This window comes from Doryrhamphus excisus, unplaced genomic scaffold (assembly GCF_037039965.1).
Source record: "Doryrhamphus excisus strain RoL-2023G ecotype Guam unplaced genomic scaffold, RoL_Dexc_Guam_v1.1 HiC_scaffold_24, whole genome shotgun sequence".
NCBI classification, from domain to species: domain Eukaryota; kingdom Metazoa; phylum Chordata; class Actinopteri; order Syngnathiformes; family Syngnathidae; genus Doryrhamphus; species Doryrhamphus excisus.
In genome coordinates, this window is record NW_027621862.1 from 2,681,123 (window position 1) to 2,825,301 (window position 144,179).

At 39.0% G+C, this 144,179-nt stretch overlaps 2 protein-coding genes and 1 long non-coding RNA gene across 5 annotated transcripts; 2 read left to right on the forward strand and 1 right to left on the reverse strand.

Moving 5' to 3' along the window:
* The first annotated feature begins 499 nt into the window (after positions 1–499).
* atrnl1b (attractin-like 1b) lies at positions 500–64,421 on the forward strand. The gene is made up of 29 exons (XM_058061718.2): positions 500–1,369; positions 2,633–2,716; positions 2,945–3,058; positions 3,152–3,280; positions 4,200–4,408; positions 6,179–6,353; positions 6,426–6,513; positions 6,579–6,840; positions 6,917–7,100; positions 7,180–7,334; positions 8,584–8,668; positions 8,746–8,960; positions 9,025–9,143; positions 10,614–10,746; positions 11,623–11,810; positions 14,023–14,236; positions 14,325–14,516; positions 20,698–20,922; positions 21,427–21,564; positions 24,457–24,550; positions 33,735–33,787; positions 37,502–37,596; positions 37,813–37,891; positions 42,099–42,256; positions 44,881–44,942; positions 48,816–48,894; positions 54,455–54,565; positions 61,206–61,320; positions 63,017–64,421. Exons 1-29 carry the CDS (start codon positions 1,149–1,151, stop codon positions 63,139–63,141), a joined length of 4,101 nt encoding a protein of 1,366 aa, XP_057917701.2. The 5' UTR covers positions 500–1,148; the 3' UTR covers positions 63,142–64,421.
* A 6,596-nt stretch (positions 64,422–71,017) lies between these two features.
* Positions 71,018–87,849, reverse strand: gfra1b (gdnf family receptor alpha 1b). Of its 3 annotated transcripts, none has more exons than XM_058062548.2 (11): positions 87,691–87,849; positions 86,927–86,978; positions 86,521–86,847; positions 85,370–85,453; positions 78,257–78,435; positions 78,012–78,184; positions 76,485–76,594; positions 75,463–75,597; positions 74,463–74,662; positions 72,917–72,964; positions 71,018–71,610 (listed from the first exon to the last, which is right to left on the reverse strand). In XM_058062548.2, the coding sequence occupies exons 2-11, from the start codon at positions 86,964–86,966 to the stop codon at positions 71,491–71,493; spliced, it is 1,416 nt and encodes a 471-aa protein (XP_057918531.2). In that variant the 5' UTR covers positions 86,967–86,978; positions 87,691–87,849; the 3' UTR covers positions 71,018–71,490. The 3 variants fall into 3 exon arrangements, with proteins under 3 accessions (XP_057918531.2, XP_057918529.2, XP_078644883.1); XM_058062546.2 differs by having other exon boundaries at positions 86,927–87,422; XM_078788757.1 differs by lacking the exon at positions 86,927–86,978 and having other exon boundaries at positions 86,521–86,882.
* A 20,585-nt stretch (positions 87,850–108,434) lies between these two features.
* Positions 108,435–120,156, forward strand: LOC144895262 (uncharacterized). The gene is made up of 3 exons (XR_013625759.1): positions 108,435–108,580; positions 115,182–115,239; positions 120,078–120,156. It is a non-coding gene; the product is annotated as an uncharacterized LOC144895262 (long non-coding RNA).
* The last annotated feature ends 24,023 nt before the right edge of the window (positions 120,157–144,179 follow it).

A 144,179-nucleotide genomic window follows, 5' to 3' on the forward strand; every position in this document is an offset into this window, starting at 1 on the left:
CAGTAGAAACAGCATTAAATATATATATATATTTAATATTCCAAATAACATTCCAAATAAACAAATAATATATGCAAATTATAAAGTAAACACCTGAACCTCTGCCCCCCCTCCATTATTTTTTTCTTTAAAAAAATATATAATATATATATATATATATATTTTAAATATTTATTTATTTATCATTATATTTATTTTGCTTAATTAGGTAATTAATTTCGTAATTATTGCCTTGTTTTATTATTGGCAACTTTTTGACACTTTTTTTTATTTATCAAATTTTAAATTCTGGTTGTGATAAATATAAATGTATAATATATGTATTTGTTCAGTCTGCGCTTTTAAACCATTATCGGTCACATCTTCTTCCGGTATTTTTGTTTGAAAGTGTAATAAGAAGCGGAAGTGTCACTTTCATCCTGAAGCGCGAGAACTTACTGTACCTTTAAATACGTGGTGGGCGTCAGTCTCTAAAGCGCATGCGCATCTTGTGTTTAGTTTTCTCCAACCTGAGGAGCTGTCTAGGATTCGCTGCCAATTCTTGTCATGTTTGGATAGCAGCAGCGCAGATTTTTCTTTCCCTAATTGCGTCTTTTTTTGGTGGGGGTTGCTGCGGGGTGTGAAATTAAATACAACGAGAAAAGGAGTCTACAAACAAAAGCAACCGGGAAGTCAAAACAACAAGCTCCAAAAGTGCCCGACGAGAATCTGCGGTTCTTTTCTCATCCACATCACATCCATGTTGGCTGCGGTAGCCTTCGCTGTGGTTCCGGGGCTCCTAGCGCCACTGAGGCTTTGTTCTCCCGTCAACAACATCCGGCTGCGTGGCCTGTGGAAGGACTCCCCCACGGAGGGGCTGCCATCCCCGTGTGTGTCTTAAGGACGCTGGAAAAATGGCTGCTGAAAATGCTATTTGAAAGCCGCCATGAATCAATGCCGAGAGGCTAGCTAAACAAGCTAACAGATGCTAAACACTCAGCTTGCTAACGCTGGAAAACAGCTTTCACTCATGCTTGTCTCCTTTGCTGGTTTATCCCAACAAGAAGTAGGCTAAAGCCGGCTTTAAAAAACATTTACTTATTTGAATATGAAGAACCTTTAACCTGAAACCGAACTTTAATAACACTCGTCTTTTCATCCGAACCAAAATGGATCCTATTGGGAGATGTTCGGCTACCTTTGCACCCCGAGTTCGCGGCATCATCGTAATGGTGGTGTGGGTTCTTGTCCACTTGGCTCTGCTCACCCACGCCTCGCCGCCGAAAGGCTGTGACAAGACGTGCCTGTCCGGGAAATGTCTCAACGGGTCCTGCGTGTGTGACCCCGGATGGGTGGGAGACCAGTGCCAGCACTGCCAGGGACGCTTCAAGTAAGTTCATTACTTCTCATTGAGTTCACATAAAGTTATGTAATTTTGTATTAGTTTCCCTCTAAATGCATACTGAATTACTTTCTGTTAGACTGCACTGTTGGTCAAAGGTCAAATCTGGTGCCCCTGAATGCATCAAAAAAAGGAGAAGTCTACTAGGCCGCTATTTGAGGAAATATAAATATATATGTATAATCATCATATATCCATATAGGAATGTTTAGCAGCTTTTGCACCACTTTTAAACTCTACTGTCAGCTTTACAGATGCCACATTTGTGGTATTTAATTCATTCATTTTCTACCGCTTATCCTTTACAAGGGTTGCAGGGGGTGCTGGAGCCTATCCCAGCTGGGTGTACACCCTGGACTGGTGGCCAGCCAATCACAGGGCACATATAGACAAACAACCATTCACACTCACATTCATACCTATGGACAATTTGGAGTCGCTAATTAACCTAGCATGTTTTTGGAATGGTGGAGGAAACCGGAGTACTCGGAGAAAATCCAGCCAGAGATGACCGAGGTTGGAATCGAACTCTGGTCTCTTAGCTGTGTGGCCTGTGCGCTAACCACTCAGTCCATAATAAAGTCATTAAGTTTCAAAAATGCATTAATTAATTAATTGATCGCTGTCTTGTGGTTGACTATAGCCTATTATTAGTCAAATCAAATACTGCAATACATTAAATACATTCATTCATTTTCTACCTCTTATCCTCACAAGGGTGCTGGGGTGCTGGAGCCTATCCCAGCTGTCTTCGCACATATAGACAAACAACCATTCACACTCACATTCATACCTATGGACAATTTGGAGTTGCTAATTAACCTAGCATGTTTTTGGAATGTGGGAGGAAATCGGAGAAAACCCACGCATGCAGACTCCACAGAGAGATGCCCGAGGGTGGAATTGAACTTGGTTCTCCTAGCTGTGTGGCCTGCGTGCTAACCACTTCACCACCGTGCAGCCGCTTTTCAGTCTTATCAGACTTCAATGAAAAAAACAGTGAACTCTTGCATTGGAACTTGCATTGTTTATTACAGTATAAGTGGTGCCACACACTAGCAATTCACACACACACACACACAGGCTTTGTTCAGCCTGAAATAAGTCATTGCAGTGACATATAGTACAGTAGGCTAATGCTAATGCCACCCACAAACCTCCGTTTTACTAAGTGATGCCCGCCTCCTCCAAAACTAAAAAAAAATCTAGTTGTCGTTAAGAACTTTTTCTCCCGTGTCTGCTGTTTTTCAGGTTGACTGAGCCTTCGGGATTCCTCACGGACGGTCCCGTCAACTACAAGTACAAAACAAAGTGCACCTGGCTCATCGAAGGATCGTAAGTATTTCCATAAAATACACTTTTAATGTAACGGGATTCATGTAAATAAGCGTAATTGTGTGCTTTAATTGGGCGGCCATTCATAGAGAAGTCGCATACCCGTACCTGCACATCGGCTGAGTTGCCATGGCAACTGCCGTCCCTGTAAGGGGGGGACGGGGGTTGTTATCAAGGGCAACAATAAAAATACTGTATTACACATCCGAATTTATTTTCCTTCCACAGTCCAAATGCGGTTCTCCGCTTGCGGTTCAACCACTTTGCCACAGAATGCAGTTGGGATCATATGTATGTTTATGATGGAGACTCCGTATATGCGCCTCTGGTTGCCGTTTTCAGGTGAGAGACTCAAACATGTGCAAAACAAATGACTATTAAAAATTAAAAATTAAATAAAAAAAATGGATTTAATCAATGCCTTTTCTGTCTTAGTGGTCTCATTGTACCGGAGGTGCGAGGAAACGAGACGGTTCCTGAGGTGGAGACCACTTCGGGCTATGCATTATTATACTTTTTCAGCGACGCCGCCTACAACCTGACCGGATTTGAAATATTCTATTCGTACGTGTTTCAGTTTTCCATATTTTTCATACTTTATTATTTTTACACCACTATATATTTCATACAAAAATGATCTCACCTACGGTAATTGAGTTTTTATATAATATATTGGGAAATATGAGTTTGGAGGTGATGTATCTGACATCTGGCTAGGTTAATTAGCGACTCCAAATTATCCATAGCTATGAATGTGAGTGTGAATGGTTGTTTGTCTATATGTGCACTGTGATTGGCTGTGGCGACCAGTCCACGGTGTACCCCGCCTCTTGCCCGAAGACGGCTGAGATAGGCTCCAGCATCCCTCGCGAGAAAATGAATGAATGAATGAATGAATTATCTGACATATTTGTAGGTTAAATAAAAGCAAAATAAAGTAAAGAAAAAAAAGTTTTTATTTTGGAAAAGTACATATAATGCTATTATGTTTTAAAAATTAAATCAATTCTGGCGGTACAAGGTCGGGCGGTTGATTTTTCGTTTTAATGCAAATCTAGTAGCTCTAAACAAGATGGTGTTTCCAGCTGGTACCGGATCACGCGGGATACGGGATCATGTCTACCAAGACTGAAATCCAAACGGAACGCTCGTTGTGTAGAAGTTACAGATTCGTTTGTTTTTAATCAGCGTTTCCACAACTGAAAAAGAAACCAAAAACATTAGCTTTATATGTAAATTATCGAAAATAAAAACAATTTTTTTGTTTTACTTTATTTGGCTTTTATTTAACCGACAAATGTGTCACATCATTTTGCATGACTGTATATGGAAATATGATAAATATGTTAAGCTACTATGTGTATATATACGGGTTTTCTGCAGTTTTTAAGGAACCCCTGCAAAAATGTTTGATGTCATTTACTGGCCAGATTTGGCTTAGTGGAATACAGTAACCCTGCTTTTATATGGTCTCTTTGTTTAGGATCAACTCCTGTCCTAATAACTGCTCAGGACACGGGAAGTGCACGCCCGGCAACTCGGCAGCCAGCCGCGTGTACTGCGAATGCGACAAATACTGGAAGGGTGAGGCCTGCGACATCCCCTACTGCAGGAACAACTGCGGCAGTCCTGACCACGGCTACTGCGACCTCACTGGCGAGAAGCTGTGCGTTTGCAACGACAGCTGGCAAGGTAGAAGACGCAAACACGGCACCAGGTTTACAAAATAAACACAGTCGAGGCACAATTTTATTTTTTTACAGTGTTTGCAGGCAATTTTACTTTATTTTAGTTTTATTTAATGTTATTTTACAGTGTTTAAAACTGTATTTCTTACGGCACGCTCATGCTTTGAAGCCAAAATACTGCATCTGAGGTGATGTTGAGCATGCTCAAAAGGTACAATCAAGGTATGATCAGTACCTCACATAATATAAGAGAGTTTTGTGTGCATTACTTCAATTGCGGTTTATTATTGACATGAATTAAATATTAATTATTACTACAGTGTTTGGAGGCAACCGTATGCATGATCGGTACCTAAGTGTGCCCACCCCTGCCCAATAGGAGTTAAATGCTTCATTGAATACTTCCCTTTTTGTTCCTGCAATGTTACTTTATTTTAGTTTTATTTAATGTTATTTTACAGTGTTTAAAACTATATTTCTTACGGCACGCTCATGCTTTGAAGCCAAAATACTGCATCTGAGGAGATGTTGAGCATGCTCAAAAGGTACGATCAAGGTATGTTCGGTACCTCACATAATATAAGAGAGTTTTTTGTGTATTACTTCAATTGCAGTTTATTATTATTATTATTATTATTACAGTGTTTGCAGGCAACCGTTATGTATGATCGGTACCTAAGTGTGCCCACCCCTGCCCCATAGGGTTTAAATGCTTCATTGAATACTTCCCTTTTTGTTCCTGCAATGTTACTTTATTTTAGTTTTATTTAATGTTATTTTACAGTGTTTAAAACTATATTTCTTACGGCACGCTCATGCTTTGAAGGCAAAATACTGCATCTGAGGAGATGTTGAGCATGCTCAAAAGGTACGATCAAGGTATGTTCGGTACCTCACATAATATAAGAGAGTTTTTTGTGTATTACTTCAATTGCAGTTTATTATTATTATTATTACAGTGTTTGCAGGCAACCGTTATGTATGATCGGTACCTAAGTGTGCCCACCCCTGCCCTATAGGGTTTAAATGCTTCATTGAATACTTCCCTTTTTTGATCCTGCGATGTTACTTTATTTTAGTTTTATTTAATGTTATTTTACAGTGTTTAAAACTGTATTTCTTACGGCACGCTCATGCTTTGAAGCCAAAATACTGCATCTGAGGAGATGTTGAGCATGCTCAAAAGGTACGATCAAGGTATGTTCGATACCTCACATAATATAAGAGAGTTTTGTGTGCATTACTTCAATTGCAGTTTATTATTTACATGAATTAAATGTTAATTATTATTACAGTGTTTGCAGGCAACCGTTATGTATGATCGGTACCTAAGTGTGCCCACCCCTGCCCGATAGGGTTTAAATGCTCTCTTGCCAAGCCCCCTGCAATGTTACTTTATTTTAGTTTTATTTAATGTTATTTTACAGTGTTTAAAACTATATTTCTTAGAGCACGCTCATGCTTTGAAGCCAAAATACTGCATTTGCAGAGATGTACGATCGGTACCTCAGAGTTTTGTGTGCATTACTTCAATTGCAGTTTATTATTTACATGAATTAAATATTAATTATTAATTGCATTACAACAAATTCCTGCACGGATGGAATTATAAGTGCAAATTAGCAACACATTACATCCGCCTTTTTGCAGTGTTATATAATAGTAGTGGTGTCACTCCACCCATGTCTGTGGTCGGTTAAGTAGCGTGACGCCAAAAAAAATGCCTTGTGACTTCCATGAATCATCGTTCGATTCCTCACGTGTTTACTTCAAGGCCCGGACTGCTCCCTCACCGTGCCTTCCACCGAGTCATTCTGGGTGTTGCCCAGCATGAAGCCCTTTGGCACGTCGCTAGGACGGGCCTCCCACAAGGCCGTGGTGCAGGACAAGGTCATGTGGGTCGTGGGTGGCTACACGTTCAACTTCACCTCGTTCCAAATGATCCTCAAGTAAGATTCCATTTTTAATTAGCACTCATTCATCAATCACGTGACTAAAGTGTGTTTTTTTTTTTTTTGTAGCTACAACCTTGAAAGCGGCATATGGAACACGGTGCCCATCAACAGCGGCCCCGTGCCCAGATACAGCCACTCTCTCGCCTCCTACCAGGTTAACGTTACCTCATTGTGTGTGATTTGTTACCATGACAACTGGTAACAACTACCCTTTTTCAGGACGACATCTTCATGTTCGGCGGGAAGCTGGAGGCCGGCTGGACCAACGTGACCGATGAGCTCTGGGTCTTCAACATCCCCAGTCGGACGTGGCAGCGGAGGAACCCTGTCACGGGACCGCCGGCTCAGGCGCAGATTTACGCCGTTGAGGGTCACACGGCGCATTGCGTCGTGCTGGACGGCGGCGAGGTGGTCATGCTGGTTGTTTTCGGCTACTCGCCCGTGTATAGCTACATCAGCAACGTGCAGGAGTACAATCTAAGTGAGTCACTTCATTGAACACGTTATGTAGTATAAATATTGTATATATGTTTTTTTCGCAATTTTGCATCCTTCAGGGACCAACGCCTGGCTCGTCCCGGACACCAAAGGCGCCGTCCCTCAGGGCGGTTACGGCCACAGTAGCACGTACGACCGAGCCAGCGGTAGCATATATGTCCACGGCGGCTACAAGGCGCTGCCCGCTAACAAGTACGGCCTCGTGGATGACCTCTACCGCTACGACGTCAACATGCGTACATGGTAGGAAAACGTAAAAAAACGAAAAATAACTCCCAACAAATCAGAGTCATGCACTGGTTTTGCTTTTATTTAATTTAAGGTTCATCCTGCGTGAGAGCGGCTATCCTCGCTACCTGCACTCCGCCGTCCTCCTCAGCGGCACCTTACTCGTCTTTGGCGGCAACACGCATAATGACACGTCGCTAAGCAACGGAGCCAAGTGCTTCTCTGCGGACTTCCTGGCGTATGACATCGGTAGGTGGGGTTACTGTTCATTCGTTCATTCATTTTCTACCGCGGGCCATTGGTGGAATGAATGGAAATCTAAGGAAATACGTCTGGAATGGGTGCAGAATCTGGAAGATCTAGAAGGCTTTATGTGTGTGTTATTGTGTGTAGCTGCTCTATAGGAGTCCACAAGTCAAAGCCATTTTATCCTTACAAGGGTAGCAGGGGTGCTGGAGCCTATCCCAGCTGTCTTCTTCAGGCGAGAGGCGGGGTACACCCTGGACTGGTGGCCAGCCAATCACAGGGCACATATAGACAAACAACCATTCACACTCACATTCATACCTATGGACAATTTGGAGTCGCTAATTAACCTAGCATGTTTTTGGAATGTGGGAAGAAAATGGAGTACCCGGAGAAAACCTACGAACATGCAATCTCCACACAGAGATGGCCGAGGGTGGCATTGAACTCGGGTCTCCAAGCTGTAATGCGTGCGCGCTAACCACTTGACATTCATTTATTCATTTTCTACCGCTTATCCTCACGAGGCTAGCGGTTGGTGCTGGAGCCTATCCCAGCTGTCTTCGGGACGGGAGGCGGGGTACACCCTGGACTGGTGGCCAGCCAATCACAGGGCACATATAGACAAACAACCATTCACACTCACATTCATACCTATGGACAATTTGGAGTCGCTAATTAACCTAGCATGTTTTTGGAATGTGGGAGGAAACCGGAGTACCCGGAGAAAACCCACGCATGCACGGGGAGAACATGCAAACTCAACAGCGATGCGGAATCAAACTCGGGTCTCCTAACTGCGTGGCCATGCGCTACCCACTCTTCCACCGTGCAGCCCCAGATCAAACTATTCATTCATTCGTTTTCTACCGCTTATCCTCACGAGGGTCGTGGTGGGTGCTGGCGGGGTACACCCCTGGACTGGTGGCCAGCCAATCACAGGGCACATATAGACAAACAACCATTCACACTCACATTCATACCTATGGACAATTTGGAGTGTTTTTGGAATGTGGGAGGAAACCGGAGTACCCGGAGAAAAAACCCACGCATGCACGGGGAGAACATGCAAACTCCACACAGATATGGCTGAGTGTGGAATCGAACTTTTGTCTCCTAGCCGTGAGGTCTGCGCGCTAACCACTCGTCCACCGTGCAGCCCGGGTTGCTGTTGTCTCACACAAAATTACCGTAATTTCCGGTGTATAAGGCGCTCCTTTTTTCTCACAACTTATATACTTCTTCTCCTCAGCGTGCGACGAGTGGAGGCTCCTTCCCAAGCCAGACCTTCACAGAGACGTCAACCGCTTCGGACACTCAGCTGTGGTCAGCAACGGGTGGGTCACGACCTTCAAATGTGTACTTTTAAAACAGTCAAAGATGCAAGAAGATTTCAACCCCCTTGCTTCCTCAGGTCCATGTTTGTGTTTGGCGGCTTCTCCAGCGTGCTCCTCAACGACGTGCTCGTGTACCGACCGCCCAGCTGCCAGGCCTTCTCTACAGAGCACGGGTGCGCTAAAGCCGGCCCGGGGGTCCGCTGCATCTGGAGCAGAGGCCACTGTCTCCCCTGGGAGGCCAGTATGAACAAAGGGAGCCTCAACCCGGCTCCGTTTTGCCCACCAAAACCAGGTCGGACAAAGTAGAGCTTCATCTTCTAAACACTTCCCTTACTCTTCTTCCTGTTTCTTCTCAGCTACCATCGACGAGCGATGCTACCGCTTCTCCGACTGCGCCAGCTGCACGGCCAACACCAACGGGTGCCAGTGGTGTGACGACAAGAAGTGCATCGCTGCATCCAGCAACTGCACTGTGGTAAGTCGACGACAGGGGGCGCTGGAACTCTATTACAGTATTACTCCTGAACTAATTAAAACAGGGGTCTCAAGCTCAATTTACCTAGGGTACACCGGAGCTAGGTTCTGGGTGAAACCGGGCCGCATCAGGTTTTCAAAAAACTGGAAAAAAATCAATAAAAAAACTATCTTCAATGCTTTTGCTTCTGCTATACCCTACACTTTTTCAGTACTTTGGTTCCGGTTTTCCACACCAAAATATCTGATAAAACATTCCACTGTTCTCAAATATCTTATTTTGTGTATAGAAAAATAAAAATTAAGATGAAAAATAAATAAACAAATCAAGAATAAAGAAAATCAATCAATCAGTAATAAATAAATATAATAATAATAAAACGGCAAATAATAAAAAGTTAAGAAACCACATATAGTTGGACAAAGTCATTTCACTGATTATTTTTTTTTTTCGGTGATTAAGGGTTCAGACACCTTCAAACATCTAAACTACACCATCACCTGAAGCAAAAACAGTGGTGCCTTGGTTAGCGTCATTAATATGTTCCAGAATGTCTGACTTAAACCAAAATGGACTCTAACCAAAGCATATTTTCCCATAGAAAATAATGTCAATCCAATGAATCCATTTCAGACACGCTAACATTTTAACACAAGAATTTATAGAAAGTATTTATAACTGAACATTTAACATCACTTTTTTTAGTTTATTGCAGGGGTCTCAAACTCAATTTACCTGGGAAAAAATAAATAAACAATAAAGACAATAAATCAGTCAATCAGTAATAAATAAGTAAAATAATAATAAAACAGCAAATAAGAAAAACATAAGAAACCACATACAGTTGGTAGAGAAATTATTTTTTTCATATTCAAATGTACAGTATTAAGTTATTTAACCTTTACCATGAACATTAATGAAACTTTTGACCCAATTAGCAAGTTAGCATCGTACTCAGTTCCATCTGGGAGCGGCGTCGTAACTTTAACAACATGTTTGATGAGATGCTTTATCTTGACGTTTTATTTTCCTTTTTATTCCAAATCATTTGTACCCAGCGTCATATAAGCCTTTAGCTTCATTGCTAATCCAAAGCAAAACAAGCAAAACGGGGTAACAGGGTAGGGTAACAGTATGGGCGGGGCAAAATCATGTTAATTGTATTTAAGCTGTCATTTCCAACATTAAACTTTGGTATCAAGGTGGGGGCCTCAAAGTAGCGTCTCGCGGGCCGTATTTGGCCTGTGGGCCGCGAGTTTGAGACCCCTGAATTAAAACATATTCAGTTGTTGCTATTGAACATGCTCATTGGGGTTTAATAAGCAGTGATAATAACCTGAGTTTTTGCTACATTTAAGTATCTTTGTGGAGACGATACAGATGCTTATTAAACTATCAGAGACTAAATAATAACAAAATTAATTAAGCGATGATGAACTCTCTGACATTGTCTTCTTTCGGTTATTGTAGAACGTGAGGAACTTCACAGCGTGCCCCGTGCGGAACGAGCAGGTCTGCAGCAAGCTAGCAAATTGCAAGAGCTGTTTGCTGAATCTCAACTGTCAGTGGGACCAGAACCAGTCAGAGTGCCACGCCCTGCCCGGTAAGACATGAGGACTTTTCATGGATGGCTTGATGAACACAGTGGGAGTAACATATCACATAGGTTTGTATAGCTCAGGGGTCTCAAACTCAATTTACCTGGGGGGCCACTGGAGCTAGGGTCTGAAAAAAAAACAAAAACGCATTTATTAAAAACAGAAAAATATACAAACTTTTTCAGTGCTTTGGTTTTGATTTTCTACAATAAAAGCTCTGATAAAACATTCCACTGTTCTCAAATATCTTAATTTTTATTTTTCTGCACAAAATAAGATGAAAAATAAATAAACAAATCAAGAATAAAGAAAATCAATCCATCAGTAATAAGTAAATATAATAATAATAATAAAAACTTAAGAAACCACATATAGTTGGTGGGTAGACAAATTATTTTTTTCACATTAAAATGAACAAAGCATTATTAGAGCCCTGTAGACATGACAAAACACGACTATAGTCACATTTATACTCTTTATTTACATATTGCGCAACTGCAGTGTCTTGAGACACATGCTAACTCGCAAACTAGAGAGCTAGCGACCTTAACGGTAGCCTTCAAGTTATTTCCTTTCAACTTAAATAGCCAAAAACTTACCACTTCCACACGGATAGGGAGGATAACTATTAACAGTTATTTAACCTTTAACATGAACATTAATCAAACATAATAATTTTTTCTGGGTACATGATACCATACAGCATCCATATCAAACATTAAACTTTCATATCAAGGCAAGGGCCTCAAACTAGTGTCCTGCGGGCCACATTTGACAATTGTTTTTAATTCTGTAAAGCACTTTGTGTTGCATGTCTTAGCAGGAAAAGTGCTATTACAAATAAAGTTGATTTGATTTGAGCCATCATCGTCATTTTGCAGCCCAGCAGTGCAGCGAGGGCTGGAGCCTGGTGGGCGAGGCCTGCCTCAGGATCAACTCCAGCCGCGAGAGTTACGACAACGCCCAGCACTACTGCAAGAATCTCCACGGCAACATTGCCTCGCTCACCACGGCCAAGCAGGTGGGCTTTGTTCTGGAGGAGCTGAAGAAGTTGCAGCAGCAAGACAAGGTAAATCACCAACACCCGTCTTCTGTATCTATCATACCGTAACAACAATCGGGAACGTTTTGCTTGATTTTTGGTCTTGTCAGATTGCATCTGATTGCAATAGTTGTTTTTTTTTTTTTTCAATCAAAAAACTTATTTTGATGGAATTAGCTTTCCCACAATTTTCTTTGATGTGTATTCACAACACATCAGAAAATGAATGAATGTTTAAGTTTAGCACGGTGATGAGGTAGTTAGCGTGCACGTCTCACAGCTAGGAGACCAGCGTTCAATTCCACCCTCGGACATCTCTGTGTGGAGTTTACATGTTCTCCCCGTGCATGCGTGGGTTTTTTCCGGGTACTCCAGTTTGCTCCCACATTCCAAAAACATGCTAGGTTAATTAGCGACTCCCAAATTGTCCATAGGTATGAATGTGAGTGTGAATGGTTGTTTGTCTATATGTGCCCTGTGATTGGCTGGCCACCAGTCCAGGGTGTACAGCCAGCTGGGATAGGCTCCAGCACCCCTGCGACCCTTGTGAGGATAAGAGGTAGAAAATGAATGAATGAATGAATGTATTGCAATATTTGATTTGACTAATAATAGGCTATAGTCAACCACAAGACAGCGATCAATTAATTAATTTGTGAATTTCTGAAACTTAATGACTGTATTATGGACTCTCGCCCAAAGACAGCTGGGATAGACTCCAGCACACCCTGCGACCGGTAGAAAATGAATGAATGTATTGCAATATTTGATTAGACTAATAATAGGCTATAGTCAACCACAAGACAGCGATCAATTAATTAATTTGTGAATTTCTGAAACTTAATGACTCTATTATGGACTCTCGCCCAAAGACAGCTGGGATAGGCTCCAGCACCCCCCACAACCCTTGTGAGGATAAGCGGTAGAAAATGAATGAATGAATGTACGTATTGTAATATTTGATTTGACTAATAATAGGCTATAGTCAACCACAAGACAGCGATCAATTAATTAATTTGTGAATTTCTGAAACTTAATGACTGTATTATGGACTCTCGCCCAAAGACAGCTGGGATAGACTCCAGCACACCCTGCGACCGGTAGAAAATGAATGAATGTATTGCAATATTTGATTACACTAATAATAGGCTATAGTCAACCACAAGACAGCGATCAATTAATTAATTTGTGAATTTCTGAAACTTAATGACTGTATTATGGACTCTCGCCCAAAGACAGCTGGGATAGGCTCCAGCACCCCCCACGACCCTTGTGAGGACAAGCAGTAGAAAATGAATGAATGTATTTAATGTATTGCAATATTTGATTTGACTAATAATAGGCTATAGTAAACCACAAGACAGCGATCAATTAATTAATTTGTGAATTTCTGAAACTTTATGACTGTATTATGGACTCTCGCCCAAAGACAGCTGGGATAGGCTCCAGCACCCCCGCGACCCTTGTGAGGAACTGCAATAGAAAATGAATGAATGAATGATTGGGAGACAAATTTAACCAAGTGGAGACTGAGGGCAGTAGAAATACTTAATTTCAATTCATTTCTAGCCGTGTACTACTAACAATAGTACCACATAGTACCTGGTTTTCCCAATGCTAAAGGTCCAATAGCGGACTTGGTACGTATTTAAGACTAAAGGCTAAGACTAAGGTAAAATGTAACATTCCACAGCCGCTCCATGTCTAGTCTGCCTTATCAATTAAAACCAGACAACGTCCCAGATAAATACCGCTGATTTGTCCTTGGCTAAAAGTTTCACCTGCACAAACGGTCCAAATCCCGAGCCTCTTGATTAATGCTTCTCATCTTGCTGCACTGAAACAAAATTGCGTCCCCCTCACCCCCCCCCCCCTTTTTTTTTCCTGCTGATTTAGACTTGGTTACGCTTGTTGTACGTCCTGAGGATGTTGTTTGTTGTCAAGTCTGCAAACACAATCCCGACAACAACACCACCCCCCCTCTCTCTCCCGCTCTCTTTACATCTGAAAACTTGGAAAACCCTGGAGGCGAATGGAGAAATCATCTGTGAAATTATTTCCACCGCCATTTTAGTAGCGTCCCCAAGTTCCTTACAGATAAAACGCACACCCGCCAATGATTCCTTAAATGGTGCAACAGAGCAGCACCAGTCATGGTGGTTTATCTGCTACATAAACAGGCTGCGGTTTGAGGCGTTTTTCTTTTTTTTTTTTTATGTGTTAATAAATGTCTCCTCAGAGTTTGTCGCCTTGGGTGGGACTGAGGAAGATCAACGTGTCATACTGGGGCTGGGAGGACATGTCGCCTTTTACCAACAGCAGCCTGCGTTGGCTGCCCGGCGAGCCCAGCGATTCGGGTTTCTGCGCCTACCTGGAGGAGCCTCAGGTGTCGGGCCTCAGGGCCAACCCGTGCACCGCCACCGCGCACGGCCTCATCTGTGAAAAGGCCACAGGTGAACAAAAAAGAGACGGAAACGTTTACACAATGACAGGAGATTTAAACAGAAATAAACATCGTGTTTTTTATTAATTTCCACACAGGAAACCCCAATCAGAGTTCCCGCCCGCCCTGCAAGAAGTCGTGCTCGCTGCACACCACCTGTGCCAACTGCACCAGCCAGGCCATGGAGTGCATGTGGTGCAGCAGTGCACAGCGTTGTGTCGACTCCACCGCCTACGTCATCTCCTTCCCTTACGGCCAGTGTCTGGAGTGGCAGACGGGGGACTGCGTGGGTAAGCGTCTCTTTGCCTCATCGCTCACCTGCAATCATTCTGCAGTATCAAGGGTGTACTTGAAGTCACTTTTAAAACTCTAATAATGATTTGGAAGGCATGAGAAAGTAGCAAGAACATTGTTATTCTCTTTGATCACATGGTTATTTATTAACAAGTATATTGTTTTTTCCGGGTACTCCGGTTTCCTCCCACATTCCAAAAACATGCTAGGTTAATTAGCGACTCCAAATTGTCCATAGGTATGAATGTGAGTGTGAATGGTTGTTTGTCTATATGTGCCCTGTGATTGGCCGGCAACCAGTCCAGGGTGTACCCCGCCTCTCGCTCGAAGACAGCTGGGATAGGCTCCAGCATCCCCCGCGACCCTCGTGAGGAAAAGTGGTAGAAAATGAATGAATGAATATTGTACAACACAGCCAATGTGTTCCAACATTTCTATAACATTTGTTCTCACTCAGAAATCACTCCACACTCTTTATTGCTCTCTGGTTCTACCATATCTTACTTATTATGTGGAAATATGAGTTAATAACTATAAAAGCAATCTTCACTCGCTAAATGTACTGCAAAAAAAGGCCAGTAAGGATAATTCATAATGCCGCCTACAGAGCGTCTCTTTGCCAAATCGCTCATCTCCAATGAGTATCAAGGGTGTACTTGAAGTCATTTTTTAAAACTCTAATAATGATTTGGAAGGCATGAGAAAGTAGCAAGAACACCATTATTCTCTTTGATCACATGGTTATTTATTAACTTATATATTGTACAACACAGCCAATGTGTTCCAACATTTCTATAACATTTGTTCTCAATCAGAAATCACTCCACAGTCTTTATTTATTGTGTGGAAATATGCGGTAATAACTATAAAAGCAATCTTCACTCGCTAAATGTACTACAAAAAAAGGCCAGTACGGATAATTCATAATGCCGCCTACAGAGAACATACTAACTCCTTATTTCTAAAATCACAAATACTTCAACTTGCTGATATAGTTCATCTTCAAACAGCTAAAATAATGCATAAGGCTAAAAATAACCAATTACTTAAAAATGTCATCCAATACTTCTCTACAAGAGAGGAGAAATATGATCTCAGGGAAGAAGTACATTTGAAACACTTCTATGCTAGGACTACGCTAAAAAGCCATAGCATTTCAGTATGTGGAATCAAACTATGGAATGGATTGAGTAAGGAAATCAAGCAATGCACAACGATGAGCCAATTCAAGAAACAATACAAGCAGTTGATGTTTGCTAAATACAAGGATGAAGAGTCTTGAACCAGTCATGATGTGCTATATATATCACTATATTGACACTTACTATGGTACCCATTATGTCATTGGATGCTCATATCACCTCGTACTTTGTTATGTGATGGAAACCCCCCACCCCCCCAAAAAAAACCAAAAAAATATATTAAGAAAGCAGGAAGTGAACAAATGTAACAGTTACGGTACGTGACAAAAAACAAAAAAATCTAAAAAAATAAATAAAATACATTTTAAAAAAATCAAAAAAAAATTAAACTATATTAAGAAAGCAGGAAGTGAACAAATGTAACAGTTACGGTATGTGACAAAAAAAATCACTATATATATCACTATATTGACACTTACTATGGTACCCATTATGTCATTGGATGGTCATATCACCTTGTACTTTAGTACGTGATGAAAAAAAAAGCAAAAAACTATATTAAGAAAGCAGGAAGTGAACAAATGTAACAGTTACGGTACGTGACAAAAAACAAAAAATCTAAAAAAATAAATAAAATACATTTTAAAAAAATCAAAAAAAATTAAACTATATTAAGAAAGCAGGAAGTGAACAAATGTAACAGTTACGGTATGTGACAAAAAAAAATCACTATATATATCACTATATTGACACTTACTATGGTACCCATTATGTCATTGGATGCTCATATCACCTCGTACTTTAGTACGTGATGAAAAAAAAAGCAAAAAACTATATTAAGAAAGCAGGAAGTGAACAAATGTAACAGTTACGGTACGTGACAAAAAACAAAAAATCTAAAAAAATAAATAAAATACATTTTAAAAAAATCAAAAAAAAATTAAACTATATTAAGAAAGCAGGAAGTGAACAAATGTAACAGTTACGGTATGTGACAAAAAAAATCACTATATATATCACTATATATATCACTATATTGACACTTACTATGGTACCCATTATGGCATTGGATGGTCATATCACCTCCTACTTCGGTACGTGACAAAAATTAAATTAAATTAAATATAAAATATAAAAAACAATTAAATTATATTAGGAAAGCAGGAAGTGAACAAATGTTCACAGTTACTGATTGTAAAAGTACCAGATGGAGGGGTAGGATTTAATAAGCTTTGCTTCTTCCTACTCCTTTTGGACATGTGGAACTGTGAACTGATTATGGGATGCATTCAATTGTAATCTGATGCATGTTCAAATGAAATAAAACCATTACCATTACTAATATTGGTAAGAAGCAAACGAGTTCATTGTAAACAGTACGGCAAGTACACACAGGTTTCACACCAACAACTTTGTGAAGTGTTGTGTTTTCCTTTTATTCGTGGTTGCTCTGTTATGATCTTGATCATTTGTCCAACCAGACGATCTAATTGAAGCCTGTGGATTTGAGATGATAATTAAACGTCTCTAGCTTAGTTGCTATCTCATTTTGCCAGTCACTTTTCATAACAGGGAACAAGAAACTAACCTCTTAGTGTTAGTTTAATGTTATTGGATTTAAAAGTGTTTTTTTTGGTTTGTTTTGAGAGGGTTTGTTACGCCCAATTAGCTGCAGAGAGTGGCCCTAGCTGTTAAATGTCCTCGTTGACTGAGCGGCAAATTGGCTTGTCACTGTTTTTTGCTGCTTTTGAGGACTTTTAAAGAGAGTGAAGAGGGAGTTATGGATCTATTTTAAGATGCGCAGTGAAGCCTTTTTTTTTGTGGTGGTGCAGGTACACAGGGCAGAGTTGCGATCTTGTCCAAGATTATGTTTGAGCGCCTCTTCTTTCAGAATTGGGATATGGATTAGGGCTGGGATAAACGATTATTTTTGTAATTGATTAATCTAGAAAATGCATCAATTAATCTAATGATTAATTTTTAAATCAGATTTCGATTCAACTATTGATTATCTCCCCATAATTTGACCTATATAGCAATTAATGCTAATTTATCTCCATGAATAAAACAATATATTTTTATTCAGTTTAAAAATAAATTGTATTGAAAATACAAAATAAATTGTATTGAACAATACAACAATAAAGTGCACAATGGAATCTTATAATAGCAAAAGTAATAAATTAAACTTTCATTCAATAAATAAAACTATTGGACTAATATAATAAATAAAAAAATATATATATTTAATAAACTGGGAATGACTGGGTTAATCATTGCAAACAAGGAAAGGAAAAAAGTTAAATAAAGAAGTGAATACTTCCTTTTTTGTTCCGGCAATGTTACTTTATTTTAGTTTTATTTAATGTTATTTTACAGTGTTTAAAACTATATTTCTTACGGCACACTCATGCTTTGAAGCCAAAATACTGCATCTGAGGAGATGTTGAGCATGCTCAAGGTACGATCAAGGTATGATCGGTACCTCACATAATATAGTTTTGTGTGCATTACTTGAATTGCAGTTTATTATTTACATGAATTAAATATGAATTATTATTACAGTGTTTGCAGGCAATCGTATGTTGATTTGCCCACCCCTGCCCTATAGGGTTTAAATGCTTCATTGAGCACCTTGAACCTCTGTATGCTATTTTATGCCAAGCCCTCTGCAATGTTACTTTATTTTAGTTTTATTTAATGTTATTTTACAGTTAATGTTATTTTAAAGATTTACCCCACATACATAAAGAAGTTTTTTTTCCTGCGATGTTACTTTATTTTAGTTTTATTTTATATTATTTTACAGTGTTTAAAACTGTAAAACCACCCCTGCCCTATAGGGTTTAAATGTTTCATTGAGCACCTCGAACCTCTCTTGCCAAGCCCCCTACAATGTTACTTTATTTTAGTTTTATTTTATATTATTTTACAGTGTTTAAAACTGTAAAACCACCCCTGCCCTATAGGGTTTAAATGCTTCATTGAGCACCTCGAACCTCTCTTGCCAAGCCCACTGCAATGTTACTTTATTTTAGTTTTATTTTATGTTATTTTACAGTGTTTAAAACTATATTTCTAACAGCACGCTCATGCTTTGAAGCCAACATACTGACATCTGAGGAGATGTCGAACATGCTCAAGGTCGCCGTGTATAATACAATTTTTCAAATATTAGCTCAAAGTCATATTTCTCTTTGGATTCTGTTCAGCTGATTTGAATCTCATATGCATTTCCAAGGAATGTCTGAGCTCTAACGGGGCATAAAAGATGTTCTTTTCAAGGATGTGTTATTTTTACAGACTTGTCAATTTATGGAGTGGCGCTACAAGCATTAGATTTTTGTTGCTGGCATGAATTGATTTACCTGTCACAATCCATGGCGGCGTGCGTGTCTGTTTCTGTGTTTGCTTATTGATTCCAGAATGCTTTTGTGTGGTTTTGCGAGACACACGCCAAAAAAAAAAAAAAAAAAAAAAAATCCTCTTCTATTGCGCTTCTCGTTCCATATGCCACTTAAGGCTCTCGCCATCACAACAAACTTAAATGGCCTTACTTTGGACTGATTGCCGCCGCGTTGTCATGGCTGCACATCCATTAGCAGAATAGCAGGAGATATGTTTGACATAAAGCGAGGTGGAATAAAAAGCACTTGATGTTTTTGTCTCTGGGAAGAGGGCGGGGGACCTTGTTTTGCCTTGAAAGTGCCTTGTCTGGCGGCCAAAGTGGCAACGCTTGAAGCTTGTCGAGCAATTTAGCGGGCCGCCAAAGTTGGCTCTCCAGGAGCATCCAAGGCTTTTTTTATTGCTCAGGGTGAGCTGCCACTTTATGTTAAAGCCTCTTTCAGCCTTTTTTTTTTACTCTTTAACATCGACTCCTTTTAAACCAAAACACTTATCCGTGTGTCGGCTCTCGAATCTGTTGTTTTGACAGCTTAACAGATAACGTGTTAATGCCTCGGCGTAAAGGACTTTAAAGCACCTTAATCTCTGGGCCTTGTTAAAGGCTAAAAAGAAATCCTACGGAATAAAATCCTCTGTCAGTTCTCAACCGAGATGTTTGCTTCGAGGTGACCCTGGTGGAAGGATGTTAAATTGAAATATGTATTTGTATTGAGTTATGGACTTTAAGATCTTTGAGAATCTGCACCTATTCCAGCTGTATTTCTTTGGCTTTTCCAAAATGGTCGGTTTTAATTTATTCTACCCATAACCCGTCTCCGGTGTCAATTTTGTTAAATCAAGAGTCAAAAGTTTCAACTTCATTGAGTACCTCGAACCTCTCTTGCCAAGCCCACTGGAATGTTACTTTATTTTAGTTTTATTTAATGTTATTTTACAGTTAATGTTAATTTAAAGATGTACCCCACATACACAAAGAAGTGAATACTTCCCTTTTTGTTCCTGCGATGTTACTTTATTTTAGTTTTATTTTATGTTATTTTACAGTGTTTAAAACTGTAAAACTACCCCTGCCCTATAGGGTTTAAATGCTTCATTGAGCACCTCGAACCTTTCTTGCCAAGCCCACTGCAATGTTACTTTATTTTAGTTTTATTTTATGTTATTTTACAGTTAATGTTAATTTAAAGATGTACCCCACATACATAAAGAAGTGAATACTTCCCTTTTTGTTCCTGCGATGTTACTTTATTTTAGTTTTATTTCATGTTATTTTACAGTGTTTAAAACTGTAAAACCACCCCTGCCCTATAGGGTTTAAATGCTTCATTGAGCACCTCGAACCTCTCTTGCCAAGCCCACTGCAATGTTACTTTATTTTAGTTTTATTTTATATTATTTTACAGTGTTTAAAACTATATTTCTAACAGCACGCTCATGCTTTGAAGCCAACATACTGCATCTGAGAACATGTTGAGCATGCTCAAGGTCGCCGTGTATAACACAATTTTGCTGTTAGCAAATTAGCTGTTCGAGTGCCTTTTGAAGTTAATAAAGACAACATCAAGTGGTCGCCTACAGCCGCAGCCTAATTAGAAATCGCCTTCACACCCTCTTTTTTTCCCACCTTCAGCCCAGAACTGTTCAGGCCTACGTACATGCAGCCAGTGCTTGGAGCAACCCGAATGCGGCTGGTGCGGCGACCCAAGCAGCACCGGAAAGGGCCTGTGCACGGAAGGCTCCTACAGGGGTCCCATGAAGAGACCACCTAAACAGAGCCAGTCCCAGGACTTGATCCTGGAGCCGGGCATCTGCCCCAAAGACAAAGGCTACGAGTGGACGTTTATCCACTGCCCCGGTGAGGAAGCCACTTCCTATTACTGAAATTACAGAAAGCGTGTTGTCCACTTGGAAAATATCGACTTTTTTTTTTTTTGCATCTCCAGTTTTTTTTTTTTAAAAGCTGCTCTTTGTAGAGGTTTCTTGTTACAGCACAGAAAGGATGTGGAAGCGATACCTCCCTGAAGACTCGTGCAACCTTATAGTCATGCAAAAACGTTGATAAACTCACTGCCGCCTGTAATGTGAGAACGTGAGGAGAACGTTGCTGTTTGGTTGACAGATGATTGTGAACTCGGTGAATTATCTGTGTTATATTTGCCCACTATACTTTGCAGAAAAGCTCCAAAGTTGTTACATTTCTTCATTTTTAAAAGTATTAAATATCACAGAAAGTGATTTTTTTTGTATTTTTCCCAAAGAAAAACATGCTATTGTAAGGAATGTCGCGCACAAATTCCACTGTAGTCCATGAATCATAATAACAGTGAAATGACCTCATACCTTCTTGATTATATTTCAGCGTGCCAGTGTAACGGCCATAGCACGTGCGTGAATGGCAGCGTCTGCGAGCAGTGTCGTAACCTCACCACGGGCCCCCACTGTCAGACCTGCATGGCCGGTTACCACGGAGACCCAACCAATGGTGGCAAATGCCAGGGTGAGTCAAAATCATCTTGATAAGCTTAACATGAAATAAGCAGTTGGGACTGTCAGTACTGTCTTGTACCAAAAGATGGCACTATTGTGTATCAGATTAATGGCCGTTTATTGTTATTGTTGTGTGAAAGGGCACCTATTATGCTTATTTTCAGCCCTTTGTATTGAATTGTGGACTCCATTAGAGTAGTTACATCATTCATTCCACGCATGGCAACTCTGCTGTGATTCGTCACACTCCTGAGGACTTCCGCAGGACTGCCGAACCCCACTTTCTAATTTCTCCGTAAAGGAGTTGATAGTAAATTAATAAACCATTTGAAGAGCGACTTGAAAAGTGGTTAGGAGCCACTGGTTTGAGACCCCTGACTGACCATGTATGAACACGTTTAGCTTTAGCTTTAGCTTTACAGACACCATGTGTCATGCTATGCTGTGAGTCATTCATTTATTCACTTTCTACCGCTTATCCTCATGAGGGTCTCAAGCGTGCTGGAGCCTAGCCCAGCTGTCTTCTTCAGACGAGAGGCGGGGTACACGCTGGACTGATGGCCAGCCAATCACTTGGCACATATAGACAAACAACCATTCACACTCACATTCATACCTATGGACAATTTGGAGTCGCTAGTTAACCTAGCATGTTTTTGGAATGTGGGAGGAAACCGGAGTACCCGGAGAAAACCCACACATGCACGGGGAAAAAATGTAAACTCCACACAGAGATGGCGGCGATGGAATTGAACTCGGGTCTCCTTGCTGTGAGACCTGAGCACTAACCACTTTTTCGGCAGTGCAGCCCATTTTTAAACCATTCATTCATTTTCTACCGCTTTCCTCACGGGGGGTGGTGGGGGGTGCTGGAGCCTATCCCAACTGTTTTCGGGGTCCACCCTAGACTGGTGGCCAGCCAATCACAGGGCACATATAGACAAACAACCATTCACACTCACATTCATACCTATGGACAATTTGGAGTCGCTAATTAACCTAGCATGTTTTTGGAATGTGGGAGGAAACCGGAGTACCCGGCGAAAACCCACACATGCAACGGGGAGAACATGCAAACTCCACACAGAGATAGCCGAGGGTGGAATCGAACTCGGGTCTCCAAGCTGTGTGGCCTGTGTGTCATATTATAGGTAATTATGAACATCTAGTCAAGTGCACGGCTCTTCAATTGGAGTCACCAGGGTCAAATCTGGCCCATTAATGATGACATCACCGAGCAACCAGCACTTTTGCAGCAGATGAAAAAAAAACAGCAGAGCACTCATGTCATATTGAGGATCTTTGACTAATGTAAACATATTGCTACTACTTTAATATATGATTTCATTATGATTATAGTAGGTATATAGTGATGTAGAAAATAAATGACATTGACTGTAATAACAGAAGAACAGCATTTAGAAGGGAAAATACTGAATAATTACTTGCTGATGGATTTTCTTCATGCATATGCAAATTAGTGCCACCTGTAAAGGAGACCAGTACAGGTGTTCATCACTGAGGGAAATATTCCTCAATTCGACAGTACAAAAAAATAGATGCTTTCTGCTGTGCGAAGATGCACACCGTGTCCGCTGACCCCCTCCATTATACTCCGTCTCCCCAGTGTTTGAGTGCAGCCAACCAGACATAATGGACTATTTATTTCTCTTACAAAAAAAACCCTGAAAGGACGCTTCAGTACTCAAGCAGCCATCGACTTGTCTTTCATACGTTTGGAGTTGATGTGTGCCATTACATGCAGTATTGACCTGCCTCTTTTTTTTTATCTGTTTGTATATCTTTAGAACTCATACAAAAGATGTGTGTAAAGGTGTCACCGGGCATCCAATTCACAAAACCAGACAAGATTGGTGTCACAAGAAGATTTTTAACATGAATTTTAAGAGGAGTACAATAAAAGACTAACTAAGTCAAATAACTAGATATAGATAGATAGATTTCCTTTATTGTTATTGCACAATGAAATGTCGGTGCCTGTCTCCCGTATAATAATAATAATAATAATAACAATGTGGAGAATATATGACATCAAATATGAACAACAATGTACAGCGTAAACAGTAATTTGTACAAATAATTTAAATTTTGCATAAACAAAAAAAAAAACTATGCAGGTGCAAGTGAGTTTTGAAATGTTTATTGTCCCACAAATTGACTGGAAATTATATTGTCAACATTTTTTGAGACCAAATAAACCACTGTTATGATAATGTATAATTAATAATAATTATAATAATTGACTCATATGCGACCAGATAAAGGTACATGTTTTGTATTGAAAAAAAAAGGACTCCATATTGTCCATAGGTATGAATGTGAGTGTGAATGGTTGTTTGTCTATATGTGCCCTGTGATTTGGTGGCCACCAGTCCAGGGTGTACAGCCAGCTGGGATAGGCTCCAGCACCCCCCACGACCCTTGTGAGGATAAGAGGTAGAAAATGAATGAATGAATGAATGTATTGCAATATTTGATTTGACTAATAATAGGCTATAGTCAACCACAAGACAGCGATCAATTAATTAATTTGTGAATTTTCCTCCCACATTCCAAAAACATGCAAGGTTAATTAGCCACTCCAAATTGTCCATAGGTATGAATGTGAGTGTGAATGGTTGTTTGTCTATATGTGCCCTGTGATTGGCTGGCCACCAGTCTGGGGTATACCCCGCCTCTCACTCATAATGAATGAATCTTAGGTATTAATGGTCATACCTTGTCCACCCCAATGAAACATTTCATGAGGGTTAATGTGAAGACCCCAACCTTTCACTTTCATGCAAAAAAAAAAAGTATTTGTCCTTTTTGTTGTCTTTCTTTCATCCATTTTCTCTCTCTTTCCCTTATTCCTACCATCCTACCATCTGTCCCCATGCAGCCTGTAAGTGCAACGGACATGCAAGTGTGTGCCAGGTGCTAACTGGCAAATGCTTCTGCACCACCAAGGGCATCAAAGGGGACCAGTGCCAGCTGTGAGTACAACACGTACACGTACACGTACACGTACACGTACACGTACACATAGAACAACACAATCATTTAGTGCAACTCTTGCTCTTTCAACGGCTGGCCTGAACATATTAGCGTCATATTAGATGGTCAGTTTGCCAACGCTATACACGCGTGCACACACGCACTCGAGATTCACTGTCAGCGTTGACACGTGTCAATCAGAAGCCGCTGCCGTCATTCATTTGCTGCAGCCTATTTCTTCTTGTCATTTTTCATGTTCTCACTTCTTGTTTTTCTTTTTTTTTAACTCCGCACATTATAAAAAAAACAAAAAAAACCTTAAACCGTATTATGGAAAGCAGGAAGTGAACAAATGTAACACTTACTGATTGTAAAAGTAAACTGTATTATGGAAAGCAGGAAGTGAACAAATGTAACAGTTACTCATTGTAAAAGAAAACTGTATTATGGAAAGCAGGAAGTGAACAAATGTAACAGTTACTGATTGTAAAAGTAAACTGTATTATGGAAAGCAGGAAGTGAACAAATGTAACAGTTACTGATTGTAAAAGAAAAAAAATAATTATTTAATTTAATTTAAAAAAATTGTATTAGAAAGCAGGAAGTGAACAAATGTAACAATTACTGATTGTAAAAGTAAACTGTATTATGGAAAGCAGGAAGTGAACAAATGAAACAGTTACTGATTGTAAAACTAAACGTATGATAGAAAGCAAGAAGTGAACAAATGTTACTGTTTGTTTGTTTTTTACTTTTACTGATTGTAAAAGTAAAAAATTAATTATTTTATTTAATTTAATTTAAAAAAATTATATGAGAAAGCAGGAAGTGAACAAATGAAACAGTTACTGATTGTAAAAGTAAACTGTATTATGGAAAGCAGGAAGTGAACAAATGAAACAGTTACTGATTGTAAAACTAAACTGTATTATGGAAAGCAGGAAGTGAACAAATGTAACAGTTACTGATTGTAAAAGTAAAAAAATAATTATTTAATTTAATTGTAATTTAAAAAAAATTATATTAGAAAGCAGGAAGTGAACAAATGTAACAGTTAGTGATTGTAAAAGTACCAGAAGGAGGGGTAGGATTTAATAAGCTTTGCTTCTTCCTACTCCTTTTTGACATGTGGAACTGTGAACTGATGATGTGATGCATTCAATTGCAATCTGATGCATGTTCAAATGAAATAAAACCATTACCATTACCAATCACAAAGGAAAATTCGGCATACCGCAAATATGCCTATTGCATTCCCGTTGTAATTAGCTCAGACACAATAATTAATAGCGCGACGTTCAAAATGGAAGGCAACACAGATGAGTTAATGCCTTTTAACCCCCACTATTAAAAAAAAATATATATTTATAATCTATTAGTGTGTATCTGCTCAACTGTCTGCCCGACGGTTGAATTAGTCATTACTGCCGTCAAGGAGAAGTCAGGAGGACAATCCAGATAAGCATATACACATTAGGGGGGGAAATTAATGGGATTTGGATCACATTAAGGCCCCGCTGACTTTCAGTAACCTTTTCCTCCTAATTGCGTAATCAAAGTTGAAAGCGACAAGATCACCACTCGCATCTCCTGAAAGTACGTACATTTGCATTTAATTGTGAGTCATGTGACTTTGTTTTTTTTTAACCGTGTCGTCATAAGCGCCGATTTTCGGAGCGCTCGTTTTAAAAGGAGCCACTGGAAAGCAAAGTCGTGTTGCTGTGCATTGTCAGTCAGAAACTGCACCTCCAGCATGATTTCTGCTGACGGGGGGGGGCGGGGGGGTCAATTCCCCCCTCTCCCACCACCTTCAGTGTGGGAGGTCTACCCCCCACCCCCACACTTAGCTACGCACTTTCCAGGTTGTAAGCAGAATGGACACTGTTTCATTTGCTTAATGCAGTGGGTGTCCATAATTTTCTGTCATGCCCCCCCCCCCAAAAAAAAAAAAACGAGCCCTTTTCTGTTGTCTTAGTTAGGAATTAAAGCATAACTTGGCTAAAAATATAAATATCATAATGATTAACCTCCACATATGCTACTTTGTTGTACAATGCTAAGCAACACTGGGGTAGCAGGTGGCTAACAGTTGCTACAAATGGCTTCCTGGAACATGAAAGCAAACCAGACACCAAACCGGCCAATCACCAGCCATTTAGCGCTGGGATCTGCCCTGGTACCAGATATTTAGGATGCTTCCTGGTGCCCATTACTGGTGATCAAATTAAAATTAAGCCACCGATGCAGCCCCCCCCCCCCCCCATCATCAAATTAGCGTCCGTATTATCAAGCAGAGTTATTTTGTGGCTAATCTCGAAATCTAAAATGCATTTTCACCTTCAAACATCAGCGTACTTGAGTAATTATTCTTTTTCAGTGTAATTCAATTGGTGTATTGATTGACAGCTGGGTTGGTGCGGTGATGTCATTCCCGGTATCCCATTACCTGGAATCAACACCCATTCCCCAGCTACTTCAGGTCCTATCAAAAAGTCTGAAAAAGACACATCTCGAGTTTTATACATGTGGCGCCAAGTGAGTCGGAGCTTTTTTTCCTGTCACTCACACAGACAAGTGACCTAGAGAGCTTTCTTGACATATTTTTGTGTACAAATTCAGCGCCTCCCCTACTTTAGGTTCTATCAAAAAGTCTGAAAAAGACACATCTCAAGTTTTATACAAGTGGCGCCAAGTGAGTCTGAGCTTTTTTCCTGTCACTCACACAGACAAGTGACCTCGAGAGCTTTCTTGCCATATTTTTGTGTACAAATTCAGTGCCCCTCTACTTCAGGTTCTATCAAAAAGTCTGAAAAATACACATCTCAAGTTTTATACATGTGGCGCCAAGTGAGTCAGAGCTTTTTTTCCTGTCACTCACACAGACAAGTGACCTCGAGAGCTTTATTGCCATATTTTTGTGTACAAATTCAGCGCCCCCCTACTTCAGGTTCTATCAAAAAGTCTGAAAAAGACACATCTCAAGTTTTATACAAGTGGCGCCAAGTGAGTCTGAGCTTTTTTTCCTGTCACTCACACACAAGTGACCTAGAGAGCTTTCTTGACATATTTTTGTGCACAAATTCAGCGCCCCCCTACTTCAGGTTCTATCAAAAAGTCTGAAAAAGACACATCTCAAGTTTTATACATGCAAACCAACAAGTGAGTCAGAGCTTTTTTTTCCTGTCACTCACACACAAGTGACCTAGAGAGCTTTCTTGACATATTTTTGTGCACAAATTCAGCGCCCCCCTACTTCAGGTTCTATCAAAAAGTCTGAAAAATACACATCTCAAGTTTTATACATGCAAACCAACAAGTGAGTCAGAGCTTTTTTTCCTGTCACTTACACAGACAAGTGACATAGAGTTTTCTTGCCTTATTTTTTGTGTACAAATTTATGCTGCTTACTTTCCTCATGTGTGTTTACACATGCATATACGGCAGCCACTATACATGCAAACCAACAAGTGGCGCCACATGAATCAGAGCTTTTTTTCCCGTCACTCACATGACCTAGAGAGCTTTCTTGGCATATTTTTGTGTACAAATTCTGCACCCCCCTACTTCATGTTCTATCAAAAAGTCTGAAAAATACACATCTCAAGTTTTATACATGCAAACCAACAAGTGGCGCCAAGTGAGTGTGAGCTTTTTTTCCTGTCACTCACACAAACAAGTGACCTCGAGAACTTTCTTCTCAAATTCAAATTCAGCGGCCCCCTGAAAAAAAGTCTGAAAAATACACATCTCAAGTTTTATACAAGTGGCGCCAAGTGAGTCAGAGCTTTTTTTCCTGTCACTCACACAGACTAGTGACCTAGAGAGCTTTTTTTGCCTTATTTTTGTGTACAAATTTATGCTGCTTACTTTCCACATGTGCGTTTCCACATACATGCACTACACGCAGCCACTAGGACGCCATTAGGAACGTTGCAATAGGAGATAATGAAGACATGGCTACATTAGTGCAGAATGGGGAACAATGGCTCCTTGCTGGGGTTGCAATGATGAGCACAAAATGGAAGGGGAGGTAAATATTTCTTCCCTGCGGCGACTCTTCTCTTTCCGTGTGTTTGCACATACGTGAAGGACGTTATTTAGGGTCAAGTGTGCCTCGATCAAATTAAGATACAGCGTAAGTTTCTGTGTGTGTGTGTGTGTGTGTGTGTGTGTGTGTGCATCCATGCAGGTGTAGATTAAATTAAGATACAGCAGGGTAGAGTTGTATTATACATTACTGCATTATATACTCTGCACACAAATACTAGGGTGCCGGGTCGTCCCTCCTGGGAGCGATGCTGTGTGTGTGTGTGACGGTTGAAAAGCTCGTGGCGGCGTTTGTGTCTCCCGTCCTTTTCTGGCATGGTGATGAAAGAGCACTCAAGCACCGCCCCCCCCGCCCGTCCTTGCTTGTTAAAAAAGCCAGGCAGATGACTCTGAGCGCTGCCGTGCTTGACCTTCTAGATGTGCTGCTTAGATACGGTGTCAAAATGATACCCCGTCATGTCACTTAATACTCCGAAAGCACGCATTTTCCCAGCCGTGAAACTTAAAACAGTGGGGGGGCATGCTGGAGCCTATCCCAGCCGTCTTCGGGCGAGAGGCGGGGTACACCCTGGACTGGTGGCCAGCCAGCCAATCACAGGGCACATATAGACAAACAACCATTCACACTCACATTCATACCACTTACTGAGTCTTTTGAGCTTGCATAGTAGTTGGTTAATATTCTGCATCATACATTGGTAGTGTATTGTCTGGTTGATGCGGCATAATACTCTTACTGTAGTACTGTAGCTATATATGCAGTATATGTATTTACATTCCAGCAGACATTTTTATTCATTCAGGTAATTTCACGAGTGTCGCGGGGGTGCTGGAGCCTATCCCAGAGGCGGGGTACACCCTGGACTGGTGGCCAGCCAATCACAGGGCACATATAGACAAACAACCATTCACACTCACATTCATACCTATGGACAATTTGGAGTCGCTAATTAACCTAGCATGTTTTTGGAATGTGGGAGGAAACCGGAGTACCCGGAGAAAACTGGGGAGAACATGCAAACTCCACAGAGATGCGGAATCAAACTCTGGTCTCTTAACTGCGTGGCCACGAGATACCCACTCGTCCACCGTGCAGCCCCATATCATTCATTCATTTTTTTACCTCTTATCCTCACGAAGGTCGTGGGGGTGCTGGAGCCTATCCCAGCTGTTTTCGGGCAGGAGGCGGGGTACACCCTGGACTGGTGGCCAGCCAATCACAGGGCACATATAGACAAATTAACCTAACACACGCACGAGAATATGCAAACTCCACACAACATGCCAACCACTCGCCCACCGTACGGCCCTACATATGTTTCTTTCTGATGTAATGATATCTGTATGCTTCAAAGAACATCCTATGAGCCATGTCCTCTTCATCGCTCGTGATGACTACTTTCACCTCCTCACATCGGCGGCTGGTTGAGGACCTTCTCTCCTCCTTCACACAATCGCCTCCATGACCTTTTGATTGTTGTGTTAGCGTCCTAATGCGTCATAAAACAAAGCCAGCGTGAAGCCGACGTATAGTTATAATGCATATTCCCCATATAATATAGTCTCTTCTCCTTTTACTGTAGCGGCTCTAGTGCACATGTGTACAACGTAATCATAACGAGCAGCCATTAAGTGCGTAAACGCTTAGCTAGACGTCCCCGCCATATGTTTCTTCTCATTATACTTCAGCTATATAGTTACATTATACTTACAATAGCAATCAGTATGTTTGATGCCGTCTGGTGATTTGAGTGTGATTCAAATGACATTCTCCGTATCGGCTTCACTTCTACGCCGACCAGGTGACTTTCTCCCTTTTTGCCACCATTTTTTTTTTTTTTTAGTCACGCCACTTTCCATCGTTGCCCGCTCAAGATGGCATCTCTGTATTTGCAAGATGTCAAGAAAGACGATGCCTCAGGCTCCGAAAACAACAACGTCTGTCAAATAACAACAACGGCTCCGAGGCGAATAGAAGAGAGTAATAATTGCCCATCCGGAACGTTTATTTTAACCACACCGTTTTTAGCCCCCAAATCCCCCTTGGTGAGGACCCTCATTAGCACCATTTATAGATGAATTGGCCTTTCAGTTTACAGTCATTTCACACAGGCCATATGTTAATTGCTGGATTATTATTACCTCATTGTTGGGGTTTTGAGTGCAACTTGAATTTAAAGCTGAGTTTGGCAAAGCACGGATAAATTTAAATGCATCAGCGGCGAAGTCGATTTTTAGTCTAAACTCAAGAGTCTGTTTGCTGCATAGGGTTCTTGAACAGGACCATTACTTCATTTTGAATATATTTTATGGCTCATTTAGAGTCAAACCATTAAGTCATAATTATGTCTGCATCATAATACTAGGATATGTATTAAGTCAGTACCACTTTGTAGCTTGTCCTCCCAAGGACGAGTTTATTTCAAGTTTTAGTTTATTTAAAACAGTCAAGTTTTGGTAAATTAATGTCTTCATATTCGGGCATTTGATTTAAAAAAAAAAAATTAATCGTGATTAATCACATTTTTTTTATACAGTTAACTTAATTAATCACCTTTTAATTGCAGATGAATAATTTTTAATTTATAATAAGTAGTGTAAATCTCTACTACAACAATAACGCCATCAAATTTAAAGAGATATCAATTTTGGAAATATGAGCTATGACTAAAAAATAATATACAGTCAGAAAGCATATTTTTATTATTAGCATATTAGTGCTTATATTTATCCATAAAGGTTCAGCAAATACAAAATGTGAGTGATTGACACTGACACAGGGATGGAGGGGATTGGCGTTTTAAAAAAGCAAGTATCGACCAATGGCGATACCGATATCACTGATATGCACTGGTGGCCAGCCAATCACAGGGCACATATAGACAAACAACCATTCACACTCACATTCATACCTATGGACAATTTGGAGTCGCTAATTAACCTAGCATGTTTTTGGAATGTGGGAGGAAACCGGAGTACCCGGAGAAAACCCACGCATGCACGGGGAGAACATGTAAACTCCACACAGAGATGGCGGAGATGGAATTGAACTCGGGTCTCCTTGCTGTGAGACCTGAGCACTAACCACTTTTTCCGCCGTGCAGACCATTTTTAAACCATTCATTTATTTTCTATGCCGCTTATCCTCACGAAGGTTACGGGTATGCTGGAGCCTATCCCAGCTGTCTTCTTGGTGGCCAGCCAATCACAGGGCACATATAGACAAACAACCATTCACACTCACATTCATACCTATGGACAATTTGGAGTCGCTAATTAACCTAGCATGTTTTTGGAATGTGGGAGGAAACCGGAGTACCCGTAAAAAATCCACGCATGCACGGGGAGAACATGCAAACTCCACACAGAGATGACCGAGAGTGGAATCGAACTCGGGTCTTCTAACTGTGTGGCCTGTATGCTAAACACTGTGCAGTCCATTTGTGAATGTGATGTTCTTTAATGTAACACATGTTAAAAAAAAAAAACAACAACGAATCATTGTTATTGTTTAGGAAGCCATATTGTACCGAGCAGCCAGGACATTCTTGGTTATATGGTCGCCATCTCACCTTTCTGTAGCGGAATTGCCAATAAAGTACAGGAAAGCCAAAGAAAAAGCAAAACACTTACCTCTGAATGCTAACCAAAAGTGAGAATTCCGTATGACGACTGAAAGATTATGTACAAATTATGAATTATGCAACTTCAAAGGCACCACTGCATTGATTTTTTATAAGATTCCCCCTACGGAATCGGAACTTTTGAGCCGGCTCCAGAACCTCAGATGAAAGCCAGCTACTTTGAGCTCGGGAAATACGTCTGCCCCCGGGTTCTGATTATTGAATCCGACCCCCCCCCCCTCCCTCCCCCACTCTGCAACATCCAAAATTATTAAACCCGAATACCATACACGGTTAATGCAGCCTTGGGCTTGTTTGCATGTTGTTTTATCTCTGATTGTTAAATGTAAATTAGTGATGAATAAATCACCTGGATTGGCAGATGGCTTTAAATGTATTAGGATGATGATGATGATTTACATACATTTTTCCCACTTTAAGGACTTTAAGGCTTTTAACCCTGTGTCATCACCATACATCAGGGGTCTCAAAGTCAATTTACTTGGGGGCCGCTGGAGCTAGGGTCTGGGTGAGACTGGGCCGCATCAGGTTTAAAAAAAAAAAAAAAAAAAAAAAAAAAATATTATTATGAAAAATTTATTAAAAACAGAAAAATTAATAAACTTTGCTTTGGTTCTGATTTTCTACAATAAAAGCTCTGATAAAACATTCCACTGTTCTCAAATATCTTACTTTTTATTTTTCTACACAAAATAAGATGAAAAATAAATAAACAAATCAAGAATAAAGAAAATCAATCAGTAATAAATAAATATAATAATAATAATAAAACGGCAAATAATAAAAACTTAAGAAACCACATATAGTTGGTGGGTAGACAAATTATTTTTTTTCAGATTAAAATGAACAAAGCATTATTAGAGCCCTGTAGACATGACAAAACACGACTATAGTCACATTTATACTCTTTTTATTTACAACATATTGCGCAACTGCAGGGTCTTGAGACACATGCTAACTCGCAAACTAGAGAGCTAGCGACCTAAACGGTAGCCTTCAATGTTATTTCCTTTAAACTTAAATAGCCAAAAACTTACCACTTCCACACGGATAGGGAGGATAACAATGAACAGTTTTTATTTACAACATATTGCGCAACTGCAGTGTCTTGAGACACATGCTAACTCGCAAACTAGAGCGCTAGCGACCTAAACGGTAGCCTCCAAGTTATTTCCTTTCAACTTAAATAACCAAAAACTTACCACTTCCACATGGATAGGGAGGATAACTATTAACAGTTATTTAACCTTTAACATGAACATGAATCAAACGTAATAATTTTTTCTGGGTACATGATACCATACAGCATCCATATCAAAACATTAAACTTTCATATCAAGGCGGGGGCCTCAAATTAGTGTCCTGCGGACCACATTTGGCCCGCGGGCCGCGTGTTTGAGACCCCTGCCATACATTGTTTGTTGATTTAGAAAAAAAAAAAAAAGCATGTCTAATTTCTCATCTGCTTCTGTCTGCTCTTTTCCACATTCAGGTGTGACTCAGAAAACCGTTACCTTGGCAACCCACTCAGGGGGACATGTTATTGTGAGTATCAGACATATACATGTACTCGTGCGTTTTTGCTTCCCCTTTCGCCCCCCCCCCCCCCCCCCCCGAGGCAGATGGAGCGTCCTTAGCACCCCGGCGGTTGGCGGTGCTTGTTCAGCGACAGAATGACTTGTCGTGAAAATGTCAAGTGCATCAGAAGGAGTGAGTGATTGAGCTAATCAAGAGGACAGAGGAGGACAAGTTCTCCACCGTGGACCGCCTACTCCTTCATTCATGTAGAAATACTTAGTGGCTATAAAAAATAATAATAATAATAATTTAAAAGGTGAGTGACGGTAAAGGAGTTTAAATCTCTTTTTCCTTTCTTTACTTTTTCCTTCTTTTTCTCTTTTCCCTTTTTGTCTCTTTCTTGCTTTCTTCTTTTTCTTTCTTTTTTTCTTCTTTTTTTTTCTCTTTTTTTCTTCCTCTCTTTTTTTCTTCCTTGTTCTTGTCTCTTTTTTTCCTTTCTCTTCTTTTTATCTTTTTTTTCTTCTATTAGTTCTTTTTTCTTTTTTTCTTCTTTTCTTTTCTCTTTTCTCTCTTTCTTACTCTCTTCTTTATTCTTTTTCTTTCTTTTTTTTCTTCTCTTTTTTCTTTTTCTCTTTTCTCTTATTTCTTTTTGTACTTTTTTCTTTTCTCTTTTCCCTTTTTTAACTCTTTCTTCTTCTTTCGTACTTTCTTCTTTTTCTTTCTTTTATTTCTTCTTTCTCTTTTTTTCTCTATTTTCTTCTCTCTTTTTTCTTCCTTCCTCTCTTTTTTCTTCCTTGTTCTTTTCTTTTTTTTCTTTCTCTTTTTTAACTTTTTTTTCTTCTATTAGTTCTTTTTTCTTTTTTCTTTTCTCTCTCTTCTCTCTTTCTTACTCTCTTTATTCTTTTTCTTTTTTCTTTTTTTTCTCTTTTTTCTCTTTTCTCTTATTTCTTTTTGTACTTTTTTCTTCTTTTTCTCTTTCCTTTTTCATCTCTTTCTTCTTCTTTCTTACTCTCTTCTTCTTTTTCTTTCTTTTATTTCTTCTTTCTCTTTTTTTTCTCTTTTTTCTTCTCTTTTTTCTTCCTTCCTTTTTTTCTTCCTTGTTCTTTTCTCTTTTTTAACTTTTTTTTCTTCTATTAGTTCTTTTTTCTTTTCTTTTCTCTCTCTTCTCTCTTTCTTACTCTCTTCTTTATTCTTTTTCTTTCTTTTTTCTCTTTTTTCTCTTTTTTTCTCTTTTCTCTTATTTATTTTTGTACTTTTTTTTTCTTTTTCTCTTTCCTTTTTCATCTCTTTCTTCTTCTTTCTTACTCTCTTCTTCTTTTTCTTTCTTTTATTTCTTCTTTCTCTTTTTTTTCTCTTTTTTCTTCTCTTTTTTCTTCCTCTCTTTTTTCTTCCTTGTTCTTTTCTCTTTATTTTTTTTCTCTTCTTTTTATCTTTTTTTCTTCTATTTGTTCTTTTTTTCTCTGCTCCTTCTCTTTTTCTCTTTTTCTTTCTTTTATTCTTTATTTTTCTACCTCTTTTCTTTTTTTATTTTTGATTCCACTTCTCATTAAAAAAAAATACTTTGTGTGACTTGCTTGTCCAGTGCAAGGACACTTTTTTATTAGGAGACTTATTTTTTATTTTTATATATTTTTTTAAACAAAACGTCAACAGCAATACAAACACAACTCAAAACAAAAAAGAGGACACTGGACGTACACGGCACACAATTTGGCTAACCCACATTCCCTGTCATGGTGCAATTTGAGTCATTTCCTTGATTTTTGTCCATGTCCATTTCAGCCATTTTTCTCCACACATCTTCTTCAGTCCTCAATCTGTGTGTCAGTAGTTCCATGTCATGTATTGTGTTCATCACACAAGCCAGTCCTCCAGTATATAATATTAGTATTAGTATTTGCCTTTCCCCAGTTTAAAGGGAGACTTTTATCAAGGTGATACCTGCATCTCTACATGTAAAACATGGCCGCTTTTACCCTTCACGGTAACCCCACGTCCTCACCCACCCACCCCCACTATGTCACACCCCACTCCGGACGACAAGAGCTTTGTCCAAGCTTTTGTCCCCTTTTTCAAATGTCATAGCGTGACACCAAACTCAGTGAGAAGACAGGAACGTCATGCCCGGAGCCTGTTTTAACCTCTCTGCATCACTGACACTCTTGAGCTCTGTTAGGCTTGAAAAACAACACTCATTTTCATCAGCAGCCATTTTTACTACGACTTGACTAAAACATCAATGGAGTAGCCCGTGTATTGCAGTACAGATGTAATATCCACTGAAATACTCAATGTCATTGTTGTCTGAGCTTGTTGTCCGCAGGTTTCCGCTCTGAAACGTTGAACCTTAAATGCGCGTTCACGTGACATTTCACGTACGCTGGGGGACCGCTTTAAATAGGACACGCGGCGTGTTTGCATATTTGCTGGGAAATGTCACGATCATAAGAACAGCAACGGTTGCAAATTGCTGAAATATAAATTATACAGTGCTGTAACGCAGTGGTGTCCAAAGTGCGGTTCGGGGGCCATTTGTGGACAGCAAGTTGTCCTGTGGCGCATTGTAGAAATAAAATGGGGGGGAAAAGAGAAAAAGCTGAAATGTTGTTCCTAATAATGACACAAATATTTTTTTTAATTAAATTCAAATTATTTTTTAATTTTTAAATTATTTTGTATTTCTTTTTACAAATTTATAAAAAAATTTTTATGAAAATTATGTATGAAATTGTTATTTTTTTATAAATGTTTTATAATTTTTTTAAAAAAAAATTTGTAAAATGTATTTCTTTTTACAACATTTTATAATTTGTAGAAATTACAAAATATTAAAAATTACAAAAAGAATGACACAAATATTTCTTAAATTTAATTAAAATTATTTTTTTTAATTATGAAATTATTTTGTATTTCTCTTTACAAAATTGTAAAATTTTGTAATTTTTTTATATTTATTTTAATAAATTTTGTATACATTTTTTATAAATTTTTATAAAAAAAATATTTAAAACATTTGTAAAATGTATTTCTTTTTACAAAATTGTATAATTTTGTAGAAATGACAAAATATAAAAAATTACAAAAAGAATCATGACACAAATATTTTTTTAAAATTAAATTACAATCATTTTTTAATTATTAAATAATTTTATATTTCTTTTTACAAAATTAAAAAAGTAATACATTTTTTATGCATTTTTTTTATACATTTTGAATACATTTTGTATAAAAAAATTGTAAAATGTATTTGTTTTTACAAAATTGTATAATTTTGTAGAAATTACAAAAGAAATACAAAATGTAAAATGTAAAAATGACAAAAAGAAATACAAAATAATTTACTCTATTTGAAACTAAAAAAGGAATGATGACAAGAAATTACAAAATATTCAAAATGACAAAATGTAAAATGTAAAAATGACAAAAAGAAATCCCAAATAATTGACTCTATTTGAAACTAAAGTAGGAATGGTGCCAACATGTTTTTGGAATCATTGCTGAGAATTTTGTGGCTTGTTTGCGTCGTCTCGGCACTCAGCTTTGATGAGAAAATTGGACTTCCTGATTGCAGCCGCTGGATTTGATTACATCCATTTTTGCATTTGACTTGTCATTAGTCAGACTCGTCGCTTGGAAGTTTGTTTTGATGGGACGCATTTCCCTCCAAAATAAGTCGTCTTAGTTACTAGTATTGTGTATTTTCCAACATATTTTTCTATGTTTTCTTCATCTCCTTAATAGACAATCTGCTGATCGACTACCAGTTCACCTTTAGCCTCATCCAGGAAGATGATAACCACTACACGGCCATCAATTTCATGGCGTCACCTGAGCAGGTATGTTTCATAAGTAAAGTAATTGACGGGTCATGCATGATGGTAACCTTGGTAACAGATATTACACTGAGTCAGCTGTGACAAATCCCAAGTCACCATCTTTAACGACCGTGTGTCATTACTCTTTTTCATAATATGTGCTGAGTCATAAGCTAACCTCATAAAGTTATTGATTTAAATTTTTTTTTGTGTGTTTTTTTCTTCTGTCACTTAAAGGCCAACAAGAACTTGGACATGTCCATCAATGCATCCAACAACTTCAACCTCAATATCACTTGGTCTGTGGGATCCACAGGTACGTGTTATCGCTTATGATCTGTGATTATTGTGCCGCAAGTGGGGGAGGTGTTCAAAAGGTCGTCCCGTGTCACATTTCGGTTCCAACATCTGACTTATGGACCATTCGTAGTCCATAATAAGTTATATGTACTATTACTTTAACCAGCCGTGAGTAATGTTTCATTGATGAAACATGACATTTCATACAGCATGGAGTCAGCCATGACGTCACATGACATAGTGAAAAAAATTTCCTCCTCTCATTCTGTGTGGAAGTGGTATATTTTTGGCTTCTTACTTTGTCCATTTTCCCTCCACTTTGTTTCCTAAGTTCAGAAGAAATACTTTGAAGCTTGCTAGCATGCTATGTTTAAATGCTATACGTCCCGTATCCCTGCAACTATCCCGTCGCCTGAGCATTACATTTGAGTAATGTGTTGTAAACAAAGAATAATAATAATAAAAGGTGTTATTTTATCATCATTGATGAAACATGACACTTCATACAGCATGGAGTCAGCCATGACGTCACATGACATAGTGAAAAAAATTTCCTCCTCTCATTCAGTGTGGAAGTGGTATATTTTTGGCTTCTTACTTTGTCCTTTTTCCCTCCACTTTGTTTCCTAAGTTCAGAAGAAATACATTGAAGCTTGCTAGCATGCTATGTTTAAATGCTATATGCCCCGTATCCCTGCAATTATCCCGTCGCCTGAGCATTACATTTGAGTAATGTGTTGTAAACAAAGAATAATAATAATAAAAGGTGTTATTTTATCATCATTGATGAAACATGACACTTCATACAACATGGAGTCAGCCATGAAGTCACATGACATAGTGAAAAGAAGTCCTCCTCTCATTCTGTGTGGAAGTGGTATATTTTTGGCTTCTTACTTTGTCCTTTTTCCCCCTCCACTTTGTTTCCTAAGTTTAGAAGAAATACATTGAAGCTTACTAGTTGGTTGCTAGCATGCTATGTTTAAATGCTATATGTCCCGTATCTTTGCAATGAGTTGTAAACAAAGAATAATAATAAAAGGTGTTATTTCATCATCATCATTGATGAAACATGACACTTCATACAACATGGAGTCAGCCATGACGTCACATGACATAGTGAAAAAAAGTCCTCCTCTCATTCAGTGTGGAAGTGGTATATTTTTGGCTTCTTACTTTGTCCTTTTTTCCCCTCCACTTTGTTTCCTAAGTTTAGAAGAAATACATTGAAGCTTACTAGTTGGTTGCTAGCATGCTATGCTTAAATGCTATATGTCCCGTATACAAAAATATTCCATCTCAATTTACTAGTCAATCTATTTTCTTACTCTCACTTATAGTGATGAGATTTAGGTAGTGACCAAAAGTTCAAGTTCAAGTTCTTCCTGGCAGAGTTTGATTGTACTGTAGCGTTTTTGTATCCTTGTTAAAACATACTGCTGCAGTAGCTAGCTAGCAAGCAAGCGATGACACAGCAGGGCATCTTTTATCAAGGCCTAACGATGTTGCTGTGATGACAAAATTCATATTAGATATTCAAACATTTTTGCAACTCCCTACAAAAAAAACTAGCATACGAAGACGTTAGCATTTAGTGAGATTGTGTGGAATATGCAACGGCTATTATAAGTCCCCCCCCTGCGGAAAGACACCCCAAGGACACTGCGGCCATCCGGTCCTTGTTTGTTTATCTCCGAACTTTCGCCACTTCCTGCGTGGCCGTACAACAACTGACATTTCCCACCCCCGTTGCGAAAACACGTTAACCCGCGGTGCTCCCATGTAACCACTTTAACCTTTACGGATTCTTTGTGGTTATTATTAATATTATAAGTTAGGTCTACCTTTTCCCCGGCAAAGATATTGTGTCTCTAAAGGAACAGGGGGTGTAGTGGGGGGGGGGGCTCGTCACAGTTGACAAGAACCTTAAGCGCCTTTGGGTGGCGGTGGGGGGGGGGGGGAGGAGGAGGGTGATTTCAATTAAGATAAACATGCTCATGTCGCCGCACTCTAGCTGTCATTTTCTCGTCTTTTGTTTTCAAGACGTGGGTTGGAATGTCAATGACTTGAGGCCATTGACACACGCGGCAATATGAAATGACTTGGAATATTTAAATATGTGTAAAAAAGGATGGCTGATGGTTGAAAAATGATTTTTTAAATTTTGCCGTCACGGACGACATATGTAACTTGGTAGTATGTTTTCATATCAGTCGTAAAAAGTCAGTACAGTTTAGTTAAAGCGGACCGATTATGCAAATTTTTGGCGCTTTGTATTGAGTAGTAGACTCCTATAGAGCAAATAACATAACATGCTTTCTAGATCTTCCAGATCGTGCACCTCTTTCTGCAGTGACCTCCTTCTTCCGTTTAATTTACATTGCACCGTCGGCCCACTCGGCTGTGATTGGTCACATGCACAAGCAGTCCGTAAAATGCCATCAACCATTTTTATTGCGGCACAGTGGTTCCTCGGTTAGCATATTATTCTTTCTAGATCTTCCAGATCGTGCACCTCTTTCTGCAGTGACCTCCTTCTTCCGTTTAATTTACATTGCGGCACAGTGGTTCCTCGGTTAGCATATTATTCAGTTAGCGTCCAAAAGTTTTGCTAAAATTTTGCATTTCGAAATGTTGACGTTTGTGTGCGCCGCCATCTTGGATAATGCCACAAAACAAAATAATTCGATGCCACGGCTACGCTATGCCGTCATATCAGCCTTAAAAAGTCAGTACAGTTTAGTTAAAGCGGACCGATTATGCAAATTTTCGGCGCTTTGTATTGAGTAGTAGACTCCTATAGAGCAAATAACATAACATACTTTCTAGATCTTCCAGATCGTGCACCTCTTTCTGCAGTGACTGCCTTCTTGCGTTTAATTTACATTGCGGCACAGTGGCTCCTCGGTTAGCATATTATTCAGTTAGCATCCAAAAGTTTTGCTAAAATTTTGCATTTCGAAATGTTGACGTTTGTGTGCGCCGCCATCTTGGATAATGCCACAAAACATAATCTTTCGATGCCACGGCTACGTTATGCCGTCATATCAGCCTTAAAAAATTAGTACAGTTTAGTTAAAGCGGACTTATTATGCTAATTTTCGGCGCTTTGTATTGAGTAGTAGACTCCTATAGAGCAAATAACATAACATGCTTTCTAGATCTTCCAGATCGTGCACCTCTTTCTGCAGTGACCTCCTTCTTCCATTTAATTTACATTGCGGCACAGTGGTTCCTCGGTTAGCATATTATTCAGTTAGCATCCAAAAGTTTTGCTAAAATTTTGCATTTCGAAATGTTGTCATTTATGTACGCCGCCATCTTGGATAATGCCACAAAACAAAATCATTCGATGCCACGGCTACGCTATGCCGTCATATCAGCCTTAAAAAATTAGTACAGTTTAGTTAAAGCGGACCGATTATGCTAATTTTTGGCGCTTTGTATTGAGTAGTAGACTCCTATAGAGCAAATAACATAACATGCTTTCTAGATCTTCCAGATTGTGCACCTCTTTCTGCAGTGACCTCCTTAATTTTAAGTTTAATTTACATTGCACCGCCGCTGTGATTGATCACATGCACAAGCGCTCCTGAGGACTTCTGTATACATTTACTGAGTGCAGGCATTCGGCAGCCCATATAAGGAAGTCCGGATCGCATTGATGTCATTAGACCTCGGTGTTATGAAAAAAAAAAAAAAAACACTGTAAAACCGAGCATCCTAAACCTCATTTAGGGCTCACCTACAAATTATCCAACCTCTTATTAACATGAGAATATAATAACAATATTTATAGGTCAAAAAAGTGGAAAAAACAGTCCCTAAAATTCACATTGGTTCCTCGGTTAGCATATTATTCGATTAGCGTCCAAAAGTTTTGCTAAAATTTTGCATTGGTTTGCTTTCGAAATGTTGTCGTTTATGTACGCCGCCATCTTGGATAACGCCACAAAACAAAATGGGCGCCATTTTTACTACAACAATGATTGTTTTTGTATCATCTGTGAACGAGACATCACGATTTTTGATGAGATGACCAATGTGCGTCGCCTCTTGTCACGAGTCATGGCGATTTATATTTTTTTTACAAATTTATTTTGTTATTTATATATATTTTTATATATTTTGAATTGTGTATATACACAATATCAACAATACTCTTTCAAGCTTCCCTGCTTGCATAATTCATCATCTAACATGGAGCCTTTGCCCCCTAACAGCTGGAACCATCTCTGGCGAGGAAGTGCCCATCGTGTCCAAGAGCAACATCAAGGAATACCGCGACAGCTTCTCGTCTGAAAAGTTCACCTTCAGAAGCAACCCCAACATAACCTTTTACGTCTACGTCAGTAACTTCTCATGGCCCATCAAAATCCAGGTAAGTATGGGAAACAGGAAATACATATTTATGCATTGCTTCATGTGAAAAATAATAACAATAATAACTCTGGCTTATATTAGTTGCAAACTAGGTGCTTTTAAGAGGTTTCACACATTCAAAAGAACTGGTAGAGCACAAGAAAGTGTAGTAGTATTCCCTTGATCGCTCATGAGGTCTTGCACAGGTTTGATTCCGTGGTATTGATTAGTGTATTTGTTGCGTCCCTGTGTCCCACATGTTAGATTAGTGGAACCAATGTGGTAATATCTTTAGGGTCAGCTCATCTATAGAGGTGCTCCAATAATAGTTTTCTATTAAATTTCCCGGCACACAATCGCTTATTTATGGACCCGCCTGAGTCGTTTAGGTCGCTTCGGGAATCAGTTGTCCTCTTTTCCTTCGCATGCTTCGCATGTCTTTATTTTATTTTATTTTTTTTGACAAGCTAAACACACAGTTTGCTTTTTAAAGTTGTGTTGTCAGTGAAATTACGTTCCACTTAAAGAAAAGTCCGCCTGCAGTATCTCTGAATGCTTTTAATGTTTTTTTTTAAATGATTCTATTGACCTGCCGGGATAGATGACTTGGAATTAAATTAACCCGAAACATATTACTTTGACCCCCTGTATTATGTGGAGGGTAGAAAAGGAGCACTGGCGCTAGATCCAAACGTCCCCCCCCCCTTATTAGGAAGTCAACAACACATCATTGTGCACTATTGAGCCGTATTAGCTATGTCACTGCACATCTCGTCTCATCTCAGCGACTCCATTTTTTTTTTAACTTGTAAGCATTGAAAAGTTTAGTCATAATTTGTGGCGCCCTCTGCTACCTCCGGGTAACATGTAATGTTCCTCTGATGTACTCGTTCCTGATCCTATCCATCATGGTCACTACCAATGAGAACCTCAGCATCCTCATCTCTGCTACCTCTGACTAACATGTAATGTTCCTCTGATGTACTCGTTCCTGATCCTATCCATCCTGGTCACTTCCAATGAGAACCTCAGCATCCTCATCTCTGCTACCTCTGACTAACATGTAATGTTCCTCTGATGTACTCGTTCCTGATCCTATCCATCCTGGTCACTTCCAATGAGAACCTCAGCATCCTCATCTCTGCTACCTCCATCTAACATGTAATGTCCCTCTGATGTACTCGTTCCTGATCCTATCCATCATGGTCACTCCCAATGAGAACCTCAGCATCCTCATCTCTGCTACCTCTGACTAACATGTAATGTTCCTCTGATGTACTCGTTCCTGATCCTATCCATCATGGTCACTCCCAATGAGAACCTCAGCATCCTCATCTCTGCTACCTCCATCTAACATGTAATGTCCCTCTGATGTACTCGTTCCTAATCCTATCTATCGTGGTCACTCCCAATGAGAACCTCAGCATCCTCATCTCTGCTACCTCTGACTAACATGTAATGTTCCTCTGATGTACTCGTTCCTGATCCTATCCATCCTGGTCACTCCCAATGAGAACCTCAGCATCCTCATCTCTGCTACCATCCGGCTAGCATGTAATGTCCCTCTGATGTACTCGTTCCTGATCCTATCCATCATGGTCACTCCCAATGAGAACCTCAGCATCCTCATCTCTGCTACCTCCGTCTAACATGTAATGTCCCTCTGATGTACTCGTTCCTGATCCTATCCATCATGGTCACTCCCAATGAGAACCTCAGCATCCTCATCTCTGCTACCTCCGTCTAACATGTAATGTCCCTCTGATGTACTCGTTCCTGATCCTATCCATCATGGTCACTCCCAATGAGAACCTCAGCATCCTCATCTCTGCTACCATCCGGCTAACATGTAATGTCCCTCTGATGTACTCGTTCCTGATCCTATCCATTATGGTCACTCCCAATGAGAACCTCAGCATCCTCATCTCTGCTACCTCCGACTAACATGTAATGTTCCTGATCCTATCCATCCTGGTCACTCCCAATGAGAACCTCAGCATCCTCATCTCTGCTACCATCCGGCTAACATGTAATGGCCCTCTGATGTACTCGTTCCTGATCCTATCCATCCTGGTCACTCCCAATGAGAACCTCAGCATCCTCATCTCTGCTACCTCCGACTAACATGTAATGTTCCTGATCCTATCCATCCTGGTCACTCCCAATGAGAACCTCAGCATCCTCATCTCTGCTACCTCTGGCTAACATGTAATGTCCCTCCGATGTACAAAAATTGTCCACCTTCTGTATCTCTTCTTCTCCACAACATATAAATCTCTTAATAACACAACTTGTGCACAGTCCACTCCCCGGACCCCCCACCCCCCCCCCCCCACCCCCATGCGTTGGCCCTGAAGGGGACTGGGGCGGCTGTTGACATTGTGTGTCTGTGTCTAGCTAAATGCTTTCAGGGGCAGAATGCCTCTGAAGCCTCTACAGTAGCTAATGACGTGTCACTGTGATGTGGCCTGTCAGTTAGAGTTCAGCTGCCTCGCCTCCATCCCGCGCGTCTAATAAAAGCAGAAATATACCTCTGATGCATTATTACTGAAACAAAGACATGTATAAACATTGGATTCCTTAGCGTGAATTTCAAAAGTCAAACACTAATCAGCTCCCCCCCCCCCCCTTTTCTTTAAATAGATCGCCTTTTCCCAACACAACAGCATCATGGATCTTGTCCAGTTCTTTGTGACATTTTTCAGGTGAGTAACACGAGTTGAAATGCTAACCACTTGTCCACCGTGCAGCCTATATTGCCATTTTTTTCCTCCACATAATACAACTTTAAGTGGTGTTTTATTATGTGTTTCAGCTAGCATCACAACTTCAATAATCTGAAATATTGTCAATCTTAGTTCTGCTTTTTGACCTTGTAGGCCTACTTTTCTTTCAATTACTGCTACTATAGTGATGCAGTTAATATTAGTTGGGCTAGCATAGTATACCATAGTACATAGTATACTGAGGTCGGGTCGCGGGGGCAGAAATGGGCACAAAAATATACACAAAACTTGTGCATATCCTGTCTGGATAAAGCGTCGTCCTGCTGGAAAACTGTAGAGGTCAAATTCTAACTCACTTGCTAGATTGGCATTGACAATCTCCTCCGATTTCAGATCAACATTTGCAATATACTGGTACATATTTGGTCTTTGAAGGTGCCTTGACGGTAAATCTAAATGCTCCAGGCAGCTGCAATGTAAATATGCTGTCAAACCTGATCACATTAAAGATGAAAAAAACATTCTTATTGTCGCATAACATGATAGTCACCGACCTCAGCCATTGTGTGGTTTTGGTTGCTCGGTGCTCGTTTCAGCTTCTGCTGTCCTGTAACATATTATGTGTGTAGCTTGTCAGCCGTTTGCCTAAAGCACCTGTCCATCACGCCAAAAAAAAAACCCCATCTTGCAGAAGCCGTTTCCCCAGTCACTTATCGCCTGCCTCCATCTGATCAAATTACAGTTTGAATTCAGGGACTCTTGGAAAGAAAACTTGCGGAAGGACAGAGCTTACGTCACACGGAAGATTTAAACATCAACTGATTGTGTTTAAAGCTGGAAAAATGACTTAAAATGGATGATTAAATGAACCGTAGCTCCTCAGTGCCGGCGGCACTCATGCATTCCTATGACAACACCACCAATAAAACTAAAATAAAATAAAACAAAATTAAAACAAAAATAAAACTAAAATAAAATAAAACTAAATTAAAATGAAATAACATTAAATAAAATTAAATAAAATTAAAAATAAATGTTACTGTTTACACTATGGATGTTTCGGGGTCGACTGCTGATCCATTGTATTTTGAAGATTGGATAATATTAGCTGGTAATGCATTCCTATGACAACACCACCAATAAAACTAAAATAAAATAAAACAAAATTAAAACTGAACTAAAATAAAACTAAAATAAAATAAAACAAAATTAAAATTAAATAGAATTAAAATTAAATAAAATTAAATAAAAATAAATAAAAATAAATTAAATGTTATTGTTTACACTATGGATGTTCCGGGGTCGACTGCTGATCGATTGGATAATATTAGCTGGTAATGCATTCCTATGACAACACCACCAATAAAACTAAAATAAAATAAAACAAAATTAAAACAAAACTAAAATAAAAATAAAATAAAACTAAAATAAAATAAAACAAAATTAAAATAAATAGAATTAAAATTAAATTAAAATAAATTAAATGTTATTGTTTACACTATGGATGTTCCGGGGTCGACTGCTGATCCATTGTATTTTGAAGATGGGATAATATTAGCTGGTAATGCGCATAAAATCGTGTTGGTACTCAACTCCTGCCACCTGCAAGAACAAGAAAACACACGACCACCGTGCAGACATGTCTGGGATGTACCGTGGCGAAGTTAGTTTCACTTTGGATGTTGGATATTTGGTTCCTTCCTCGTGCCGCTGTAATGCTAGTTGTTTCAACTGAGGGACTGTCAATAAAAAAGTTTGTATATTTAATATATATATATATATATATATATATATTTTCTAAATCACAGCACAAATTGATCTGTAACCGTGTCAAATGGTTAGTCTTAGATGCTACAGCCGGATCTAGCAAACGTTCACGTGATAGACGTGGCATGATGCCGTTCACTGGACTAACAGTACTGGCCCTTTTTTTCGGGCCTTTATATAGGCCTCCAAAACCAATCCTCAAATGACGGAGACAACAATAAATCCACAAAGTATACAAGTAGAAATATGCATACATTTGTACCTCAAAGTTTTCTATTGACTGTCAGTGTACTTTTTGTGAAGGTTGTTTATGAAAGATGATGATTTAACATCAAAACAAGGGATTTTTATGCCCTCCTAAAGTTAAATATCACCAACACTTATCTTCAAAGTCGTGCTAAATCATTCCCACGCTGTAAACCTTGCGCCGTTTGATGTTTCCCGTCGCCTAAAGCAGCTTTCACCTTTTCTCTTATACCTCCCCGGCTTCTCGCCATTGCCAGTGCTATCACGTTTCACACAGCCATCTTCCACGTAACGCCGTTTCCTCCGGTCCTCGCAACAGCTACGCCCAGCAGGGCCGCCGCCGTATATCCGACTGATATCTGACTCGGGTTTAAATATCAAACAAATGCTTGTCGTAGGTTCATCAGGTCCGAGTCGGTTATGTGAAAGGAGATTATTACGCCTCACAGAAGTTTGTTCATATTACAGGATGCGCTTCATTATCTTTGTTGTTCCACACGGAGAACAGGCTCATGTTCTCTTCTAGGTTAGAAATGAATGTAGACGCATCACGTTGTTAATGACGCACCAATTCCATTCTTGTATTTATACTTTTATGGCGCCAAGAGCATTTTTATTTGACGGAGGAGCATCTGAGGTCAAAAATAATACCGTTAATTAGGGGGGGAATTAATTAAAAACTTAATATGACTTCAATATTTGGACAATAACTTTTTCAGCATGTGGGTCTTAATCTGTGGGAATTTGGTTAATGCGAAAAATGTTACATACTGTATCTTTATTTTTAGCAGCTATCATTATGAACAATGTTAGTAATAAAGACATTTACTTTACTTTATTTTTTTATTTTATTTTTTAAAATAAAATTTAAATAAATTTAAATACAATTTTTATAAAATTTAAATACAATTTTCTTGATTTTTAACCACTAAAAACAGCAGAAATGGGAAAAACAGAGCAAAAAGGCACAATGCAAAAAAAAAAATAGCTTTCATTCATTCATTTTCTACTGCTTATCCTCAGGGTCCTTAGGGTCGCAGGGGGTGCTGGAGCCTATCCCAGCCAGCCAATCACAGGGCACATATAGACAAACAACCATTCACACTCACATTCATACCTATGGACAATTTGGAGTCGCTAATTAACCTAGCATGTTTTTGGAATGTGGGAGGAAACCGGAGTACCCGGAGAAAACCCAGCCAAAGATGGCCGAGGGTGGAATCGAACTCAGGTCTCCTAGCTGTGTGGCCTGCGCACTAACCACTCAGTCCATAATACAGTCATTAACTTTCAAAAATTCATAAATTAATTAATTGATCGCTGTCTTGTGGTTGACTATAGCCTATTATTAGTCAAATCAAATACTGCAATACATTCATTCATTCATTTACTTCCGCTTATCCTCACGAGGGTTGCGGGCATGCTGGAGCCTATCCCAGCTGTCTTATGGCGAGAGGTGGGGTATATCTCAAACTGGTGGCCAGCCAATCACAGGGCACATACAGACAAACAACCATTCACACTCACATTCATACCTATGGACAATTTGGAGTCGCTAATTAACCTAGCATGTTTTCGGAATGTGGGAGGAAACCGGAATATCCGGAGAAAACCCACGCATGCACGGGGAGAACATGCAGAGATGGCCGAGGGGTGGAATTGAACCCTGGTCTCCTAACTGTGTGGTCTGCACGCTAACCAAAAGCATTATTATTCTAATTAATACTTACTGTAAGTGTTTTATATATCTGTATAATATTACAAATGTATGCTAATGCTAATTTTAACATTAAAACAAATTTGCATTTTAATCCACGGATATTATTTTCACTTTCTTAGTTGTTTCCTGTCGCTTCTCCTGGTGGCAGCGGTGGTGTGGAAGATCAAGCAGACCTGCTGGGCTTCACGGCGGCGAGAAGTAAGTACAGTAATTATAGCAGCTAATTCAATGGCACGTTCCAGGAACATTGGCGAGTGTTTAGTGTCGGTCTAGTTTGTTTATATTGACATTGAGAATGGTAGGAAGCTGATATATGAATATAAACTATAATAATTACCATTATGACCGCAGATGGTCTGCTGTCATTAAAATGTTTGGATGTGTTTGGATCGCGTTCTTGCTGCCCTTCTCTTCACTTTCTCAAGCCGGTTTACTGTTCCCAATTTAGTGACGTGAAGGTTACTTAGTTAATTAGTACGATTGGTGAGTAATGGTTGGGGTCAAAATCAACCTTATCCTCACAAGGGGTCGCGGGCATGCTATGCTGGAGCCTATCCCAGCCGTCTTTGGCGCAAGAGGCGGGGAAATCACAATCGCCAGCTAATCACAGGGCACATATAGACAAACAACCATTCACACTCACATTCATACCTATGGATAATTTGGAGTCGCTAATTAACCTAGCATGTTTTTGGAATGTGGGAGGAAACCGGAGTACCCGGAGAAAATCCACGCATGCACGGGGAGAACATGCAAACTCCACACAGAGAGGGGGAATCGAACCTGGGTCTTCTTGCTGTGTGGCCTGTGTGCTAACCAGCCTGACCATGGAAATTTCTGTTTTATTTATTTTTATTAGAAAATATTTTTCTTTATGGCTGCATGGTGAAAAAAGTGGTTAGCACGCAGGCCACACAGCTAGGAGACCCGAGTTCAATTCCACCCTCTGTGTGGAGTTTGCATGTTCTCCCCGTGCATTCCAAAAACATGCTAGGTTAATTAGCGACTCCAAATTGTCCATAGGTATGAATGTGAGTGTGAATGGTTGTTTGTCTTATATGTGCCCTGTGATTGGCTGGCCACCAGTCCAGGGTGTACCCCGCCTCTCACCCTAAGACAGCTGGGATAGGCTCCAGCACCAGCAAAATGAATGATTTTTTCTTTATTCATTGTATTTATGTATTTAATGGAGCGATGGCATCATATGTACATTCAAGGGTAATTTTTTTAATATATTTTCAAAACAGGGGTGTGTTTTTTTTTCAGGGGTGTGACGCCATTTCCATTTTTAGCCTAAATTTGATTGATTAATTTTGATTGTGGTTTTATTTTTGAACATGCAGGCCAGTACACACGGGGGGGGTGGGGGCTGTGCACAACAATGACGGCAGGAAAAAAAGGACAAAGTGACCTGCTAAGGTGCCTGGCTCAGAGGCGGGTTGACACTTCCTGCCTTTTATTAAAGGAAGGCGATACTGTTATTCAGCGGACAGATAATTCATGCTCTCTCTTTGCCAAATTAATCAAGCGGCATATTAATGTAATACGTGGCCAACCTTATCGCCTGTGTGAAAGGCACCAGCTTGTGTTCTTGACCAAATCGCTTATTATTAATTGGCTTTTTTTTTTTTTTTTTTTTAAACAATCTTCACTCTGAGACCCCCTTTTTTTTGTCATTTACTTAATCTATTCATTCCTGGAATCTTTCTGTTATTGCCGTGATTGTATTCCCTGAGTATTTTCCGCATAGCTTGTTGCCATAGCGTCCTAAATTAACCCCCCAGCATGATAAATAACATTGCCGCTATCTGACATTTAGGATGGATGTTGTTGGATTTGAAGCTTTTGTGTTGAAAATTACAAAAAAAAAAACAATAACACATTCCTACAATGCCTGCAGGCACCTACATCTTGCTTTATCTGTCCGAGAAGGGCAAACGTTCTCATTTTTTGACCTTCGCTTGCCCAGCAGCTTATATTTATCGGTGTGATGTTGCTGTAAGATGTTTTAATGGACAAGACGTACAACTATGCGACTTAAAAGTTTTAAAAGGACAAGAGAAATCGATTTCAAGTTCATGTGGAAGATGTCTTTGACTCACTTTTGACTTTTGTCTTTTAAAACTTTAACATAACTAGAACTATATAGTTCTTGACGCTTTTTTAAAATCGATTAAAGGTCTCTTACGATGCAAAAGTGACTTTTTAATGATGTTTTAAACAATATATATATATTTCAGTATATTATGGGTCTCAAACATGCGGCCCGCGGGCCAAATGTGGCACGCAGGACACTAGTTTGAGGCCCACGCCTTGATATGAAAGTTTAATGTTAGTGCGGCCCGCGCAAGTTTGATATGGATGCTGTATGGTATCATGTACCCAGAAAAAATTATTACTTTTGATTCATGTTCATGTTAAAGGTTAAATAACTGTTAATAGTTATCCTCCCTATCCGTGTGGAAGTGGTAAGTTTTTTGGCTATTTAAGTTGAAAGGAAATAACTTGAAGGCTACCGTTTAGGTCGCTAGCTCTCTAGTTTGCGAGTTAGCATGTGTCTCAAGACCCTGCAGTTGCGCAATATGTTGTAAATAAAAAGTATAAATGTGACTATAGTCGTGTTTTGTCATGTCTACAGGGCTCTAATAATGCTTTGTTCATTTTAATCTGAAAAAAATAATTTGTCTACCCACCAACTATATGTGGTTTCTTAAGTTTTTATTATTATTATTATATTTATTTATTACTGATTGATTTTCTTTATTCTTGATTTGTTTATTTATTTTTCATCTTATTTTGTATAGAAAAATAAAAATTAAGATATTTGAGAACAGTGGAATGTTTTATCAGAGCTTTTCTTGTAGAAAATTGGAAGTTTTTTACATTTTTTTGTTTTTAAAAAATGCGCTCCAGTGGCCCCCAAGTAAATTGAGTTTGAGACCCCCTGCAGTATATGGTGCTAAATTGCATATGTTTGTTTATGAACACCAAATATGAGAAAAAGCTGTCATTTTTGTCAATCAGCTGCAGACATGAGACCTGAAAGTTTGGTGTTTTTTGTGTTTTTTGGAGGCTAACCTAGCATAATGTTGCTGTTAGCATGTGAGTGTAACTATGTCAGTGTTGCTCATGTTTGTGTCCTCTTTTTATATTATTACTATATATTTAATATTGTGTATAGAGTCACCACTTTAAAAAAAAAAAAAAAAAAAAGCAGGCTTCGCTACACATCTTAAAATAAGGCTCTGCCAACGATCTGCCAGTCAAGTACAGAAATGTTAGCTATATCTTTTACCAAATAGGCTTGTTTGTCTATATGTGCCTGTGATTGGCTGGCCACCAGTCCAGGGTGTACCCCGCCTCTCGCCTGAAGACAGCTGGGATAGGCTCCAGCACCCCCCGCGACCCTCATGAGGATAACAAATAGGCAAAGTTAGCATGATGTTGCTGTTAAATTGTGAGTATAATGTTAGCGCTGTAGGTCATATACTGTAGTTATGCTAACGTTGCTAATGCTTGTGTCATCCTGTCCGATTCCTTCATATTACGTTGTTGTATGTGACATGTGACATGTATGACGTTGGACAGTGATGTGTCACATGTGCACAATACACGCTTCTTGGAGACAATGCATCTTATTAGCATCAAAGCTACATACACACAAAACGTTGTATATTGCCAGTAGGACTAAATTCCAGCATCAAAGCTAGATTTTTGTTTTTGTCGCAAGCCTGCGTCCAGCTACAGATGACAAGCCACTCAAAGCTTTCTAGATCTCCCAGAATCTGCACCTATTCCTTGCTTTTCCAAAATGGTCTGTTTTACTTAATTCCGCCCCGTGCACATCCGGACATAATCACCACTCTGCAGTGATTGGTCACACTTACCAAGCCCTCCTGAGGACTTCCGGACTACTGCCGATACCCACATTCGCAAAATGCTCATTAAATGCGCAAAATGCTCATTATCTGATATTTCAGCATAGTTTAATATGATAATACAACATTTATATGTAAAAAAAAGTGGTCCTCTTTAATACTCAAATACAATAATTGAGCTCACAAAAAACGAAGACTCTTCTGTCAAAGCTTCTTGATCCGCGTAATTAATCTTATTAGTCATCACGCCAACGCATTTGAGCTCATCACAAATCCAATAATCAATCAGCGATGTCCTTGCCGCTAATACGGTGGCCTGTTTAGTTATTGATTAGACACAACACTGTGGATAAAAAGTGTGCCGTTTGTTCTTTTACTGTATTGATTAGTTTGGCGTGAAGAAAAGCTATTTTCTGGGCAAAGTCAGCAACGCAAACGGGTCACCACTTGAAATATTCTATATAGTAACGATATCTGTAAAGTCACACAACGGATTACTCGATTCATCGAAACAACAAGCTTCAGACTCATCGACAAAGTAAATAATTACCGTATTTTCCGGACTATAAGTCTCACTTTTTTTCATAGGTTGGCTGTTCCTGCAACGTATACTCCAGAGCGACTTATAAATTAATAAACTTATTGTTACATAAAGACTAGACAACTTTTCTGTTTGTTTATTTTTGTGTAGCTGAATAAGCGTTGTGTTAGCATATCTTACATCTATTCAACCTGTTCTCTATTCTTTTATTAATGATAGAATTTGCCTTCCAAGATGACGTAATGTCTGTTTTGGTCAAGTAGTTAGGAAAATAAAGTACTTGCAAAAAATGCGACTTATACTCTAGTACAGGGGTCTCAAATTCAATTTACCTGGGGGCCACTGGAGCTAGGGTCTGGGCAAGGCTGGGCCGCATCAGGTTTTCCAAAAAAAAACAAAAAACAAAGAACGCATTTATTAAAAACAGAAAAATATACAAACTTTTTCAGTGCTTTGGTTCCGATTTTCTAAATAAAAGCTCTGATAAAACATTCCACTGTTCTCAAATATCTTCATTTTTATTTTTCTGCACAAAATAAGATGAAAAATAAATAAACAAATCAAGAATAAAGAAAATCAATCAATCAGTAATAAATAAATAAATAATAATAATAAAAACTTAAGAAACCACATATAGTTGGTGGGTAGACAAATTATTTTTTTCACATTAAAATGAACAAAGCATTATTAGAGCCCTGTAGACATGACAAAACACGACTATAGTCACATTTATACTCTTTTTATTTACAACATATTGCGCAACTGCAGGGTCTTGAGACACATGCTAACTCGCAAACTAGAGAGCTAGCGACCTAAACGGTAGCCTTCAAGTTATTTCCTTTCAACTTAAATCACCAAAAACTTACCACTTCCACACGGATAGGGAGGATAACTATTAACAGTTATTTAACCTTTAACATGAACATGAATCAAACGTAATAATTTTTTCTGGGTACATGATACCATACAGCATCCATATCAAACATTAAACTTTCATATCAAGGCCGGGGCCTCAAAGTAGTGTCCTGCGGGCCACATTTGGCCCGCGGGCCGCATGTTTGAAACCTTTTTTACGACTCTAAAAAGCATCAGACACGAGAATGTTTAAGAACTTGAATCGAAGCAAAGAATCCTAAAGAAACCAGAATCATTCAAATCAAAACAAATGAAAATAAATGACCATTTAGTCAAGAAATCAACATATTATTTCAAATTAACGCCTCATCTTCTTTATGGTTTAGTTAGAGCATTGTTTCCATGCTTTTTAAACTTAATTTATTTAATTTTATATGGTTCTGTGACATAATCTTGTAAGGTTTTTTTTTTTCTCTTCCCCCAGCAACTCATGAGGGAGCGTCAACAAATGGCCAGTCGTCCCTTTGCTTCAGTCGCTGTTGCACTGGACGCCAGAGGAGGAGAACATACAGACATGCTGCAGCCATTGATTGATGTAAGTGTTAGCGCTTTGCTGCCCCCCCCCCCTTTTTTTAGTGACACAAACTATCGCAAAGTTATTGTTAAATGAGTTAGATAATCTCTGTGTGCTGCTGAAAATCCTCACCTTTAATCCACAATCAATAAGGAATCTGATGGTCTTTTCTTCACACTCTGTAGAGGAATTGTCCTCTACTGCAAATGTCATCTTTTTTTTTTTTTTTTCGAGGCGTAAAATGATATCATCAAGCTCAAGAAAAGGTGGTAGTCACATCATCGGTATATTAGGGAGAGAATAGTTTGACATCAATGTGATTACAGTTAATTTTGTGCCATTCTGTGGTTTTTTTTAACATAATATAGAATATTAAATTCTTTTTAAAGTCTTGTATTTGTATTGGTGTTAAATTAGCAATTTTTAATGCTTAATTTAGGCAAAAATATGTAACATTTGCTTAAATTTTGATACTTTTTTGGACAAATTATAAGCCACAAAACAGCATAATGTATTAATTAATATTCATTCATTCATTCATTTTCTACCACTTTTTCTCACGAGGGTCGCGGGGGTTGCTGGAGCCTATCCCAGCTGTCTTCTTCATGCGAGAGGCGGGGTACACCCTGAACTGGTGGCCAGCCAGCCAATCACATGGCACATATAGACAAACAACCATTCACACTCACATTCATACCTATGGACAATTTGGAGTCGCTAATTAAATAATTAAAATAAAAAAATTGTAATTAAACTCACATTTTAACAACATTATAAACTTAGAGTTCACATGCCGCAGCTTTACTATAAGATGTGTAGCGAAGAAATAACTATATATAAGTAATATATAGGTATAAGTGAATTTTACCAAATGATGTTTAAATATGGGCTGCACGGTGGACGAGTGGTTAGCGCGCAGGCCTCACAGCTAGGAGACCCGAGTTCAATTCCACCCTTGGCCATCAACATTTTTTCTGGGTACTCCGGTTTCCTCCCACATTCCAAAAACATGCTAGGTTAATTAGCGACTCCAAATTGTCCATAGGTATGAATGTGAGTGTGAATGGTTGTCTGACTATATGTGCCCTGTGATTGGCTGGCCACCAAGAAGACAGCTGGGATAGGCTCCAGCATACCCCATAAATTGCCTTTCATTGCTATGATAAACCTGTCCCATGCGCATACAGTACATAGTATATATAGTACACAGGTTAAGCACCAAGTACTATGAATACTGTCAGTCTGGTACAGTCAATAACAAACAGGGTCGGCCATATTGGCTAGCTGTCAGTGTCCTCTTTGGCATTGACTTGTATTTCTAACAGCTAAGTGATGCCAGATGCTGAGCAATTAAGCTTATAAATATGACGTTTATTTTTTTAGACGCTTCACCTTCAACTACTGCCAAATAATGCCGGATGTGGTATTTTAATTTTAGACTATATATCCGCCAATATACGTATATATGTGTAATTCTTTGCACGTGATATTGGCCGGAAAAGAGGAGAATATTAGTAATAATTCATTAACTGTTCATGAAGATGCGTGGAATTAACTCAATTGCAGTAATTAGAATCAACCAGCAGGGGTGCTGTTCATTCTAAACTAGTACCGAGTACAACGGATGTCACGAGTTAACTTTAAGGTTGTTTTTTTTTTCTTGTATTGTATGTGATTTCTTCTCCAATCCGGCTACCAGACATGAAACTTAAGAAGAAATGCGGGATATGTCCCGTAATTTGCTAGTAGCTTCCCGGGAAAGCTGCAGGGATATCCAAGTGAGAGCCGGCCAGGCGTTTATTGGTTCATGCTGCATCTTGCCAGGGTCAGGAAGGATGCTTTTTTTTCCTTCGGTTATCATTTCCACAACAGCTTGGGACAGTGTTTACAGCAATTGTCTCCAGTGGGCTCTTCCTTTAATGCGCTCTGACAAACAAACAGCTCCGAATTTAAAAAAAAAAAAAAAAAAGAACAGAAACTCTTGGAACTAAGTGAGCTATAATTAATTTGACACTTGCAAATACTTCAAGATCAGTTTTTTTTGTGTATTCTTTACTTGAGACTGCAGTACTGGGGAGAAAAAAAAGCTAAGAAGCATTGTTGTCCTCTCGTGTTCTTTCCGCTGCCCTTCACAACGCCATAATGGCTGGTGAGCAGCGCTCAGCAATACACTAATGGCTAATGTAGTGCCTCTCCGCTGGTTGCCACGGTGATTTTATTTCTCTCCGCGGCAGGTGACACAGAGGCGGCCTTGGCTGAGGAAACACTGTTGCTCCTCTGATGTCAATTTGAGCTTGGAGCTCCCTTTATTGCTTCCAGCTACGCTTTTATCCCCGGTGACATTGAGCCCCTCCGCTCTTCTTCCTGCAAGATTCCTTTTCTGCTTTCTATTATTAAACGATTGGAGGAAAGGTCATCATTTTTTTTTATTTTTTTTTACAATATGAACGCAAAGTTGTAGCAATGTCAGAGAAGCATAAGCTGCAAAAATCCATCCAAAGAAATCCTCACACGTATCGTATATTCCGGACTATAAGTCTCACTTTTTTTCATAGGTCGGCTGTTCCTGGGACTTATACTCCGACTTAGCTACGTAGAAATGAAAAAACTGTTTATGTTACATAAACACTGTAACATCATAATTGATGATTTAAATGTTTCCTTAAAGACATCCACATGACGTGAAAAGTGCATAAATAAATCCCAGACTTGGGGCGAGAGGCGGGGTACACCCTGGACTGGTGGCCAGCCAATCACAGGGCACATATAGACAAACAACCATTCACACTCACATTCATACCTATGGACAATTTGGAGTCAGTATGTTTAACTCTAGTATATTTAACTACAGTATATTTAACTACAGTATGTTTAACTCTAGCATGTTTAACTCTAGCATGTTTAACTCTAGCATGTTTAACTCTAGTATGTTTAACTCTAGTATGTTTAACTACAGTATGAATGAATGAATGAATGAATGTTTAACTACAGTATGTTTAACTCTAGTATGTTACAGTATGCTTAGCTACAGTATGTTTCGCTACAGTATGTTTCGCTACAGTATGCTTAGCTACAGTACGTATGTTTAGCTACAGTATGTTTAACTCTCGTAGGTTTAACTGTAGTATATTTAGCTACAGTATGTTTAGCTACAGTATGTTTAACTCTACTATGTTTAACTCTAGTATGTTTAACTACAGTATGAATGAATGTTCAACTACAGTATGTTTCACTACAGTATGTTTAACTCTAGTATGTTTAACTCTAGTGTGCTACAGTATGCTTAGCTACAGTATGCTTAACTACAGTATGTTTAACTCTAGTATGCTACAGTATGTTTAGCTACAGTATGTTTAGCTACAGTATGCTTAGCTACAGTATATTTAACTCTAGTATGTTTAACTACAGTATGTTTAACTACAGTATGTTTAACTGCAGTATGTTTAACTACGGTATATTTAACTACAGTATGTTTAACTGCAGTATGTTTAACTCTAGTATGTGTAACTCTAGTATGCTACAGTATGCTTAGCTACAGTATGTTTAACTCTAGTATGCTTAACTCTAGTATGCTTAACTCTAGTATGCTTAACTACAGTATATTTAACTACAGTATATTTAACTCCAGTAGGTATAACTACAGTATGTTTAAGTACAGTATGTTTAACTGCAGTATGTTTAACTACGGTATATTTAACTACAGTATGTTTAACTACAGTATGTAGTTAGTATATTTAAGTACAGTATATTTAACTACAGTATGTTTAACTACGGTATGTTTAACTACAGTATGTAGTTAGTATATTTAAGTACAGTATGTTTAACTACAGTATGTTTAACTACAGTATGTAGTTAGTATATTTAAGTACAGTATGTTTAACTACAGTATGTTTAACTACAGTATGTAGTTAGTATATTTAAGTACAGTATGTTTAACTACAGTATGTTTAACTACAGTACGTAGTTAGTATATTTAAGTACAGTATGTTTAACTACAGTACGTAGTTAGTATATTTAAGTACAGTATATTTAACTGCAGTATGTTTCAAGTCAATGCATTGAATGCATGACAGTTGTTTTGGTTCCTAATGATGTTTGGCCCAGCGATCCATGTAACCACGGCCTGCAGCGGATACCAATTTATCCTTAAATTAGCAATTTAGCCCCCCCTTCCCCCCTCCAACCCCCACTTTGTTTAGTACTTTATGTAGCTGCTTATTAGCGGGATCACCTGAGTGCTCATGAAGCGACTGACAACCTGATTGCCCTTGGATGGCAGCGCAAAAGACGGAGCAGCCATCTCTCCTTCATCATCGCGCCCGAGCAGATGCACGCTAACGTTTTCCTCTCATCACGTGACTTTGTTGGCTTGCCTGCATTGACCATCAATAATCATCTCCCGTGACGGAAACATATTTTCTCTGCGATTAATGTAATAATAGCCACCTTGTGTTTTTGTCCTCCAGTAGTAGAAGTAAACATTTAGGAATTTTCATCATTCGCAATCCTTATTTGAAACATGAATACAGATTTGTTTATTTTTTCTGTGCATTTTAACATGAGTAAAGTCAATATAAGCTAGCTAACAATGCACATCATTGGGATCTACCTATTTCCACTACAAAGCCCTCTTTTATTATACATGCTGTGATCACTCATTATTTATTATATAATACTTGCAGTATCTTGCCATATTTTCATTATTTAAAACATTACCGAAACTTCTTTCCGAGGCACATTTATTTAGATCAGGAGCTTACACTACTCCCGTCAACAACAACAACAATAGCATAGAAACGGGCATAGCATCGGAATTTACAATGTCTGCTCTCATTGGGATGGCTGTGTCTTCCAGCACATGAAAAAAAAAAACTACTGACAGCAAACAAGCATCTTGTTGAGTCTTGGTAGCGAAATTGAGGGCTAGGTATCCACTTGCCCGTGTGTGAGTGCCGCCGAGACGAGCGAGTTAGCAAGGCGTTGTGTTAGTAGTGTGTGCTAGTAGTTTAGTAGTTTTTTTTCCCGTGTTAGCTGCTACAATAACAATATCACTGGAGCTTGGTTAATATACTAGTCAGTTACAGCATGTAAATGGACACTTTCTCCTATGATGTACATTGTTAGCTAGCTCATACTAACTCCTTTTCTTGTTACAATGCACAGAAAATGGAAATATGTGTTCATGTTTTACATAATTATTGTCAACGATAGGGCAAAGTAAAAAAAAAATTACAAAATTTGGTTTTCCTTTATAAAAACTTGCATTGTATCATAATATTTTTAATCAATATTATGATGTTTGAGGATCAACAGGCATCCCATAATCAGTTCACAGTTCCACATGTTCAAAAGGAGTAGGAAGAAGCAAAGCTTATTAAATCTTACCCCTTCATCTGGTACTTTTACAATCAGTAACTGTTACATTTGTTCACTTCCTGCTTTCCAAATATAGTTTAAGGGTTTGTTTTTTTTGTTTGTTTTTTTAATTTCAATTTTTTTTTTTGTCCCGGTACGAGGTGATATGACCACACAATTTTAATTTAATTTAATTTAATTTAATTTAATTTAATTTAATTTAATTTAATTTAATTTAATTTAATTTAATTTAATTTAATTTAATTTAATTTAATTCATCCTTGTATTTAGCAAACGTCAACTGCTTGTATTGTTTCTTGAATTGGCTCATCGTTGTGCATTGTTTGATTTCCTTACTCAATCCATTCCATAGTTTGATTCCACATACTGAAATGCTATTACATTTGTTCACTTCCTGCTTTCCTAATATAGTTTTTTTTTTTTTAATTTAAATTTTTACATTTTTTGTCCCATACCAAAGTATGAGGTGATATGACCATTTAATTTAATTTAATTTAATTTAATTTAATTTAATTTAATTTAATTTAATTTAATTTAATTTAATTTAATTTAATTTAATTTAATTTAATTCTCTTCATCCTTGTATTTATTTTTTAACGTAGTCCTAGTATATAAGTGTATGCAAATGAGCCCCCCTCCCTCAATCCACGTTATGGTTGTGTCTGTGAATTTGGTGCCAATTTAAAACACAATATGTTTCATTTAAAATAAAAATAAAATCACTAGGATACCCCAGTTATGAAATATCGTCACCTGGCTCTGCATCCCTTCAGTGTTTTCCCGACATTCCGCCTGTGATGCTTCTGTCATCTCCTCATCTGACACAAAGAAGTCCATTGTGGCCCAGACGTGTTATTATTCCTCAGTAGTATCCCCCAAACACATGCCGCCGCCCCCCCAACCCAAACCCTTGACGTTCATTGTCAGGGTGACATGTTTTTCACGCTTGAGACCAGCAGTTTGTGGCCATTAAAGTCTTTGAGTGTCAACACGGTGACACGCGGCTGTTGTGTACGTCGTCGTCATTGTCGTCGTTGTTGTTGTTGTTATTGTTGTGTGACCAATTAAACTATTTGTCCCGGTAGGAGGGCGGCTCGTGTCTGCCGCCATAGATTTTACTGTCTGGTCGCTCCGAAAAGGTTCATTCAGCGGTCACTGAACACGTGATTGGTAAAGCATCGGTTCATGTTTTAATGTCGGTCTGTAGGGATTCAAACCATGCACCACAAAATATGGAAAATATTATATTGTTGATTCTGTTGATTTTATGTGATATTTCCATCAGGGCGCACCCAAACCCGTCGCCATGGAGCCGTGTTCTGGAGGGAAAGCAGCGGTGTTGACCGTCCTCATTCGTCTGCCGTCGGGGCCCACCAATTTGCCCCCCCCAGGACAGTCTGGTAATAAATTTAACTTGTGTATTTCCACTTTTACAAAGTTAGCATTGTGTAGTTTGTTTATGTCACAAAGTCTAATAATAAGTGGAATATTACAGTAATAAAACATGTAAGGTGATTTTATTCACCAGCAGGGGGCAGCATTTAACCCGTACATTCATTTTTTTTAGCAGACTTGAAGTAGCGGAATTTGAAATGTTGGAGAGTAAAAATGTGGAAATTCATAAATACGTTGAAATAGATGATGCAAATTTTAGTAAAAAAAATTGTGGGAATTTTGAAGCTGAAAATTAAATACTGTTGAAATGTATGAACGTTAAAATGCAGAAATAATGTGTTCCTTCTTGTGTTTTTTTTAATTATTATTATTATTATTATTTTCTAAATGATAAGAATGAAATAGTGTGTGTGTGTGTTTAAATATATGTTCTGGACTCCCGGCCAATTTAGGTAACTCAATGCGGCCAACGAGTCAAAATATTTGCCCACCTGTAAACAAAAGTGTCCTGCTGAAATGACCAATTGTGCTTTGGCAGAATCTGACACAAGCCACGTTTACATGGACCCAAATATTCCAATAGCCACGTTTACATGGACCCAAATATTCCAATAGCCACGTTTACATGGACCCAAATATTCCAATAGCCACGTTTACATGGACCCAAATATTCCAATAGCCACGTTTACATGGACCCAAATATTCCAATAGCCACGTTTACATGGACCCAAATATTCCAATAGCCACGTTTACATGGACCCAAATATTCCAATAGCCACGTTTACATGGACCCAAATATTCCAATAGCCACGTTTACATGGACCCAAATATTCCAATAGCCACGTATACATGGACCCAAATATTATATTATTAAATATATATTATATATATATATATAAATACCACCTCATAGAAATGACCAATTGTGCTTTGGCAGAATCTGACCCAAGCCACGTTTAAATGGACCCAAATATTCGAATTCCATTCTGGTTATTTGCTCAAACAGAAAGAATGTAACCTTTGTATACACTTCATTCCGAAAGAAAAGTCCCAATCCGAATGAATATTCCTTTCCCCAAGTGGCTACAGACTCTACAGGAAGTCATTCACCACCTCATAGAAATGACCAATTGTGCTTTGGCAGAATCTGACACAGACTCGTTATCTGTAGGTGTTGGAAATATTACTTAGATGAGACATGACGTTATATTACCTTTTACATTTTTTGTTTTTTTATTACCAACATAATTGAGTGAAAAGTTCTCCCTTTCAGTGTGGAAGTGGTAAGTTTGGCTTCTTATTTTGTTCTTCTTCCCCGTTCCGTTTGAAACACTTTAAGTTTAGAATCAATAATAAGCGTCATCTGTCTCTTACGTAACCTTTTTTTAAAGATGCATGACATTTCCCACATGGGACAGAAGAAACTTACCACTTCCACACCGAAAGGGAGAACTTTTCACTCAATTATGTTGGAAATTTAAAAAAAAAATTAAAAAAATTTAAAGGTAATATAACTTCATCTGTCACCTAAGTAACATTTCCGACACCTACAGATAACGAGTCTGTGTCAGATTCTGCCAAAGCACAATTGGTTGTTTCTAAGAGGTGGGGAATGACCATTGCTTTCGGAAAGATTCCATTCGGAAAGAGAAAAAACTCCTCATGTAAACGTGTCTAATGTGTCCCATTCCATTTCCGCAGGCCTCATCGTGGCGAGCGCGCTGATCGACGTGTCCCAGCAGAAAGCGTCCGACTTTAAGGAGAAGTCGCAGGCTTTAAAAAACCGAAAAGCGCTCCCTCCGGCACACCAAGGCACCTGCGTTTGAACGCCGTTCCCACTCATTTGCAAAATTCCCGTGTGGATGACAACATTGTCCAGTACGAGAGACGTCCACATGTCGGGATTAGAGTTCCATTTCGGGAGGAACGTGGGTCGGAACGACAAGAAAAACCCTTATGCACAACAACCCTTAAAGGACCTTGCCGGAATCGAAAAATGACTTGATTCTTTTTGCACCTCACTTTCACGTGTTTATTTGAACGCCTCGTTGTTTGTTTGTTTGTTCAGCATGGGGGGGGGGGGCTTATCGCTATGCAGTTAAAGCTAAAGCTGTCCGATGCCTGATACATGCTGCCTATTGGTTAGATCCGTTTTTTTTTTTTTTTGTTTTTTTTTGTTTTTTGGGTTGTTGTTGTTGTTGTATCACGGTGCTAAAAAGATTCACTGGTTTTATTGCCTGAAGGAAATCGCACTGCAACGTTTGGACCCCCCGTCCCCGCCGACCCATGTCTTTTTTTAGCATTAGCCAGCTGAAGCTAACCGCCTTTGGGAGACGATGGAATAAACTGGAAACCCGAGAAGAATCCTCAGTGTTCTTGTGCAAGGATGGAAGGAAAGAAGGAAAGGATGGGAGGAAACGAGTTAAGGACTCTTGTGGTATTTGTTTTTGGATGTTCTCTGACTTTATTTCTACGCGTGAGAACATCCACTTACCTTTTGTAATGCCTTGCCCAACTTTCAAAGCGGTTTTTATCCCTGCCTGAGCTGTACAGTGTTTTTTTTTTTTTTTTTTTGTTTTTTTTTTGCTTTCATTTTTTTTTTTTTTTTGCTTGTCAGGTTTCTACCACAGATATTTTTTTTTTGCATTTATTCAAAGCCTATTATTATTATTATTATTATATTTACCATAAATTGTTACGTCACTTTTGTTACACTTGTGAAAAATGAAAAGTATTGTTTTGATATTTAACTGATTCCTGTGTAATAGCACATTTAATTACATTTTTTTTTATTGTTTTTTTTTTTTTGTTTGTTTTTTTGAACCCGTTTCAGGACTTTTTGGGCATTGCTTGTTCTTGTTGTTGTTGCAAAGTGGTCATTTTTGTCGCATCTCTGAAAGCATCATATGTAAGCTAATATGTTCCTTATTGTGTTTTATTATTATTTTTTTTTTTTTCTGTGCAGTACTCCAATGATGGTGTCATTACACAGGAATCCGGTCTTGTGAGTGGAAAAAAAAAACCGAAAAAGACGAGAGACTGCCTGTCAGTAATTGTCGGTGTATTTTAAGGATGAACAACATGATGAAATATTAAAACAAATGAAAAGAGTTCCTTTTTTTTGCTATTTTTTAGAGGTAAGATGGGTAGGTATATATGAATTATTTTCATGTTCATTGTTTATTATTACTTCTAAAATGTAAAATACTTAATATTACTTCTTAATATGTAACCCACAGCACTCCAACTTAATCGATCCCATCTCGTCCCGTGCATCGCTGCTCTGAAATGGAAAACAAGGTAAGTACAGTACAAAATGGCCGCATTCAAGACCACCTTGGTGGTGGCAACAAAAGGAAGCTGTCTTAAATTGATATGAATGAGAGCGAACATCAAGGTCAGCCTGTACTGCTTCGTCTTGTGTTCTTCTTTTAAAAGTCTTACCAAACAGGCGCCGCTTGCGTGAAAGCAACAACGAACAAATCCCGCTTGGGAGGAAGCAACATCGGGCAAGTCATCTTGGCTTTTTTTTTTTTTTTTTTTTTACCACTTTTAATGTAAAAATGTATTAATAATATATATTTTTTTGTTTGAATGTTTAACATTAATCCAAGAAAATGAGTCAAAACAGCCATTATTGTCTTAAGACATTGCCACTGTTTACTCTGGAGATTAGCCGTGTGAATGAATATTAGCATGCTAATGGGGCGTTCAAGGACGTTTGATTAGTTTGGATTTTTAAATGTCGGAAATAATCCTTTCCAGAGTCAAGCTGTTAAGAAAAAAAGAAATATCAAATATATATATAAATAATACATAAAATTGAGTGGGCATGAATTAATTAATTCATTTTTAATAATATTTTTTTAGTTATTTATTCATCCCGTAAGACAAAGAGAACTATTATTTTCTTACTGGTGAATTTTTACATCAAAAAGACATTATTTCTATCATTAGTATTAATATATGTGTGTGAATGAGAGGGACCCAAGTGGAAGAGTTAGGTTACAGGAAGAAGAGATACAGAAGGTGGAGAATTTTAAGTGCTTTTAAATTTAAAATAAATTATATAATAATTTATAATAATTATATAGAATTAATAATGAAAGATTCCTTTCATGTGTTCAAATGATACTCTTTGAATAATATTTTTTCAACGAAAAAAAAAATAAATAAAAAAAAGAATTACATAAAGGTCATTATTTTGTCTCATATTACATTTGTGGGAAGTTATTACATTTACAGTTTTTCACTTTCCCACATATGTAATAATTTTCTGTAAATATAATAGTTATTACATTTATAGTTTTTCACTTTCCCACATATGTAATAATTTTCTGTAAATATAATAGTTATTACCTTTACAGTTTTTCACTTTCCCACATATGTAATAATTTTCTATAAATATAATAGTTATTACATTTACAGTTTTTCACTTTCCCACATATGTAATAATTTTCTATAAATATAATAGTTATTACATTTATAGTTTTTCACTTTCCCACATATGTAATAATTTTCTATAAATATAATAGTTATTACATTTACAGTTTTTCACTTTCCCACATATGTAATAATTTTCTGTAAATATAATAGTTATTACCTTTACAGTTTTTCACTTTCCCACATATGTAATAATTTTCTGTAAATATAATAGTTATTACATTTGCAGGAAATTCAGTATTATTCAGTATTTGCGGGATTATTACATTCAAAGCTGCAGATTTGTATTACGTTTATGGTTTATTACGTTTGTGGGCAGTTATTAAAGCTAGCTATTTAGACAATAATGTCTGTGTTGACTCATCACGACAGTAAATGAGTACTGCTCTATAGAAGCTACGTATATTGTCTCCATGATGTGTTATTATGTTTCTGATAAAATGATTTCAACGTGTGAACATTAAGCTGCGCGACTTGGCAGAAAATTCCAGGAAGTGACATCATCAGCGTAAAATAAGGTGAGTTCACTTGTGTGTTGTCATCTGTGTTATCACAAAAGATGACGGTGCTCGGGTCCGTCGCCTTGGCCGGATATAAATCCCATCACAGGACGAGCCAACCAAACAATTGGAGTGTTTTATACTTTTATAATTTAATGGCTCCACTCAGTTGTTACAAGTACATTTGATGTCAAAATGGCAGAGCTGTAACTTTAGCTCATATTCCTGTAAATCATTTAGTGTTGCAGTTAACCCCCCCACCCCCCCCCCCCCCCCCCCCAAAAAAAAAAAATCACTTTAACATAACAGAATATAAGCTTTTGGCCTCATGTAGGAAATCATTGACCACCTCATAGAAATGACCAATTGTGCTTTGGCAGAATCTGACACAGACTTGTTACTTAGATGAGACATGACGTTATATTACATTACCTTTTTAAAGATGCATGGCATAATTGAGTGAAGAGTTCTCCCTTTTGGTGTGGAAGTGGTACATTTGGCTTCTTATTTTGTTCCGTTTTATTATAGCGGTGCATGTAGACAGGATATTGGACTATTCCTTTCCATGTATACACTGTTTTCTGGTACATGATTCGGAAAGATTCCATTCGGAAAGAGGAAAATCTCCTCATGTAAACGTGGCTACAGACTCTGTAGGTGTCGGAAATGTTACTTAGAAGAGACATGGCGTTACATTCAATGATGTCGGAAATTTTAAAAAATGTAAAAAAAATTAAGAATGCAATGTAATATAACGTCTCCAATCTCCTGTCTACATGCACCGCTATAATCAAACGGAACAAAATAAGAAGCCAAACTTACCACTTCCACACCGAAAGAGAGAACTTTTCATTCAATTATGTCGGAAATTTTAAAAAATTTAAAAAATTTTAAGAAGGTAATGTAATATAACATCTCCAATCTCCTGTCTACATGCACCACTATAATCAAACGGAACAAAATAAGAAGCCAAACTTACCACTTCCACACCGAAAGAGAGAACTTTTCATTCAATTATGTCGGAAATTAAAAAAATGAAAAAAAATTTAAGAAGGTAATGTAATATAACGTCTCCAATCTCCTGTCTACATGCACTGCTATAATCAAACGGAACAAAATAAGAAGCCAAACTTACCACTTCCACACCGAAAGAGAGAACTTTTCATTCAATTATGTTGGAAATTTTAAAAAATGTAAAAAAATTTTAAGAAGGTAATGTAATATAACATCTCCAATCTCCTGTCTACATGCACCGCTATAATCAAACGGAACAAAATAAGAAGCCAAACTTACCACTTCCACACCGAAAGAGAGAACTTTTCATTCAATTATGTCGGAAATTTAAAAAAAATTTAAAAATTTTAAGAAGGTAATGTAATATAACGTCTCCAATCTCCTGTCTACATGCACCGCTATAATCAAACGGAACAAAATAAGAAGCCAAACTTACCACTTCCACACCAAAAAGGGAGAACTTTTCACTCAATTATGTCGGAAATGCCATGCATCTTTAAAAAGGTAATGTAATATAACGTCATATTTCATTTAAGTAACATTTCCGACACCTACAGATAACGAGTCTGTGTCAGATTCTGCCAAAGCACAATTGGTTATTTCTATGAGGGGGTGAATGACTTCCTACATGAGGCCAAAATTTTTATTTTCACTATCATTTTTAATAAACAAATCATACATCTTGTGATATTTCTTAACCTTTTAACATAAATGTGTCATATTGGAGATTTTTCTTGGTCCAATTTGATCAAAAAAAGATAGTTGTCGTTCAAACTCGCCATAAAGGTCATCTCCGTCTTATCCATTTTTTTTTCGAAGTTTCCTTGAAAGTGTCGTTATGGCTTAAACGAGCAAGGAGCATTATCACTTATCTCTGCTCACAGGAGATCCAAACGTTTGATTCCGCTTTAAAGGCAGGTGCGGCGTTTTAAAGAAAGCAAAGTGCTCTCCTCCGGAGAACATGTTGCAATAAAGCGTCAGGAGTTGAAAGTTGCAGTAATTAGACGGCACCCTGGCACCGCTGTGCTTTTTAAATCGACTTTTGGATTGACTGTTCTCTTTTGGAGACGCGTGCAAAGGCCCGACTTCCTCCTTGCAGCTTTTTTTTTGGCGATGGAAGCCTAAAATATGGAGAGTGCAAACATTTAGCACGATTTTAATAACAACTAACTGGGCTTCTGTCAGCCGTGTTGCATCATTTCAACATTAAAAAAAAATTATTTTAACTCAAAATTCTTGTTCATAATAAAGTGCACATGTCAATAAAACATAATTATCACTTATATCCTAATTATTCATTAATTCAGTCGCGAGGGTGATGGATCCTATCCCAGCTGTCTTCAGGCAACAAAAAAAAGATGATTAAAAATGATTAATCACAAAGTAGATGTTTACTTTGTGATTAATCACGATTAATTGCTTTTTTTGCTGGAGCCTATCCCAGCTGTCTTCATGCAAAAAGCGATTAATTGTGATTAATCACAAAGTACACATCTACTTTGTGATTAATCATTTTAATCATCTTTTGTGTTGCCTGAAGACAGCTGGGATAGGCTCCAGCAAAAAAGTGATTAATCGTGATTAATCACAAAGTAAACATCTACTTTGTGATTAATCGTTTTTAACCATCTCTTTGTGTTGCCTGAAGACAGCTGGGATAGGCTCCAGCACCCCCGCGACAGCTGGGAGCCTATCCCAGCTGTCTTCATGCAAAAAAGCGATTAATTGTGATTAATCACAAAGTACACCTCTCCTTTGTGATTAATCATTTTTAATCATCTTTTTTTTGTTGCCTGAAGACAGCTGGGATAGCCTCCAGCATACCCGCTATGCTCGTGAGAATAACCTGCATATGGATGGATGATGCAGTGAATGAATCATTGCAGCGATACTTCCACACAGTGTTTGTGATTAATTTGTTTAACTCAAGTTAATCACTTTGTGATTAATCATGATTAATCATTTTTAAAAAAATATCTTTTTTTTGTTGCCTGAAGACAGCTGGGTCTATATGTCTATATGTGCCCTGTGATTGGCTGGCCACCAGTCCAGGGTGTACCCGGTGACCCTGGTTGGGGTTAATTGGTAGAAAATGAATGAATGAATATTGCATGTATTGCTGTTTAAAACTACAGTACTTTTGTTTTATTTTACTTTTATTTGACCCTTTCTATACAGTAAGCTAATGTTATTATGAAGTGATGTCAGTGGTTAAAACATCCACGGTGATCATCTGGTCATCTCCTCGTCTTCATGCATCACACGTCTGGGATATTTGGTCTCTTTTTGGAGCTTTGGCACGTCTAATAAATCTTATGTGCTCTCTCCCGGTCCAGTAGTCCATCACGCTGTTAAAACAGGTGGGCCATATTCTTGGGCCAGACAGACCCCCACAGACCCCCCCCCCCCGTCCCTCTTCCCAACCCCGTCCACATCCCTCTTCCTGTCTGTCCTCTACAAGACGCGGTGTCCTTGTCTGCATGATGTGATTGGACTGACAATTGGACGGAAGGTCCCTGTTGTGATGGGGACGGTATATAAGCATAAGTATTGGGACAGCTAACCATGACAGGAAGTGAATACATTTGGGGTAGATGTGATTCAATATCCAGCCCAATGGACTCCTAGCATCATTGGCGCAACTTGGCTTGCGCCATTACATTCCAGTGGATTCCAATAGTCGGATTGTTTGTGACATTTGGTTCCACTGGGTGGACACTTGGATCAAAGATCCCATGAAGATTTTAAACATTTTGACATTTTCTAGCCGCCAAACTCGATTGTTGTCGCTGTTACGAGGCAATTGGAGCCACTGCATGCCACTAGGCACCTTATTGGGGACACTAAGCGCCATAGCAAATTACATTAACGTGAACTGGCACCAACTGGCGCCAACCCAGTGGAATCTTAGCATATTGGGCATTGTTAGCTTCCTTGTGCTAGTTGTTTTTCTCTCTTTAGAAATCACAGAAAATGGAAAGTTCCACATGAGGATTGCGGATGATGGTCAAAATTCCCGAAAAATTGTTTCCAGGGCACCAATAAATCAAAAAAAAAAATAGAAAAACATATTTTTTTTAATTGAAATTACACATTACTTACAGTCCAGGTTTGACATTGAAGTGAATATCACACATTCTCATTGACATGACGGATTTTTTTCCCCTTTTGAGTTAATTATTTTCATTTTTTAATTTAACAAGACACTTTATTTAATTGCCTTTTTCCTAAAGAAAGAAAACCAAAACTATTTTGCATCTAAAAAGAAAAAAATAATTCAGGGACATTTCTGGAAATATCCATTGGGTTATTAAAAATTCTTACCATTGGATGCTTTCAATTAGAATGAATAATAAATATGATAAAAAAAAAATGTATTGCATGGAGGTGGCTGTGGACTCAATAGACGCACAATAGATCCATTTTCAGGGTAGAAAATTGGGCAAAATTTGAATAAAATGTGGTTAATTCCATCAAGATTTTGCTCTTGTATAACGTTATTCAAATATATTTTCTCAGGGAATTCAGTCGATGAACCGATGGAGTCGTCTCGAGTGATGAGAGAGTCCATCTTTTAATTTTTTCCCCTTTTTTTTCATTCCAATGCAAAAATTCCTTATCAAATTCAATTTCAATTGATTTCAATTGATTAATGTTGTGTCATACCATTGCTAACCAGAGGGGGTGCTAATGAGTCAGTGTCATTACATGCTATTTAATTTCTCCAGTTGTGGTGTTTCTTAAAAAAAAAAAAAATACACACCAAATATGTATCTGTATTTTGTGTATAACTAAGCACATGACTTAAGAACCATTATGTTGTCTTTAAAAAAAATAATAATTAATTAATTAATCATAGCATGTTACTCCATTTCATATTTACAAACTTTTTAAAACCACAATTACAAAGCTGACCTAATACTGATCGTACGTTTGAGGAATTAAGATGGCCGATTTTTCCCGTTTATATTCTTCAAGGACCAAATCCTAACGATCTTGAGTGAATGTAGTTGTTTTGATTGACAGGACAAACCACAGCACATTTAATGCAGAGAGAGAGAGAAAGTTCTTCATGTGTTCCTCAGATGTCCTTCATATTAGGCGTCCATTTTGAAAATGTTCCATCAGTTCCCACGAATGTTCTCGCTGCAAATCTTCCGTGTTTTCTCGTGGCGGCCCAAAGGCCCTCCTGACAAGATGTCCTCCGTCCTTCAGGTCCTACAAGAGCGGGAGTGGTTTTGGTGTCAAAGTGAAAGCCAACATCAGGAGGAGACTTGAGGCCTGCAGGCCAGGGAGTTGGCCTGTGGAGCTTCTTGCCACGGCGTTCGAGTCGCCCATCTGATGGTAATGAAAACATAATAGTCATGTAATGCTAATGCTAATGCTAACATGGGCAATGGAAATAGCTGTTATTTTAGGGGCTTGCAGAAGAGCAGTCTAGCAAAAAAGTGACCCTAATGGCTGCAGAACATGTTCAAGTGGACTAGAAGGACCGCTGAGGTTTCGGATTGCCTGAATGTCGTTCCACAAGGGTTGATAGCGAGTCCGTATGGCAGGAATGACCATGTGGATGTGGAATGTTTTTCCATTTTGTCAACCTATCATATGCTTTAACACTTTTTTTACTAGCTACATTTTTCATCAAAAACAGTTAGATTCAGAATGTTCCAACAACAAAATGTCAGGCTTTTTTTTGGGGGGGGGGGCTTTGGAAGAAGAATAAAAAAAATTAAATGAATGAAAAAACAATGGCTTTATTTTTTTTCATTTTATTTAATTTTGTTTTATTTTGTTTTATTTTTATTAATTTTATTTATTTTATTTTGTTTTGTTTTATTTTTATTAATTTTATTTTATTTTTATTAATTTTATTTTATAATTTTTTTATTTTTATTAATTTTATTTTTATTATTTTTATTTTATTCATACTTTCCTGCTTAAAATAGTAAAAGTGCACATTTCCGGACTACAGATTAAAATTTTATACTACTTAAAATTAAAATTAAATTATAATACCAAATATTGTTATTCATGAACCACACTAAAGTTATTTTTTTATTTATTTAGTCAAATTTGTACTATAAATTGTACAACTGTAATACTTTTTATTTACTATTTATGATTTTTTTGTATAGAATAAAAAAACAATATTTTTGTCATTGAAATTAAAACAAAAATTTCCATCAACAGTTAAAATTAGAATATTATGTTTGTTTCTTGTTAAAATCACAAAATTTTAAGGCTTCATTAAAAAAAAAAAATTCAAAATTAAAATTCAAAATAAAAAAGTAACAAAAAAAATTTCCAGTTTCAGACGACAAGTTTAGAAGTCACCAGCTCCATCCATCTGGTGACTTCCTTATATGGGCATGCCCGGCCGGGTTCAAGCAGTTAGCTGTCCACACCACTCACATTGGGAGTGGGCGTGCCGTACAGAGGCGTGCCGTGGGTGAAATAAATGAAAATGGGTGCAGAGTCTGGAAGATCTAGAAAGCTTTCTGTGCGGGTTATTGAGTGTCGCTGCTCTACGGGAGTCCACAACTCAATACAAAGGGCTTAAAATGAGCATCATAGGTTCTTGTTCAGACATTATTTTATTATATGCAAAATAAAAAATAATAATAAAAGATGCTAGCGCTCTTACCGCACACAGAGCTGAATCCTCCGTACGGTTTGATGCCAGTTTCTGGGCCTGCAAGGAGAACGCTTATTCATTCATTGTCATACTGGAATAAATAAAAGCTGTTTTACACACATGATCATTTTTTCCTGGATATCTTTTATCCGCTCATAAAAAACTAAGCATGCAAACGCATATTCGTGGATGTTAGATAAAAAGACCGTGCCCCCCCCCCTTCCACCCCCCCCCCACTTTAATCCTTAAGTGTGTTGCAAGGGACCTTCTAGGAAAGTGAGAGTGATAAATTGCTCTCTAGGAGGTCCTTCCTGCAACACAACTTTTTAGCGACAATAAATCATGTCATCGCTATTAAAAGTCCATATGATGGATCGTCTCGCTTATTAATATCATATCCAGTATCATATCTATATAGTATGTACTGTGTGTACTGTGTACTGTGTGTGTACAACCCCAGAAATGTTGCTTTTTACTGTAAGTACTTCACCATATGAGGTTTGATTTGTGACTTTATTGTTCAAAATCAATATGATTCTTGCTCTGACACCCCCCCCCCAATTAAAAAAAAAAAACAACAGAGTGCTAGTGGCAAGACAAATCTAACCAGCACACGCAGACAGGGAGAGATATTCGATTTTAGTCTGCACGGTGGTCGAGTGGTTAGCGCGCAGACCTCACAGCTAGGAGACCCGAGTTCAATCCCACCTTCGAGTTTGCACGTTCTCCCCGTGCATGCGTGGGTTTTCTACGGGTACTCCGGTTTCCTCCCACATTCCAAAAACATGCTAGGTTAATTAGCAACTCCAAATTGTCCATAGGTATGAATGTGAGTGTGAATGGTTGTTTGTCTATATGTGCCCTGTGATTGGCTGGCCACCAGTCCAGGGTGTACCCCGCCTCTCACCTGAAAACAGCTGGGATAGGCTCCAGCACCCCTGCATCCCTCGTGAGGATAAGAGGTAGAAAATGAATGAATAAATGAATGTATTGCAATATTTGATTAGACTAATAATAGGCTATAGACAACCACAAGACAGCGATCAATTAAATAATTTATGATTTTTTGAAACTTAATGACTGTATTATGGACTGAGTGGTCAGTGCGCAGGCCACACAGCAAGGAGACCCAAGTTCGATTCCACCCTCGGCCATATCTAGCCGGGTTTTCTCCGGGTACTCCGGTTTCCTCCCACATTCCAAAAACATGCTAGGTTAATTAGCGACTCCAAATTGTCCATAGGTATGAATGTGAGTGTGAATGGTTGTTTGTCTATATGTGCCCTGTGATTGGCTGGCCACCAAGAAGACAGCTGGGATAGGCTCCAGCATACCCGGGAGCCTCGTGAGGATAAGCGGCATAGAAAACACACCTGTCGTTACCGTTAGCAACCAATTAGCTTTGACATGACAGCTTTTTGGAAGGAGTGACGTCCCATCTTGGTCCCCAGGAGGGGGGGGGATTGTGTACACGCTGACAGAAAACCACCTCTGATTTCGCAACAACTTTTTAGGACCAACATTAAAAAAAAATATATATCGAACCGTAGCGTACCTGTAAGGTTCCGCAAATGTGATACGACGTTCCGCCTTCCGGATCCAGTTTGCTGAGGTCTGTTAGCGCGTCCACCGTGCGGATGGATCCATCTTTCCACCTGCGGGTGACGCCTGGTTGTGCCGTGGTGGGAGCGATGGGGGGTTGGGGCTGCCACACGCCGACGTCGGTGCCGTTGCCAAAAGCCTGGATGGCGTTACCTGCAGGTGGTGGAATTATTTTAACGCTTATTTTTTGTTGTGATTTCGGTATTATTTGTCAGGAAAAAGAGCTATAAACTGCTTTCTGCCACCAGGGGGCAGAGTTGAACCATATGTCATGTGTACATTTCCACAAATTAGGATTCAATATTAATAAATTGAATACTTTTGTAGTTATACAATCTAAAACCTGTTTAGAAATATCAAAATATGCGTTTTTTTAATCATTATTAGCGGGATCTAGCCATGGAATAACACCCACTTTAACACTCCTATTACATGTATTCTTTGTTTACATCACATTGTGCAGGCTACAATATCACAGCAGAGACATAACAAATGCCCGCAGCTAGCATAGCAAGCTAACAAGCTAACTAGTTACCCTCTCTAATTTACTTATTCTACACAAGAATAAGAAAGTGTTTCAAACGGAATGGGAAACAATGGCAAACAAGCCCAAAAAATTTACCACTTCCACATGAATGAGAGGAGAACGTTTTTTTTAAATCAATTTCAAACACAACCATATGTAACGTAATGTAATATGTCGAATAAAATTACAGATGCATACTACATATGTCTTGTCTTTCAATATTTTTTGACATAGTCAACCACAAATCAGCGATCAATTATTCATTCATAAAAAAAATGTAGTGAGGGAGAAAATCCACTAAAATAATAATTAATTAATTATATTTTTTTACAAAATAATCAATAAGCGTCTGTTGTCGCTCCTATTCTGCTGTTAGCTACATTATTTTTTTTTCAACATTAATTTTTTTACATGTGAGAAAACTTACGTAGGCATCGGTTGTTTGTGAAAAATTCTGCAAATTTCTCGCACTCGGGCTTGCTGTTCCCGCTGCTGCTGCAGTCGCACCACGGCGACAGGCTAATACCCAGGGAGCGTATGTAATTGGGCGTCATCACCGTGCCTGTGGAAGAAAAAATTAAAATTTTAAAATTAAAATTTTAAAATTAAAATTTTAAAATTAAAATTTTAAAATTAAAATTTTAAAATTAGAATTAAAATAAAAAAAAATTAAAATTAAAAAATTAAAATTAACAAAATTTCAATTAAAATTTAAAATTAAAAAATTAAAATTAAAAAAAATTTAATTTAAAAAATTTAAATTAAATAAAAAATATATTAATAATAATAATAATATAATTGTAAAATCTAGGAAGCACAAATTCATAATTCAATATTCAAATATTTTTTTTGTGCACAGGACTGCGTTCAGTTTTATTCAGATCACGTTCAAATTTGCCGTGTTTGTAATACTACCTGAGATTTCAACACAAACCCAAAACGGTATCTTTATGTTTAATTTTGATGATATGTTATGGAATTTTCTTCTCATACAAACCATTCTTATTGAAATACGTTTGGTCTACTATCTATTTCATGGCAAGTTTTCTTTAATGGCTGCTCTGTTTTTATCTAGGAATGTCCTATTAAGTGTTTGTAAAGTTAATTCATGAATCCAATATTCTTTTAGTGTGCAGTTCAATTCGGATGACTTAAAATCTGAACAAAAACAAAAAACAGTTCAGAATACCCGACTAATACCTGATACTGGACTGGTTACCAACTGGGATGCATAATGGTTGTACTAATGGTTGTCTATGAGTACTACATGGAAAAAAAAGCATCAACTTATTCCCCACATTAGCATTCATGAAGTGAGATCATTCCTCTCTTATCTGAGCAGAGCACATGTGAGAACACCTTACGGGGAGACGCTTGTTTTAGCGAACGCAACATGTGAAACTTCACAACAACACAACAAATTGTTGTGTATCGGAACAGAAAACTCACCGATGAGTCCGGAGTAGGAGAGCAGGCAGTCGGCGTAGTTCTCCCTCAGACATCCCGATATGGAGTGCGATTCTGGCTGACAATTGCTAATAAAATCTGCCAATCGGGACCTAGAAACAACCATGATAGGAAACGCAGACGCCGTTAGCGATCACAACAGTTGGGGGGGGGGGATCATGTTTTCAGAATTCATGAACAGCGCGCTATGTAGTGTATACTGCTGTTTCGGGGCTGCACGGTGGTCGAGTGGTTAACGCGCAGGCCTCACAGCTAGAAGACCCGAGTTCAATTCCACCCTCGGCCATCTCTGTGTGGAGTTTGCATGTTCTCCCCGTGCATGTGTGGGTTTTCTCCGGGTACTCCGGTTTCCTCCCACATTCCAAAAACATGCTAGGCTAATTAGCGACTCCAAATTGTCCATAGGTATGAATGTGAGTGTGAATGGTTGTTTGTCTATATGTGCCCTGTGATTGATTGGCTGGCTGGCCACCAGTCCAGGGTGTACCCTGCCTCTCGCCCCGAAGACAGCTGGGATAGGCTCCAGCACCCCCGCCAATTAACCTATGTTTTTGGAATGCTAGGTTAATTAGCGACTCCAAATTGTCCATAGGTATGAATGTGAGTGTGAATGGTTGTTTGTCTATATGTGTCTTGTGATTGGCTGGCCACCAGTCCAGGGTGTACAGCCAGCTGGGATAGGCTCCAGCACCAACCGCTAGCCTTGTGAGGGTAAGTGGTAGAAAATGAATGAATGAAAAGTGGTTAGCATGCAGGCATCACAGCTCGGAGACCCGAGTTCGATTCCACCCTTGGCCATCTCTAGTATGTGGAGTTTGCATGCGTGGGTTTTCTCCGGGTACTCCGGTTTCCTCCCACATTCCAAAAACATTCCAAATTGTCCATAGCTATGAATGTGAGTGTGAATGGTTGTTTGTCTATATGTGCCCTGTGATTGGCTGGCCACCAGTCCAGGGTGTACCCCGCCTCTCGCCCGAAGTCAGTTGGGATAGGCTCCAGCACCCCGCTAATTAACTGGAATGCTAGGTTAATTAGCGACTCCAAATTGTCCATAGGTATGAATGTGAGTGTGAATGGTTGTTTGTCTATATGTGCCCTGTGATTGGCTGGCCACCAGTCCAGGGTGTACCCCGCCTCCCGCCCTGAAGACAACTGGTATAGGCTCCAGCATACCAGTCTTGTTTCTAACGCACAAATGTGTTTCCTGTCATCCAGCCTGATTGATGTAATACTTCTGACCTCAGTGCGTCTCTATTCAAATGAGATGACTCAGATTGGCGGCGGGGTGGGGGGGTGGGGGGGGGGTGGATGTGTAAAAACACACGCTCAACCTAGCAATTTTCTTTCCATTAACCCTGCGAGTGTTCTACAGCCCAGAAGCGTGGTTATCTGCTCTTAAAAAGACAATGACAATGAGCACGTGGACACTTTGACCACATAATGTGTTTGCAGCTAGCTAGCTAGCGTAGCTAAAGAAGTTGCAGATTGAAGAAGAAGAAGTACACGTACCTGCAGATGTAGTTGGTCTTGCAGGTGTTCTGCAGAGACAAACAGTTTGGTTTCTCTTTGTCCTCGTAGGAGCAGACGGGCACGATGGTCTGACGGCGGCGTTCCGCACACGCCGTCTGATCCCCCGTCGGACACGAGCAGAACAGCATGCCGTAGCTGTATTTAGTCGGAACCTATGTAAGGGAAATAGAGGTTGTGGCGTTGAGGTTTTAATGGAGTATTAAAGAGAGACACGGGTTTGTTACCTTGTCAAAAAACTGTCTCAAGGCCTTGTGACATTTGCGCTTGTTGCACACCTCTAACGCCGACACCCTGCTGGTGCATGGGTTGATGTAGGCCGAACGGTACTTCTTGCAAGTGTCATTGAGGTTGCACGCCTTGGCGGCATTCAGACAGTTGTTCTCCTTGGTGGACGCTGGCTCCGCTGAAAAAAAAAAAAATGTCAATGTTTTTGGATGATAGCATGTACTTATGTCAAACAGGAAAACCTTACGTAAACATTTCTTATGTAGAAACCACACAGACAACAGGAACTCATTCCAAAACATTCATTCATTTTCTACCGATTTTTCCTCACAAGGGTCGCGGGGGGTGCTGGAGCCTATCCCAGCTGTCTTCGGGGCCTTCACTCGGGTCTCCTAGCTGTGAGATCTGCGCGCTAACCACTCGACTGCCGTGCAACCTATCCTAATTATGCATTATATATATTATATCCTAAATACCCTAATATTTTTGGAAAAACAAAATGTTGTGTCAGTTGTCTTATATCCTACATATCTTGAACGCATCATTATAACATAAATCCAGAAATGTGACAATTATGCTAATTATTACATTTTCAAATTAATTCATTCATTTATTTTCTATGCCGCTTATCCTCACTAAGGTTACGGGTATGCTGGAGCCTATCCCAGCCGTCTTCTTGGCGGTCAGCCAATCACAGGGCACATATAGACAAACAACCATTCACACTCACATTCATACCTATGGACAATTTGGAGTCGCTAATTAACCTAGCATGTTTTTGGAATGTGGGAGGAAACCGGAAAAACCCGGAGAAACCCCACGCATGCACGGGGAGAACATGCAAACTCCACACAGAGATGGCTGAGGGTGGAATCGAACCCTGGTCCTCTTAGCTGTGAGGTCTGCGCGCTAACCACTCGACCACCGTGCCATTCCAAAACATTGCAATTTTAATGCATTAAAAATCTAGTAACAAAAATGGACAATTCTCAGTAGTTTTGACTTTTAAGTGCCATTAATTACATCTCCCGAATGAATTATCCTAAAGAGAACACACGTTATATGGGCATTTTTGCGAGTGTATGTGCGTGGGGGGGTGGGGGGTGTCAGGTTGTGTGCCTGTGTGTGACTAAGACAGTGAGACTGTAGGTCAGCCTGACTTCATGTCGTGCAAACAGCCCACAGCAGGAGAAAACCTTTTCTATTTTCCTGCTCTTGACTAGTCAATCATGAGGTCATTTTTCCCTCATTCTTGACTAATTCAACCACATTCTACTATCTTAAGGCTCATATTTAATTATATGACAGCGAATGCATCTTAAACATTTCATTCATTTTCTACCGCTTATCCTCACGAGGGTTGCGAGGGGTGCTGGAGCCTATCCCGGGGCGGGGTGCAGCCAATCACAGGGCACATATAGACAAACAACCATTCACACTCACATTCATACCTATGGACAATTTGGAGTCGCTAATTAACCTAGCATGTTTTTGGAATGTGGGAGGAAACTGGAGTACCCGGAGAAAACGGGGAGAACATGCAAACTCCACACAGAGATCGCCGAGGGTGGAATCGAACTCGGGTCTCCTAGCTGTGAGGCCTGCATGCTAACCACTAGGCTGTATCTTAAACATGTATTTATTAATATTCCATTCCATTGTCCTCCGCCCAGACTTCCCAGTCCCTGGCAGCTTCCTCCAGCTCTAAAGGGAGGACATCAAAATGTTCCCTGGCCAGATCCGAGACAATCCCTTCTGGTGTTGGGCATGCCCATAACGCCTCACTGGAAAGGCATTCAGGAAGCATCTGGACTGGATGCTCGAGACACCTCAACTGGCTCTGCTCGATGTGAAGGAGGAGCGCCTCTACTCTGAGCTTCAGGTGAGTCTGCGGTATTACTAGGACCTGTTTGCCTTGGGAGACCTTACCAGGGCTACGTAGGTCCTCGGATCACCCGGGTACTCAAACCCCTCCAATAAGGTGCTGATTGACAGAGGAATATATGTATATATAAATGTCAATCATCAACCCCCAGCTTCATCTGATCTGGTTTCAAAGACACACCAGCTAAAAGACTCAACACATGTCATGTTTCAGGCCTAAGGCACGCCCACCATGATGCCATTGTTGGGTTCCAAAACAAGGATCTGACCTTTGACCCATGCAAATCCCATTCTGGTAACAAGCACAGCTCGGGTTTTAGATGCTCAGATGCTACCTTCAGGCTCCTGTCAATCAAGATGTCTGTATTATTCAGCTCATGTGTCTAATAATATGATTCAGAACAAAAATGTATCTGTCTATCTATCTGTCATACATCCATCCATCTATCCATCCATCCATCTATCCATCCATCTATCATACATCCATCCATCATACATCCATCCATCTATCCATCCATCTATCATACATCCATCCATCATACATCCATCCATCTATCATACATCCATCCATCATACATCCATCCATCTATCCATCCATCATACATCCATCCATCTATCCATCCATCATACATCCATCCATCTATCATACATCTATCATCCATCCATCCATCTATCCATCCATCCATCATACATCCATCCATCTATCATACATCCATCCATCTATCCATCCATCCATCATACATCCATCCATCTATCATACATCCATCCATCTATCCATCCATCATACATCCATCCATCTATCATACATCCATCTATCATACATCCATCCATCTATCCATCCATCATACATCCATCCATCTATCATACATCCATCCATCTATCCATCCATCATACATCCATCCATCTATCATACATCCATCCATCTATCATCCATCCATCCATCCATCCATCTATCATACATCCATCCATCTATCATCCATCCATCCATCTATCTATCCATCCATCTGTCATACATCTATCCATCTATCCATCCATCATACATCCATTCATCCATCTATCATACATCCATCTATCCATCCATCTATCATCCATCTGTCCATTCATCTATCTATCCATCTATCATCCATCCATCCATCACTCATCCATCCATCTGTCCATCTATGTACCCATCCATCTATCATACATCCATCTATCCATCCATCCATCCATCTATCCATCTATCATCCATCTGTCCATTCATCTATCTATCCATCCATCACTCATCCATCCATCTGTCCATCTATGCACCCATCCATCTATCATACATTCATCCATCCATCATCCATCTATCCATCCATCATCCATCCATCTATCTATCATCCACCTATCCATCTATCCATCCATCATTCTATCATCCATCTATCCATCTATCCATCCATCCATCCAACATACATACATACATCCATCCATCTATCCATCCATCTATCATACATACATCCATCATCCATCCATCCATCCATCCATCCATCTATCCATCAAACATCATCTATCTATCATCCATCCATCATACATCCATCCATCCATCAATCTATCCATCCATCTATCCATCCATCTATCATCCATCCATCATCATACATCCATCTATCATCCATCCATCCATCCATCCGTCCATCCATCATCACACATCCATCCATCATCACACATCCATCCATCTATCATCTATCCATCATCCATCCATCCATCCATCTTATCCTCTTTTTTCCTTAAACTGACATTAAATAAATTAGCATTATGACCATTCCCAACATTTCTCTATTCATGTATAGTTTTTATATAATAATAATATTTTATATAATGGTAATGTTTACATTTTCTTTGAACATGCATACAAGTTACAATGGAATCACATAATAATCATGCTATTATAATTCCTTTTTTAAAGAAATATATTTTCCCCTTTTTCATTGTTAAATATAAATGAACTCTAAACTAAGTAAGTCAAGTACTCTAAGTTCCTCGCCACGTAGTCATGGTTGAAGCGTCAGGAGGCAGCCATATTGGCGAGGTCAATAACATTTCTATGTGCCAAAATGTGAAAGTACATTGACAGGGATTGAGTCACTATACCAAACACTACACTATGTGTCAGTGTGTGTTTACTGACATTTTTGGCTTGAGTCACCTTCAAGTGACGTGTTTATTTGACACATGTGATGCATCCATGGACCACCACATGGTCCGGAGTTCTACTTGATGTAGAACATTTACTTCATTTTTAACTACCTTAAATTACCGTGTATAAGCCAAATATCATAAAATGACATACTCACAGTGTTATCTTAAAAACACTAATCTCATCACCAACTTAACACCCAAAAGGTGTACATAAGAAAATATACAAATAAGTACCAATATGAGTTTTCAATGAAAAAAAAAACTTTGCGTGTGAGCAAATTATTGTATTGGACGATAAGCGGCACAGAAAATGGAAGAATGCATGACCTTACAATGCTGATGCTGTCCACCAGAAGAAGCCAGAGGAGCCCAGAGGGAGGCTGACATCATCGCAGCCCCCTCAATGCTTTTGCTTGTCGTAACAAACAACATGTTTGATGAGATGCTTTATCTTGACGTTTTATTTTCCGTTTTAATTCCAAATCATTTCCTGCAATTTATTTGTACCCAGCGTCATATAAGCCTTTAGCTTCGTTGCTAATCCAAAGCAAAACAGGGCGGGGTAACAATATGGGCGGGGCAAAATCATTGTTAATTGTGTCCGGTGTGCACACAGCTTTAAGCTGTCATTTCAAACATTAAACTTTGGTATCAAGGTGGGGGGCCTCAAACTAGTGTCCTGCGGGCCACTTTTGGCCCGCGGGCCGCGAGTTTGAGACCCCTGATTTAAAAGATTAATAAAGTAGTAGAAGTAAAGGAAATGTCAAATGATTAAAATTTAGCCATAAATTAGCCACCCTTCTGTATAAAGGGTGCAAAGTTTAAGGACTTTACTTCGGTTTTAAGACCACTTGACTTGATTTTGTACTCTTGTGTGTGAAGGAGACAAATAACGGGAGCCAAGATGGCCGACTGTATCCGACCCCCCTCTAGTATGGATGCTGGTTTCAAGGAATAGCAGCAAGGAGAATCGAGTCCTAGCGGAACCGGTGAGTACCACAAGTAGGCTTATTGCTATTTTGAGCCTCCATTGTTGCCTTTTCCTGAGGTGGCTTTCTTCAGGCTTCTGATTGGCTAAGATTAGGAGTCACAATGCCCCCTGTTGTTTTTGGCATGTGTCTGACTGCCTGTCCATGTATTAGTTCTATGAGTGGATATGCATATATTTTCTTCGGAATGATGTCACCATGCAAATTGCTGCTTGTTACACAATGCTAGGTCCTAATCCATGCTAGCCACTCAGGTATGCACGGGCACGCGTCAGCTCGTCTTATCGAAAAGCTGCATCAAGTATGCCATTTTTATGCTTTCAGTAAAAAAAAAATTGCGCCCCATTTCCTCCTCCCCCCCCACCTTCTCCTTTTGTGTTAAAACACTCCTTGTTTTGATGCATAGTCCGCCTTATTCCTTATCTGCACACTTCCTCCGCTATTTGTTTTCCAATTCCATTTGTTTTCCTGCAATCCCTCACTGCCTTTGCACGTGGAAAAATGGTACATAATACAGAAAAGCACAAGTCACAATCAAAACTATTCAATGTTATGTCACTGCACACCACTGTTTGTATGATAAGTAAGTAATGATAATAAAGTTCTCGGTCATAAAAACAAAAAGTGGGAGAGCTTTGAGGTGGAAGTCATCCTCCTCAAGGAATTGCGACAATTTCCAAATGTCATGGTTCTCGCTATTATCCATGGCATTTATGTATTTTATTTTTTGAATATGAGGTTGTGTAGAGCACCATTTTTTTTCTTAATTTTTTTTTTTTTTACAAATACCTTGTAATCTAACACAATGCGAATCACTCATGCTACACCACTTTCTCACAAATACTGAAAAAAAATGGCTGATGTTTGTTAAAATAATGTATGCATTGACAGAAAATAATTTTAAGCGAATTATTTCTTGGTAAAAAATTTGATTAACTTTGTAGTAATGGTTTAATTTCATTTGAACATGCATCAGATGACAATTGAATGCATCCCATAATCAGTTCACAGTTCCACATGTCCAAAAGGAGTAGGAAGAAGCAAAGCTTATTAAATCCTACCCCTCCATCTGGTACTTTTACAATCAGTAACTGTTACATTTGTTCACTTCCTGCTTTCCTAATATAATTAAAGTTTTTTTTTATTAATTTCAATTAATTTTTTGATGTTAATTTTATTTAATTTTATATTTTTAATTTAATTTTTTTTATTTTTTGTCATACTATAGATTAGTAGTATAGACTGCATAGTAGTATAGATTGACTAACTGCACACGAATCAAACATTTGTTAAGTAAATAATATGGTAATAGTTTTATTTCATTTGAACATGCATCAGATGACAATTGAATGCATCACATAATCAGTTCACAGTTCCACATGTCCAAAAGGAGTAGGAAGAAGCAAAGCTTATTAAATCCTACCCCTCCATCTGGTACTTTTACAACCAGTAACTGTTACATTTGTTCACTTCCTGCTTTCCTAATATAATTAAAGTTTTTTTTTATTAATTTTAATTAATTTTTTGATGCTAAATTTATTTTTTTAATTTTATTTTTTATTTTAATTTTTTACATTTGTTCACTTCCTGCTTTCCTAATATAATTAAAGTTTTTTTATTAATTTTAATTCATTTTTTGATGCTAATTTTATTTTTTTAATTTTATTTTTTATTTTAATTTTTTACATTTGTTCACTTCCTGCTTTCCATAAAATAGTTTAAAGTTTTTTTTATTTTTGTCACTTACTGAAGTACGAAATGATATAACCATACAATGACATAATCGGTACCATAGTAACTCATCATAGTAATCATAGTAATGATTGTATGAATACAATTTTTTTTATCAGTGAAATGATTAGTGTGTTGAACACAACAGCGTGCGGTCCTTTAAATACAACACAACCCCCCCCCCCTCCCAACGCACACACACACCGGTACTAAGTGTTGAAAATGGAGACAAAGTGATGTGCAGTGGGTGACAGTGTCAGATAACAGCTTCAGTCGGCGGCTAATGGACGTCCTGAGGGCAGCAGCGGATGACAAAATGCAATAGGTGATGCTGTGATTTTAGACTTAACTTACCAGCAATGATGGGGGCCAAGTGAAAGATATCCGAGAGGCGGCTGTTGACTGGCTCGTACGGGGAATATTCCAGGAGGTCGTTACCTGCGTGCAACATGATGTCATGTGATTATACAACATGCTAGCATTGTGGCGGTGATTAACCCTAACCTTAAATATCCATTTAATAATGCTAAGTGGTATTAATTTAACAATATGTTGTTTATTGTGGTGGTAGTTTGCAGCACCGCTGTTTGTCGTATTTTATACATTTATTTAATCATTAAAATTCAATTACAAAATATTACAATTATTTTTTTAAACAGATTTAACAATATTATTATTTGAAATATATACAGTATATCTAAAAAGAGACTTTATTATTATAATTATTTTATGAGGAACACCTACAACAGACTCTAACCTTACATTATTTTTAAATATTTAATGCGTACTACTACTACTACTACAAAAAAAAATATGTAAATGCACTTAGTAGACATTTTCTGACTTTGTTTATTAATTAATGTTCAAATAACCCCAATTAAGAATGTTATTTAAATACATTTGGGATATAATATATTAGGTTTACAATATAATAATATATAATAATATAATATAATAGAAATATAATATAATATAATGTAATAGGTTTATAATAGGTTTTCATTAGGTACACCTACAACAGACTCTAACCTTACATTATTTTTTTATATTTAATGCGTACTAATACTACGACTACTACTACTACTACTACTAAAAATAATAAATATAAGTGCACTTAGTAGACATTGTCTGACTTTGTTAATTAAACATTAATTAATGTTCAAATAACCCCAATTAAGAATGTAATTTAAATACATTTGGGATATAATATATTAGGTTTACAATATAATAATATATAATAATATAATTTAATATAAATTAATATAAATTAGTATAATATAATTTAATATAATAGGTTTATATATAATATAATATAATAGGTTTTCATTAGGTACACCTACAACAGACTATAGCTCAACAACCTGACATTATTTAACAATATTTCATAATAATAATCATATATATTTTTTCAATTTTTAACCCATTTTTCCAGCAAAAAGTCCAAATTTGCATGCAGGATTTCTATGCGGTGCACACAGTTGACTTGAAGCTAGTTGTGCACATACCTTGCAAACTCTGATAAATGCTCCAAAAGATGCGCAAACAGTTTTTTTCCTTCTTCATGCCCCTCCTGCACCTGCAGTGGTTTAGGGGGTTCTGCTTCATGGCCTCCATGGCGCTCCTGCACTCGCCCTGCGCTTCCGGAGCCGTGACCGCGCTCAGGTTGTTCTCCCTGCCCGCCACGCACTGCCTCATGGTCCGGTACTTTGTGCTGCAGGCGGCCTCCTTCAGGCACTGCTCGCTGGCCTTGACGCAGTCCAGACGCGCCCCTCCTCCTCCTCCTCCTCTGGGGGGCACACCACCACCGTTGCCCTTCAAGGTGGACACCAAGTCTGGGAGTTGTGAGAAGAACCTCACTCATTGATACCTTTAGAAATAGTTTAAAACTAGTATTTATTAAAGTAGACTTACCGTGTAATGAGAGAAGGATGGCAAAAGTTGTTAAAATCATTTTGGTTCGTTTCTAAAGCGGCAGTCCAGCAATTAGACGGAACTTAAAACACGCAACATTACGCATCCTGTTGGGTCACAAGTCGCACTGCACTGGGACAACCGAAAACCAGAAGCAGGTTCGAACCACGCCGAATCATTCTCCGCGTCTCCTTGCAGCCCCACGTCCACAGTTTAGCTTCCTCACCGGTGCTTACGTGTGAAAAATGACACGGTTTTTCTTAAAAGGGCTCTTTTTCAAAGCTACTTCCACCTTCGTCGCGGTGCGTAAACTTTAATGGTCCATCATCGCTCTTCTTCTTCTTCTGAGATCCGAAGCAAGTTTTAAATCCTCGTAAAAGATAAAGACATCAAAGTAAAAATAATAAGTGGAACAATCCGTGGAGAAAGGTAGAGGAGACCACCGCGTCCTGGTCGGACCCCAGTGGACTGTGAGGCTGAAAACCACCAAGAGGCTCTGGATGTAAAGACAACGGGCGTGACGTCACACTCGCGCACAATCATCATTAAGCTTCACGAAAAGAGTCGCTATATTAGCCACACTACACATTCTCAAATATATCATTTTAAAATATAATAATATTTTAGACTCTACGGAGAACCAAAATATTAGAAGTATGTTGCACTAACTACAATGTATTTGTTTGTTAGCTAAACTCCGTTCATCCACTTCCACTTCCGTTGTAAACAAAAGGGTATAAAGTTGCCCAAATATGCATCCCTACCGTGTTCTCTTTGCTGCTATTCTTTGACAAATACTCCACATGGTGGCGCTACCGAATTGGGAATTTAAACTAATCGCCACATAATTTAACACACACTTTTAAAGCACTGACAAGCACATTTTGGCTAACATGTTAGCAAGATTAGGCAAACAACATGGCCGCCATTCGGCCAAACAACATCCGGGACTTACCAACGCATTGTACATACAGCACTTCTGACTCCAACCCACAGGGGGGCGCTATAACATAGTCTTTTACCTTATAGTGTCGACCATAACTGGAGCACATTTTCTTCAAAAATGGCTGAATTTTTATTGGATTTTATGTGCATTTTAATTAATATTGTACTTATTTTCAATATCAATATCCCTCGCACGTTCCTTTCTTTGTTATTTATTGTAGAATTTCACTTTTATGTTCATGTAATTCTGCTTATACTGTTTTATATTGTTTTGTAATTGAAGTTAATAATAAAAAATAAATAATAAAATAAATAAAATAAAATAAAATAAATAAATAATACAATAAAATAATAAAATAAATAAAATAAATAAAATAAATAAAATAAATAAAATAAATAAAATAATAATATGTAATAAAATATATATTCAGAAAAATTAATATTGTACATAATTTTTCTGCATTTTCTGTCATATTTTTCCTCATTGAAAATTAATAGACAATTTGAATGTTTATCCCCTATTGGTGGAAATTAATTTAACATTCAGTAGTTAGATTAGCCGTCGATTTAATCCCATTTGTAGGATATTTCGACATTCTGCGTTTTAATTATTATTTTTTTGATTCCGTGCAATATGCAAACATAGACAAAACTCAGCTTTTGATATTCGATGCATTCAGGTACACGTTCTTGACAATGGCGTTGCAGCCTTTTCAGTGAGGCATCGATTGGTTATCGGTGCATCTTAAGCGAAGAGCACATTAGACAAATTGATTGGTCGATTTATTGCTCTTTCTCCTTTTTATTAGAGTATTTTTGTTCGATTGCAATGAAGTGCATGTTTAAAACGATGTCAATATTTGTGTAGCTAACATTGAATATGTATTGATTTCTTATTATAATGAAAACTTGTCTATATGCTGCATGTATAAAATGATAAACGCTCAAATGGGCGCATGCTATTTCCTGCATATGATGACTCCCACTTAAGCAAATGCACACAATCTATAGTATATTGACAACTAGTAAATAACACCCCGAGATGTGTCTTCTAAAGCTCCCCCGTCAGCGCTATCTATGCTAATCTCTGTCATTTATTGCTATGAATGTGTCTTGCATGCAGGATGTGACCCGACTAATCGATAGCGTGTATACGCATCTAACAGGATGCAGCAGGTCGCACTAAAAGGTTTCATTTCCGACTAAAGCGCACCTCGTCACCTTGGTGATCGTAAACATGACATTTAAATAATCGTAGACAGGGTTATGTGTCAAATGGTGGCCGACGTTCTGCTTAACTGAATCATTAAACGCTCTAATAAGTAAATATAGCATCTCAAACAGGGCAAAATATCTCAAAAATGTCATTTATAGTAGAATTTTTCTTGCATTAAGCTCCCAAATAAAAGTTTGGAAGGAGAAAAAAAAAATAAAAAAATTAAAAAATTACCCTAACCCTAAATAATATGTTAAATATATTATTTAGGTATTCTAAAAATGTATTAATTCAAATTAAAGTAAAAAAAAAAAATTCAAGTAAAGTGGTGCCTTGGTTGGCATCATTAATCCGTCAGACTCAAACCAAAACAGAAAAAAGTTTGGAAGGAGGAAATAAAAATTATAAAAAAATTGTAAAAAAAATTACCCTAACCCTAAAGAAAAAAAAGTTTGCAAGGAGTGGATTATAAACGGTATAATATGTTTAAAAATATTATTTAGGTATTCTAAAAATGTATTCATTCAAATTAATAAAAAAAATAAAATTAAAATTCAAGTAAAGTGGTGCCTTGGTTGGCATCATTAATCCGTCAGACTCAAACCAAAACGGACTCTAACCAAGGCAAGTTTTTTTTTAATGTAAATCCAAGTAACCTGTTCCAAAAACACCAAAACATATTTAACTCATTCACTACCAAAGATGACTGTTTAACATTCCCAGTTTTCCATTTACATGAAAAAAAAACAATGCCACAAACACGCCAAATAAAATTACATAATCATTTTACCTGGACTGGGCTCGTAGAATTTTTTTTTTTGCATTAAGCCCCCAAATAAAAGTTTGTTAGGAGAAAAAAAAATTATAAAAAAATTTAAAAATTACCCTAACCATAAAAAAAAAAGTTTGCAAGGAGTGGATTATAAACGGTATAATATGTTAAAAAATATTATTTAGGTATTCATTCAAATTAAAGTAAAAAAAATAAAATAAAATTCAAGTAAAGTGGTGCCTTGGTTGGCATCATGAATTCGTCAGACTCAAACCAAAACGGACTCTAACCAAGGCAAGTTTTCCCCTATAAAATAATATAAATTCAAGTAACCTGTTCCAGACACCCAACACATTTAACTTATTAAAAAAGCAAAAGCTGGCTATTTGAAGGAATCTAAAATATAAAACATATTTCAAGATATTTCACACTTTTTGTTAAGTACATAATTCCACATGTAGATTTGATGCCTTCAGTGAATGTAAATAATCATGAAAATAAATAAACTACAGTGTGTCCCAACTTTTGGCCTGCACTATAGTTATAGATGCTGATTAATTAATTTTTAACATTTGTTATAATTTGACAGCTGTAATAATAACACGCATTTTCTCATATTTCACTCCTCTGCTGTGGCTAATAAAGTAATGGAAGCATGACGTATGGGGACAGTGCCACCCAGTGGACAAACTGATCATGCACAAGTATTTGTATTTAAAACAATTGTTATAATTACAATTAAATCATCTTTTCAAATACTGATTAACAAATTGTGTAAATATTAATATTAAAGTCTCTTAAATATTTTAACTATGCTTAAACTTGAACATTAGCATTTATGATATTACTAATAAAATAAACATAAATGATTGCTTAACAAGAGCAGTAATATTGGGGCGTACATATGGACCATGACACAAAAGTATTCATATTATTTTCAAAACAATTGCCTGTCAATGTATTTGTATATAATTTAAAATTTTTATATAACTAAATAAAACTAAATAAACTAAAAAAACTGAATAAAACTAAATAAAACTAAACATATTAACATATATTTAATCTCATATTTCATATTATCTTGCAAACTGTACTTGTATATAATTTATAATTTTTATATAACTAAGTAAAACTAAATAAAACTAAAAAACTAAATAAAACTAAATAAAACAAAAAAAACTAAATAAAACTAAATAAAACTAAAAAAACTAAATAAAACTAAACATATTAACATATATTTAATCTCATATTTCATATTATCTGGCAAACTGTATTTGTATATAATTTTTAATTTTTATATAACTAAATAAAACTAAAAAAACTAAATAAAACTAAATAAAACTAAAAAACTAAATAAAACTAAAAAAAACTAAATAAAACGAAACATATTAACATATATTTAATCTCATATTTCATATTATCTTGCAAACTGTATTTGTATATAATTTTTAATTTTTATATAACTAAATAAAACTAAAAAACTAAATAAAACTAGATAAAACTAAATAAAACTAAATAAAACTAAATACAACTAAATAAAACTAAATAAAACTAAATAAAACTAAACATATTAACATATATTTAATCTCATATTTCATATTATCTTGCTAATTGTATTTGTATATAACTTTTAATTTTTATGTAACTAAATAAAACTGAATATATAATAAGTGATAACTAAAATTGTTAATTTGTTAATATCTGGGTTGTTTATATTGTTTATTTTTTTATACTATTGTGTATTTTGTACTGCTTAATAAGTCTAATCTGATCGAAACCTTAATATTCTTAATGCTAATCTTCATAATAAACAGTAAGTATCTAAGCTGCAATACATATAGCCACCAGCAGGGATCAGTGTTGTCACATACTTCAGAGATTGAACACACAGCAAGTTTGTCACCAATAAACACCCCAATACTATTATAATTATATATGTAAATACTTTTTTTGTTTTATATGTGTTTTTAAATTGATTTTTAGCATAAATTAGTGTAAAGTATTAGATGCTAACCTAATACTAACCCACTTAATTGTATATGAACGTAGCTGGTCCACTTCCAGCTGCAACAATTCCACTATTGTCTCTACCACTCCACAAATATCCTGCAGCGTTACGCTAGTGACAATCAACAATGCAAGGCTTAGAACCGCGGCATCAAGTCTGCTTTGTGTTATTGTAGCGTCTATTCTATCTTCTGCCAGCGACACTTGTTAGGAACTTGTTCTCGTTGTAACAAGCCGTGCACTGGCGCTTATGTAAGACGCTCGATTCGCTCCTGGAGGGGGTTAGTGTCATATGTAAAGAGACTGCAAGAATAAAATGGAAAAGAAATAGCACAGAGTGACATGAATACAAATATTGGCATGTTGACACACGAGGATGCTTAATTGTGTTCAGTGGGACTGATTAAGTTGGATGTAGGATAACCGTGTCATAACAAACAACCTGTCAGCAATTTCACTAACAAGAGGAGCCTGAACGCATCTTGGCACGGTCCCACATTTTGTACAGAACATACACGTACAGTGTAATAATAATAATAATAATGTCAAACTTGAAGATGATTGGTGGAATAATATGGCACTGCTTTGACCCTTGACCCTTTGATACCTCAACGCATATCAGTCAAAACCAGGATGGCTTGTCACTGTCTTATTTCTTACTTATCATTGTATTCAATGTAATTAAAAAAAAAAAAAAAAGGGCTGTACGGTGGTCGAGTGGTTAGCGCGCAGGCCTCGCAGCTAGGAGACCCGAGTTCAATTCCACCCTCGGCCATCTCTGTATGGAGTTTGCATGTTCTCCCCGTGCATGCGTGGGTTTTCTCCGGGTACTTCGGTTTCCTCCCACATTCCAAAAATGTGATGCCCGAGGGTGGAATTGAACCCTGGTCTCCTAGCTGTGAGGTCTGCGCACTAACCTATCCATTATTGTATTCAATGTAATTAAAAAAAAAAAAAAATTGGGCTGTACGGTGGTCGAGTGGTTAGCGCGCAGGCCTCGCAGCTAGGAGACCCGAGTTCAATTCCACCCTCGGCCATCTCTGTATGGAGTTTGCATGTTCTCCCCGTGCATGCGTGGGTTTTCTCCGGGTACTTCGGTTTCCTCCCACATTCCAAAAATGTGATGCCCGAGGGTGGAATTGAACCATGGTCTCCTAGCTGTGAGGCCTGCGCACTAACCTATCCATTATTGTATTCAATGTAATAAAAAAAAAAAAAATTGGGCTGTACGGTGGTCGAGTGGTTAGCGTGCAGGCCTCGCAGCTAGGAGACCCGAGTTCAATTCCACCCTCGGCCATCTCTGTATGGAGTTTGCATGTTCTCCCCGTGCATGCGTGGGTTTTCTCCGGGTACTTCGGTTTCCTCCCACATTCCAAAAATGTGATGCCCGAGGGTGGAATTGAACCCTGGTCTCCTAGCTGTGAGGTCTGCGCACTAACCTATCCATTATTGTATTCAATGTAATTAAAAAAAAAAAAAAATTGGGCTGTACGGTGGTCGAGTGGTTAGCGCGCAGGCCTCGCAGCTAGGAGACCCGAGTTCAATTCCACCCTCGGCCATCTCTGTATGGAGTTTGCATGTTCTCCCCGTGCATGCGTGGGTTTTCTCCGGGTACTTCGGTTTCCTCCCACATTCCAAAAATGTGATGCCCGAGGGTGGAATTGAACCATGGTCTCCTAGCTGTGAGGCCTGCGCACTAACCTATCCATTATTGTATTCAATGTAATAAAAAAAAAAAAATTGGGCTGTACGGTGGTCGAGTGGTTAGCGTGCAGGCCTCGCAGCTAGGAGACCCGAGTTCAATTCCACCCTCGGCCATCTCTGTATGGAGTTTGCATGTTCTCCCCGTGCATGCGTGGGTTTTCTCCGGGTACTCCGGTTTCCTCCCACATTCCAAAAATGTGATGCCCGAGGGTGGAATTGAACCCTGGTCTCCTAGCTGTGAGGCCTGCGCACTAACCTATCCATTATTGTATTCAATGTAATTTAAAAAAACAATAATTTCAATTTTGGGCTGCACGGTGGTCGAGTGGTTAGCTCGCAGACCTCACAGCTAGGAGACCCGAGTTCAATTCCACCCTCGGCCATCTCTGTGTGGAATTTGCGTGGGTTTTCTCCGGGTACTCCGGTTTCCTCCCACATTCCAAAAACATGCTAGGTTAATTAGCGACTCCAAATTGTCCATAGGTATGAATGTGAGTGTGAATGGTTGTTTGTCTATATGTGCCCTGTGATTGGCTGGCCACCAGTCCAGGGTGTACCCCGCCTCTTGTACGAAGACAGCTGGGATAGGCTCCAGCAACCCCCGCAACCCTTGTGAGGATAAGTGGTAGAAAATGAATGAATGAATGAATGTATTGCAATATTTGATTAGACTAATAATAGGCTATAGTCAACCACAAGACAGCGATCAATTAATTAAATTTATGAATTTTTTAAACTTAATGACTGTATTATGGACTGAGTGGTTAGCGTGCAGGCCACACAGCTAGGAGACCCGAGTTCGATTCCACTCTCGGCCATCTCTGGCCGGGTTTTCTCCGGGTTTCCAAAATTCCAAAAACATGCTAAGTTAATTGGCGACTCCAAATTGTCACCCTGGACTGGTGGCCAGCCAGCCAATCACAGGGCACATATAGTCAAACAACCATTCACACTCACATTCATAACTATGGATAATCTATACTTGTATTGTTGTTGTTTGCCACTAATATCCTAAATGCCTTTTCCACAGTGGAAGTCAATTAATAAACCATGGAGAGTATTATTCAAAAGGGAATATGTGTTCCAGTCGGCCATGTGTTTCTCACACAGAGTCCCTGCCACCATTTGCCCTTGTGTGTCACATTACAGCGTCTTATCGAGTCAAGGATAATTGGAAGTGTGGGTGGGAATACCAAGCGGGAGATACTGAGGACGGTGGAGGGAAAAAACAAACAAAGGAATTTTTTTTTTTTTTTTTTTAAACGAAGGACAACATTCATGCCGGGCCTCACAGAAATGACACATTGTCATGTGATCGCCATTGATGGCGACTTCAAGGACAAATATGTCATTTCACTGCTGAGGGGAGGGGCTTGAGATAACATGACGAGTCGGTGTTGTCTTGTATGATTTATACACATACTGATACATATGTATATATGTATATCTTGAGGGTGTGGTACTTGTTCCTGATTGGCTATCTGTAATAGTAGTTACAGCCCTGCACATACAGTAGCTGTATAATATATACATTGTGGTCTGCATCCTTGTGGTGTATTAGAGCAATCGATCTTTGCTCTGTTTCGTGTTTGTTATTGTAGTATTCATTCATTTTTTTACCACTTGCGTGCTGGAGCCTATCCCAGGGTACACCCTGGACTGGTGGCCAGCCAGCCAATCACAGGGCACATATAGACAAACAACCATTCACACTCACATTCATACCTATGGACAATTTGGAGTTGCTAATTAACCTAGCATGTTTTTGGAATGTTTTTGGAGGAAACCGGAGTACCCGGAGAAAACATGCAAACTCCACACAGAGATGGCCGAGGGTGGGATTGAACTCGGGTCTCCTAGCTGTGAGGCCTGCGTGTTAACCGCTTTACCTCTGTGCAGCCCTTTGTTTGTTTGTTGATGTTCATTCATTCATTTTCTACCGCTTTTCCTCACGAGGGTCGCGGGGGGTGCTGGAGCCTATCCCAGCTGCCTTGGGGCGAGAGGCGGGGTACACCCTGGACTGGTGGCCAGCCAGCCAATCACAGGGCACATATAGACAAACAACCATTCACACTCACATTCATACCTATGGACAATTTGGAGTCGCTAATTAACCTAGCATGTTTTTGGAATGTTTTTGGAGGAAGCCGGAGTACCCGGAGAAAACCCACGCATGCACGGAGAGAACCTGTGAGAATCCGGGAACCCAGGTCTTCCCGATCCCCTGACTGTGTGGCCTAACATGCTAACCACTCTTGTACCGTGCGAACCTAATTTTGAAACTGTAATTCACAAATGTTACATTTATGTTTATATAAAGTATAATAAAATGTTTTAAATTGTTAGATTAATGAAGTAAAAATGATATCTGCATAAATATACAGTATATTATTTATTAATTTATATACTATGTGCAAAATATACACTCAAATATATCAAAACAATATTAATTTACAGGAGTATTTCATAATATTTTAGAATACATGTTTAATTTGAGGGCTGCGTGGCGCTCGGGTGGTTAGCATGCAGGCCTCATAGTTCAACTCCACCCTCGGCAATCTCTGTGTGGAGTCTGTGAGGTTTGCACGCTAACCACTCCACCGCCGTGCAACCAAGGACTGGAATCAAAAACCCACGCATTACACGGGGAGAACATGCAAACTCCACACAAAGATGGCCGAGTGTGTAAAAGTAGAATATTATGATAGCTTAACCCAATGCTCTAACTGGCTAACTGGAGCAAGAAGGACACGTTTCTTTGTGTTCCTCTTCAAGGGCAAAGGAGAAAGCATTGCTCAGGCCATTGAACAGGGTCTTGATGCTTTTTAGAAATGGAATGACCCAGTTTGGTATAATGCGGTCGGTGTAGTGCAACTCTTGTATGCGTGATTCAGCTTCAAGGCTCAATGGACGAGTTATCGATAGAAAACTAGTTAGTTTCCTCAGCTCCGGACTTTTCATCAGGGTCAGCTTCTTTCAGGTCTTCGGGTTCAGGAAAATCAGGTTCTTCTTGATCCATACCCAGATGAGAAGCTTCTATTGTACTTAGGTCATCTTAAGTCGGGAATGATGGATATTAGTGGCAAACAACAACAACAATACAACAATGTGAGTGTGACTGGTTGTTTGTCTATATGTGCCCTGTGATTGGCTGGCCACCAGTCCGGAGTGACAATTTGGAGTCACCAATTAACCTAGCATGTTTTTGGAATGTGGGAGGAAACCGGAGTACCCGGAGAAAACCCGGCCAGAGATGGCCGAGGGTGGAATCGAACTCGGGTCTCCTAGCTGTGTGGCCTAACCACTCAGTCCATAATACATTTTCGTCATTCGTCATTAAGTTTAAAAAATTCATAAATTAATTAATTGATCGCTGTCTTGTGGTTTACTATAGCCTATTATTAGTCAAATCAAATACTGCAATACATTCATTCATTCATTCATTTTCTACCGCTTATCCTCACGAGGGATGCACAGGAGATGCTGGAGCCTATCCCAGCTGTCTTTGGGTGAGAGGCGGGGTACCAGCCTCACCAGCCAATCACAGGGCACATATAGACAAACAACCATTCACACTCACATTCATACCTATGGACAATTTGGAGTCGCTAATTAACCTAGCATGTTTTTGGAATGTGGGAGGAAACCGGAGTACCCGGAGAAAACCCGGCCGAGGGTGGAATCGAACTCGGGTCTCCTAGCTGTGTGGCCTGCGCGCTAACCACTCAGTCCATAATACATTTTCGTCATTCGTCATTAAGTTTCAAAAATTCACAAATTAATTAATTGATCGCTGTCTTGTGGTTTACTATAGCCTATTATTAGTCAAATCAAATACTGCAATACATTCATTCATTCATTCATTTTCTACCGCTTATCCTCACGAGGGATGCACGGGAGATGCTGGAGCCTATCCCAGCTGTCTTTGGGTGAGAGGCGGGGTACCAGCCTCACCAGCCAATCACAGGGCACATATAGACAAACAACCATTCACACTCACATTCATACCTATGGACAATTTGGAGTCGCTAATTAACCTAGCATGTTTTTGGAATGTGGGAGGAAACCGGAGTACCCGGAGAAAACCCACGCATGCACGGGGAGAACATGCAAACTCCACACAGAGGGTGGAATTGAACTCGGGGCTCCTAGCTGTGAGGCCTGCGCTCTAACGTGCAGCCCCTAGTTGAATATATATTTTTTCAAATATTATCTTCAGAATATTCTTCTTGGTCCATAGCCAGATGAGAAGCTTCTATTGAACTTAGGTCATCTTAAGTCGGGAATGATGGGGATTGTGTAGGAATGGTTGACGGATGTGGGAATGTCAATCACCGTTCAAAAACCTCCGAGGTCCAACGGTTGATGGAATCAGCAGAAATGAGGTGACTTCATCTGTTGATGAATGTTCTTCAACATCAGCAGTTCCAGCGGACAGATCTCTTAGGTACTGATGTTGGTTTGACTTGGATCAGGTCGGTAGCCAGATCTGTGTAAGGTTCTTAATGTCCTGTCCAGTAAAGTTCGGTTGAACCGTACAACAGGGTTTCCTCTGGGATGGTTGGTAGTGGTTCTTAAAAGTGTATGCCATATTTCACAAAGTTCTCCAATGGTTCTGGAGTCAAAATCAGGTATACCATAATTAATGAGGAAGTGGTTCCATCAGTTTTTCGCTACTACTTGGTAGCAATATTCAACTCAATGTTCAAATCCTGTCGAGGTGCTATGACAAGCCGGATGTCATAATCGGAAACGTTTCTTGTTACTCACAGTGGAGGGAGTACTTTCAATAATGGACTCAAATGGTCGCAATGGGGTCCAACGTCGCCTGAATGGTTCTTTGGGATTCCGGTAGTTTTCAGATCATAACACGTTCCAACCGGCAGTGATGTCATGCAGAGGTTTGACAATTGCTGAATACCCTTTAACAAAAGTGATTAGCTATTAATTTTTTTTTTTTTATAAAAGCCTCATTGTGCCTCAAAAGTGTATGGACAAGCACTCCTGAGTCTGAAGGCTCTGGGCGGATTAAATTGATATGACAACACATAAAATCTGGAATCTGAACCTGAAATTCTAACATACACATACACGGAAAGACTTTTGAAAGAAAATAATAAAATTTCATGTAAACAATACTAAATAGTTATTGTAAGTATGTGCTTCAGGTACTGATGAGGCCAGCAAATAAGGCTTTGCAGGCCCTGACTGGGCACAGAGTATTGTGCCGCATCAACCAGACAATACACTACCAATGTATGATGCAGAATATTAACCAACTACTATTAACTAACTACTATCAAAAGACCCAGTAAGTGGTATGAATGTGAGTGTGAATGGTTGTTTGTCTATAAGTGCCCTGTGATTGGCTGGCCACCAGTCAAGCGTATTTTAGAATGAATAAACTACTTCGCTAGCATGCTACGTTACGGAAAAGAAGTGGTCCTCCTATTCTGTGTGGAAGTGGTACGTTTTGGGTTTTCATTTTGTCTGTTCTTTCTGTCATTCTGTTTGAAAATTTTCGAATTAATAAACCTGAAGACAGCTGGGATAGGCTCCAGCACTCCCCCATTATTGTACAGTGTTTCAAAAAATAAGTGGTCCTCCTATTCGGTGTGGAAGTGGTAGGTTTTGGACTTTTCATTCTGTCTTTTCCCCCACTCCGTTTGAATAGTTTAGAACGAATAAACTGGAGGCTAACTACTTAGCTAGCATGCTACGTTACGGAAAAGAAGTGGTCCTCCTATTCTGTGTGGAAGTGGTACGTTTTGGGTTTTCATTTTGTCTGTTCTTTCTGTCATTCTGTTTGAAAATTTTCGAATTAATAAACCTGAAGACAGCTGGGATAGGCTCCAGCACTCCCCCATTATTGTACAGTGTTTCAAAAAATAAGTGGTCCTCCTATTCGGTGTGGAAGTGGTAGGTTTTGGACTTTTCATTCTGTCTTTTCCCCCACTCCGTTTGAATAGTTTAGAACGAATAAACTGGAGGCTAACTACTTAGCTAGCATGCTACGTTACGGAAAAGAAGTGGTCCTCCTATTCTGTGTGGAAGTGGTACGTTTTGGGTTTTCATTTTGTCTGTTCTTTCTGTCATTCTGTTTGAAAATTTTCGAATTAATAAACCTGAAGACAGCTGGGATAGGCTCCAGCACTCCCCCATTATTGTAAAGTGTTTCAAAAAATAAGTGGTCCTCCTATTCGGTGTGGAAGTGGTAGGTTTTGGACTTTTCATTCTGTCTTTTCCCCCACTCCGTTTGAATAGTTTAGAACGAATAAACTGGAGGCTAACTACTTAGCTAGCATGCTACGTTACGGAAAAGAATTGGCTGGCCACCAGTCAAGCGTATACCCCACCTTTTACCCGAAGACAGCCGGGATAGGCTCCAGCAACCCCTGTGACCCTCGTGAGGATAAGCGGTAGAAAATGAATGAATGAATGAATAGTCTACTTTTAGACATTGTATGTCTTTTTAACAGTTGGTTTTGTTTTTGTCTTGTTGCTGCTGTTTTTGTCTCTCTCTCTATCTCTCTCTACAGCCCCCCCTACCCAAGTTTCTCTTCTTCTTGTCTGTGTTTCTTCTTGCTCCGATGCAGCCGCTCCAAATTCGCATAACAAAAACATCAAATAATGGGAAATAAAATTTCATAGTACAGGGAAGTTGTAGCTTACACCTTTTCTGACATAGAGCAAATCTGTTTAGCATTTAAGGGCATTTAGATCAACAATACCCCAAAAATTAAATAAAATAAAATAAAATAAAATAAAATAAAATAAAATTAAATTAAATTAAATTAAATTAAATTAAATTAAATTAAATTAAATTAAATTAAATTAAATTAAATTAAATTAAATTAAATTATAATTTTTATAATTATTTTTTTTTATTTAGCACACATAACACTTAAAATATGGACTGTGTGATATAATTCCTGTAGCATCAGACATTTCTGTACCGTACCGTATGTGAGAGAAGCATCATCCAGTTGTTTGCTAGCAAACGCAGCAGTTTGGGGATGTCATCTCAAGTCTTAATTGGTGCTTGATTACAGTAGTGTGCTTGTTCGGTGTCATTAGGATGAGATGCACATCACTGTTTTTAATGGCCTCTAATGACCTAGCTAATTGATGCAAACACTGCAGGCACTGAACTATGAACTTTAATTGGGACTGAGCTAAAAGCAGTCTGCGCCGATGTTAACCCTTTCGTGTTTTTGTTCTTTTCCAAAGTAGCTTTGCAGTACATTCACATACGTACGTATACACAAAGTATTATTTCTACCACGGGAAATACACGCCACACTGGAAACAATCGTCAGTCACTCGGCAAAGAGATGGCATTTGCAAGAATATTTTTGCTTTCCGGTGATTGATACTCGCTTGGAGGCCACAAAAAAAAAAAAACAAAAACATAAGGTGCGCACATACACACACCGTGCTCCTAATTTTTTTTAAGACTACAGCGCAGCATGATGCTTACACGTTTTGATGTCTTATGCGCTGATTGTGTTTTGATCTGGCAAATCTTAAAGTCTGCTTGGGCCGAGGCGGCTGTTAAATTCTGATGAAAAAAAAAAAAAGCATCTCACGTCTCATCACCGGGGCTAACAAGTAGCCCTGGGAATATCGAGTGGAGGTAGCATTGCAAGGTTTATAGTGTGTCTTTTTATGTAAATATCCCACAGTATAAATTTAACAACTGGGTTGCATTGGTTTGTTCTTCATTAACTACTGTAATTCTGTGTACCTTATTGTACAGTGTTACAAAAAATAAGTGGTCCTCCTATTTGGTGTGGAAGTGGTAGGTTTTGAGCTTTTCCCCCAACCCGTTTGAATATTTTAGAATGAATAAACTACTTCGCTAGCATGCTATGTTACGGAAAAGAAGTGGTCCTCCTATTCTGTGTGGAAGTGGTACGTTTTGGGTTTTCATTTTGTCTGTTCTTTCTGTCATTCTGTTTGAAAATTTTGAATTAATAAACCCGAAGACAGCTGGGATAGGCTCCAGCACCCCCCCCCCCATTATTGTACAGTGTTTCAAAAAATAAGTGGTCCTCCTATTCGGTGTGGAAGTGGTACGTTTTGGGCTTTTCATTCTGTTTTTCCCCCACTCCGTTTGAATAGTTTAGAACGAATAAACTGGAGGCTAACTACTTAGCTAGCATGCTACATTACGGAAAGTAAGTGGTCCTCCTATTCTGTGTGGAAGTGGTACGTTTTGGGTTTTCATTTTGTCTGTTCTTTCTGTCATTCTGTTTGAAAATTTCGAATTAATAAACCCGAAGACAGCTGGGATAGGCTCCAGCACCCCCATTACTGTACAGTGTTTCAAAAAACAAGTGGTCCTCCTATTTGGTGTGGAAGTGGTACGTTTTGGGCTTTTCATTCTGTCTTTCCCCCACTCCGTTTGAATAGTTTAGAATGAATAAAGTGGAGGCTAACTACTTAGCTAGCATGCTACGTTACGGAAAAGAAGTGGTCCTCCTATTCTGTGTGGAAGTGGTACGTTTTGGGTTTTCATTTTGTCTGTTCTTTCTGTCATTCTGTTTGAAAATTTTCGAATTAATAAACCTGAAGACAGCTGGGATAGGCTCCAGCACTCCCCCATTATTGTACAGTGTTTCAAAAAATAAGTGGTCCTCCTATTCGGTGTGGAAGTGGTAGGTTTTGGACTTTTCATTCTGTCTTTTCCCCCACTCCGTTTGAATAGTTTAGAATGAATCAAGTGGAGGCTAACTACTTAGCTAGCGTGCTACGTTACGGAAAAGAAGTGGTCCTCCTATTCTGTGTGGAAGTGGTACGTTTTGGGTATTAATTTTGTCTTTCTTTCCCATTCTGTTTGAAAATTCGAATTAATAAACCCGAAGACAGCTGGGATAGGCTCCAGCACCCCCTGCGTGACCCTCGTGAGGATAAGCGGTAGAAAATGAATGAATGAATGAATGAATAAACTGGAGGCTAACTACTTAGCTAGCATGCTATGCAGCCATGTCCGTCTAATAAGTACTGGTAAGTGTTACATAGGTTAGTTCTTCATGAACTACTGTAATTCTGTGTAACTTATTGTACAGTGTTTCAAAAAATAAGTGGTCCTCCTATTCGGTGTGGAAGTGGTACGTTTTGGGCTTTCATTTTTGTCTTTCTTTCCCATTCTGTTTGAAAATTTTGAATGAATAAACTGGATGCTAAGTATTTAGCGAGCATGTTATGCAGCCATGTCTGTCTAATAAGTAGTGGTAAGTGTTATAAAGGTTTGTTCTTCATGAACTACTATAAGTCTGTGTAACTTATTGTACCATGTTACAAAAATAAGTGGTCCTCCTATTCAGTGTGGAAGTGGTCGGTTTTGGGCTTTTCCCCCACTCCGTTTGAATAGTTTAGAATGAATAAACTGGAGGCTAACTACTTAGCTAGCATGCTATGCAGCCATGTCCGTCTAATGAGTAGTGGTTAGGGTTACATTGGTTTGTTTTTCGTGAACTACTATAATTCTGTGTTCCGTGTTATGGAAAAGAAGTGGCCCTCCTATTCGGTGTGGAAGTGGTACATTTTGGGCTTTCATTTTGTCTTTCTTTCCCATTCTGTTTGAATAGTTTAGAATGAATACACTGTCTGTCTTTCTTTTTGATTGAAAATTTCAAATTAATAAAGTGGAGGCTAACTATATAGCTAGCATGCTATGCAGCCATGTCCGTCTAATGAGTAGTGGTAAGTGTTACATAGGTTTGTTCTTCATGAACTACTGTAATTTGGTGTACCTTATTGTACCGTGTTATAGAAAAGAAGTGGTCCTCCTATTCGTTGTGGAAGTGGTACGTTTTGGGCTTTCATTTTTGTCTTTCTTTCCCATTCTGTTTGAAAATTTGGAATGAATAAACTAAAAATATATATAAATATGTATAATATATAAAATAATTTTACTGCTCTTAACACAGCTAACAGTTGTCATGTAATGAAAGTCAATGTAATACACACGTTTGGTATATGAAGCCATATTTTACTGCCCTGTCCTCTCATCCGCGTCAATGTTAGCATGCTAATGCAAGCCGAACTGTTTATTCTGCTTTACATTCATTGGCCCTGCTTCAAATCTAACTTTGAAAAATAGAGTGGCGTCTTCTCCGCTCTGATGGATGGCCTTGACTGATTAAATGAGATGTCTGGCTTTAAGGTATGACAAACCCATTTTGTTTTTTTATTTTTTTATTTTTTAAAGAACGCTTGCAGTCATGCTGCGTGCACGTTAAGGCATCACGTGAGCGCGGGAAATAAACAAACAAAATTGTTAGCCAGGAGGTGATTTGAATGTGGATGTTGATTTTTTTATTGATGTTGTACTGTTATACACACTTTTTAGTTTCATTTCACAACATGAATACAGGGCTGCACGGCGGGCGAGTGGTTAGCGTGGAGACCTCACAGCAGGGAGACCAGGGTTCAATTCCAACCTCGGGCATCTCTGTGTGGAGTTTGCATGTTCTCCCCGTGCATGCGTGGGTTTTCTCCGGGTACTCCGGTTTCCTCCCACATTCCAAAAACATGCTAGGTTAATTAGCGACTCCAAATTGTCCATAGGTATGAATGTGAGTGTGAATGGTTGTTTGTCTATATGTGCCCTGTGATTGGCTGGCCACCAGTCCAGGGTGTACCCCGCCTCTCACCCCAAGACAGCTGGGATAGGCTCCAGCACCCTCGTGAGGATAAGCGGTAGAAAATTAATGTTTAAGTTTAGCACGGTGGAAAGTGGTTAGCACGCAGGTCTCACAGCTAAGAGACCGGAGTTCGATTCCACCCTCTGCCATCTCTGTGTGGATTTTGCATGTTCTCTCCGTGCATGCGTGGGTTTTCTCCGGGTACTCCGGTTTCCTCCCACATTCCAAAAACATGCTAGGTTAATTAGCAACTCCAAATTGTCCATAGGTATGAATGTGAGTGTGAATGGTTGTTTGTCTATATGTGCCCTGTGATTGGCTGGCCACCAGTCCAGTGTGTCTTGTCGACAGCTGGGATAGGCTCCAGCACACCCGCGATAGAAAATGATTGAATGAACACGAATACAGCGGAAGCTTGGTTCCAGAATGTTCAATGGCTAAAGTTAGCATTTAGCTCATCTCTGGGATTGTGTTTTATTTAACGCTAAAGTGGTAGCAATAGTCGGTACTTAGTATGGATTTGGGCCACCCTGAGCCACAATCTCAGCCATGCAAAGTTAAACAAGAATATGGGACTCGGAGCTGTTTCCCCATGAATTATCCATTTCGGGATTGCTTCCTTTTTTCGACTGTGGAAGCAACCAAGCGGTCGTGGTTAACACGAGTTAACATTGTGCTCGCATCTCCGTGGCTACTTGGATATAGTTTGTATTTATCTCGCTTTCAATCCAACATGGCGTACTGTGTAAAACATTGAAAATATCCAGTGCTTGTTTCATGTCTCATCACTTGCTTTTTTTTTTTGCTCAAAGTGCAAAGTTTCCATTATACATCACTGCTGTTACAGTGCAACCTAACACAACTACCGCATTTGCAGGACGGACAGAACTCTCCAAATATTATATCTTATTTATGTCTTATTTTCTATGATCATATCTACTATTTTGGATAATGATAGGTGTTTCATTTCATGTCTAATAATGTTAAAAAAAACGTAAACAGCTTTTCACTTTGTAGTCGCAGGGGGTGCTGGAGCCTATCCCAGCTGTCTTTGGTCGAGAGGCGGGGTACACCCTGGACTGGTGGCCAGCCAATCACAGGGCACATATAGACAAACAACCATTCACACTCACATTCATACCTATGGACAATTTGTGAGGAAACCCACATGGAGGGAACGTAAACTTGAGAGATGTCTGAACTGGGAATCGAACCCGGGTGCCATAGCTGTGAGGCTTGAGCGCTAACCACTCATCCACCGTGCAGCCCCAAAGACCATATATATATAAAGAGCACATATAAAACAAGTTGTTTTGTTGCTGTAAAGTCAACTTCCTGTTCTATGGTTATCATCACAACTATGTGGTGCCATTGTGGACAATTGTAATTTGAATGTACTCAACAACATCTACGCTTAACAGAGAATGTTTTCATTCATTCATTTTCAACCGCTTTTTCCTCACCAAAGTCGCAGGGGGTGCTGGAGCCTATCCCAGCTGTCTTCTTCAGGCGAGAGGCGGGGTACACCCTGGACTGGTGGCCAGCCAATCACAGGGCACATATAGACAAACAACCATTCACACTCACATTCATACCTATGGACAATTTGGAGTCGCTAATTAACCTAGCATGTTTTTGGAATGTGGGAGGAAACCGGAGTACCCGGAGAAAACCCACGCATGCACGGGTTAGAACATGCAAAATCCACACTGAGATGGCCGAGGGTGGAATCGAACTTGGGTCTCTGAGCTGTGAGACCTGCGTGCTAACCACTCGTCCGCCTTAGAGCCAATTTCAAGTCAATCCGACTAAATTAAAACACACCGTTTTTGGAAATCCAAGGAAATACAGCTGGAACAGGTGCAGATTCTGAAAGATCTAGAAAGCTTTGTATGTTCATGTGAATGAACATGTTCATTCATTCATTTATTTTCTATCGCTTATCCTCACAAGTGTCACGGGGGTGCTGGAGCCTATCCCAGCTGTCTACGGGACACCCTGGACTGGTGGCCAGCCAATTACAGGGCACATATAGACAAACAACCATTCACACTCACATTCATACCTATGGACAATTTGGAGTCGCTAATTAACCTAGCATGTTTTTGGAATGTGGGAGGAAACCGGAGTACCCGGAGAAAACCATAGGTCCATAGGTATGAATGTGAGTGTGAATGGTTGTTTGTCTATATGTGCCCTGTGATTGGCTGGCCACCAGTCTAGAGTATACCACGCCTCTCGCCCGAAGACAGCTGGGATAGGCTCCAGCATAAGCGACATTTACATCAAATTTGATGTAATTATTTATTATTATTTAGTGTCTTTTTCATATAATTGTGGTCAAATTGAGGACCACTGTGCTCCGGGGTTAAATTGCAGTCACTTACAGTCACTTTATATAGTATGACAAGCAGACTCCTAGAAAAGCTATTAATTGATTTGTACACTAGTACATGTACTGTATGTCTGCTATGTATGCACAGCATGTACATTAAGCAGCAGTACATCAACATCTATACACCAACAGGCAACAGCAACAAAACAGAGCAAGCTACATTAATAGTTTTTGTTTGAGAAATGGTCCTCTCCACTCAAATTGTTTTCCAGACAGACGACTATTTGAGCTTCCATTTGAAAAATATATTGCTAAATAAATAAATAAAAGAATAAATAGCTAACGTTCAAGCCTGTGATGTGCGGCATAGAAGTTGAATTTGAGAAAAGGAAAAACTATGATTAATAATTTCAAAAACTGTACCATAACTCATCTCTGTGTGGAGTTTGCATGTTCTAACCCGTGCATGCGTGGGTTTTCTCCGGGTTTTTCCGGTTTCCTCCCACATTCCAAAAACATGCTAGGTTAATTAGCGACTCCAAATTGTCCATAGGTATGAATGTGAGTGTGAATGGTTGTTTGTCTATATGTGCCCTGTGATTGGCTGGCCACCAGTCCAGGGTGTACCCCGCCTCTCGCCTGAAGAAGACAGCTGGGATAGGCTCCAGCACCCTGCTAATTAACTGGAATGCTAGGTTAATTAGCGACTCCAAATTATCCATAGGTATGAATGTGAGTGTGAATGGTTGTTTGTCTATATGTGCCCTGTGATTGGCTGGCCACCAGTCCAGGGTGTCTCTCGCCTGAAGAAGACAGCTGGGATAGGCTCCAGCACCCCCGTGAACCTTGTGAGGATAAGCGGTAGAAAATGAATGAATGAATGAAAAAAAACCTTAAACTGTATTATGGAAAGCAGGAAGTGAACAAATGTAAGTTATATATATATATATATATATATATATATATCACTATATTGACAGTTACTATGGTACCCATTATGTCATTGTATGGTCATATCACCTCATACTTTGGTACGTGAAAAAAAATATATAAAAAAAAAAATTAAAAAATAATAAAAATTCATAAAAATAATAAAAATTCATAAAAATAATAAAACAATCATAAAAAATAATGCATAAAAATAAAATAAATAAATAAAAACTTGAATTGTATTATGAAAGCAGGAAGTGAACAAATGTAACAGTTACTGATTGTAAAAGTACCAGATGGAGGGGTAGGATTTAATAAGCTTTGCTTCTTCCTACTCCTTTTTGGACATGTGGAACTGTGAACTGATTATGGTGATGCATTCAATTGTAATCTGATGCATGTTCAAATGAAATAAAACCATTATCATTACCATAATACTACGATATAGTAATCTAATACCAGATACTGTATTCAAACAGACAGATTTTTTATATTTTATATTTAGAGTAGTGTACTTGTGGGTGCCCTGTTTTCAAGCCATGTCGAGGTTTGTTTTCTTGTTTTTTTTTCTGTTATTTATTTATTTATTATTCACTAGCAACTTATTTTACATTTTATCATTAACAGCATTTAATTTAGTATTTTTGTAATAAACAAAAGTGTCTACATTAAGTAGTTCTATGGGTATTATATGTGCAAAACACTATTTTTTTCAGTGTGCACGGATGCGGTTGGGAACCCCTGTGAATTTCTACCTTTTGAGCCCCCAAGGACCCTTGCCCCCCCCCTCCAAGGAATACAACCTGTAAAGGTAGCTTAGTGAAAATGTCAGGAACAACGAGCCATTACGCCAGGCAGGCAAGATGAGGCAACAATCTGACAGAGGCTTACTGGACCCGCATGGCATGAGAAGGTCTAATTGTGGATGAGCTACAGGTGTGCTGGCTAGTCAACCCCACAGGAGGGTGCATGAACGCCCAACAGAGTAAATCCTAATGGAATATTTTTTAATCTTTGATTGGTATCATCACGCCATCATTTGAACGACTTCATCGGAATAAAGCAAAGTGACATTTGGCAGCTTCAAAGTCATGTAAGTCGTTTTTTATTTATTTATATTTTACTGTCTTTTTGACTGCTGCGGGTGCTCTCGTCTAGATGTTCTGATAAAAGATAACCCCCCCCGTCCCCTTACTGTGTGTCAGGCTGCAAGTGTATAAATCAAAAAGGCAGATAAAATAAACAGTAGATAGTGCCAGTTCAGCACATGACACTTGCTCTTTGTTTTGACGCCACTGGATTAGATAAAGATAGTGTGGAAAGGTGACTGGTGTACTACTGTCAAGGGAGTCCACCACTGTGGCGGCTCTGACATGAAAATGTTATCACTGTGCTTATATTTCCCAGTCCAAATACAGGCTTTAATGTGGTTAGAGCCCTGTATACATGAAATAACACCCCTATAGTTATCTTTACACTATTGTTCTTTGTTTACACTACATCAGGGGTCTCAAACTAGAGCTAGTTTGAGGCCCCCACCTTGATATGAAAGTTTGAGTTTTAGTGCGGTACCCAGAAAATGTACCCAGAAATTCATTTGTTCATTTTCTACCGCTTTTCCTCACGAGGGTCGCAGGGGGTGCTGGAGCCTATCCCAGCTGTCTTCTTCCAGCGAGAGGCGGTGTACACCCTGGACTGGTGGCCAGCCAATCACAGGGCACATACTATATTCAAACAACCATTCACACTCACATTCATACCTATGGACAATTTGGAGTCGCTAATTAACCTAGCATGTTTTTGGAATGTGGGAGGAAACCGGAGTACCCGGAGAAAACCCGGCCAGAGATGGCCGAGGGTGGAATCGAACTCGGGTCTCCTAGCTGTGTGGCCTGCGTGCTAACCACTCAGTCCATAATACAGTCATTACGTTTCAAAAATTCATCAATTAATTAATTGATCGCTGTCTTGTGGTTGACTATAGTCTATTGCAATTCATTCATTCTTTCATTTTCTACCACTTATCCTCACAAGGGGGTGCTGGAGCCTATCCCAGCTGTCTTCGGGCAAGAGACGGGGTACACGCTGGACTGGTGGCCAGCCAATCACAGGGCACATATAGACAAACAACCATTCACACTCACATTCATACCTATGGACAATTTGGAGTCGCTAATTAACCTAGCATGTTTTTGGAATGTGGGAGGAAACCGGAGTACCACGGGGAGAACATGCAAACTCCCCACAGAGATGACCGAGGGTGGAATTGAACCCTGTTCACCTAGCTGTGAGGTCTGCGCGCTAACCACTCGACCGCCGTGCCGCTACATGGTGCACTGCAAGGACAAAAGAGATGGCTACCGCTAGCATAGCAGGCTACTGAGCTAACCAATCTCTCCAATTTACTTATTGTAAACTTAAAGAAGCTTGTCTATATGTGGCCTGTGATTGGCTGGCGACCAGTCCAGGGTGTACCCGGCCTCTCGCCCGGAGACAGCTGGGATAGGCTCCAGCACCCCTGCGACCCTTGTGAGGAAAAGCGGTCGAGAATGAATAAATGAATAAACTTAAGGAAGTGTTTTGCATGGCATGGAGAAGGACACAGTAAGAAACCAAAAAGTACCACTTCCACATGGAATGGGAGGAGAACGATGTCATGTAATATATATATATATTATGATGTAATATAACAGTGTAGAAGCGTGTAGTAGCTATTATCATTGTGCTTTATTCTTAGTCATTTTCTTGACTTTGTCTAACTTGGTGTTTGTGCTGTGTTTGTTCAATTTTTGCAGAGAAAACTAAAATAACTAAAACTAAAATAGAGGATGCGATCGTCATAGTATGTGCATTAGTCCTCTATGAATTCTATGCAGGATGCTATGCAAAGTAACTGAGACTCGCTGACCGTGATAGCGGCACCGTTGTTTATTGTTGTGTTAAATAACTCGATTAAAAGAGCACTATTGTAGTTTCTCCCCGCTGAGTATTCAAAATGGTGTTGACACCAAATTAAAAAACAAAAAACAAAATGTGGCGCCAAGCAAAGCTCGGTGTCATCCACGCACCTGCTCAAATTAGATGAACCACTTCCTTGTTTTCCTGCCATTTGGCTTCAGAGGTGCGTGTGTCTGTCAGCTGTACTTCATTTTGTATTCCGCTTTCATAAACCCCCTTGTCGGTGACAATTAAAAAAAAATGCACAGATGATACAATAATCGGTGATTAAATGAACCTAATGCTGATTAAGCTAAAGTAACACATACTCCTGCATGGATTTACTAATTTATATATATTCATTCATTTTTTTTACCGCTTATCCTCACAAGGGTAGCGGGGATGCTGGAGCCTATCCCAGCTGTCTTCAGGCGAGAGGCGGGGTACACCCTGGACTGGTCACCAGACAATCGCAGGGCACATATAGACAAACAACCATTCACATGCATATATATATATATATATGTGTGTGTGTACATATATATGTCTGTATATATATGTATATATGTTTGTATGTGTGTGTATGTATATATGTATGTATATATGTGTATGTATGTGTGTGTGTACATATATATGTCTGTATATATATGTATATATGTTTGTATGTGTGTGTATGTATATATGTATGTACAGTGAAGAAAATAAGTATTTGAACACCCTGCTATTTTGCAATTTCTCCCACTTAGAAATCATGGAGGGGTCTGAAATTTTCATCGTAGGTGCATGTCCACTGTGAGAGAGATAAACTAAAAAGAAAAATCCAGAAATCACAATGCATGATTTTTTAACAATTTATTTGTGTGATACAGCTGCAAATAAGTATTTGAACACCTGAGAAAATGAATGTTAATATTTGGTACAGTAGCCTTTGTTTGCTATTACAGAGGTCAAACGTTTCCTGTAGTTTTTCACCAGGTTTGCACACACTGCAGGAGGGATCTTGGCCCACTCCTCCACACAGATCTTCTCTAGATCAGTCAGGTTTCTGGGCTGTCGCTGAGAAACACGGAGTTTGAGCTCCCTCCAAAGATTTTCGATTGGGTTCAGGTCTGGAGACTGGCTGGGCCATGCTAGAACCTTGATATGCTTCTTACGGAGCCACTCCTTGGTTTTCCTGGCTGTGTGCTTCGGGTCGTTGTCGTGTTGGAAGACCCAGCCACGACCCATCTTCAATGCTCTGACAGAGGGAAGGAGGTTGTTCCCCAAAATCTCACAATACACGGCCCCAGTCATCCTCTCTTTAATGCAGTGCACTCGTCCTGTCCCATGTGCAGAAAAACACCCCCAAAGCATGATGCTACCACCCCCATGCTTCACAGTAGGGATGGTGTTCTTCGGATTGTACTCTTCATTCTTCTTCCTCCAAACACGCTTATTGGAATTATGACCAAAAAGTTCTATTTTGGTCTCATCTGACCATAAAACTTTCTCCCATGACTCCTCTGTATCATCCAAATGGTCATATGCAAACTTAAGACGGGCCTTGACATGTGCTGGTTTAAGCAGGGGAACCTTTCGTGCCATGCATGATTTCACATCATGACGTCTTAGTGTATTACCTACAGTAACCTTGGAAACGGTGGTCCCAGCTCTTTTCAGGTCATTGACCAAGTCCTGTCGTGTAGTTCTGGGCTGATTCCTCACCTTTCTTAGAATCATTGAGACCCCACGAGGTGATATCTTGCATGGGGCTCCACTCCGATTGAGATTGACCGTCATGTTTAGCTTCTTCCATTTTCTAATGATAGCTCCAACAGTGGACCTTTTTTCACCAAGCTGCTTGGTAATTGCTCCGTAGCCCTTTCCAGCCTTGTGGAGGTGTACAATTTTGTCTCTGGTGTCTTTGGACAGCTCTTTGGTCTTCGCCATGTTACAAGTTAAAGTCTTACTGATTGTATGGGGTGGACAGGTGTCTTTATGCAGCTAACGACCTCAAACAGGTGCATCTGATTCAGGATGATACATGGAGTGCAGGTGGACTTCTAATGGGCAGACTAACAGGTCTTTCAGGGTCAGAATTCTAGATGATACACAGGTGTTCAAATACTTATTTGCAGCTGTATCACACAAATAAATTGTTAAAAAATCATGCATTGTGATTTCTGGATTTTTCTTTTTAGTTTATCTCTCTCACAGTGGACATGCACCTACGATGAAAATTTCAGACCCCTCCATGATTTCTAAGTGGGAGAAATAGCAAAATAGCAGGGTGTTCAAATACTTATTTTCTTCACTGTATATATGTGTATGTATGTGTGTGTGTGTATGTATGTATATATATATATGTGTGTCTTTGTGTGTGCATGTATGTGTGTATATATGTATGTATGTATGTATGTACGTATGCATGTATATATATATGTGTGTATATATGTATGTATGTGTATATATGTGTGTATGTATGTATGCATATATATATGTATATATGTATGCATATATATGTATGTATGTATGCATATATATGTATGTATGTATGCATATATATGTATGTATGTATGCATATATATGTATGTATGTATGCATATATATGTATGTATGTATGCATATGTATGTATGCATATATATGAATGTATGTATGCATATGTATGTATGCATATATACGTATGTATGTATGCATATATACGTATGTATGTATGCATACGTATGTATGTATGCATATATACGTATGTATGTATGCATATATACGTATGTATGTATGCATATATACGTATGTATGTATGCATATGTATGTATGCGTATGTATGTATGCGTATGTATGTATGCATATGTATGTATGCGTATGTATGTATGCATATATACGTATGTATGTATGCATATGTATGTATGCATATGTATGTATGCATATATACGTATGTATGTATGCATATGTATGTATGTATGCATATATACGTATGTATGTATGCATATGTATGTATGTATGTATGTATGCATATATATGTATGTATGTATGTATGTATGCATATATATGTATGCATATATATGTATGTATGTATGCATATATATGTATGCATATATATGTATGTATGTATGCATATATATGTATGTATGCATATATATATATGTGTGTGTGTGTATGTATGCATGTGTGTATGTATGCATGTATGTATGTATGTATGGCCGCTACTGGTTGTCATGGTGATAGTGTACCTAATGTTGTGGTCCGTGACTGCAGTTAAAAACCAAGTACAAGCCTGCTTAGTCATCAGTATTCCCGTCTTCTCCTGGTCTCGGACGAGTTGAGTCTTGCTAATGACACCCTCTGATGCTTGGGCGAGCACCCCGCCATGAACCCCCAACCCCTCCCTCATCCCCCCACTCCCCACCCCCCTTCTGTCTTTGACCAGCTCCTGACACTTGAAATGAAAGCCGCATTGAACAAGGAAAGAAGAAGCCACGGGAGGCCTTCTAGGCAGCCGGCATCTCGAATAAAACTTTCGGCTCCGTCACTGGTGTCACACTTTGGAGTCAGTGCATTGTGAAGCCTCTGGTTTTTGAGTTCCCGAAATGTTTCGGCACACAATAGGCGAGGATCTTGTCAGAGGACGGCGGTACGTGTGCTTCCACTGAGTCCACAACAATGGTCGCCTTGGAGGTTTGCTCATCTGTCCATCAGCCTGCTGCAAGGGGGGGGAAAAAGATGGCCTTGTGTATATAAACCAGAATCTGACTCGTTTCATTGAAAAATCCCAACATGTCCAGAAAAACACAATGATAGGCTTCATAGAGTCACCGCTGGTCTACAGAAGCAAAGATGGCCGCCTGATGTAGTTTAAAACACAACAACAGAGACGTAGCTCCTCCTAATGTTGCTATATCTTGATTAATATGCAGCTAATGGCATATAAATGTAATGCTCTATGTTTTTAAGGGTTTTATCAGCAAATGCAGGTGAAAAAAAACTGCTAGCATAAGGCTGCTATCTAAAACGCAGACAAAACGTTTTTTTTTCTCAATTTATTTATTTAAATTTCACCATTGACCAATAATTAAATTTGTGTATGTATTTGTCGCTTTAGGCATTTAAAAAAAAAAGTCACTTATTTTTTTTGCGTTTGTGAACTTTGACATCGTTGTGATGTCACTTCCTGCTATTCTGGCGCGCATCTCTTTGTCGCCATTTTGGAATGCTCAGGAGGAGGTATGTCTGTCGGTTGATTGTATTAAGTATGACTACAGTAGGCATTTCATTCCATTATTTTGCTTTTTGGATTATGTGCGACATTTAAAGACAACTTATGAAAGTTACTGCTGGTAGTTAAGCTCGTTTTGAGGAGTTCGTAAGTATTGACGTTGTTGTACATTTTACATGTTGTGCACAGAAAATAAACGCCCCCTCTGGTCGGCGAGAGAATTGCAGCATTCCACTTCGTCATTCACAACCAAAGAACACAACACAGGAGGATTGTCAAAATTGTAAAAAAGTGCAGTTTTCCTTTTAAAATGCTTGCTAAAGTAAAGTCTGTATTACTTTATAAATAACTGCCATTTTGAACTCATGTTAAGGTATGTTGTTGTGTCATTTACATCCACTTTGTGTTCAAAAGACTAGTTTGACACCTGATTTAAACTCTGACTAGCTTGAGGTACGGTTTAAATGAATAAATAAATTAAAACCACCGACACACCTTAACTGTAGAAGCTCAAGGTGGTTGCTTAGCAACAACGCCTCATAAGAAAAGCTACTTATATGATTCCAGATGTAACTGGACGACTGGGAGCCTCCCGAGCCACCAGAAGCCAGGGAAGCCACGGAAAGTAAGTCCATTGAAGCTGCGGAAGATGACTTGACTTAACGTCTTAAACAGACAAATGCAGATGAAAGAGCTGCAAAAGGGAATTCTGGGAGATTTGAAAAGCACACATGAAGGGAAGCCTCTCTGAGCAACAGGAGGAGATGACCTAAAAGTCTGATATGACGACCTCAAGGTGAACTTCTCTGAAATACATCATCGGGTCAAAAATACTTATAGTGGAAAATAAAGCATTGCATAATGATATCAAGGTACTACATATGGGTACTATACATAGCATTAATTGTATAAATCTGGCTGCATGATGGAGAGTGGTTAGCGTACATACCTCACAGCTAGTAGACCTGAGTTTGATTCCACCCTCTGTAATCTCTATGTGGAGTTTGCATGTTCTCCCTGTGGAGAATGTGGACTCTTATAGCACAGCTACACATGAAAACCCGCTTAAAAAGCTTTCTAGAGCTTCCAGAATCTGCACCTGTTCCAGCTGTATTTCCTTGGATTTCCAAAACAGTGTGTATTAATTTAATCGGATTTACTTGAAATTGGCTGCAAAGTGGACGAGTGGTTAGTGCACAGGCCACACAGCTAGTAGACCAGAGTTCGATTCCACCCTCGGCCATCTCTGTGTGGAGTTTGCATGTTTTCCCATTGCATGCGTCGGTTTTCTCCGGGTAGTCCGGTTTCCTCATGCTAGGTTAATTAGCGACACCAAATTGTCCATAGGTATGAATGTGAGTGTCAATGGTTGTTTGTCTATATGTGCCCTGTGATTGGCTGGCCACCAGTCCAGGGTGTACCCCAGCTGAGATAGGCTCCAGCACCCTCGACCCTCGTGAGGATAGAAAATGAATGAATGAATTAATTAATGTAACATTTACAGGGCTTCTTGGCTGCACAGTGGTGGTGTGGTTAGCGCGCAGGCCCCACAGCGAGTAGACCCTAGTTCGATTCCACCCTCGGCCATCTCTGTGTGGAGTTGTGCATGTTCTCCCCGTGCATGCGTGGGTTTTCTCCGGGTACTCCGGTTTCCTCCCACATTCCAAAAACATGCTAGGTTAATTAGCGACTCCAAATTGTCCATAGGTATGAATGTGAGTGTGAATGGTTGTTTGTCTATATGTGCCCTGTGATTGGCTGGCCACCAGATGTAACTGCGACCCTTAAGCGGTATAGAAAATGGATGGCTGGTTTCCAATGTAAACTGTATGCATGTCGAAAACCCAAAAAATGAAGCCATTAGCACATACACAGAGATGTCTTGGCAGTGGATGCGAGTGGTCACTTTGCCTCCAGACGCTTTAATAATACAATAATAAGGAGACACGAGGAGCTTTGCTGTGCATCACAGCCTAACCCAGTTGTGTTGCTCTCATGTAGGTCAGACCTCATGCAAAAAAGATTTGAGTCTCATTCCTATCCCCATCTGTGAATGCAAGTAGCGCTGATAAGCGAGGAATATTGCAAAACATTCATGGGAGCTCATGAATAGGTAGCTGGCCCCGCTAATGAGGTTTACTCACATGGCACACAAAGCTAAAAAGCCACACGAGTTGGACGGGTCTACATTATTCATCTCTTTAGGGAGTCAAAGTGGGGCCCGATAACCATTTTTAACACCGTGTTCCAGTCCTCATTAGTGTATTTTGATTCTATTTCATTGTTTGTTTTATTCATGGTTCCTCCTAATGATGGACACAGCGCTGAGAGTTTGACCTACATGGTTTGATTTAAGATTATTCTCCACAGAGCGAGCTAGTACATCCTACATCGGACTGCGACTCAGTCCATAGACATATACTGACTTATTATGAGAAAGTTGACTTTGTAATGATGTGCTAGCAGTAATATGTGTCCCTAGAGCAGGGGTCTTGAACTCAATTTACCTGAGGGCCACTGGAGCTAGGGTCTGGGCGGGACTGGGCCGCATTAGGTTTTCCAAAAAAAAAACAACAAAAAACGCATTTATTAAAAACAAAAAAATTAAAAAAACTTCCAATTTTCTACAATAAAAGCTCTGATAAAACATTCCACTGTTCTCAAATATCTTAATTTTTATTTTTCTACACAAAATAAGATGAAAAATAAATAAACAAATAAAGAAAATCAATCACAGTAATAAATAAATAAATAAAATAATAATAATAAAACTGCAAATAATAAAAACTTAAGAAACCACATATAGTTGGTGGGTAGACAAATTTTTTTTTCACATTAAAATGAACAAAGCATTATTAGAACCCTGTAGACATGACAAAACACGACTATAGTCACATTTATACTCTTTTTATTTACAACATATTGCGCAACTGCAGGGTCTTGAGACACATGCTAACTCGCAAACTAGAGAGCTAGCGACCTAAAAGGTAGCCTTCAAGTTATTTCCTTTAAACTTAAATAGCCAAAAACTTACCACTTCCACACGGATAGGGAGGATAACTATTAACAGTTATTTAACCTTTAACATGAACATTAATCAAACGTAGGTTTTGGACAGTACCCTTCAGATACAAATAGTTTAAATAAACGATAATATGATACCCTTTAGAACCGAACCATAACGCCGCAGTCTAGTCTGCTAAAATGGTTTTTGACGGTACTTATTGTCCATCTTCATGATCAGATAAAATAAAAGATCTCCACGGTGGCTGAATGACAGACAGTACATCAGCGGCGGTGCACGCCGAGAACCTATTGGACTACAAATTGCTCAATCACTCGGCTGCCTCAGGTTGAATTTTGTTTGTCACAGCATGCGATGCAAATGGACGTCCCGCTGACTTGATAGACGCGGGAAGATGGTGCTTGGAAAATCATAAGCATTATTACAGAAACGATTTTAAGGAAGTAAAGCTGATGTAAATAGATCTTCCATAAACTGCACCTATTCCAGCCATATTTCCTTGTATAAAGAAATGAATGTATAACAATATTGTAAATATAAATTAAATAAATAGATACTGTGTAAGGTTTTGAATAGTTTAGAATCCACGGGGTCCGCTAACAGCTCCAAGGTCGTCTCAGCCTTTGGTGATTTGCGTCTGTCTACAGCCGACAACCTGCAGTCATACTGAATAATATATAACAGCCACTGATGTAAGCTAACATGCTGCATTTTTCACAGGCTGAAGTCCTGAAGTAGTTTGTTTTTTTTCGTTAACTGTGAAGTGAACCACAACTTGAACCTCACATTGCTTTATTTTTTTTTTTTTATTTTGTTATAATTTTTGGACATAACTTTTTTTCCAACTGTGTTAAAGCACAGCGTCAAGATATTTCGTTTTTTTTTTTTTTAATGTCAGTGGTGTCACTCCCAAGTAATGGATGTGTAGCAAATTAGCACCTCCAGCAACTTTTTTTTTTCCCTTGGCTTCACACAGAAAAATAAGTTATTGCTTTTCTGTCACAATTTTTTGGCTTCTTCATTCTCATAACGCTGGGCGCAGATTGTGATGAATTGGGGCGCAAAGTGGAGAATTTAGCAGCTAAAAAGGCAACATTTCCCTCAGGAGCGTTGTAGAAAACAAAAAGGGAGCGGGAATGTTCGATCCACATTCGCAAGTAGACCAAAACAAGACATCATTGCAGTTTAATAAATTAAGTATGTCAGCGATGTTTTTACTGTGACGTCCAGACCAGTGCTGGACCCTACATGAAGGCACGGAAAGGGGGGGGGGGGTGCAGGTAAAAAATACGTTTTTTAATGAAGTCAGAAGATATGGCGATGTGTGTGCTAAATAAGGGAACTAAAAGTCATCATGGAGAAATAGACCAGCTACCAGCATAGATCAGCATATATTGTTTTTGTCCTGGTCGCTGGTCTATGGTCACCATGGAGAAATAGACCAGCTACCAGCATAGATCAGCATATATTGTTTTTGTCCTGGTCGCTGGTCTATGGTCACCATGGAGAAATAGACCAGCTACCAGCATAGATCAGCATATGTTGTTTTTGTCCTGGTAGCTGGTCTATGGTCGTCACCATGGAGAAATAGACCAGCTACCAGGACAAAATCAAAGCTGGTCTATGGTCACCATGGAGAAATAGACCAGCTACCAGGACAAAATCAAAGCTGGTCTATGGTCACCATGGAGAAATAGACCAGCTACCAGGACAAAATCAAAGCTGGTCTATGGTCACCACGGAGAAATAGACCAGCTACCAGGACAAAATCAAAGCTGGTCTATGGTCACCATGGAGAAATAGACCAGCTACCAGGACAAAATCAAAGCTGGTCTATGGTCACCATGGAGAAATAGACCAGCTACCAGGACAAAATCAAAGCTGGTCTATGGTCACCATGGAGAAATAGACCAGCTACCAGGACAAAATCAAAGCTGGTCTATGGTCACCATGGAGAAATAGACCAGCTACCAGGACAAAATCAAAGCTGGTCTATGGTCACCACGGAGAAATAGACCAGCTACCAGGACAAAATCAATATATGCTGATCTATGCTGGTAGCTGGTCTATTTCTTCATGGTGACTTTTAGTTCCCTTATGGAAGCTGGTCTGGAAGCACGAAAACACAACATATGCCGGTCATGCTGGGAACTAAAAGTCACCATGGAGAAATAGACCAGCTACCAGCATAGATCAACATATATTGTTTTTGTCCTTTTAGCTGGTCTATGGTCACCATGGAGAAATAGACCAGCTACCAGGACAAAATCTTGGTCTATTTGTGATCAGCATATGTTGTGTTTTCGTGCTTCCAGACCAGCATAGACCAGCTACCAGCATATGTTTTGTTTTTGTACTGGTAGCTGGTCTATGCTGGTGTATTTTTTCATGGTGACTTTTAGTTCCCAGCATAGATCAGCATATGTGTTTTTGTACAGGTAGCTGGTGTACGCTGGCATGGAAGCACGAAAATATGCTGGTAGCTGGTCTACGCTGGTCTACGCCGGTTTGGTGAGTGTTCGTTTTTTCCAACGTTACAGACCTTCTGTAATTAATTAATGACGCTAATCAAAGTTCCACTCTAGCCTATAAATGTGTGTAGAAACAACGACGAAAAACCCAGCGTCTCCCAGGTGTAATCTTTCATCTTAGATGTAGCTGGAGCAGGTGCGCCCAGAGGTGCGCCCAGAGAGAGAGAGCTTCTGGAAAAAAAAAAAAAAACACAGGCAGGATGAGGCAGGGTCGAAGAAACATGACATGACCCCTGTTTTTGATGACGCCTGGATTCAGTGTTACAGTGCTGTTTTGGGGGCAGTTCTGATTGAGCCTTGTGAAATCTGCCTAGCAACACATTTGCCACATGACAAAAAAAAATAAGATTAATATTTGTTCTTAAATTAAAATTGCTTTCCTCCAGTTATAAAAAACACCTCTGGTTACAAATACTGTTTAGAGTTGAAAATGATTCCAAAACATCAATTCCGGGCACATTAAATATGTTTCATTTCTTGGCTGACGGGCCCCCCCGGGCAAAGATGACTCTGACACCTTTTTGAATGAACAATTGAATATTTGCTTGTTGAAAATAATAAAAAAAAAACAAATTTCAGCGAGTCTACGACTATAATGGAAAAAAAAATCAATGCATGTCATTATAGCATGATAACACGCTCTGATGTTGCAATTAGCTCTGTTTTTCAGCACCATACATAATATTACATAATATTTTCTTGTGTTTTTGTCTTTGAATCATTTCCAGCTATTATATTTGCAGTGTTTGTGGTTACAATGAATATTATTACAGTCTTGGGAGCGCTTTATTAATGGCGTGACTTAATTTCACACGCCTTTAGCAGATCAGATCGCATTTACGGTGGAACGGAGGTGCGTTCAAGACCTTCAGTGTTGAAAGGACATCACCCACCCAGAGCATGCTCGATATTTCAAATGAAACTTTAGGTAAGCGGCTTGCTGAAAGGTCAAACGGAAAGATGCAAATACGAGAAGGCAATAGTAGAAGAGGAGTCGAAAGAATACCAATGAGTGACCCCTGTCCACCATTTCATATATGATACAATATAAATAATAATGAATGCATTGCTATCCTTTTATGTACATTGTCAAGGCAGTACAGGGGTACCTAATGAAGTGTCCAGTGAGTATACAGTATAGAGCCATTACACCACTCTTGTAATATGCTTGGAATGACTTCTCCAGTGTATGGCTAATGTGGCGGCAAAATAACCATTTGGGTGTCATTACCTTTTTGCAGTGAGAGATAATAGCATTAAAGTCTTAGGAACGCCATGTGAAACCGGCACAGTGGAAAAAAAAAACAAAAAAACGCATCTCTTTGCATCATACTGGTCGTGAGAAAATGTGAAGAGGACAGGAAATCAAAAGGTTGCAAAAAGAATTTCAATTATAGAAATAATCTTTTTCCAGGGATGAACGGTGTCACTATTATAAAAAAATATGTTACATAACTACGCTACATTTAGAGAAAAAATTGACTTGCGGTGTCATCTTATAAAGAATATTAAACTCATCACACAGCAACTTAACACTCAAAAGGTACAGTATGCCTACTAAGTAAACAAACATGTACCAAAACAAGTTTAAAATGAAAAAAAACCCAATTAATTTATTCTTATTCCACTTTTCTGACCCATAAATGTAGTCAAAATGTTGTATTCTCGTGTTTTTTATTCATATTTATTTATTTATAGTTTGAGTATAGAAAAACTGTTTACTACCTTCCAAATAAGGGTTTTATTTAACAATATGAGAGACCTCTTGACATGAAATAACACCCCTATAGTCACCTTTATACTTGTATTACCCTCATATAGCAGACATAATAATAGATAATAAGACATAAAATTCAGATTGTCTTGGAATTCTCGATTGCATGACCTCAGAGGCCACAGGTGGCATAAACGAGGACAGGCTTGTTAATCTGCGTTAAATACCAGTGTCGCTTACATCGGTGTGTCCGTCTCCGGTGACACAAACACAGATGGTATGTGGGTCAAGCTTTTGTGGTGACTCGCATGCCAAGGTGCTTTCTGATAAAATCGCGGCGACAGATGTCACAACGTTTGTGTAGTTCAGCGTGACACTAGGTAGAATCACTCGCTGAGTCAAAACAGGAATGGGAAAATGAAATTTCAAACAGTAAACTTCTAGCATCTTGGGATAAAAGATGCTCTTGTTTATACATTTGGACATGCAGTTTGCTAACCAAAACAGCAGCACCCACCGAGGCACTCACACTACGTTATTCATACCGTAATGGTAATGGTTTTATTTCATTTGAACATGCATCAGATTACAATTGAGTGCATCCCATAATCAGTTCCCAGTTCCACATGTCCAAAAGGAGTAGGAAGAAGCAAAGCTTATTAAATCCTACCCCTCCATCTGGTACTTTTACAATCAGTAACTGTTACATTTGTTCACTTCCTGCTTTCGTAATGTAGTTTTATAGTAAGATTTTATTTTTATTTTTATTTTTATTTTTATTTTTATTTTAATTTTAATTTTAATTTTAATTTTAATTTTAATTTTAATTTTAATTTTAATTTTAATTTTAATTTTAATTTTAATTTTAATTTTAATTTTTATTTTTATTTTTATTTTTATTTTTATTTTTATTTTTATTTTTATTTTTATTTTCAAAGCCTAATTTCTTGTGCCTGAATTGTTTTATATGATATGCCTTATTGATTGTGATATCAAATCGATATCGGTCCATTTTTTTTAGTGCTTCAAGTCATATTCGACAGATTGATTTTGTGTTTTCCATTGCTCTATTGTCTTTTGGTGTGCCACAGGGATCCATTGTTTGACCAGTACTTTTTTCCTTATATTGGTTCTCTTTGCTACCAGGCGGATCCCCAGCAGACGTTGATGGAGGACACGGACCCGGTGGTGGTGGACACGGACACGGACACGGACACGGACACGGACAAGGTGGCAAAGCGGCGGCGGGACACTTTTGGCACAAGGTCAGTGACTTTTTGTTTCCACGGGCGTGATTTCAGGTAGGATTTTGTCATTGCCTCAATAACTGTCCCGATTACCGGCGCCAATTTTTTTGCGTGCTAATGTGCTTACTTGTTGATGCCTTGTCTTTTGCCACATTTCTGTTTGAGTCAAAACTGCAACTGGTTCAAAACCAGAACCAGAACCCCCTCCATGAGTCCTATAACACCTGTCAGCTTACTCTATCCCATAATTCTGCCATTTTAGATAACTATGTGTTTCATATATGTATGTATATTAGTATTTTTTAACCGTGTTTTATTTATTTTAACAACTACGTATGATGACCTTAAGTGTCCTGAAAGACGCCTATAAAGAAAATGTACAATTATTATTATTATTATTATTAGTTACCACCATTAACATATTATTTTTGACAGCCCTATTTTTTATGCTAATTATGTAGCACTGAAAATACCCAGAGGTGCTTAATTACAAATACAGTCATTATAATTCCAATAATATATCACCACAATTAATAATGTGTGTAAGAAATAACAAATAATAATAATGATTTCAACACAAACATTAAATAATGTAAATCAGGGGTCTCAAACTCAATTTACTTGGGGGCCACTGGAGCTAGGGTCTGGGCCGCATCAGGTTTTCCAAAAAAATGCATTTATTAAAAACAGAAAAAGGAATAAAATGAATAATGGCCTCCACTCTAACAAACGCTGATAGCCTGGTGCTTTCTGTAGTTGAATATTTCTCCCCTGACACAGTAAATACGATAATTACCTACTTTTAGTAAATATTGCCTGATGGATTGCTATTGTCAAGTCCCCAAAAAATCCAATTAAAATTCTGTTTCTGACATAGCATTACCATGACGACCATTTGTTTTTCTTCTTTGACTCATTGCAAAACGCCATTTATTATTTATTGATGTATATTTTATTTGGTGGTTAATGATTATACATGTAAATAACGCATTTTTATTCAATATTACATTTGCGTAATGTCAATATACTCAAATAGGACCAAAATTTTGGGATGAAAGGAACCCTTAATATGAAGTTTTGCACATTTATGAGAGGTACGGCGTGTAGCTGCACAGATAAGCAACGCATAATCTCTCTTTTTTTTGTGTGAGGTAAAGTGGCTGCCATGGCAACCGCTACCTGTTTCCTTGTCTTTCAGCTCATTGGTTAGATGTTTGCTTTTATAACACCCCCCTCCCCATTCATTCATGCCCCCCCTCCAATACCGTAAATCCCAAAGCAGATCCCTTTGCCCGTTTTTGTTTTTTCTGTTTTGTAGCCCAGTCATGTCTGTGGCAAGGATGCAAAGATGAGAATAATTTATAAGGTGTTCTCTCCTCGACGGAGAATGGGGGTGGGGGTGGGGGTGTGCGTAGGTGGAGGAAGGGCGGTCGTGTCAAAGGTCACGGGCGCTTGAGTGTAACACGACAGGTGTAAATGGAGGTTGCGCCCTTTTTTTTTTTTTTTTTTTCCCGATTTTTAACCAGATCCGCTCTGATTGTTTGAATGTGAAAGTTTGTGCTGCCTTGCTGCGCATCCGTGTGGGGGATGGCAGAAACTGACAATCACACAGCTTGAGGTTTAACTCCTTTCTGAAACAAAAGGCTGACTTTATTTATTCATTTTTTTATTATTATTATTATTTTTTTTATTTCTACTCTGATTATTTTAGACCTTGGCACTGTGACACACAGCTGGAGATGTGCCACAATGTAGGCCGCCCACGACAGGGGGGGCAGCGTGCTGGCTCAGCCTGGCTCAGCATCAGCACCGATGCTGCCGCCTCATCAAGAGTTTGTAGGTTAGCATCCCTTGTAGGCCTCATTGGTTTTTCTTCAACTGTTCTCATTTTTTGAACTCCTTCAACTCGGGTCAGTGTTCATTTTTTTACTGCTGGCGTGTTTTTTTTTAATGAATAAAGCTTATCTCTAGCGACTGGGCACTTCTCAGTGGGTGGACGGACCGTGGCCCTCATTATTATTATTCTTTAGGGGTCTATTTTTAGCACAGGTAGCGGAAATAGCGAGACATGTCAAAGTAAAAATATTTTATAGATCGTTTGAGAAGCATTCTTCTATAATATTGGTGACACAACTCAAGACCTTTTGACATAAAATTTGTATGTAGTTGGAATTTTGGGGTATTTTTTAATGTGGTGGTTCACCCTCATCCCACCCATCATCCTGGTTGGGGGGCGTGTCTTAACTGTACATGACTAAAAATTGGCCTGCACGGTGGACTAGTGGTTAGCGCACACGCCACGCAGCTAGTAGACCTGAGTTCGATTCCACTCTCGGCCATCTCTGTGTGGAGTGTGCATGCGTGGGTTTTCTCCGGGTACTCCGGTTTCCTCCCACATTCCAAAAACATTTTGAAAAACTGTTATTTAAAAATTGACTAAATCAGCAAGTTTTAATGTGATTTTTGAAATAAGGGATTTGTATGTATGGAGATTGCTTTTATAGTTATTACCCACATATTTCCACACATTCCATATGGGAAACCCACCATTCTACATTATTGTTATTATACATTATTACATTGCATTTATACATTAATGGCAAAAAAAAGAAGAAACAATGTACATTAATTGTATAAATCTGGCTGCACAGTGGGCGAGTGGTTAGCACACATGCCACACAGCGAGTAGACAAGAGTTCGATTCCACTCTCAGCCATCTCTGTGTAGAGTTTGCATGTTCTCCCCGTGCATGCGTGGGTTGTCTCCGGGTACTCCGGTTTCCTCCCACATTCCAAAAACATGCTAGGTTAATTAGCGACTCCAAATTGTCCATAGGTATGAATGTGAGTGTGAATGGTTGTTTGTCTATATGTGCCCTGTGATTGGCTGGCCACCAGTCCAGTGTGTACCCTGCCTCTCGCCCAAAGAGAAGACAGCTGGGATAGGCTCCAGCACCCCCTGCGACCCTTGTGAGGATAAGAGGTAGAAAATGAATGAATGTATTGCAGTATTTGATTTGACTAATAGGCTATAGTCAACCACAAGACAGCGATCAATTAATTAATTTATGAATTTTTGAAACTTAATAACTGTATTATGGCCTGAATGGTTAGCACGCAGGCCACACAGCTAGGAGACTCGAGTTCGATTCCACCCTCGGCCATCTCTGGCCCGGGTTTTCTCCGGGTACTCCGGTTTCCTCCCACATTCCAAAAACATGCTAGGTTAATTAGCGACTCCAAATCGTCCATAGGTATGAATGTGAGTGTGAATGGTTGTTTGTCTATATGTGCCCTGTGATTGGCTGGCTGGCGACCAATCCAGGGTGTACCCCGCCTCTCGCCCAAAGAGAAGACAGCTGGGATAGGCTCCAGCACCTCTCGTGACCCTAGTGAGGATAAGTGGTACAAAATGAATGAATAACTGACTAAAAATGGCAGCAATTGAACTATTACACCCTTTTTTACACCTTAAAAAGGCATATAAGTGATCATTTTAACTACAGCAAAGAATATGCTGGAGAATACGGTGCATCAACAATCACTGTATTGAAACCACGGAAAGTAGAAATTTCAAGCCGGAATGAATGGACACAAAAAATGCACATTTCCTCCATGCCGATGTGGGTGGGAGGTAGTAAGTAGGTTTTGAGTATGTGATCGTGTTTTCGAGTATTCAGCTTTTCACCAATTTGTTTGGGCATGTATTCTACTTAGGTATTCTTCCACAAACTCATAAAAATAAATGAATTAAAACACACACTGACTTAAACATGATAGCCGAGTCACAGGCCGCCCCTCCAGAAGCTACCTATAGTAGCTCGGAGGAACCCTTTCAGCCCCCATAGGAACTTTTTGGGGTCGATTTATAGTGGAAATGAAGAGTAGTATGTCAAACTAAATATAAAGGGTATATTTATACTAAAAATAGACACTAAATAGGAAAGTTCCTTTATGGAACTTGGAAAAAAGTTTTTTTTTTTTAATGTATCTTTATAAAATATTCCATACAATAAGTGCCCTCATGCATCTGCTAGCTACGACAAAATCTTTGGGACCCAATTGAAACGCATGCTATACATAATGATGGCGAAAAAAAATTAGCATTTTAATTGGAACACAAGGAACTCAATAGACGCCGCAAGACCTCTGCCAAGGTTAAAGTATCAGAAGTTGGACTTTTTTTTTTTTGGTCACTACATGCATTCTCATTACAAAAAAAATAACAGTTTTATCACTAATAATGCAGTATTGACTAAAAACAGCACACGAATATGACAAAATAAATGTATACAGTAACACAAATGTGAAATATTCAGCCTTCATGCATTTGATGACATCAGATGAATACATTTACAAATTAGATCAACTGAAAGTGAAATATTAAAACCCTGTTCCAGCGTGGTACTTTTTGTACCACACTGGATAAAGGACTCACTTATCAGCTCCGCCGCCACTTCCTCCTAAATAAAAGTCATTGAACATGAAAAAAGATGAATGCATTTGTCACTTGAATTATTCAGGAGGCCAATGAGAGCTGCTACAATTGCTGGAGCGCTTTGAAATGCCTTCAAATATGAGCTCCGACATTTTACAGAATTTAGAAACAAAAGTCAATTGGGATCTCGGTCTTGTCCTTGTTATAGTGAAATCATAGTAAAGTGGAATTTTGATAGACACTGTTGGTATTCATTGTGGAAAGTATTTGTACTAAAGTTCAGTGGCAGGTTTTTCGTTTGGTACCTGGGCCAAAATGAAAAAGAAGGGTTTGGCAGTAATCCGGAAGTCTTCGGGAAAGCCAAAACTTTAAATTATTGTTATTTATTCTAAATTATTTAAATTATTTGTACAAATTACTGTTGACGCTGTACATTGTTGTTCATATTTGATGTAATCTATTTATTCTCCAGATTATTATTTATTATTTATTATTTATTATTTATTATTTATTATTTATTATTTATTATTTATTATTTATTATTTATTATTTATTATTTATTATTTATTATTTATTATTTATTATTTATTATTTATTACACAGGAACCAGGCAACGACATTTTGTTGGCAATTTCACTGCTGTGTTACTGTGCAATGACAATAAAGAATGTCTATGTCTATGAATAGGTGCAGATTCTGGAAGATCTACGAAACTTTCTTTGCGGGTTATTGTGTGTAGCTACTCTACAGGAGTCCACAACTTAATATTCATTGTTGAAAGTATTTGTACTAAAGTTCAGTGGCGGGTTTTTCATTTGGTACCTGGGCCAAAATTAAAAAGAAGGGTTCGGCAGTAGTCCGGAAGTCTTCGGGAAAGCTTAGGAGTGTGACCAATCACAGCAGACGCACAACCAAAACTTAATTATTGTTATTTATTCTAAATTATTTGAATTATTTGTTTACTGTCTATGAATAGGTGCAGATTCTGGAAGATCTACGAAACTTTCTTTGTGGGTTATTGTGTGTAGCTACTCTACAGGAGTCCACAACTCAATACAAAGAGACAAAAAAAAAATAGCATCATCGGTCCCCTTTAACAAAATCAACTCAAAGGAGGCTAGTAAAGCAAACTGACCAAGCAAGGCTAACGTGACGCACAGGAAGACCAACGTTTTTGAGAAAAAAAACAAAAAAAGCTAAGCTAGCGCTATGGCCACGATTATGTTAATTAAAGAGGGTGCTGATGGGAGAGCTGACATAGATCTGAAGGGTGTCATTACCTGTAAACTAAAAGCAATTTACATGTAAAATATGTATATAAATCAAAATTTGCTGTATTATTGATATATTGATAACAAGCTCCAAAAAGTTAAGAAGAGCGTTAGCGGCTAGGTGACAGTTTATTCCTATTTAGTCACGATCCTGACTAATTAATGATCCAACTGCTTGTGCTTGTTTGCATCCTCTTGTTGCCGCGGATGCCTTTGACCTTGAGCGATGTAGCCGTCGTATCGTTAATAGCTTACCAGGTAGCCGTTAGCCTCCATTTTCCTCCTCATCTTGCAGCGTGACCTTTAGCATTAGCATTAAAAAGAACTTCAAATTAGCAACATATTCATTTCCACAATGCAATAAAATCTATGTGGAACTCATGATGTGCCAGGTGGCTGATGGGACACTCCTGGACTTGAACTGCCGCATAAATATGCTTTGCCTCAATGCAAACACACTCACACCCCCCCCCCCCCCCCCCATAAAAAAAAAACATCTGTGCGAGACAGACATCGCTAGCGTATAATTGAAAAGGCTCTTCAAGGACAATTGGCCATGTTGTCTAAAGGTGGTCGGCAGCAGATTATCACAGGCCACTCTCAATATTTAAACGAGCTGGGCTGTTACTCGGAAGGAATTGCGTAAGTCTACCTTAGTCGTGCGTGTTTCATGGAAACGAGGCTGCACTGAGTCATGCGCTTTATATTATTATGACTATCTTTGTGTCATTCTGTTTAATTGCAACGCTAACAGGTGGCAGCATACACAACACACAAAGCCATTCGCTGAACATTAGCATGCTAAAGGGGCGTTCAAGGACGTTTGATTAGTTTGGATTTTGAAATGTTTTTCTGACCGTAGGAAAGAGAAATAATCCTTTCCAGGGTCAAGCTGTTAAGAAAAAAAGAAAGAGCAAATATATATATATGAATAATAATAAATAATACATACTATACGACATAAATGAATAAAATTGAGTGGGAATGACTTAATTGAATTAATGAATGTGGCCACAAAGGAAATCATGTCAGTTGAAACAATTTCATTGGGTCATTATATTGACCGGCTTTAGGATGCTGAGGTTCTCATTGGGAGTGACCATGATGGATAGGATCAGGAACGAGTACATCAGAGGAACATTACATGTTAGCCGGAGGTAGCAGAGATGAAGATGCTGAGATTCTCATTGGGAGTGACCATGATGGATAGGATCAGGAAGGAATAAATCAGAGGGAACTTACATGTTATCCGGAGGTGGCAGAGATGAGGATGCTGAGGTTCTTATTGGGAGTGACCATGATGGATAGGATCAGGAACGAGCACATCAGAGGGACATTACATGTTATCCAGAGGTAGCAGAGATGAGGATGCTGAGATTCTCATTGGGAGTGACCATGATGGATAGGATCAGGAAGGAATAAATCAGAGGGACATTACATGTTATCCGGAGGTGGCAGAGATGAGGATGCTGAGGTTCTTATTGGGAGTGACCATGATGGATAGGATCAGGAACGAGCACATCAGAGGGACATTACATGTTATCCAGAGGTAGCAGAGATGAGGATGCTGAGGTTCTCATTGGGAGTGACCATGATGGATAGGATCAGGAACGAGTACATCAGAGGAACATTACATGTTAGCCGGAGGTAGCAGAGATGAGGATGCTGAGGTTCTTATTGGGAGTGACCATGATGGATAGGATCAGGAACGAGCACATCAGAGGGACATTACATGTTATCCAGAGGTAGCAGAGATGAGGATGCTGAGGTTCTCATTGGGAGTGACCATGATGGATAGGATCAGGAACGAGTACATCAGAGGAACATTACATGTTAGCCGGAGGTAGCAGAGATGAAGATGCTGAGATTCTCATTGGGAGTGACCATGATGGATAGGATCAGGAAGGAATAAATCAGAGGGACATTACATGTTATCCGGAGGTGGCAGAGATGAGGATGCTGAGGTTCTTATTGGGAGTGACCATGATGGATAGGATCAAGAACGAGTACATTAGAGGGACATTACATGTTAGCCGGAGGTAGCAGAGATGACGATGCTGAGTTTCTCATTGGGAGTGACCATGATGGATAGGATCCGGAACAAGTCGCAAGCCCAAAGAGAAACAAGAAGAAGAATTTAATATCAGGGATTTGAAGTTAAAATATAATACTAAGGTAGTGCAAAACATGGCTATGACAAAAATAAGGCAGTACCGAGGATAAGAAGCAAAAAAAAAAAAGAGGATCTAAAGGTAAAACAAAAAGAGAGGCGAGTAAGATCTAACAAAAAAAGACTCAAACTAAACGTTTGATTTGAGCCAATAAATGTGCACACTAATAAAAAGGACCAAATGGTTATTACATAGCAGCTAAATCATGGTTGGATTTCAATTAAGGGTGCGCTTTCACATCTTTTTATATCCACCGTGCAAAAGAAGTGCAAAGGTGGTGCGCCGAGATAAGAAAAGCATCTAAATTAAACAAGTACATGCTGAGTAACTATTTTCCGACTTCAAAAAAAAGTACTTCAAAAAAGTACTACACTTAAGGATTTTTTTTTTTTTTGTAGCTGTACTGCTCATTAAATGTTGAAATGCGAGTAAAGATAGCAGCAAGTACATTTCCGCTACCTATTCACACTGAGGTGAATCCAATTAAGATTAGAGATATATTTGAAGGGAAGACTCAGGACTTGGTTATATTACATTCTGTGCAGGAAGCCATATAGAGAGGCACAGTCATGCTGAAATTAAACGTTGCTCTAAAAAAGGGGGGGGGGGAGGCTGCAGTGTCAAAAAAGTGACTTTGACACAAGATTTATTATGTATGAAGTTTAGAATACGCATAACAAACCAATGTATTGTTTTGGTTATCAATATGGGTGTTTGTTAATATTGGCAGACTGATACTGGAAAACAATTCCGCCAATGATATTGATATTGGGGCGCTATGACTGGGACATGTCCGCAGTCTGGATTTGCTTAGTATTGTGTATTGCTATTGTGTATTTGCTTAGAGTTGGCCTTTCTCTAACCAAGGTTCCACTTATTCGCTTAGAGTACATTTTGCATAGAGTTGGACCTTCTCTAACCAAGGTTCCACTGTATTCGCTTAGAGTACATTTTGCATATCCAGTGTATTCAGTTAGAGTACATTTTGCATCGAGTTGGACCTTCTCTAACCAAGGTTCCACTGTATTTGCTTAGATTATATTTTGCATAGAGCTGGACCTTCTCTAACCAAGGTTCCAGTGTATTCGCTTAGAGTACATTTTGCATCGAGTTGGACCTTCTCTAACCAAGGTTCCACTGTATTCGCTTAGAGTACATTTTGCTTCGAGTCGGACCTTCTTTAACCAAGGTTACACTGTATTTGCTTAGAGTACATTTTGCTTAGAGACGGACCTTCTCTAACCAAGGTTCCACTGTATTTGCTTAGAGTACATTTTGCATAGTGGCCTTTCTCTAACCAAGGTTCCACTGTATTCACTTAGAGTACATTTTGCATATCCAGTGTATTCACTTAGAGTACATTTTGCATCGAGTTGGACCTTCTCTAACCAAGGTTCCACTGTATTCGCTTAGAGTACATTTTGCTTCGAGTCGGACCTTCTCTAACCAAGGTTCCACTGTATTTGCTTAGAGTACATTTTGCATAGAGACGGACCTTCTCTAACCAAGGTTCCACTGTATTCGCTTAGAGTACATTTTGGTTAGAGATGGACCTTCTCTAACCAAGGTTCCACTGTATTCGCTTCATCTGTATTCGCAGATGAACTACAAAATCTTCTTGTTTCTCATTTGGCTTTTCATTTCAAGGATCGTACTTAAAATGATCCACCTTCTGTATCTCTTCTCCCTGTAACCTCACTCTTCCACTTGGGTCCCTCTCATTCATACACATGTACTTTGTCTGCTGAGGCTAATCTTCATGAGGAACTATACAATGATTTTCATTCATTCATTCATTTTCTACCGCTTATCCTCACGAGGGTCGCAGGGGAGTGCTGGAGCCTATCCCAGCTGTCTTCGGGAAAGAGGCGGGGTACACCCTGGACTGGTGGCCAGCCAATCACAGGGCACATATAGACAAACAACCATTCACACTCACATTCATACCTATGGACAATTTGGAGTCGCTAATTAACCTAGCATGTTTTTGGAATGTTGGGAGGAAACCGGAGTACCCGGAGAAAACCCACGCATGCACAGAGAGAACATGCAAATTCCACACACAGAGATAGCCGAGGGTGGAATCGAACTCGGTTGTCCTAGCTGTGTGGCCTGCGTGCTAAGTACTCATCTTTTAATTCACAGTTTTCCCAGGTTTTTGACCTTTGACTGTCCCCGGGTTTTCTGCTCGAAGGCTCCTGGCTGAGGAGGATCAGGCTTCAAACCGGACGCATGAAAAGAGGCAAAAAGATGCCTTGCAGGGAGGTGGGCGGCTGAAGGGGACAAACGCTACAGGGTGGGCTGGACATGCGGCGGTTCAAGCGGGCTCATTTCCATGATGTTGTGCTGGTATGACGAGCGAGGAAACTGGAGAATACTAAACTCAGGATGGAAGGATGAAACAACAAAGCTGCATTTGCTGCTATAATTACATCCCATGTGACCTGTAGTAAATTTTATTTCATATTCACAGAGCTGCCCTGAAGCGCCTGAGAAGATTATTTATTATTTGACTTCTTTGACATATATTATGTTGTTGGTGTGGTTATTGTCATCATTATCCAGCCATCTGTTTTCTATGCCGCTTATCCTCAGCCTGAGCCTACCCCAGCTGTCAATTATTTACATTTACCCAAAGAATTGTAAGGTAATGTAGCAAAAGCAAAATGTACTCTAAGCGAATACACTGGAACCTTGGTTAGAGAAGGTCCAACTCTATGCAAAATGTACTCCAAGCGAATAAGTGGAACCATGGTTAGAGAAAGGCCAACTCTATACAAAATGTACTCAAAGCAAATACAGTGGAACCTTGGTTAGAGAAGGTCCAACTCTATGCAAAATGTACTCTAAGCGAATAAGTGGAACCTTGGTTAGAGAAAGGCCAACTCTATACAAAATGTACTCTAAGCAAATACAGTGGAACCTTGGTTAGAGAAAGGCCAACTCTATACAAAATGTACTCTAAGCAAATACAGTGGAACCTCGGTTAGAGAAGGTCCAACTCTATGCAAAATGTACTCTAAGCGAATACAGTGGAACCTTGGTTAGAGAAAGGCCAACTCTATACAAAATGTACTCTAAGCAAATACAGTGGAACCTTGGTTAGAGAAGGTCCAACTCTATGCAAAATGTTCTCTAAGCAAATACACTGGAACCTTGGTTAGAGAACGTCCAACTCGATGCAAAATGTACTCTAAGCGAATAAGTGGAACCTTGGTTAGAGAAAGGCCAACTCTATGCAAAATGTACTCTAAGCGAATACAGTGGAACCTTGGTTAGAGAAGGTCCAACTCTATGCAAAATGTACTCTAAGTGAATACACTGGCTATGCAACATGTACTCTAAGCAAAATATACGTTTCCGACTTATCCCAACTTCATTTATTGCTAAAATATTGTCAAAACAAGCTGAACTGTGCTACAGTATGTACCGTACGTCTTTGTGAGTCTGAACTCAAACCAAGTTACTCCCTAATTTGATTGGTTGAGAGTGCAATATCAGTTAGAAAATGTAAAAAATCCACACACATCCACTAGTTAGTCTTGACTGACACATGCACCAGCGGTCCAGTGTGTTCCCTTCTAATTTTAACAAAATGTCATCAATCTACTGTCACCAGGACCCCAATTATAAAAGCAGTTCTCCCACATGGGAAGACCACAGCTCCCCTCCCTGTGTTTTCACACCATTGCCTAATAAGTATTCAGTGGAGAAGTGGAGAGCAGAATTAGCACACTCTGACTCACAACTTCTTAATTGCTCGTGGCAATTCTCTTTAGTCTTTTGGCACTCGGCAACGCACCGACCGTGCTTTAAACACACGCACACACAAACAGCCAAGTGGGATGCGTCCACGTGCCAAAGTCGAGAGCGCAAAAACTTGCCAGATTTTATTTGTGCAAGAACTGGAAAGGCTGAAACAGTCAGTATTCTTCACAAGGATGTCTTTTTTTTTTTTAATACATGGCCTCGCATGAACTGAATGAGGTGAACTGTGACCCCGCCTTGAAGATAACGTCGTCATTCGTCGGCTGCTAATAACGATGTGTGCAAATATTAGCATATATATTCACATGGATGAGTGTTTACCGATACAGCCTGTCAACTAAACGGGATGCTTTTGAATAAAGCACCAAATTCCCCGCTGGATCTTGAAGGTGCCATTCACAGCTCCACTTTGTCATTTTACTTCCTGTTTATGTTTTTTTTTCAACAGCCCCTCCAGGCAGCAAAATGCGCTAGTTTGCCCTCAATTTCTTGCTTGTCTTAAAATTCATCATTTCTCTATTTGTTTGTTTAAGATAACACTTTTACTCCTGGAAAGTTGCACTAAAAAGGATGAAAATTTAGCAAAACACGCACTTTTCTTTGTTATTAAAACCCATGAGTCGGACCTTCTCTAACCAAGGTTCCACTGTATTCGCTTAAAGTACATTTTGCATAGAGTTGGACCTTCTCTAACCAAGGTTCCACTGTATTCGCATAGAGTACATTTTGCTTACAGTTGGACCTTCTCTAACCAAGGTTCCACTGTATTCGCGTAGAGTACATTTTGCTTACAGTTGGACCTTCTCTAACCAAGGTTCCACTGTATTTGCTTAGAGTACATTTTGCTTCGAGTCGGACTTTCTCTAACCAATGTTCTACTGTATTCGCTTAGAGTACATTTTGCTTAGAGTCAGACCTTCTGTAACCAAGGTTCCACTATTTGCTTAGAGTACATTTTGCTTACAGTTGGACCTTCTCTAACCAAGGTTGCACTGTATTTGCTTCGAGTACATTTTGCTTAGAGTTGAACCTTCTCTAACCAAGGTTCCACTGTATTTGCTTAGAGTACATTTTGCTTAGAGACGGACCTTTGCTAACCAAGGTTCCACTGTTTGCTTAGAGTACATTTTGCTTACAGTTGGATCTTCTCTAACCAAGGTTCTACTGTATTTGCTTAGAGTACATTTTGCTTACAGTCGTACATTCTCTAACTAAGGTTCCACTGTATTGGCTTAGAGTACATTTTGCTTCGAGTCGGACCTTCTCTAACCAAGGTTCCACGATTTGCTTAGAGTACATTTTGCTTCGAGGTGGACTTTCTCTAACCAATGTTCTACTGTATTCGCTTAGAGTACATTTTGCTTACAGTTGGACCTTCTCTAACCAAGGTTCGACTGTATTTGCTTAGAGTACATTTTCCTTACAGTCGTACATTCTCTAACTAAGGTTCCACTGTATTGGCTTAGAGTACATTTTGCTTTGAGTCGGACCTTCTCTAACCAAGGTTCCACTGTATTTGCTTAGAGTACATTTTGCTTCGACCCGGACCTTCTCTAACCAAGGTTCCACTGTACTGCCACAAGCCCTTTAGGATATTCATAATAATTGTTAAAAGTTTCATCACTCTGTCATGATGACAATAAAGATGAAATGATGTCTTCACAATATAACTAAAAGGGAAAGAAGTGAACAGCACATTTTCTGCACAGTAATCATAATTTTATGAGCTCCCTTAATCCGTGGAACGTGTACTTTGCTCAGCTGCAGACAAAAATGTATGTAGGACCCAAAACAAGACAAAATGGAAGAAAATACTGCGCGGGGCGATAGTGTTGCCTTGCTCTTGCAATAAAAGCATCATTGGTGTCTGTAGGGGAGCAATAATAGAAAGCCAAACGTCGAGCGAGGCAATATGTGGCGCATGACAAATGATAAAAAGGCCTTCTGAACCGAGATAAGCAATGAGCCGAGGCAAAGGAGGGAGGATGAGGGAGAGGGAGGGAAAAGAGGGTAGGCGCCAGATATCCGAGCACCTGCTCCGGAAGAAAAAAGGGATTAGAGAGGGGGAGCCTTGTCTTTAAACTGTGCTTACACGTCCTCTCAGGTGTGAACGCTTCCTGCTGCCGAGGGCCATCGCTGGATGGAGGAAGCCTTTTTAAAAAAAGTGCTACAGTGTTGCCGTTTAGAGCAAAATTGAATGTTGATGCTAGAACACGGGGACAACGCCGCGTTCCGCAATTGAGGGATGGAAAAAAAAGTAGGCCTCTGAGCGATGAGCTTCTCATCTATTACCATGAGAGGCCATTTCATTTCAATTTGTCGCTGGAAGGGAGGAATAAAGGCAAATAAACAATAAATACAGCAGCTTTTCCAGGCGGTCCCACAGGCATGTTTTTTTTTTCATATAACAGACAAATTCTTAGAATAATATGAACTGGGGGACTCCTTGTTGCTGAATGCTAACTGATTTTTATTTTTTGTCAAACACGCTTAACAAGTTACATTTAGGAAGTCTATCATGTTTACATTTACGCAACTTCACAGTCTGATAAGAAGTAGGAAGTGCCGTTAGTTTTCAGGGACGAAGAAACATCCGGATATGAAATAGAGAACATGGAATTATGCTGAAATTGGAATCTTCAATTATTGTTAGAAATTTTTTAAAAATTCTGTATTTTATCGCCCCGTCGGGTGGCTATCGTACTTTGTTCATTATAGTCTCAATTTTCGTTTTTTTGTCAAATATAACAAACTTACAGTATCACTCAGACACGGCAACCAAACGTTTTGATAAAATATTTACTCTTTCTTTCTACACCTCATTAATACGCATGTCTGAAAAGGAGCAGGAAGAAGCAAAGCTTATTAAATCCTACCCTTTCTCCATGCCATAACAGTAACCAATTCAATAATTGATTTTTTTTCCCACACATATAATCACATAATCTTACATAAGACAAAACAATAACAAAAGAAGAGTGGGAACATCGGACACCCCAACAAAACCGCAGGACATTGCCGAAGCACACCACCAACCCACCTGGCCCCGACCCCGAAAAATTACAAAAATAAAAAAACAAAAAACAAAACCTTAAATTGTATTATGGAAATTGTATTATGGAAATTTCAAATGAAATAAAAGGATTTAATAAGCTTTGCTTCTTCCTACTCCTTTTGGACATGTGGAACTGTGAACTGATTATGGGATGCATTCAATTGTAATCTGATGCATGTTCAAATGAAATAAAACCAAAAAAAAAATTAAAAACATTTTTTTATTAAAAAAAACTTAAATTATATTAGGAAAGCAGGAAGTGAACAAATGTAACAGTTACTGATTGTAAAAGTACCAGATGGAGGGGTAGGATTTAATAAGTTTTGCTTCTTCCTACTCCTTTTGGACATGTGGAACTGTGAGCTGATTATGGGATGCATTCAATTGTAATCTGATACCATAAAACCATTACCATTACCATAGATAGATAGCTAAGACAGGAAGTGTTGTGTTCAGGAGAATAACGGAACTTGTGGGGGTATGCTGTTGCATATTGAATGAAACCGATTAAGTCGGACTGGAAACCAACTGAACCCTTGAAGTATTGTTTTTTTTTTTCCATTGGTATCGATATTATCGATATTTGGGTCAACCCACCACCACTAATAAACACAAATCAGGACAACAGAACACAGCAAAGCAGGAAGTAAATACAAAATAAGAGCATCAAAAGCTGAAAGTACTGTTGGTAACTGGGATGCGTCAACCGCCACGTCCTTCCAGCTTATCGTGATGGTTCCATTCCGGATCCCAACACACTGCATTGTCACTCTAGCCTATGCCTCATCATGTCTTCCCGTACTTTCATCATCTGGGAATAAGTCATTAAGACACACTCTGTGTACTGTAAGTATTGTTTAGCTGACAGGAATTGTGACTCAGCTCGGCACACTCCAATCATAAAAAGGTTACGATTTACGGAATTCTTGGCTATAATCAAAGAACCTTTAAGAACCGAGGAAAACAGGATGTATTGCCAAATAAGCATAAAAAAACATAACTAAGGCATAAACATAGACAGTAACCAAGCTGTCAAACTGGCTGACAGAGAGCATGACAGTACCCGGCCTAAACTAATTCACAAAGCTGGCAGGACCCCTCCAGGGGACGGGTTGGACGGTAAACGCAGTACAGCCAACAGGACCCCCTTAGGGGGGGTGACTGGATTGGCATATCCAGCAGAGCAAAACTGGAGGCAAAAACTGATATGGAAGGCAGCTGGATGTCCTGCTGATGTTGAGGAGGGGTCGTAGTGGATCGTACGATGGGTTGGGACTCGGAAATAGTATGGGGAGGTTGCTGTACCTTGGTGTCGTTTGGCGTGGTGAGGACGGAGGGAACCTTTGTTGCCGAGGAGCCCTCACCGGAGCCTGCTGAGATGTGCGCTTGCTTGGTGGCCGAGCAGGTATGTTAGCGACGGGTACCATAGGTACCAGCCATAAGGGTAGATTGCCCCCGTGCAGGTTAGACCAAGTCCAGTATTTTACTGTACAGCAGGGGTCTCTCTGGGTACTCCGGTTTCCTCCCACATTCCAAAAACATGCTAGGTTAATTAGCGACTCCAAATTGTCCATAGGTATGAATGTGAGTGTGAATGGTTGTTTGTCTATATGTGCCCTGTGATTGGCTGGCTGGCGACCAGTCCAGGGTGTACCCCGCCTCTCGCCTGAAGAAGACAGCTGGGATCGGCTCCAGCACCCCTGCGTCCCTCGTGAGGATAAGAGGTAGAAAATGAATAAATGAATGTATTGCAGTATTTGATTAGACTAATAATAGGCTATAGTCAACCACAAGACAGCGATCAATTAATTAATTTATGAATTTTTGAAACTTAATGATATGGACTGAGGGGTTAGCGTGCAGGCCACACAACTAGACTAGAGTTCGATTCCACCCTCGACCATCTCTAGCCAGGTTTTCTCCGGGTACTCCGGTTTCCTCCCACATTCCAAAAACATGCTAGGTTAATTAGCGACTCCAAATTGTCCATAGGTATGAATGTGAGTGTGAATGGTTGTTTGTCTATATGTGCCCTGTGATTGGCTGGCCACCAGTCCAGGGTGTACCCTGCCTCTTACCTGAAGAAGACAGCTGGGATAGGCTCCAGCACCCCCGCGACACTCGTGAGGATAAGCGGTAGAAAATGAATGAATGAATTACTGAAAAAAATGTATTGTAAAATACTGTACTTCCTGTTAATTAACCATATAAGTATTATTGTTGATATGTGTAGGAGTGCGTGGATGACCTTTAATGCACTTTTTGAGTTAAAGATCAAAATTCCTTTGGGGGAAACTTGCATCCTGCCCAAATTTGAATCCCGACTCACAACAGACAGTGCATCCCCTATCGTTCCACGGGTCCCAAGCACAGACAAAAAAAGTCCAAAGATATCCTAGCCTGTGTTCGAGTGCGCCTCTTCAACACGGTTGAGGATGAATCATTGACAGAAGCACCTTTCAAAAAGGGAGAAGAGGACACCGGCTGCCTTTCCTCCACCTGTGTGCTTCCTGCTGTATAGATTTTCTAGCCTTGTGCAACCTTCCAGTGAACGCACACACACAAGGAATCATAGAGTGCGAGTCAATAAGTTACACAGTACACACACACACACACACACAGCAGAGGAACATGTTCTATTCACTCTACAAGCAAGAGTCAGCTAGTTCATCAAGACAAATGTGTCTGGCTTCTCACAATGTCTGCGCTCATCCATTCATGTTTTTAGCTGGAATTTCATCACGTGACTTTCCTGAAAGATAGCTATTGATTAATCAAGTTGGATTTTATGTTCCTAATGCTGATTAGAATGATGGCTGGATTTTATAAGGAGATGTTTAAAATGTGGAATTGTCTTAAATTGACTCAGATCTTGACTAACAAACTAGAACTACTTACTCTTCATTCATTTATTCATTTTTTACCACTTATCCTCACAAGAGGGTGCTGGAGCCTATACCAGCTGTCTTCTTCAGGCGAGAGGTCGGGGGACACCCTGGACTGGTGGCCAGCCAATCACAGGGCACATATAGACAAACAACCATTCACACTCACATTCATACCTATGGACAATTTGGAGTCGCTAATTAACCTAGCATGTTTTTGGAATGTGGGAGGAAACCGGAGTACCCGGAGAAAACCTGGCTAGAAAATGGCAGAGGGTGGAATCGAACTTGGGTCTCCTAGCTGTGTGGCCTGCGCGCTAACCACTCAGTCCATATTACAGTCATTAAGTTTCAAAAAATTGTAAATTAATTAATTGATCGCTGTCTTGTGGTTGACTATAGCCTATTATTAGTCTAATTAAATATTGCAATACATTCATTCATTCATTCATTTTCTACCTCTTATCCTCACGAGGGACGCAGGGGTGCTGGAGCCTATCCCAACTGTCTTTGGGGCGAGAGGCGGGGTACACCCTGGACTGGTGGCCAGCCAATCACAGGGCACATATAGACAAACAACCATTCACACTCACATTCATACCTATGGACAATTTGGAGTCGCTAATTAACCTAGCATGTTTTTGGAATGTGGCAGGAAACCGGAGTACCCGGAGAAAACCCACGCATGCACAGGGAGAACATGCAAACGCCACACAAAGAATTGAACTCGGGTTTTGTAGCTGTGAGGCCTGCGTGCTAACCACTTGACCACCGTGGCGATTGTTGTATAATAGTGCAGTTTTTTCCTGCCGTTTTCAGAGTGATTTTGACCAATGATTTTCTCAAAATATCACAATTTTCATTTATTGTGCTTGCTAGTGAAAGTACCATCATGAACTCAACTTAAAAAATGACATGTAGTCTTTTGGATCGTCCTTTAGAGCAATTAGTGGCTGAACAGTGTGGCAAAGACACCCGTACATGGCAAGGTTTATGTATTCTGCTTATTATTATTGCAGCCAAACCTGAGCAGGGCATACTATGTATGTGGATAAGTGGATGTCGAGTTCACAGAGCCTGATTCTATTCTAGTGTGCTTGGTTATGGCTACCCTGAGAGGGCCATTTTCAACTGTAAATATGAATATAACAAATATAGTCCAGAGTGTTTGGATCAATTTTGGTACTAATCTGAAAAATAGTCCAGGTCAAAATGTCGAATTCAAACCGAATTTTGGGTTGCTGGGCTGTTCTGGTGTAAAACTGAATATTCCCAAATATAGCCTAAGAATCACACATATTCATATAGACTTTTTATTCATGTAATACCAGAAGCTAAAATTTCTGAAGTCTTGCATATGGCTCATAAATGTCTTCTTTAGCAGTACCGTCATGCGGGTCCTTGGAGAGCGTTGCGGCACATTTCTCCCCCCCCCCCCCCCCCCCGGTCTCTTCACTTCAGTCATTGACTGGCGCTCGCCTTGGCGCCTTCATCGGCTCACCAGCCGTTCTAGTGTATTCCCACAACGCAAATACCCGTAGACGCTTGCAGATGCCGAGTCCAGGATTTTAACGTAGCTTCTTTCAATTAAATATCTGCCGTTGGAATGTGGCGTTCTGCTGCGTGGGGGGCCCCTTTCTCGTTACGAGTTTGCAGGTTGAAGACTTTCCGATGAGATACAATCATGATACAAACATGAAATCAGTAATCTAAATCAAATACTGCACTATCTATCACTATCACTAATAATCCACTAACGATGGCTATGATTTAAATCTACATATTACATATATCATCACCATAACGCAGTATCAGAAGTACAAAAATACATACAACCAAAGTGGAATCCTCATTCACAGCGGCAGATTTTCACCCCGGCGTCACTCGAAATTAGAAAATTAAACACTCATAATGTGCAAAATATTCATTACACTTACTTATTTCTTCATATGATGCACACAGAGCAATTACCAACTCTGTGCTGTGTTTCCTTTTGCTCCATTGTTATTGAAGCATTGACAATGAAGCATTCAGGCGCACTTGTAATTGTGAGTGTTTGGCGCTAATTATTTTTTTCATTGATATTCATGTAAAAAACAATATTTACCCATCGAAACGTCCTCAAAGTTTCATTAAAAGTAGTTTTCACATAATCCTACTCACAACAAAACACGACAGTGGGAACTAGTTCCTTACAGAAGATTTAAAGTGCTTCGACAGTCGGATGGAAAAATGTGTTTATCAGGAAGAAAAGCGTCTGCTGTCAAAAGCTTGTGCTTGTGAAATGAAGTTTTTGGCACTTTGAGTGGGAAATAAACCACAATTAAAGTTGTGATGAGTGAATGTCAGTGAAGTGTTTTTTTTTTTTTAAAGCAGGGAAGGAGGCTGAATATGTAAGACGGGATGTAGCATTGTTTTGATCATTTCAGTTTTTAGATCACAAACTGGAGGAAAAAAAAAGATGCTTGGATCAAGAAAATATTTTTCTTAGTTGATGGGGAGCATCAATCTCATGTTGCCGTGGTTACCAGCTTATCTGTAGCTTTGAAATATCTGGACTCGAGATGACTTTTTCTTAAAATCTTAATGCGTTTTAATCATCATTGTTATTTTTTTAAAGGCTATATCGCTCTTTAGTGACTATATGTGAGTAAAAATGCAAAACATAACCGTAAGACCGTTTACTTAGGAAAAAGTCCCCGCAAAAGTCCCCACATTTTGAATAAAATATGTCAGATTAATCTACTTAATTATTTTCTTTGAAGCCAGTCAGTAATTTAAAGACCCTCAATGGTCGCTCCATTGTTTTGGTCGTCAGGCGTTGGAATTCTATGCATTTTTAAAATGTTTTTTTTTCCACAGTCATTAAACTACAAATTACAATGGAGTACATCACATACTTCAAGTCATAGTTCCACATGTCCAAAAGGAGTAGGAAGAAGCAGAATCTTAATTTAATTTAATTTAATTTAATTTAATTTAATTTAATTTAATTTAATTTAATTTAATTTAATTTAATTTAATTTAATTTAATTTAATTTAATTTAATTTAATTTATACATTATTTTAACTGTGTATTGCAATATTTGATTAGACTAATAATAGACTATAGTCAACCACAAGACAGCGATCAATGAATTAATTTGTGAATTTCTGAAACGTAATGACTTTATTATGGACTGAGTGGTTAGCGCGCACGCCACACAGCTAGGAGACCAGAGTTCGATTCCACCCTCTTTGCATGTTCTCCTCGTGCATGCGTGGGTTTTCTCCGGGTATTCCGGTTTCCTCCCACATTCCAAAAAACATGCTAGGTTAATTAATTGGCGACTCCAAATTGTCTATTGGTATGAATGTGAGTGTGAATGGTTGTTTGTCTATATGTGCCCTGTGATTGGCTGAAAATGGGCCAGCTGGCATAGGCTGAAAGCATAGAAAGCGGCATAGAAAATGGATGGATG

What these genes read in the sequence shown, in the direction of transcription:
- atrnl1b (XM_058061718.2), top strand. Translation starts at nt 1,149, where the DNA reads ATGGATCCTATTGGGAGATGTTCGGCTACCTTTGCACCCCGAGTTCGC. An exon ending in GACGTCAACATGCGTACATG is followed by an intron (nt 7,101 to 7,179) that starts GTAGGAAAACGT and finishes ATTTAATTTAAG; the next exon opens with GTTCATCCTGCGTGAGAGCG. An exon ending in GGGCTTCACGGCGGCGAGAA is followed by an intron (nt 48,895 to 54,454) that starts GTAAGTACAGTA and finishes CTCTTCCCCCAG; the next exon opens with CAACTCATGAGGGAGCGTCA.
- gfra1b (XM_058062548.2), bottom strand. Translation starts at nt 86,966, where the DNA reads ATGATTTTAACAACTTTTGCCATCCTTCTCTCATTACACG. An exon ending in CTTGGCCCCCATCATTGCTG is followed by an intron (nt 78,436 to 85,369) that starts GTAAGTTAAGTC and finishes TTTTTTTTTCAG; the next exon opens with CGGAGCCAGCGTCCACCAAG. An exon ending in ACATTTGCGGAACCTTACAG is followed by an intron (nt 72,965 to 74,462) that starts GTACGCTACGGT and finishes TTCTCCTTGCAG; the next exon opens with GCCCAGAAACTGGCATCAAA.